This window comes from Atractosteus spatula, chromosome 14, assembly GCF_055471065.1.
Source record: "Atractosteus spatula isolate fAtrSpa1 chromosome 14, fAtrSpa1.hap1, whole genome shotgun sequence".
In the NCBI taxonomy this organism is placed as follows: Eukaryota; Metazoa; Chordata; class Actinopteri; order Semionotiformes; family Lepisosteidae; genus Atractosteus; species Atractosteus spatula.
Window position 1 is genome coordinate 447,354 of NC_142719.1, and position 113,076 is coordinate 560,429.

A 113,076-nucleotide genomic window follows, 5' to 3' on the forward strand; every position below is an offset into this window, starting at 1 on the left:
TCAGAGACAAGTCTCCCCTCTCCGGTGATGCCCTGCAGGTGTGACTATCACCCCACCCCTCCCCCACTGCAGTGCAACATGCAAACTCATATTCAAATCCAGGTGTTGTGTAATGTAAATGCCAGGCCGCCTGCTGCAGCTGTGACCACTGCGAGAACCGGCCGTGTCAGACATGATTGCACATACAGCACAGTAAGAGTGAGGGGGCTGAAAGGCGCTTGGGAAGACACACAGCACAACCGCCCCGCATAGTGCTCTAACACGCACAGCGAGCACGCAGCCAGACACAGGGGCGACTCTCTTCCTTATAAGGGCAAGAGCGGCGTAGCGCTGCCGCGGTGCCTGCTGGGAGTTCTCCAACCGGAAGAGAGACGCCGAAGGAGTGAGGGAGCGACGGGAGACTTCTGTAAAATAGCGAGACTGATTTACCCCGCAGCGAGAGGAGACTGTTTCGGTGAGCGGGGTCTGCGTGGCGGGCGGTGGGGAGCGGCTGCCCGGTGGCGGAGGGGTGTCTGGTGTTGATGCATTAGCGATCGCGCTGTTGGCGATAATGCCGAGGGTCGGTGCGCGGAGGACAGGAAGCGGGGCCGGGCCGGTGCGGTTCGGTGGCGCTTGAGACTGCGCTGAAGTCAAGCTCCGTTTGCGTTACTGCGCCGCCGGACCTCAGCCCGCAGCCCTCGGTGTTTGTGCCAGGACTCGCTCAGAGCGGGGTTCGGGGTTCGGGGTGCAAGTGGGCGTGTCGGACCCGAAGCGGAACCCTGCTTTAGTCTGCGCAGTTCGCGTCCTGCGCTGTCGCAGGCCGGTTCCGGCTCAGACAGAGCTGCAACCGGACCGGGCCGGTGTCTGCAGGCGCGCCCTCTGGCGAAGTCGGGGTGTTTTGCCAGAACGGGTCGTCCGGAGTCCATCCCTCAGGTCGGACAGCGCACGGGCTGTGGGAGAGCATATCACGCGTGGGCCGCAGCTGCTACCTGCGTGGGCTCGGGGGGCAGCCGGCCTGTGTTGGACAGTGGTCACGGTATTCAGGGACGGCGGTCGGGGAGATAAAACTCCACAGGCAGCAGCCAGCCGATAGAGCATAGCATTCACTTCCCTGTGGGCTGGAGGCCGGCTCGGACCCGTGCCAGCGTGTCCCTGAGCCAGGTCACCCAGCCTGCGGTGCTGAGTCAGAGTGGCTCGGGGCTCCTGTCGTGATCAGTGCAGTCTCGGCGCTCTTCCTGGGAATCCGAGTCGGTCGGGGGGCACGGCGAGACCTGACACCCGCAGCCCAGCACAGAGGTCCCCTTCCCAGAGAGCAGCAGGAGGGTCTTGGGGTGTCAGTGTGCACCCCAGATGGCCTTGCGGGGTGTCAGGGGGAACAGGGTGGCCCCCTGATGGTGTCGGGGGGACAGGATGACCCCAGACAGTCGCACTGAGTCTGTGTCAGAGGTGATGCCAGTCTGGCTCCCCCCCCCCGGCTGCTCACCCGCCTTCCTCTTTCTCTCGCATGCTGGTCCCAGAGAGGAGGAAGTTGACTGCACCTCTCCTCTCGAGTCGGGCTCCCTCTGATTCTCCTCGTCAGTCCTTATTAACCGGCGGGACAGACAGCTCTGACCCGGGACCCAGTCCTACAGGCCGGTCTCACTGCTTTCAACAGATTGAAGCTGCTCTTTCCGTGATTCTCTACTGTCGCCTAGACGTTTCACAGAGAAAAGGCTGTTTCAGTACAGAAGGTGACTGTTGTTCACCAAGGGAGAAGTCATCAGCTTCCCTGTGGCAGAAGAGGAGGAAGTATCACTGGTACCAGAACCACTTCATAAACACTGCTGCCTGATGGCCGGTTGGTTCTGGTCAAGTTTGTACTTGATACCAGAACAAGTGGCTTATCAATCACTGTAGAAGCAGTAAACAAATTCAAAAAGATTTATCTAGAGAATCATGACAAGAAGATGCTCTTTTACACATAGACTTGTGGGAGTCTGCAACAGGCTGTCATCTTTCACAAAACCGCCGGAGGAGGTCCTGGGATTGACTTGCATTCATGGGCAGGCGGGGCTGAGTGGCCCCTCTGATCTGTGACCCGTTTTGTGTTCTCTGATGTAAGAACCTGACTGTAGCAGAGGGTCCAGTCGAAGCACAGGCTCTCTTGCTTTCCTGTGTTGGGTCAGCAGCGCAGTGTGTCAGCAAATGAGCGAATGAGCCGCGTTGTGCAACACTGTTTCGAGAGTGTGAAATAACGGACAGTTTCTTAGCACTTCAGCCAAGAGTCTTGACTTTTACAACCAGTCTCCTGCCTGCCCAAAGACAATACAATTCTGAATAAAACAGAATTATGTCTGTATATTAATAATCGAATGAAGACAATAAGAGGCGAGTGTGTAATTTTATATTACATATTCAGTAAGGTAGTTTCTCCTAAGAACTAGCAGCCCATGTGATAGCATGGCACACTCCCCTCTCCTGCCTCTCTCTGTGTACAGGCACTGTGCTGTTTCTTCATGTGCAGTCATCATGCACATACTGATGCTTCAGACCAGATGTGGGTGATCTCTGAAGCCTGATGTCCAGCTGTCTGCTAAAGCAGAAGGGGACTGCATGGCATCTGTGTTCTGTACTGAGATTCTGTCTATTTGCTTATACAAATGCATTCAAAACATCAAGCATGAAGTCTCCAGCAGCTCCTGTTGCTTTCCATGCCCGAGTCCACAGACACAGCGGACGCTAAGCAGCGCTGGAGTGGATCAGATGGCTGAGCCCCGGGAGTCTCACCCGTCTCCCTGCCCCTGTGTGCGTCACGGCTCTGCAGCCCCCCGTCTCAGGTCGCAGGCAGGGACATCGGGACGTGTAGACTCGAACTGCTGTCGACTCTCATCAGACAAGCTCTGTGTGTGACGCCAGCAGGAGTGTAATCAGTCTGGACTGGACAATCCCATCTTAATGCCCTGACCAGCTGACACCCTGACAGAGTGGGAGGACGGGGGGCTGTTTGCCCAAGTGAGGGGGTGGTGTCCTGTTACCCCATCGTTTAGCGGGCTCAGTGTGAGATTCCCTTCTCCCGAGACTCTAATAAGTCACATTCCTCCCAGACAAGTCCCAGCCTGATCCCTGATGCCACTGCTCCCTCCTCCCTCCTCTCCCTTCCTACCTGTCTGTAATCCTGGTGCTTTGACTCCCCCTGGTGGGACTGTCTGATAGTGCACTTCCCACAACAGTCGTCTGTCCGCAGTGATTGAGGGCTGTGTGTCTCTGGGCAGTGTGGACTGTGTGTCTCTAAGCCAGTGTGTTGCTGGGCAGTGTGGGCTGTGTGCCAGTGTGCAGTGTATCAGTGCCAGTGTAACGGCCTCCTGTTGTGTTTGCACCCTGCAGGTGATGGCTGAGCTGGCGAGTCTGGTGCAGAGGCTGGAGGTGGCCGTGGGGCGCCTGGAGGCTGTGGCGGGGTCACAGGGGGACAGCCCAGGAGCCGGCGATGCCGGGGCAGGTACAGTGGGGTGTGGTGGGTGTGTCCGTCTGCGTCGTGTTGCTGTACTGCTGGGCTCTGGGACAGATATTTTGAAGTTCTGGAATGAGCTGTCTTGATGTGCTGATTGGTCTTTGTGTTTTGCGCTCGTCTTGTTAAGAATCCTGCTTTGCCTCCCTCTCTCCCCAGTCGTGCAGTTCGTGCAGGAGTTCGATGCCCTGGTGTCTGGCACTGTGGCTCAGTACTGTTCCCTCAGCCAGCAGATAGGGGGCGATGTCCAGAAACACGTGAGTCTCTCTGTGGTCGTCACCTGCCTGAGGTTCTGTGAGTCATGGCTGGAGGCCTAACAGTGCTCCTCTCCTCTTCCTCCAGGCGGAGATGATCAAGCAGGCTTTCTCTGAGCAGAGACATATCCTGGTCATAGCCTCCCGCTGCCAGAAGCCCTCTGACGTAAGTAACAGCGTTCTGCACCATCACAGCTTGTCGCCTTGTTGTTCCAGCACCGTTGGTCCCTAGCAGACAGCACAGCTGTGACCCTCTGTGCCCCCTGTCCCCAGGCTGCGCTGACCTCACTGCTGCAGCCCGTGTCCAGTGTGATCGAGCAGGTCCAGTCGTTTCGAGAGAAGAATCGCAGCAGCCCGCTGTTCAACCACCTGTCCGCGGTCAGCGAGAGCGTGCCCGCCCTGGGCTGGGTCGCCATGGTGAGGGGGCCGGGGTGGGCGGGGAGGATGGCTGCATTGTCATGGCGAAGGGCTGGGTTGCTGTGAGAGGGGGTGTGGCCTGGGGTTGTCAAGTGGGTTACAGGCAATATGAAATATTCCTCACAGCCCAGGGGCTCTGTCCTGAGGTCTTGGGTTCTGTTCCTGGTGGACAGGCACATGGCTTTCTTCCGTGAGTCTCGAGCTGTCCTGCGATCTGTCTCAGTTCCACTGACCCCGTGTCTGTCTCTGCTCAAGGCCCCCAAACCTGGCCCCTATGTGAAGGAGATGCAAGATGCTGCCATGTTCTACACCAACCGTGTCCTCAAGGACTACAAAGACAAGTCAGTCTATTTCCCTCAGCTCGCCTGTCTGCCAGCGGCTGTCGGCCCTGCTGTGTGTGTGTCTGTGGGCTCTCTCCATGTTGGCAGCCTTCCTGTGTGTGAGACAAGGGTGTGTGCGTGTGTGCTGTCTGTGTCTCTCTCTGTGTGAGTGTGTCTTGGGCTACCCTCACTCTCTGCCTGCCTGTGTCCAGGGATAAGCAACATGTGGACTGGGTGAAGGCCTACCTCTCCATCTGGACAGAGCTGCAGGCTTACATCAAGATGCATCACACCACCGGCTTGAGCTGGAGCAAAACTGTGAGTGTGTGCACGCGCGTGGCTCTCTCGCTGCGCCGTGAGTGTGCGTGTGTCTGTGCGCACGTTTGCTGACCCCCTGTCCCCCTCCCTTTCTCTCAGGGTCCTGTGGCTTCGGCCTCCTCTGCTGTTTCGCCCCCGGCTGCTGGCGGCCCCCCTCCCCCGCCCCCCGCAGGCCCGCCCCCCCCAATGGACCTGCCCCCGTCCAGCCAGGGCAGCTCGGACGCCACCCGCTCTGCCCTCTTTGCCCAGCTGAACAAGGGCTCTGACATCACCAAGGGTGAGTTCTGCCAGGCCGGGCTGGGCCCGCAGGGGCGAGCGCTCCCAGAGCCCCGCCCTCACGCTCGCTCTCTGGCCTCTCGCGCAGGCCTCAAGCACGTATCGGATGACCAGAAGACGCACAAGAACCCGTCTCTGAAGTCCCAGGGCGGTCCGATCCGCACCGGGCCCAAGCCCTTCTCCACGCCCCAGACCCGGCCCTCCGGTGCTGCCGCCGCCGCCGCCCCCCAGTGCAAACAGCTCCCCGTCCTGGAGCTCGAGGGCAAGAAGTGGCGAGTGGTAAGAGGCTTTGCCCCGCCCGCGCTGGAGCCCCTGCCCTCGGCCTGCTGTAACCCCTCTCTCTCGCGCTGCGCAGGAGAACCAGGAGGGGGCACAGGGCCTGGTGATCAGCGACACCGAGCTCAAGCAGGTGGTGTACGCCTACAAGTGCAGCAACAGCACCCTGCAGGTCAAGGGCAAGATCAACTCCATCACCGTCGGTGAGCAGAGCTGAGGCAGGAGGGGTGAGGCAGGAGCCTGAGACTGTCAGTAAGGAGGGGTGAGGCAGGGGCCTGAGGCTGTCAGTGAGGGGGGTGAGGCAGGGCTCTCACCTGTGTGCACCTGCTGCCTGTGGGCACACTAGGTGTTGAGATGTATGTGTTCTGTCTTGTGCAGATAACTGTAAGAAACTGGGCCTGGTGTTTGATGATGTCGTCGGGATTGTGGAAGTGATCAACTCCAGAGATGTGAAGATCCAGGTGACCTGTCTGACAGAACCCCCTCTCTCTGTACACCCCTACGCACGCACGCACGCACGCACGCACACCCTCTCTCTGTACACCCGTTCTCTCACACACACCTCTCTCTGCAGGTGATGGGCAAGGTGCCCACTGTCTCCATCAACAAGACGGATGGGTGCCACGTGTACCTGAGTGAGCAGTCCCTGCAGTGCGAGATCGTCAGTGCCAAGAGCTCGGAGATGAACGTGCTGGTGCCTGGGCGTGGGGGCGACTTTGTGAGTGTCTAGGGGGCCGTGGGGAGGTCAGGGCGGGGGGTCTGTGCGAGTCCGAAGGGCGATGGGGTGCTGTGTTGCACGAGGGACAGACTCCACAGCTTCTCTCTCTCCTCCTGCTGCAGACGGAGCTGCCTGTGCCGGAGCAGTTTAAGACGGTTTGGGATGGCAAGAAGCTGGTTACCACGGCAACTGAGATTGCTGGGTAGATGACATCCTTTTCTGCATCTCCCCCCAAACCGCCACCCACCCAACCAATCAGCCAATCACAGAGCAGCTGAGTTGACCTGCCATCGCCCAATCAGAGCTTCAGCTGCGCCTTCCTCCAGCCAATCCCAGAGAGGGCTTCATTCTGCTTTTGTTGTGGGTATTAACATTGGCCAATGGGACACCATTGCACTGTTTGTTTTTCAATTTTATTTTAAACGGTTTTGCCAACATTTTTCTTTGAATTGCTGAACCATTCCTGCCAAACGGGGGTGGGCAGCTGGGCTGTTTGCTCAGTCCATAGGGGTACAGGGCACCCGCACTGGCCGGGGTTACCCAGCTTGTGTCTCTGTCTTTCTCTGTGATGGACTTGTTGGTGGGGGGGGGGGGGGGCTTTCAGAAATATGCAAGGGCACCCCGAGCGTACAAGACCTTTCCATGTCGTTCACTCTGTCTCAGCATCTGTTTACAGCGATCAAAACTAATAATGATGTTTATGAATTAGGACTGGTTAGTTAATAAAGTTATAGTTATCCTGCAGGTAGGAGCTTAATTTTCACAATAAATATTTCAGCAAAATTACAAAAAAAAAATCTTTGTTTCCATTCCAGATAGTTCCTAGCATTCCCTGTTTTGTATCTTTTCCTTCGTCTCTGTTCTGCGCCTGTTTGTCGCTCCAGAGCTGCGGTTCTGTCCGAGAGGGATGGGAGCCGGGAAGAGCTCGCTCCTCCCTCCGGGGCTTCGTGTTTCGTGCGCTCGCGCTGCTGTGGGGCAGGTGTGTCGCTCCGGGTCGTGTAAGCGCAGGGCGTAACTGTCGGTCTGGGGCTCCGCCGGTCAGCCTGTCTGTCTAACCGCTGTAGCTTCGGTGTGGGTTTTCTTTCACTATGATCCAATAATATTAATCTTATTCATCAGTACTGGATGATGACATTTTTCAAAAAATAAGACGCAATAAAAATGTTCCTGGAGTTGCTGCGCCGTTTGGCCTGTCTTTGTTCTTCCTGCGCCAGCTGTCTGCCCAGACGCCACCCTGAAACCCTGCCACTGCAGAAGTAGCAAAACAAGAGACACACTGGCATTGATCAAAATTTATTTGAAGCTTAGAACACAAATACAAACCTAAACTGCGATCAGTTCATTCATTCACATTTGACTCCTGTGTTCTCCTTCCTGAGTGGAGAGTTAGTTGATTAGAGAGTGTCCAATCCGCCATGTCTGCAGCGTGTTAGTAGTCCAGGAGGGGGCAGCCTTGTCAATGCAGGTATGGCAGCAAGTGTGTGTGTGGGGGGGGTGTGCAGGTGTGCTAGCACAGGTGTGTGTGTGGGGGGGGGAGTGTGTGCGCAGGTGTGTGTGTGTGGGGGGGGAGTGTGTGCGCAGGTGTGCTAGTGCAGGTGTTTGTGGGGGGCGGGGAGTGTGTGCGCAGGTGTTTGTGGGGGGGGGGGGAGTGTGTGCAGGTGTGCTAGTGCAGGTGTTTGTGGGGGGCGGGGAGTGTGTGCAGGTGTGCTAGCGCAGGTGTGTGTGTGGGGGGGGGAGTGTGTGTGCGCAGGTGTTTGGGGGGGGGGGGAAGTGTGCGCAGGTGTGCTAGTGCAGGTGTTTGTGGGGGGGGGGAGCACTGTGTACAGGTGTGCTAGTGCAGGTATGGCAGTAGGTTTGTGTTGAACCACTCATCGGTGAACTGCAGGTGGTCTCCATCACTGGACAGGAACACCAACTTCCCTGCCTTGTCCATCTGCTGCAGCCCCAGCCGGTCCTGCAGAGAGAGAGAGCATCAGGAATGCTGGGTGAGAGAGAGACAGGAGCTCAGAGAGTGAGGCAGGGTGCTTACCTCTGTGTACAGTGCACTTTCCTGCAGAGTCTGTGTCTCCTTGGCCTGGCCAGGGCTATAGAACCCAAACCACTGTAAGAGAGAGGGGTTAAAAAGCACACTGCTCTGACTACAGCAACAGGGGTTATTATACAGTCTGCATGTGTCTGCCACTGAGAGGTCTGCCAGTTTGTACCTCAGAGTCCACAGGATCCACCATACTGTCTTTCAGGAACTTCACCATCACCAACTTGTTCAGAGACATGAGATTCTTCTTATAGGTCTCATTCACCACCTGAGAGAGACGGGGGTTAATGAGCACTGCAGCAAGCACAGGGGCTACTACACTGTGGGAGAGGGGTGGAGGGGTTAATACACCGTACAGTGTAGGAAAGGGGAGCAGGGGGGACGGACAGACTGACCCTCTCCTGGTTGATGTCGGCGAGGAAGAGGCTGTGGGTCTTGTACAGGTCCTCGTTCAGGGGGTCGTGCCAGTACTGCGCCTGGACCAGACTGAGAGAGAGACGGGTCAGTACCGCCCCTGAGCCAGACAGGAAAATGGGCCTGGCGGTTCCGCAGACACTCACTGGTTCTGCACAAGGGCGGTGTAGGCACCAGAGTTCAGCATCTTGCGGATCCAGTCGCAGATGTGAGAGCTCTCTCCCGGGCAGTGAGGGAGGCCGTACACTCCTGCCGGGGAGAGGAGGGGTGAGACGGGCCGAGTCGGGCAGGGGAGGCCGCGCTGTGGGCCTCGGGGTGCTCTTACCTTGGTGCTGACCCCCCACAGAGATGAGGTTCCTCATTGGTGGGGAGGGACATCGCTGGGCCACAGCTCTCCTGCAGGGAGAGGGAGAGAAGAGATTACAGGACCCCTGAACACCACACACACTCCCCATGAACGCCACGCTCACTCCCCCTGAACGCCATGCACACATGCCCCAAGCACCCTGCTGACACCCCCTGAATGCCATGCAGACACCCCCTGAACGCCACGCTCACTCCCCCTGAACGCCATGCACACATGCCCCAAGCACCCTGCTGACACCCCCTGAATGCCATGCAGACACCCCCTGAACGCCACGCTCATCCCCAGGCTCAGCCTGATTCCCCAGCCCCCCTCACTCACAGGAATTGACCCCCCTGCGAGAAACCCATGGCATTGTAGCCCCCCTTTAGCTGGGGGTCCCGGGACAGCTGGGCACACACCAGGGAGACCTGCGCATTGACATCCATGAAGAAGCTGTTCTCTGTGTCCTGGAGAGAGAGGAGGGATTAGCACAGGGAGAGAGGGAGAGGAGGGATTAGCACAGGGAGACCGGGAGAGAGAGGGAGAGGAGGGATTAGCACAGGGAGACCAGGAGAGAGAGGGAGAGGAGGGATTAGCACAGGAAGACCAGGAGAGAGAGAGGAGGGAGAGAAGAACAGTAGCACAAAGAGAGGGGGGGATCCCCAGGGATTACCTGGACAATGCTGTCTCCGATCTCCAGCGATAGGACATATATCCCTGGGATCTTCACTTCCACCATTTTCTTTATCGCACCCATGCTGAGGGGGTTACAGCAGCTGTCCCCTGGGGAGACAGCAGGGGTGAGGCTGTGTGGCACTGCTGGAGTGTTGCAGTGCTTTATTACGATGTTATTACAGTAACTGCAGGTTTGTAATAATGCTGGGACTGGGTATATGGCCACACTGCTGTTATAGTGGAGTCGACACGCAGATGCCCCTCTCTTGAGCCGCTCCAGAGACACCGCCACCCCCGGATTACTGCGGGGCTACATGCGGCCTAGTACCCAGCTGAGGTGACGGCACTGGCACCCCTGTATTGGTCTCAGCGGGTCCCTTATTCCGGAGAGACCACAGCACCAGCGACAGAAACAGGAAGCGAGCGGCTGTTTCAGTTAGTGCAGCCGGTGGCAACCAGGAGTCTAGAAAACCTTCCTGGGCCGGTTTTGGCGGCACGACGTCTACAGCTTTTCTTCACTGCTCCTTCGCTTTCCAGGAACTCGACACTTAACGTCCTCATCCTCATCCCCGTCATCAGCCCTAGGACACCGGCGGTACATCTCTCACCCATGCCGTGCCACAGCACCAGCGGGACCGTGGCGTTGGAGCCCCGAGCCGAGCCGAGCAGGGCAGCGAGCAGCGGTCCGGTTCCGAGGAGCAGGCGGAGGAGAGGCGAGGTTGCCATGGTGATGCTGGGCCCGTCCGGGAAGAGCGAGGACTAGACTCCACGGAAGTCTACCAAAACACGGAAGAGCGGTGACGGAGTAGCACACTGGCGCGTCTTTGCCTAGACCGCTCTCTTCAATAAATTAATTTGCGCAATCAGTGCTCTGCAGTATCACGTATCGATTTTAGATAACACTTCCCTTAAAAGCAGTTCGCTGTTCCGTTTTCTGTGTTATATTTCCTCTTATTATGGGTCCGCTCCCTTGTCACTTGTGCTTGGACCAGACGCCCCACCCCTTTCCAGTCATGTGACCAGGGGACTTTGGCAGATCATGTGACCGGGGACTTTGGCAGGTCATGTGACCGTCGATCTCCTTGTCCAAACCGCAGAACTCGGACCTGCAGTGAGCTGATCAGCTGGAAGTGATGCGGCCGTGCTTTCGGGGTACCGCAGTGTCGATCAGAGAGTGCGGACCGGATACCCCCTCACCCTGCCGCCTGTGTCCGGTAGGACTCGGGCGCCGAGCCGTGCGGGATGCCGGCGGGGAGCAGGGCAGACGTGTCCCTGTGCAGCTTGTGAATGAGCGGGAGACTTCAGTCTCCTTCCTCACTCGGTCTGTACGCGCTTTCTCACGGCCCCGGGGTCGCCGGGGGGCTGGAGCAACAGCGGACACGAGGAAACCTTCCCGCCCCCCGCTTTAGGCAACAGAGGGGACCTCGGTCACCGGGGGTCAGCTCCGGGGCCGTGCTGGACACCAGGGTGACCGGTGCGAGCCAGCTGACAGCGGTGTGTGTGTGTGTGTGTGTGTGTGTTACTGCGCTGTGAGGACCAGAGCCGAGAATCTTTCAGATGAGATGGTTCTGCTTTTGCTGTTTCGGTGGGGTGGGAGTCAGTGGAGCTCGGTGCTCTGCCTGTGGCTGTCAGCAGGCCAGGTCCTCTCCAGGTTGTAGGGCTGCCAGGCTGCAGGATGGAGGTGATAATCCGGTTCTCGAGATCTGTTCCGGAGATGTTTGTTCCTTTATTGTTCCCCAGGAGAGCCCTGGTTCCCAGTGTTAACAGCCCTGCTGGACTGTGTCAGACTGTCCGGCTCTGACCGGAGCCATTTGGCGGGAGGCCTGCAGACGATGAGTCCAGCGCCCTGCCGGGACCCCTGACCCCGCCTGGCTGGTCGCCATGGCGCTGGTCTACCGCGGCTCCGTGAACTGCAACAGCTGCGATGAGGGGGCCACGCCCCTCCTGGACAGCGAGCCGGCGGAGCCTGGTGGGTGGACTACGGGGGCTGTCCGTGTTGGCTCTGTGGGCACGGGGTCATGACGCTGCCCAGCTTGGAAAGCTGACTGTATCATTTACATCATTCACATGTACAGTACTTATTGTCTTTCTTATCACACCTGCATGTCTGCTGTCTGTGAGTGGGCTCCTGTTGTGTTAAATGTGTTGTGTCCTTTACCTGCTTGCAGAGCAGATTTCCCTCTGGGACAGTCTGGTGAGTAAAATGTACTTTGTCACACTGCATGTGAGGGTCTGCAGTAGAGCGGTCTTCCCGAGCGTTAGTGTGTTCAGAGCACATGCCAACACACCCAGGATGTGTTCGGTGCTCATTGCTCTACTGTGTGCGTTGTAGCGCCCCCTGCCTGCTGCTCCGCGCGCTGGGGCCTGGCCACCCTGATGTTCCTGGGCTTCGCTGTGGTTTACGCCCTGCGCGTCAATCTCAGCGTCGCCATGGTGGCCATGGTCAACGTGTCCTCTCTCCCGCCAAGCAACAACCAGTCTTCCAGAGAGGCGTGTCCGCCTTCCGGAGACGCCAACAGCAGCAGCTCAGAGGAGCCGCCAGGGGTGTGTGGATCTCTCTCAGTGTCTGTACAGTATCTCTCTCAGTGCATGGATCTCTTTCAGTGTATGGATCTCTCTCAGTGTCTGTACAGTATCTCTCTCAGTGTGTGGATCTCTCTCCTGTCTCAGTGTGTGGATCTCTCTCCTCTCTCGGTGTGTGGATCTCTCTCAGTGTCTGTACAGTATCTCTCTCGGTGTGTGGATCTCTCTCCTGTCTCAGTGTGTGTACAGTATCTCTCTCGGTGTGTGGATCTCTCTCCTCTCTCGGTGTGTGGATCTCTCTCCTCTCTCGGTGTGTGGATCTCTCTCCTCTCTCGGTGTGTGGATCTCTCTCCTCTCAATTCAATTCAAGGTGCTTTATTAGCATGACCGATGGGTACAATCAGTGTTGCCAAAGCAAATGAAAGTAATGATATTTACATGAAACAAAACAAAAATAGAAGTAAAATAAAATCTACAGACATATTACAGACATTTACAACAAAGACATATTATACAATATTGACATATTCTGTAGGCGGCTGGAGCATTATTGGGAGACAGACTCACTGTTCCTCAGGCTGTGACAGGAGATCACATACTGGGCTGCCAGTTCAACTGAGTTCCCTCCTCCCTCTCCCAGTAGGATTGGGACCCGTTGTGATTCTGGCAGGTGTGGGAACTCTGGGATTAGATTTCTGAATTTCGGGAAGAATGTTTCTCTAATCCCAGAGTATCTGTCACAGTGCAGTAGGAAGTGCACCTCTGTCTCTATTTCTCCCCGCTGGCAGTGGGAGCACAGCCTGTCCTCTCTGGACAGCCAGGTCTGCCTGTGTCGCCCAGTTTCTATGGCCAGGTTGTGGTCACTGAGCCTGTACTTCGTCAGGGTCTGTTTCTGTTTGTTATTTTTTATTTTGGTCAAATATTCAGCTAGTGTGTATTGTCTGTTTAAGGTTCTGTAACATTCCAGTTTATGTTGTGTCTGTGTGTGTGTGTCCCAGTGTGTGAGATATTGCTGTTTGATCTGTGCTGTGATGTGGTTGAGTCTGGGTTGTGGTGCTCTAGCAGTGCTGTCCTGAGGCTGGTTAGTGTCGGTGTGGCTCAGGTCGGTGAGCCTCAGGACCAGCTGGCTCAGGGGGCTCTGTTTTGGGCTCAGCTCTTGGCTCAGCAGGGCTTTGTGGTGGTAGGAATTTTGGTCACTGTTTTTTAGGTGTAGCCAATACTTGAATATTCTTTTCTGTATGTTTATCAATAGTGGGTACTGGCCTAATTCGGCCCTGCACCCGTTGTTAGGAGTTCTTCTCTGCACACGGAGGATGTTTCTACAGATCTCCATGTGCAGAGTTTCTGTGGGGTGTTTGTCCCATTGGGTGTAATCCTGGTCTGTGAGGGGACCCCACACTTCACTGCCGTATAGGGCAATGGGTTGGATTACACTTTCAAGTATTTGGAGCCAGATTCTTGTTGGTGGGTTGATGTTGAAGAGCCTCTTTCTTATTGCGTAGAAAGCCCTGAGTGCCTTCTCCCTCAGTGCCTTCACTGCCAGGTCAAAACTCCCGGAAGAGCTGATGGTGAGACCGAGATATGTGTAGCTGGATGTGTGCTCCAATGTGTTGTTGTTCAGTGTGAATTTGTACCTGTTTCCCTGAGGTCTGGCTTTCTTCTGGAAAACCATAACTCTGGTCTTGTCCAGATTGACTGTCAGTGCCCAGGTCTGACAGTACTGCTCCAGCAGTGCCAGGTTCTGCTGCAGCCCCTGTTCTGTGGGCGACAGCAGGACCAGGTCATCTGCGTAGAGCAGGAACTTGATTTCTGTGTCGTGTAGTGTGAGACCAGGAGCTGCAGACTGCTCCAACATTCCTGCTAATTCGTTGATATAGATATTGAACAGTGTTGGGCTCAGGCTGCAGCCCTGTCTCACCCCGCGGCCTTGGGTGAAGAATTTAGTCCTTTTGTTTCCAATTTTCACTGCACATTTGCTCTCTGAATACATTGATTTAATTATGTCGTACACTTTGCCCCCTATGCCGCTTTGGAGTAGTTTATAAAACAATCTCTCATGCCAAATCGAGTCAAATGCTTTTTTGAAATCGACAAAGCAGGCAAAAATTTTTCCTTTGTGTTTTTGGTGGACGTGTTTGTCTATCAGTGTGTGCAGGGTGTAAATGTGATCAGATGTGCGGTGATCTGGCAAGAAGCCAATCTGACTTTTACTCAGGACATTGTGTTCGGTAAGGAAGGCCAGTATTCGTGTATTCAGGATACTGCAGAATACCTTCCCCAGGTTACTGTTCACACAGATGCCCCGGTAGTTGCTGGGATCGAGTTTATCTCCACTCTTATAGATGGGCGTGATCAGTCCTTGGTTCCAGGCCTCGGGGAAACATCCAGCTGTCATGATGAGATTGAGGAGTTTGAGCAGGGCTTGTTGCAACTTTGGGCTGCTGTGTCTCAGCATCTCATTTATGACACCATCATGGCCACAGGCTTTGCGTGGTCTGAGGGCCTGGAGTTTGTCCAGTAGCTCCTGCTCAGTGATTGGGGAGTCTAAGGGGTTTTGGTTGTCTTTGATAGCCAATTCCAAAATTTTGAGTTTTTCATAAATGGTGTTTTGGTCTGATTGATTTGTATTTGGGAGCTTTTCATACAGACTTTCAAAGTATGTTTGCCAGATTGTTCCATTTTGGATGGCCAATTCTTCTGGTTTTGATTTGTTTAAGTTGTTCCACTTCTCCCAGAAACAGTTCTGATTTAGTGACTCCTCAATTTCTGCAAGTTGTTTGTCTATGTATGTGTTTCTTTTCTTTTTCAGCGTGTGTTTGTAAAGTTTTACCATGTCACAGTACCTGAGTCGCAGATCTGTGTTGTGTGGTTGTCTGTGTTTTTCATTTGAGACTTTTCGTAGTGCATTTCTGATGTTTTTGCACTCCGTATCAAACCACTTTTCTTTTGCTTTTGTTTTTTGGTAGTTTTTTGATTTAGTTGTTTTTAGCTTAGATTTTGATGCTAGTTTGTGGAATAGGTGATTTAGTTTTTGTGTGGCCAAGTTGATGCCTAATTTGTTGGTTTGATACGGAGTGTTTAGGAATGTGTCCATCAGTGTCTGAGTTTCGTCATCGCCCAGTGCAGTTTGGTATCTGTCCAGGCTGTCTGTGTCCCATCTGTACGCCTGGTTGAGGTCATACAGCTGGCTGGGCTGTGTCCGTGTGTCTCTGTACTGGTGTGCTCTCTTCATGTAGAGTGTGATCTGGCTGTGGTCGGAGAGGGGAGTTTGTGGCCTGACAGTGAAGGCACTGATACAGGAGGGGTCCAGGTCGGTGATGGCGTAGTCCACCACACTGCTACCCAGAGCTGAGCTGTAGGTGAACCTGCCTAGAGAGTCCCCTCTAGTCCTGCCGTTGACGATGTACAGGCCCAGCCCTTGACAGAGCTGCAGCAGCTCGCGCCCGGTGCTGTTGACCGTAGTGTCATGGCTGCACCTGTGTGTGGATCTCTCTCCTGTCTCAGTGTGTGGATCTCTCTTCTGTCTCAGTGTGTGTAGTGGATCTCTCTCCAGTCTCAGTGTGTGTACAGTATCTCTCTCAGTGTGTGGATCTCTCCCAGTGTCTGTACAGTATCTCTCTCGGTGTGTGGATCTCTCTCCTCTCTCGGTGTGTGGATCTCTCTCAGTGTCTGTACAGTATCTCTCTCGGTGTGTGGATCTCTCTCCTGTCTCAGTGTGTGGATCTCTCTCCTGTCTCTGTGTCTGTACAGTATCTCTCTCAGTGTGTGGATCTCTCTCCTGTCTCAGTGTCTGTACAGCATCTCTCTCAGTGTCTGTACAGTATCTCTCTCAGTGTGTGGATCTCTCTCCTGTCTCAGTGTGTGGATCTCTCTCCTGTCTCAGTGTGTGGATCTCTCTCAGTGTCTGTACAGTATCTCTCTCGGTGTGTGGATCTCTCTCCTGTCTCAGTGTGTGGATCTCTCTCCTGTCTCTGTGTCTGTACAGTATCTCTCTCAGTGTGTGGATCTCTCTCCTGTCTCAGTGTCTGTACAGCATCTCTCTCAGTGTCTGTACAGTATCTCTCTCAGTGTGTGGATCTCTCTCCTGTCTCAGTGTGTGGATCTCTCTCCTGTCTCAGTGTGTGGATCTCTCTCAGTGTCTGTACAGTATCTCTCTCGGTGTGTGGATCTCTCTCCTGTCTCAGTGTGTGGATCTCTCTCCTGTCTCTGTGTCTGTACAGTATCTCTCTCAGTGTGTGGATCTCTCTCCTGTCTCAGTGTCTGTACAGCATCTCTCTCAGTGTCTGTACAGTATCTCTCTCAGTGTGTGGATCTCTCTCCTGTCTCAGTGTGTGGATCTCTCTCCTGTCTCAGTGTGTGGATCTCTCTCAGTGTCTGTACAGTATCTCTCTCGGTGTGTGGATCTCTCTCCTGTCTCAGTGTGTGGATCTCTCTCCTGTCTCAGTGTGTGTACAGTATCTCTCTCGGTGTGTGGATCTCTCTCCTCTCTCGGTGTGTGGATCTCTCTCCTCTCTCGGTGTGTGGATCTCTCTCCTCTCTCGGTGTGTGGATCTCTCTCCTGTCTCAGTGTGTGGATCTCTCTCCTGTCTCAGTGTGTGGATCTCTCTCCAGTCTCAGTGTGTGTACAGTATCTCTCTCAGTGTGTGGATCTCTCCCAGTGTCTGTACAGTATCTCTCTCGGTGTGTGGATCTCTCTCCTCTCTCGGTGTGTGGATCTCTCTCAGTGTCTGTACAGTATCTCTCTCAGTGCATGGATCTCTTTCAGTGTATGGATCTCTCTCAGTGTCTGTACAGTATCTCTCTCGGTGTGTGGATCTCTCTCCTGTCTCAGTGTGTGGATCTCTCTCCTGTCTCAGTGTCTGTACAGCATCTCTCTCAGTGTCTGTACAGTATCTCTCTCAGTGTGTGGATCTCTCTCCTGTCTCAGTGTGTGGATCTCTCTCCTGTCTCAGTGTGTGGATCTCTCTCAGTGTCTGTACAGTATCTCTCTCGGTGTGTGGATCTCTCTCCTGTCTCAGTGTGTGGATCTCTCTCCTGTCTCAGTGTGTGTACAGTATCTCTCTCGGTGTGTGGATCTCTCTCCTCTCTCGGTGTGTGGATCTCTCTCCTCTCTCGGTGTGTGGATCTCTCTCCTCTCTCGGTGTGTGGATCTCTCTCCTCTCTCGGTGTGTGGATCTCTCTCCTGTCTCAGTGTGTGGATCTCTCTTCTGTCTCAGTGTGTGTAGTGGATCTCTCTCCAGTCTCAGTGTGTGTACAGTATCTCTCTCAGTGTGTGGATCTCTCCCAGTGTCTGTACAGTATCTCTCTCGGTGTGTGGATCTCTCTCCTCTCTCGGTGTGTGGATCTCTCTCAGTGTCTGTACAGTATCTCTCTCAGTGTGTGGATCTCTCTCCTGTCTCAGTGTCTGTACAGCATCTCTCTCAGTGTCTGTACAGTATCTCTCTCAGTGTGTGGATCTCTCTCCTGTCTCAGTGTGTGGATCTCTCTCCTGTCTCAGTGTGTGGATCTCTCTCAGTGTCTGTACAGTATCTCTCTCAGTGTGTGGATCTCTCTCCTGTCTCAGTGTGTGTACAGTATCTCTCTAAGTGTGTGGATCTCTCCCAGTGTCTGTACAGTATCTCTCTCGGTGTGTGGATCTCTCTCCTGTCTCAGTGTGTGGATCTCTCTCCTGTCTCTGTGTGGATCTCTCTCCTCTCTCAGTGTCTGTACAGTATCTCTCAGTGCATGGATCTCTTTCAGTGTTGTGGATCTCTCTCCTCTCTCAGTGTCTGTCCAGGATCTCAGTGTGTGGATCGCTCCCTCTTCCTCTCTCAGGCCTGTACAGTACCTCTCATGTACTCCTCCTCCTCTCTCCCAGGTACCTCGGTTCCTCTGGGACTCTGCCACTCAGGGGCTGCTGCTGGGCGCTTTCTTCATTGGCTACATCCTGACCCAGATCCCTGGGGGTTACCTGTCTGGCCACCTGGGGGGTCGCTGGTTCCTGGGAGGGGGTGTGCTGGGCACTGCTGTCCTCACCCTCCTCACCCCTCTTGCTGCCCAGATGGGGGTCCCCTGGCTGTTTGCACTGCGAGCGCTGGAGGGCTTCGGAGAGGTAAGGGGTGAGGGAGAGAGAGGGGGGTATCAAGGAGAAGAGAGGGGGCAGTGTGGGTCCAGCGGTCCTGCTGGGACACTGACCAGTCCGGTTCAAGGAGAAGAGAGGGGGCAGGAGTCTCTGTGTGGGTCCAGTTGTCCTGCCGGGACACTGACCGGTCTGGTTCAAGGAGAAGAGAGGGGGCAGGAGTCTCTGTGTGGGTCCAGTTGTCCTGCTGGGACACTGACCGGTCCTTTTCAAGGAGAAGAGAGGGGGCAGGAGTCTCTGTGTGGGTCCAGTTGTCCTACCGGGACACTGACCGGTCCTGTCCAGTGGCTGGCTCTCTGTAGTGACGTGCCGTCTCTCTGTCCGCAGGGTGTGACTTTCCCTGCCATGATGGCGATGTGGGCCTGCTGGGCACCACCCCTGGAGAGGTCGCGACTCATTTCCTTCTCGGGCGCCGGGTCCAATTTTGGTGCCTTTGTAGCTCTGCCCCTGACCGGCTTCATCTGTCGCACTCTGGGCTGGCCAGCTGTCTTCTACTGCTTTGGTGAGGAGTACACACTGACCCTGAACCTGGTACTGTCCTTGTCCCTGCCAGGCAGTGATGTTTATATTGGCAAGGAAGAGAAGTGGAGAATTCGGGAGTCCGCCTCTAGAACAGAGGACAGATGAATTGTTCCTCGGGGGAGAAGAGGAGCTGAAGATCTTTTGGGAACTAATACTTCTGTGAAGGACTGGTTTTAGGGACCGACCAGGCGCCACCTGCACATCCTAGGAGCCGAGAGCGGTTCCGCAAGCTGACAGTGACAGATCCGGAAACGCAAGCTCCTGATCTGGCGAAGTGCTGGCTCTGGGTTACATGCTGGGGCCTCAGGTGTGGCAGTCACCACACTGGAGCTGACCCTTGACCCCCAACCCCTGACCCACTGCAACTCACACTGACACTCTTGACACTGCATGAGCCCATTTGTGGTCTCTGTGTTAACCTGTGCTTCCCCTCCAGGTGGCGCCGGCTGTCTGTGGGCCGTGTTCTGGTTCCTCTTGGTATCAGATGACCCTCGGTCTCACCGGCGAATCAGCGAGCAGGAGAGGGATTACATCACTCGAACCATCGGCACAGAGGTCACTGCTCTGGCTTTGTCTGTCTCTTCTGAGTCTGTCTGTTCTGACCCCCCAGTTTCTCTCTCTCTCTCTCTCTCTCTCTCTCTCTCTCTCTAACCACTAGCTCTGTGCTAGTCTGTCTCTCTCTCTCTCTGTAACCACTAGCTCTGTACCAGTCTCTCTCTCTGTCACTCTGTGGGCTCACCCCCTCCCCCTTGCCCCTCTCTCAGGGTGGGTCCCACGGCTGGTCAGTGCCCCTGGTGCCCATGCTGCTCTCCCTGCCCCTGTGGTCCATCATCATCGCCCAGATCTGTGCCAACTGGTCCTACTACACCCTGCTGACCTCCCTGCCCACCTACATGGACACCATCCTGCGCTTCAACATCGGGGAGGTGAGGGGGGGTGCGGCCGCGCAGTGGGGCTGGCAGCCGGGGTCAGGGGGTCAGTGTCGGGGAGTCACTGCGTCTCTCTCCCTCTCTCTGGGCAGAACGGGTTCCTGTCCGCTCTGCCCTACCTGGGCGCCTGGCTGTCGGCGGTGCTGTCCGGGGTGCTGGCTGACTGCCTCCTGGAGAGGGCGCTGCTGAGCACCACTGCTGTGCGCAAGATCTTCACCCTGACAGGTAGGAGCAGGGGCAGAGGAAGTCCATCTCACCCCCCTTCCCCCCAGGCCAGGGGAGAAGGAAGGCGAGAAGTGGTTTGGATTAGGGGTTAGGGATCCTTTTTACTGTGAAACTGCCTAAGTGCTAAAGCGCTGCTTGTGTGATACCAGTTGTGTCCACCAGATGTCAGCCTTACACAGCTGTAACGTGAGTGTCATTTCAATTCAAGAAGCTTTACTGTCAAGACCAATGAATTTCCGTGTTGCCAAAGCACATACAATTAACACAACATCTACTGACCTTTACAATACAGACACATCATAATACATTTACATACTTATTTATGGAGTATTAAGAGACAGGCTCACTGCTCCTCTGTGACAGCAGATCACTGGGCTGCCAGTTCAACTGAGTTCCCTCCTCCCTCTCCCAGTAGGATTGGAACCCCTTATGATTCTGGCAGGTGTGGGAACTCTGGGATTAGATTCCTGAATTTAGGGAAGAATGTTTCTCTAATCCCAGGATGTCTGTCACAGTGCAGTAGGAAGTGCACCTCTGTCTCTGTTTCTCCCTGCTGGCAGTGGGAGCACAGCCTGTCCTCTCTGGGCAGCCAGGTCTGCCTGTGTCCAGTCTCTATGGCCAGGCTGTGGTCATTCTGCGTCTCTCTCTACCTTCAGCTCCTCTTCTGTCTCCTTTCTCCCATTCCTCTATCCCTCATTTCCACTGTCATTGTATTGCACTGGGTTTAAACTCCTCTCTCTGTGTCAGTATTAGTGCACACTCACACTGTAGATCACTTTATTGGCTGTATACAATTTCTTGTATTATGGATTTGTCTTTTTGCATACCCCAGCTTGCTCTGAGACACACAGACAGGGAGAGAAACTGGGGGTCAGAGCGCAGGGTCAGACATTTATATGGCACCCCTGGAGCAGCTGGGGTTAAGGGCCTTGCTCAGGGGCCCAATGGAGTAGGATTCCTCTGCCAGCCGCAGGATTTGAACCGGCAACCTTCCAGCCACAGGCGCAGATCCTGAGCCACAGAGCCACCGCTCTGCCCCTCTCTCTCTGTAGTGTGTGAACCCTGCTCTCTCCTCAGGGATGTTGCTCCCGGCGGTGTTCCTGGTGGCTGTGGGGTTTATCGGCTGTAACAGCATGGCGGCAGTGATCTTCCTCACCTTGTCCTCCAGCCTGGGAGGGAGCAGCTCAGCCGGAGTCTACATCAACCAGATCGACATCGCGCCTCGGTCTGCTCCCCCCAGTACCCCGTCTCTCCCTCCCTTTTCCAGCTTTGACCATGGAAATCTTTGCCTCCAAAGATCAAAATCTTTGATAAAAATTAAAAAATAAACCTTTCTTTTTCTCTCAGATATGCAGGAGTGTTGTTAGGAATTACAAACACCTTTGGGACAATTCCTGGGATCGTGGCACCCATTGTGGTGGGGTATCTGACTACGGAGGTAACCATTGTCTTCTTGCTGACCTCACACTGAATCACGCAGACGTCATGCTGACCTCACACTGAATCACGCGGACCTCACGCGGACCTCACGCGGACCTCACGCGGACCTCACGCTGACCTCACGCTGACCTCACACTGACCTCACGCTGACCTCATGCTGGCCCTCGATGCCCTGCTTGAGGCTGAAGTCCCTCTCTCACCCCTCTCTCAGCGTTCACTCGCGGGGTGGAGAGAAGTGTTCTACCTCTCGGCCGCGATCAACGCTGCAGGAGCTCTGATCTTCTCGGCGTTCGGCAGCGGGAAGATTCAGAAGTGGGCGCTGGACACACGCGGACAGACACCAGGAGGCTCACCCGCGGAGCAAGACTGACGGGCCCCAGGCTGGCGGGAGGGGAGGCAGGGTCCTCGAGTTCGAATCCAGCACTAGGCTGTGATTCCACACAGACTGTATCGCTCTGCTTCTAGTTCTGTCTGACATATTATAACTTATCAAGACCTGGACCTCCTTCTCCCTGGTCAGCCAGACAACCAGACTCCCTGTCTGGGCAGGGGAGCGTCTGCCTTTAGCCCATGGACACAGCAGCACTGGAAACAGGGGTCTTAATCAGGCCTCTTTTTAAAATAATTGCAAATTTAAAATCAATTTTTCATTCTGATTTACCCATGTAGTTAGATAGCGCTTGTCCCTACAGTGCTAAACCGCAGTGAGAGAGAGCTGGTGGTAATTTACAAGAACCTGTGGGAAACCTTAGCAGAATTATTACTGTGATAAACACACTGTCCTCCTGCGGCACAGCGCCTCCTATAGGGCAGGCAAGCTCCACCCGGTCTCGCCATACCAGAGATCCAAAGGCCTTCTCCGGGTGTCAGCAACACAGAAATGAAGTTCAAGATGCAGATTTTATAACTTTTCTGCTTCAGTGAAGTGAAGACGTCAGGGGAACATTGCTAGTCAGAGATAGAAGAGCACACAGAGCCTGTCTGGAGTCACTGGGAGGGGATGATTTTGTGTTTATTAATTAGCACTGTAATTAACTGGTCATGCCAATAAAGCTCTTTGAATTTCTATTGAGAGAGAGTCCTCTTCCTCACTACTGGTGCAATGGAGTTTAGTGTCAGTGGGGCCGGTGTTTTTATTAGGGAGATTAGTTTACACATTATTTTAATTATTATATAAAGATATTCAGAATTTGCACTTCAAATATTTCTCTAAATAACTTTTTAAATAACATTCTGAAAAGGCACTTTAACCTTCGCAGCAACAGACGCTGTCCAGACAGGCTGGGGGTGTCGAGCCTGGGAGACGCGGGTTCGAGGCGCGGAGCCCTGCCTGTCCTGGCTGGTCTGGAGGCCAGGCTCCTGAGGCCGAGCTCTCCAAGGCTCTCAGATGCCAGCCAGGCTCCTGGATGGCTTGTGGCACTAAAGGGCACCGTAGCACTGTTGCCATTTTCTGTCCAAAGGAACAAGTGAAGGTTTGGCTGTGGAGTCTTCTTTGGGCGTGAGAAAGAGAGGGAAGTATAATCCTCTCATGATTTCCTCTCTTTCCACAGGTTCCACAGCCAAAACGTTGTTTCTTTTCTTCTCTTCTCAGCAGGAATAAACCTTTACTTGTTCCTTTGCAGCCCACGCATGTTGACGCAGCTCCCCACCTGAACTCCTTCATGCACAATGTGTGTTGGTTCCTGGGAACTTCTGGTGTTCTTCTGTGACTTGATTGTCTCTGTATCACAGCCTTTAACTCTTCACACTTGTTTCCTGTGTCCTCTGTGCTGTTGTGACTTACTATTCCTCTCCTCTCCTCTCCTTCACTCTCCGCTCTGTCACAGACCAACCAGCTGTCCTGGGTTGAGCTGTATTTGCACTAGTTTCTGTACTGTGTGCTTGTGTTAGCTCTGTAGCTTGGGCCCTTGTGCTGTACAGTGTTGCTCTACAGCTCAGACTCTGTGCTGTACAGGGTTATTCTACAGCTCAGACTCTGTGCTATACAGTGTTGCTCTACAGCTCAGACTATGTGCTGTACAGTGTTGTTCTACAGCTCAGACTCTGTGCTGTACAGCGTTTTTCTACAGCTCAGACTCTGTGCTGTACAGGGTTATTCTACAGCTCAGACTCTGTGCTGTACAGTGTTGCTCTACAGCTCAGACTGTGCTGTACAGTGTTATTCTACAGCTCAGACTCTTTGGTGTCAGCAAACCTGTTTGTCAGTCCAGGTCTCTCTAAAACTGGAATTTCGGGAGAGGCTGTAGGATGCAGCCTCAGGCACACAGACGCACACTGGGACACACTGGGGCACACAGACCCACACTGGAGCACACAGACACACACTGGGGCACACTGGGACACACAGACCCGCACTGGGGCACACTGGGACACAGTGGGACACACTGGGACATGCTCCTGCTGAGGCCAGTTCCCAGACAGAATTTATTAGTTTCTGACAAATTGTTTTCTCAAAATATCCTGACTTTTAAGAACCGCTCATCTGTACCTGCTGCTGCACAGCTCTCTGGGGCTCCTCAGGAAGACCAGGCTGGAGGAGCAGGATTCAGGGAATACCAGGGGAGACGTGTCTGAGGTCACTGCAGGCAGAGCTGCTCCACCCCTCAGGCTTGAGACCCTGCTGGCTTTGCGCCGGACACGAGAAAAGTGGACAAGACTCCATCTGCACCTGCTGGGGGCAAGCAAGCTCTGAGGAGCAACGCAGTCGCAGAGCTGCCAGTGACAGAGCCTGAACAGTCTCGCTCAATAAATCACATTCACAAGGGACAACAGACACAGCGCCCTGATTCCAGAGTCCTCCCGAGCTCCCAGTATTTGAAAACGGAGTTGTTGTTGTGTTAAACCCCTGCCCTGGGTCGTTACAGTGAAAAGAAATTTGCACGGTGAGATGAAGACCAGTCGGAAGCTGCTCGGCGCTTTTCGCCCTGGACGACAGATGGCGCTCGCCGCACTGTCCGGGCGCAGGTCCCGGATGTTGGCTCCGCTCGACTGCTGCCTGACGTCATACATGCCGGTTCATTGGTGTCACGTGGGGGTACAGTTAATGATCATTTGTTTCGTTTATTTAGCAAATCTAAAAAACTCAGTGCTGTAGGGGTCCGACGACCTGCTAATACTACTAATAATAATAATTATAATGTGAATTTCGTAGTTTCACTTCGTCCGTGCCTTAAAATGTCGCAGCCAGTTGTGAGTTAATTGCTGCGCATGCTCAGTGTTGTCAGCCCTCGTGCTTTTTCGTGCTGCGTCACGCTTGTGTCTCGCGTGTGCGGCCCGTGGATCCAGGAGCCACGCGGGCGCGCAGCTCCACTCCCCGGGCAGGACAGCCGGCCCGACCCACACCCGTGAAACCAGCACGCCGCGTGCTCCGGCGTGTCCGTGTCTGGGGTTAAAACACGCGTGCAGTGAGTCTGGCCGTGCGCGGAGGTGCCACAGCTCGCGTGGGCTGTTACAGGCGCTGCGCACCGTACACCTCTTTGCTGTTGAAAACTGGACGGTGCGGCTCCTCAGGCCAGCGGCCCGCACCGCGCTCGGCTCGGCCGGCTGTCCGCGGGGTGGAGACACGCAGCCCCGGGTCCCAGGTGAGACGGGCGTGTCGTGACGTTGCAGATGTGTGAACTGAAGTTGTGTGAAATGACACGTACATGCACAAATATGTTTCTCTTCTTTCTGGGAGGGTGATTGGCGTGACGTGTCGCTGCGATGACTCAGGCGCTGACGTGACTTCAGAAACAGCAGCACAGAGCGCGCCTCCGCCTCCGGTCACGCAGCGCGTCAGTGAGCATCTGTTAGACATTTAAACAATCCAAAGGCAAGACGTACAACGGAAATATGTAGAAAGGTTAATTTTCAGCTTTTATAATTGTGAATTGCTCTGGCTGTGTAGTGTCTATTTCTGTATCTGTTTTAATATTTTGCCTCCTTTTTTGTATTTCTGATGTTTAAATAAAAACTAAAAAAACACGTGAATAAAGTGACGGTTAATCCCAGCTGTGTTCGTGGATATCGTGAGTGATCTGGGGTAAAACATCGCCTTTGCCGAGTCTAAGGGTGAAGAGCGAGTTCTGTTCTCGGCTCGCCTGGCGCCGTGCTCGATGCGCGCTACCCGGCTCCGGAGCGCGGGGCCTGGGTGCGCGCATGTTTGGTAGCCATGGCAACACACGCAAAGAAACTTTTTTTTTCTGCGTGACACACCCGAGCACGTGGAAGTCACCACTCGACAAAGAAGCAGCGCAAGGCTGGATCCGGGATCAGGCAAGCTGAGGAGCGCCAAACAAGCAGGCCAGAGCCTGCAGCCTCTTCTGGCCTTGAGCATTACTGTCAGACACCCCAAAACATGGCGTAGCGCCCCGCTCTGTGACTGTGCTGTCAGGGTGCCTGGGGGCCTGTCTGTCTCTATCCGCCCTTCGGGACGTCCTGACTAGCGGGCGGGCTCCCCATGTAGTCCAGGGCCAGTCCATCACAGGAGACACACACACACACTCACACCAGGGCCAGCCCATCACAGGACACACACACACTCACACCAGGGCCAGTCCATCACAGGACACAAGCACACTCACACCAGGGCCAGCCCATCACAGGACACACACACACTCACACCAGGGCCAGCCCATCACAGAACACACACACACACTCACACCAGGGCCAGTCCATCACAGGACACAAGCACACTCACACCAGGGCCAGCCCATCACAGGACACACACACACACACACACCAGGGCCAGCCCATCACAGGACACAGACACACACACCAGGGCCAGTCCATCACACGACACACACGCCAGGGCCAGCCCATCACAGGACACACACACACACACACACCAGGGCCAGTCCATCACAGGACACACACACACACACCAGGGCCAGTCCATCACAGGAGACACCCACACACACTCACACCAGGGCCAGTCCATCACAGGAGACACCCACACACACTCACACCAGGGCCAGTCCATCACAGGACACAGACACACACACACACACACCAGGGCCAGTCCATCACAGGAGACACCCACACAGACAGCACCCCATCTTTGGAACTGAACCCAGGGCCCCTGTGAGGCAGCAGTGGTGGCCACTGTTCCACCATGTGGCCCTTGTGATTTTTATTAAACATGACCATTGTCTGTTCCTCAGGCTGGGACAGGAGATCACACATTATTAATATTATTATTATTATTATTATTTTATTATTATTTTATAGGCTCACTGCACCCCCAGAAGGTTTTCTAATGTTTTTAGCAGATTTGTAGAAGTCTTTCCCTTTTAAAATCATGTATTTATCTCCAGAGATCAGATCAAGGCTCTCTAGCAAATCAGCAACCACACTGCAAACTCGCACAAGCCACAGCTGGAGTCGTACTGCAAGAGCACATGCAGGACACAGAGGAGTCGGGGAATAATACAATCGCCCCAGAGGAAATACTTGATAAAGGCAGACAGGAGTGGGAACATCAAGGACCCGGTTCAGACAGAAGTGAGAGACTGTGTCAGACGGGTCTGAATAGGACAAACATTTCAGCACTCCTATGTGGCAGGTCTGGTCTCACGGACACAGCTCATCCGCCATAATCAGAACAGCTTCCAGTCCTACTGGGGGAGGACACTCAACAGAGCTGCAGCCCCGTTTGTGATCTTCCGTCCCAGCCCGAGGAACAGTGACCCTGTCAAATTCAAACAGCTATATTGGCCTAAGTGGTAAATTACAGTGTGGCCAAAGCAGATACAATTAACACAACATCTACAGACAATTACAATACAAACACATCATAGAATATTTACATTATTGAGAGACAGGCTCACTGTTCCTCAGGCTGGGACAGGAGATCACACCCTGGGCTGTCTCTAAACGTCCAATGATATGTTTGTACTGTAAATGTCTGTAAGTGTTGTGTTATTTGTATGCACTTTGGCAACACTTTAACTTTTCAGTCCTGCCCATAAAGCTTGTTGAATTGCATTAAGAGGGAAACGGCTTTGTATTTAGAGTCGTTTTCTCACTTATTGTTGTCTGCAGTCTGCCCACACAGCCCGTTTCGAATGAGAAAGAGGTGCAGAGAGAGGGGTGAGGGCAGGGGGTTGATGGCCCATCTGGGACAGAGAGGGGATCTCGGCTCTGTGTGTGTTAACGCCGCCACCCAGGGAGTCAGGATGCCAGTTCATCTCGCACTGCTCTGCCCAGCAGGAGCCCAGAGGGGAGAGTGGTGAGGACGGGGGGCAGACAGATTGCATTGCATTGAATTCACCTTTATGTGTCGTTATCATTTGTCTTGTACTCGAGGAGCTCCTGCAGAAGCTCCACAGCTGAAACCATGTCTCCTCTCTCTTCCTTTCAGCCTGGAATAAACCTCTACCTGTTCCATTTAACACACGACAGTAATGCACTACAGCAACATCTGCAATAACAGCAATGCAATGATACAAAACAACATGCAGCACATTGCTCAGTCAGAGCTCAATCCAACTCTGACTAATCAAGATTAAACACAGAAAATTACCTGGTAAAGTGTCTAAAACAACAACACTAAGAAGATTTTAGTGTCTTGCCGTCTGCCATAAGACTGTACAACGCATCCACCTTGCGTCTTGGCAGAGGCAACATCGACAGTGACCTGTTTCTGGACTAAACACATCTACACATCTACTGCTACATCTGTTCTCTTTCTTTTTCTTTTTCCCGTTTACAACCACTTTTTGTGCAATATATGCCAGGGACCTGTGCAATACATTTATATTTATATCTATAGCTACATCTATATTTATATTCATATGTGTGATACGATTTTCTGTGTACTGTTCTGTTCTAGTTTGTTCTTGTGTGTCCGGACTGTGAGTAACTCTTGTATTATATTGTATGTATTGTACTATTATTATATAATTCGTTACACTGTGGCTGTGTTGTGTGTGTTAAGCTGCTGTTGCACTGCAATTTCCCTCACGGGATCAATAAAGTATCTATCTATCTCTATCTCCAAACAATCTTTTCTTAGTTCACCCGTTGAGTATTTTCAGGTTTAGAGGAGATCAGTGCTCTCCTAGTCTTTATACAGGGGGTCTGGTGGCTCTTTCCGTTCCTGTCTGGACTCTGTGCACAGGTTCTGTCTCAGCCGCCTCTGAGCAAGGCTCAGCAGAACCGGGCCCGATACAGACAGAACCACAGCCCTGCCTCCTCCCTGTGTGGTGAGAAACGCAGACCCTGATTCCAGCAGCCTCAGCGGCTAACCGTGGAGTTCCACGATCTCAAGAACGATAAGAACTAGGACCGATCGGGTTCTGGGCAGGGCCGGCTGAGCAGCGTGTCTCCGAGGAAGGCTCCCCCCGGGCCGTCAGGCTCAGCGAGATCTGCAGGCGTGAACACAGCAGGGCGTCTTTGACAACACAGAGGGAGGGTCCCGGCACTGTAGCGCCGCTGACGACTCTGGACCCCCAGAGAATGAGGAGGTGCGAGACCCTGCAGGGGCACTCAGCTGCACCCGGCCTCACGTCCCACTCCACAGCTGCCCTTTTGTTTTTGTTTCCAATTCTCCCTGCCACCTCTGAGAGAGCCCAGTGGTCAGCAATGTGCAGTGGTCAGCAGTGACCAGACCTCAGCAGGGCCAGTGGTCAGCAGTGACCAGAGCTCAGCAGGGCCCACTCAGGGGGGTATGACTGGAGTCTCAGTGTCCAGCCTGCACTGAGACTGAACAGGTCTGGTGCCCCCAGCGCCCCCCCAGCCCCCCGCAGGCAGCAGAGCACACAGGTCTGTCCTGCCCAGAGTCCAGCAGGCCGGACGGGCCGGGCCAGTTCCTGCTGGTCATCGGCTGACCTGAATCCTCTGGGGCAGAGCGAGAGGAAGCAGAATAACAACTTATCTCACACAGCAGCTTCTCAAAGCACTTTACAGCACAGCGAAGGACAGGAGACAAGAGCCACAGACAAGTTCGTAAAGCAATCCACTGTGAAGATGTGACACAGGCCCTTCGAAAGACAGGTCTGGGGTGGTTATGGAGGAGAGGAGAAGGACAGTCGCAGTCCCAGCACAGGCCAGTTCACAGGCCCGCTGACCCCAGCACTGTCCCTCGAACCCACAGCCACTCGCCCCCTCATGCTGTGCATCAGCCTTTCCTGGCTCACCAGTGCGCAGCTCAGTCACACAGCAGCTCCAGGCTCAATCAAGGCTCATCAATAATTAAACGGAGCTGTCTCCCATCCTGGGCTTGTCAATGCCAGGGCGAGCTAATGATTTGTGAATATAAGGCAGCCTCAAACGGTTTTCCAATAAGAGTCGGCACAAGCAGATCTTCTTCTTTAGTCTCAAACACTTTATTGCTTTTTTAATTTGGAGGTTGTTGTTCAGTGCTGTAGGAACACACCAGTGACACACGCCTTCCTCTAACTTATTATGTTAGTGTTAAGTTAAGTGTTTGACCGATAAGCACGTTATGGATCCCAGGCCGCACACGCGAGCTGTACCGACTCCCCTCTCCTCTGTGCCCCCCCAAACTCTGGGGGTGACAGGCCTTCTCTAGCTGCGTCCCAAAGACCCGGGATTCTGTCCTCAAGGACATCAGAGTCACCTGTCCTGAGCGCATTTAAATCTAGACCCATAATCCGCCTGCTCACGAAGGCTTCTCACCAATTAGTCTCTGCTGCGATTCCCAACTTCTGACCAACTTCCTTATAGTTTCTTACTTTACACTTGGCCGCGCTCAAGACCGGTTTTACACACACAGTACAGCGTTTAGAAATGCTACTCTTAAAGGCGCTATATAAAAGTGTGTCGGCCTGATTCCCAGTGGGACTGTACGGAGCCGCTGGTTCCCGGTCCCGCAGCCCGAGCGCCCTGCCCCCCCGGCCGGCGGCGGGCTGATGACGTCAGGGGGCGGGCGGGGAATTTTCCTCCTTTCTGCGCGTTTTTGTGAGCGAGAGGAAGCGGGGGGAGCGCGCGGGGGTCCCCCGGTATAAAAGCGGGCGCCGGGAGCGCCGAGTCCTTCTCTCACCGTCACCTGGCCACGGGGCAGCAGCAGCAGCAGGCAGCAGGCAGCGGACTCTCCGGTGAGTGGTTCAGCTCCGACTCCTGCTCAACTTTCTCAACTTCGGCTCAACTTTCCCGCTGCTCGAGGAAGGGGTGGCTCTGCTTCTGAGGGGTGTAGATGTGGGGGTGCGGGGGGATTCGGGGAGACTGGGGGTCTGGGCAGCCGCTCTGTCCGGGAGCGGCCGGGCCGCTGGGAGAACAAAGGCGCTGCCGGTCTCCCGGTCTCCTCCAGCAGCTGTCCGGGCCGGGCCGAGCCGAGCCGGCGCCCCTGGACCTGGGGCCGGCCCCGGCGGGACACGCGTCGGCCCAGCTCTCGGCTCGGCTCGGCGCTCGGCCCGGCGGCCCGTCCGCTCCCGGGTGCGCCGTGTCCCGGGGGCTGGGAAGCGTGTGGGCGAGGAGCGCCGCGCTGGCGTGTCCTGAGCGGCGTGCTAACGTCTCGGTAACCGTTCCAGAAACAAAGCACTCGCCATGGGAAAGGAAAAGACCCACATCAACATCGTGGTCATCGGCCATGTGGACTCCGGCAAGTCCACCACCACCGGCCACCTCATCTACAAGTGCGGCGGCATCGACAAGAGAACCATCGAGAAGTTCGAGAAGGAGGCGGCCGAGGTGAGTCCCCGTCCCGGACGGGCCCGCCGGTGAACCGGGCCGGGCGCAGCCGTGGCTCGCGGCGGACTCGCGGTTCAAAGATGGCGGAAGCTGAGCTGGGCCGCGTGCCCGCCGGGCGTGGGGGAGGGGCGTGCGCGACCCCGCGTGCTCTTCGCGCAGGCGCGTCGGGGTTCCCCCCCCACCGGAAGTTCAGCCTTTTCGCAGAGGCACGTGTCCGAGCCTGGTGGTTCCGGTGGCGCTGAGCTCAGGCCTGTGGAGCCTGCGGGTCTTTAATGGGGTTTTGAGCCTCATGTGGCTGATGTAGTCGTGTATGGCCTGCAAAGGAACGGGTTTAGGTTTGTTCCACGTTCTGCAGGCCTGAGCCAGGTTGAGGACTCCTGTGTGATGTGGGATCACCCTGCTGTAGAAAACTATTTTGTATAGTGCCTTTAAAGGTGGCTCCTCAAAGTGCTTGTCAGAATGACGACAATAAATATAAAGAATACGCAATTACAATATACAGAAGAGTCTGGATGGTGATACAAAGTACAGTAGGAGCAGAAAGGTAAAGAACGGAACCAGTTAAGTAAAGGTTCTTCTAAAGAAGTCTGGATTTGAAGGGGTTTAGAGAAGGTGACTCGCATATCCTTGGGCAGAGTTCTAGAGCTTGGGGGCGCAGCAGGAGAAGGCCCATCACCCCTAGAGTGTAGATGGGGCTTGTGGGGCAGACAAGAGAGCAGAATTAGCAGAGCGAAGGTTGCGAGGTGGGGAGTAGGGCGGTTTAATAGTTCACAGGTGTTGAGGTGCCAGGCCATGTAGAGCCTTATAAATCAGAATGAGGATTAAGTCCACTTGCAATAGACCTGGTCAGGATTCTAGCTGCTGAATTTTGGGCATACTGCAGTTCAAGTAGACTTGGATCCCCAGTTTGGTGGGGGGGGGGGGTGTCATTGTATTAGACTGTACCATGGAGCAATAGGAGCAAGACTCGCCAGCAGTGCTGTAGTGTTTTGTGCTGTTTAAGGATGAGGCCGCCGCAGGGATGCAAGTTAAAGTTGCACTTCTGGGTGGCTCTGAGCTGTGCCGCCCAGGCTGGTCAGTGTCTGAGCCGCTGTCCCCTGTGTGTGCAGATGGGCAAGGGCTCCTTCAAGTACGCCTGGGTGCTGGACAAGCTGAAGGCCGAGCGTGAGCGTGGCATCACCATCGACATCTCCCTCTGGAAGTTCGAGACCAGCAAGTACTACGTCACCATCATTGACGCCCCTGGGCACAGAGACTTCATCAAGAACATGATCACGGGCACCTCGCAGGTAAGGGCGGGGTGGCTGGGGCTCATCCTTTCTGCTGCAACAGTCCAGCCTTGTTGTAGATGTGAGTCCAGATCTTCGTTCTCCTCCGTTTCATCAACCCGCTGTCCCTCCCCAGGCTGACTGCGCTGTGCTGATCGTCGCCGGTGGTGTGGGCGAGTTCGAAGCTGGTATCTCCAAGAACGGGCAGACCCGCGAGCACGCCCTGCTGGCCTTCACCCTGGGCGTGAAGCAGCTCATCGTCGGGGTGAACAAGATGGACTCCACCGAGCCCCCCTACAGCCAGAAGCGCTTCGAGGAGATCACCAAGGAAGTCAGCGCCTACATCAAGAAGATCGGCTACAACCCTGCCACCGTGGCCTTCGTGCCCATCTCCGGCTGGCACGGGGACAACATGCTGGAGCCCAGCACCAACGTGAGTCTGGGTCCGAGCTGGGCAGCTGATTACCTTCCTGTCCGGTCAGAGGGGTCTTCAGGTGTGTGACCCTGTGCTCTTCCTCTGCAGATGCCCTGGTTCAAGGGGTGGAAGGTCGAGCGCAAGGAGGGCAACGCCAGCGGCACCACCCTGCTGGAGGCCCTGGACTCCATCCTGCCCCCCAGCCGCCCCACGGACAAGCCCCTGCGTCTGCCCCTGCAGGACGTCTACAAGATCGGAGGTAGGAGTCGCAGCAGAGCTGGGTTTAAAGGTTCTGCAGGCCCTGTCTTTGTCTTCACCCCCACCCTAATCTGAACAGTAGGCCTGGGACCCCAGAGGGTCATCTGTGCCCATGTGGTCAGTTAGGTTGGCTAGTGTTGATCTGTAGCATGCTGGTGCTATCCAGAGGGAAAACGGGGTGAGATGTGGGGCTGAGCTGGAGGTAATGGAGTTGCTGAGTGACTCTGCTCAGGTTTAAGGAGTCGGCAGCCGGTCAGCTTGGGCTGTCTTGCTGCAGACAGTGGAGGGTGTGGTCAGGCCTGCGACGGTGGTGGCCAATGTCGTTCACCGTCCTGTTGTGTTCTTGCAGGTATCGGCACCGTGCCCGTGGGCCGTGTGGAGACTGGCACGCTGAAGGCCGGCATGGTGGTGACCTTTGCCCCCTCCAACGTGACCACTGAGGTCAAGTCCGTGGAGATGCACCACGAGACCCTGGCTGAGGCTCTTCCTGGCGACAACGTGGGCTTCAACGTCAAGAACGTGTCGGTGAAGGACATCCGCCGTGGCAACGTGGCTGGAGACAGCAAGAACGACCCCCCCCAGGAGGCCGGCAGCTTCACCGCCCAGGTGAGCGCTCTTGTTCCATACACCTGCAGTCCTGTGTGTAAAGTGGGCCATTGAGGTCTGCAGCGTTGAAGTAAATGCAGGGGTCCAGTCGAGTTCTCGCAGGCTGCCCCAGCAGTGATTCTGCCCTGCTGCTGCAGGGGGCAGTGTTACCAGTGTGCTCTGGGTGTGGAGTGGATAGCTTACAGGCTGTGCTGAACCCCTCCGCAGGTCATCATCCTGAACCACCCTGGCCAGATCAACGCTGGCTACGCCCCTGTGCTGGACTGCCACACCGCCCACATCGCCTGCAAGTTCAACGAGCTCAAGGAGAAGATCGACCGCCGTTCCGGCAAGAAGCTGGAGGACAACCCCAAGTCCCTGAAGTCTGGGGACGCCGCCATCGTGGACATGATCCCCGGGAAGCCCATGTGTGTGGAGAGCTTCTCCGAGTATCCTCCTCTTGGTGAGTCGGCCCGTTCCTTGGCTCCGGGGGCCTGTCTGCTGTTCTCCTTCAGCTCCAAACCCCTCTCTCCGCTCTGGAGTCTCTGTAACCCCTCTCCTCTGCTGTTGCAGGTCGCTTCGCTGTGCGTGACATGAGGCAGACGGTGGCCGTCGGGGTCATCAAGGCTGTGGAGAAGAAGGCCTCCTCTGGTGGCAAAGTCACCAAGTCCGCTCAGAAGGCCACCAAGGCGAAATGAATCCCCCTCCCCCAGGCTGTCCCTCAGCGCCTGGGGTCTCGGGCACTGCGCCCCGCCGTGCCCCCGACCCTGAGCGCTCTCCTCAAGGACTGGCTGATGCTCATTAAAACTCACCGCAAGAGTTTCCGCAGGAAAAAGAAGTAAAAGATGTCCCCTAAATTGTGATTAGTGTGGCTCTGGGAATTTGGTGGTTTTGAAGATTCTTTTCAGTTGTTTTGTTTTAAAGCTGCACGAGTAAGATTTAAGGCCACATTAACTATTGGATTGGAAGAAGCTGCTGTAAACTAAATAAAGGTCTTGTCTTGACCCATCAGTTCTCGGGTGGCTCTCTTCTTTCCCAGCCTGAGCTGGGCTGGGGCTCTGTCTGGCCGGCCAGGCCTGGCGCAGGGCTGGGCTTCTCCCTGCCCACACGCGTCTGGCATTCCTGCGCCGGGGTGACGTCAGGCACCGTCCCGCCAATCGCAGCGCTGCCTCTAGCCAGCCCAACCAATCGCCTCTCCCCGTGCGCTCGCTGGCATGTGGCCGCGCCCCCCGCCGGGCCGCTATAAAAACGCGGTGCGGGACTGGATTCGGTCCTTTTTTCTCCGGCTTTGATCCAGGTCAGCTGCGATTCAGCGCACCACCGCAGACTTCAGGTTTGTATGGGTGATTTTCCAGCTGCAGAGGGCTGTTACTCGGCTTAAAAAGCGCCCGTTGTTATGATCTTGGCGCTTTTGGAGCCCTGCTGGTGCGCCATGAGCTAGGTTGCGCTTTGTGCGCTCAGTGCCGGGAGCGGCCATGTTGTGCGGTGAAGCCGCCTGCAGTCCCGCCCCGCTCGGCCTCGCTGGCGCTTCACAGCTCCTGGCGGCCGGGCCTACGCGCTGCTGCTGCCGAGGGCGGGCGGAAAGGGTTAAAAGTGCCCGATTGCCGCTCGGAAGGGCTCCGTGGGGGCTGGTGCGGGGATGAGACCCGCCTCCTGAACCAGATTCCGGTCTCAGCCTGGACCCGAACCCCTCTTTCCCTTAGGAGCGGGCCGAGCCTGAGGTCGGGTCCAGAGGCCCGCACGCTCGGCTCCGAGCCACGGTTGGAGGGCAGGTCCCCTTTGTTTCTGTTCTCCCTGTAACTCGGCTTAGAGAGACAGCTGGGGACCGAGCCCGGTTCGGGGGCCGTCGTGCTGCGGGCGTGTACCGCTGAGTCAGCGCCGGCCGAGCCCGGTTCGGCTCGCGGCAGGGGGTGTCTCGCGTGGAAGCGGGGGTCAGTGGGCGGCGGTGCCAGAGCACGGCTCGGTTTCCGGCCCGGGAGGGCAGCTGACACGGGGGGGGGTGGCGGCGTGGACTTTGCAGCGCTTGTTCATCTCTCTCCTTTCACGCGTGGGCAGTACACGGACAACCCGGCTCGCCATGGGAAAGGAAAAGACCCACATCAACATCGTGGTCATCGGCCATGTGGACTCCGGCAAGTCCACCACCACCGGCCACCTCATCTACAAGTGCGGCGGCATCGACAAGAGAACCATCGAGAAGTTCGAGAAGGAGGCGGCCGAGGTGAGGGAGCGGCGCCCCGCCGCGGGGGGAGGGTGGCGGCCGGCAGGAGCGCCCCCTGGCGGCGGGAGGGGCGCAGCGCAGGGCTCGCTGTGTTATTGTTTTACTCTCTGCTCTAGAGAGCCGCGTCCTCTCCCGCACCGCTAGTGTGCGATACTGGTGCAGTCTTCCCTGAGGGGTCACGGTTAGACAAGTGATCCGGTCAGGTCGAACAAGCATGTCCTCGGTTTTAAGGGCAGGTATAAGCTTTAATAACATTATTCACCGGCACAGATTGTTATTGGCGGGTGGGGGGCTTCCACCAGGACAGCTCGGTGGTGCCGAGTCGGACGCCCACCGCAGTGCTGTCCTGGGGTATCGGCCCAGTCCAGAGTGTCCCTGTGGGGTGTGCTTCCCAAAGTTGGGGTGATCCAGAGAGCCTCGGAGCTCGCAGCTCTCCGCTTAGCAGAGCGCTGTGCTCTTTGTGTTGGGGCCTGCGGGGGTTTTAGGTTTTTACACCCTTTGGTCTGCAGGATGTTTTCTCTGGGGACAGGGGGAGATTGGTGCAGCAGAGCTGGTTCTGAGCTGTGTCATGAGCAGATCAGATCGCGCATGTCTGTGCCTCCTTTGATGTGCTAGTGTTCAGGGAAATGACTGAATTCAGCCTTAAGGTCCTGCCAGTGAGCTTATTGCAACTCATTCAGCACCTTAATAAGCCTTCCTCCTTCCTGCTGGGTTCCTGCTGCCTGTTATACTGCAGGCCTGTGAGGCAGTGGTTTGGGCTCACCGGGCTCGGTGCCGACCTGCACAGCCCAGAGTCCACAGCACTGCCGCCCGCCGGACAGGCCCGGGTTGTGTGAGCCGAGCAGCACAGACCAGCAGCAGTATCCCAGCGAAGGCTCTGTGTGTAAAGAGCTGCTGTCTGCGCCCCGGTGGTGGGGGAGTCGCTGTCCAGTCTGGGGGTTCGCGTGTCGTCTGGAGTGGGGGGGCCAGTGTCTGAGCCGCTGTCCCCTGTGTGTGCAGATGGGCAAGGGCTCCTTCAAGTACGCCTGGGTGCTGGACAAGCTGAAGGCCGAGCGTGAGCGTGGCATCACCATCGACATCTCCCTCTGGAAGTTCGAGACCAGCAAGTACTACGTCACCATCATCGACGCCCCTGGGCACAGAGACTTCATCAAGAACATGATCACGGGCACCTCGCAGGTAAGGGCGGGGTGGCTGGGGCTCATCCTTTCTGCTGCAACAGTCCAGCCTTGTTGTAGATGTGAGTCCAGATCTTCGTTCTCCTCCGTTTCATCAACCCGCTGTCCCTCCCCAGGCTGACTGCGCTGTGCTGATCGTCGCCGGTGGTGTGGGCGAGTTCGAAGCTGGTATCTCCAAGAACGGGCAGACCCGCGAGCACGCCCTGCTGGCCTACACCCTGGGCGTGAAGCAGCTCATCGTCGGGGTGAACAAGATGGACTCCACCGAGCCCCCCTACAGCCAGAAGCGCTTCGAGGAGATCACCAAGGAAGTCAGCGCCTACATCAAGAAGATCGGCTACAACCCTGCCACCGTGGCCTTCGTGCCCATCTCCGGCTGGCACGGGGACAACATGCTGGAGCCCAGCACCAACGTGAGTCTGGGCCCCAGCCCCTCCCTGTCGATGCCTAGACATGCCCCTCCTCTGGGCAGTCCTGGGCCTGTTGTAGCCCGCTGCTCAAATCGCAGTCTGTCGTCCTGTATCGATGGCAGTGGAGCAGCGCAGGAGCTGGGCTCCCTGCTGCGTGGCTGCCTGCTGGCAGGACCCCTGCCTCTGTGTGAGGAGAGGAGCTCAGGCAGCAGGCAGACAGAAGGCACCCTGCCCGTCTCTGGGCATGGGAGCAGCTGACGGACGGCCTGATCGTATCCGATGACGCCAGCAGCTGTGAACGAGTCTCCAGCTGTCCAGCCTAAGATCCAGAGTGTCACATTGCGAAGCTCAGCTCTGGTCAGAAGCGGTATGGGGGGTGGACTGACACCTGAAGCGCCCCCTAGAGACAAGAGTGTGCACTGTCTCTGTCTGCAAGGACATGGAGAAGCAGTGTTGGGGGTTTGAATAATTAAGCGCAACACTTCTGACTGGGCTGCTAGTTTAGAGGTAACTTTATCTCAAACAAAGCGATCAGCTGCAGAGGACAAAAAAGATCCTGTGTAGGTATAATTAAGAAATGACTCTGTTCATTGAGTCAAACAAATGAAAGTTTTATTGACAGAATTGTTCAGCAGTGTGTGAGGCGGTCCTGCTGCAGACCTGTCTCCTCTCCCTCTCCGATCACAGGCACAGGAGCTGACCTCTGTCTCTCTCTCCCTGCCTGCAGATGAGCTGGTTCAAGGGGTGGAAGGTCGAGCGCAAGGAGGGCAACGCCAGCGGCACCACCCTGCTGGAGGCCCTGGACTCCATCCTGCCCCCCAGCCGCCCCACGGACAAGCCCCTGCGTCTGCCCCTGCAGGACGTCTACAAGATCGGAGGTAGGGGTCGCCCAGTTTGGGGGCGGTGAGGTTGAGGGGGCAGGGGGTCCCCGTGATGGTCACTGACCCTCCCTGAGCAGCAGCAGTGATGTCACAGGTGTCCCTGCTGCTTCCCAGTATCCGGATCACAGGGGAGAGAGCTGGGCCTCCACGCCGCTGTCCAGGGCCGCAGGTAGTTGAGTGGTTTCCCCAGCGGACAGGGTTAGTGCTGTGTGGCCGGTGAGTGAGGTTCGCCTTATATCTTGCAGGTATCGGCACAGTGCCCGTGGGCCGTGTGGAGACTGGCACGCTGAAGGCCGGCATGGTGGTGACCTTTGCCCCCTCCAACGTGACCACTGAGGTCAAGTCCGTGGAGATGCACCACGAGACCCTGGCTGAGGCTCTTCCTGGCGACAACGTGGGCTTCAACGTCAAGAACGTGTCGGTGAAGGACATCCGCCGTGGCAACGTGGCTGGAGACAGCAAGAACGACCCCCCCCAGGAGGCCGGCAGCTTCACCGCCCAGGTGAGCGCTCTTGTTCCATACACCTGCAGTCCTGTGTGTAAAGTGGGCCATTGAGGTCTGCAGCGTTGAAGTAAATGCAGGGGTCCAGTCGAGTTCTCGCAGGCTGCCCCAGCAGTGATTCTGCCCTGCTGCTGCAGGGGGCAGTGTTACCAGTGTGCTCTGGGTGTGGAGTGGATAGCTTACAGGCTGTGCTGAACCCCTCCGCAGGTCATCATCCTGAACCACCCTGGCCAGATCAACGCTGGCTACGCCCCCGTGCTGGACTGCCACACCGCCCACATCGCCTGCAAGTTCAACGAGCTCAAGGAGAAGATCGACCGCCGTTCCGGCAAGAAGCTGGAGGACAACCCCAAGTCCCTGAAGTCTGGGGACGCCGCCATCGTGGACATGATCCCCGGGAAGCCCATGTGTGTGGAGAGCTTCTCCGAGTATCCTCCTCTTGGTGAGTCGGCCCGTTCCTTGGCTCCGGGGGCCTGTCTGCTGTTCTCCTTCAGCTCCAAACCCCTCTCTCCGCTCTGGAGTCTCTGTAACCCCTCTCCTCTGCTGTTGCAGGTCGCTTCGCTGTGCGTGACATGAGGCAGACGGTGGCCGTCGGGGTCATCAAGGCTGTGGAGAAGAAGGCCTCCTCTGGTGGCAAAGTCACCAAGTCCGCTCAGAAGGCCGCCAAGGCGAAATGAATCCCCCTCCCCCAGGCTGTCCCTCAGCGCCTGGGGTCTCGGGCACTGCGCCCCGCCGTGCCCCCGACCCTGAGCGCTCTCCTCAAGGACTGGCTGATGCTCATTAAAACTCACCGCAAGAGTTTCCGCAGGAAAAAAAACAGAAAATGAATCAGTTAATATAAGGATAATTGTGTTTAAAATTGAGGAGGAAAGAGCTGTTGTGTCCACACAAGGCACTGTGCAGTGAAAGGCTTTGGAAAAATTAGATAATTTATGAAGGAACTGTTCAGTTTTCTAGGTTTTGTTGTTTTTTAACCAGAGCTTGGAGGCGAATAAACAACGAGCACATTAAAGACTGATCCTGGTGTTTTTTATCAGCTGTGTGTGTGAGAGAGTCGGTGTGTGTGCTGGGCTCTGTTCTTCATCCAAGCAAGACCACTGCTGGAGGGATCTCGGCTCTCGGTGGCTTACTGATCTGAGAACCGTGTTCAAACCAGCATTGCAGCCTTTCTGGTTCTGGGGCACCTGAGGGGTCTGACTGAGACAAGAGGGTGGGAGCTGAGTCAGATTGTGGTGTCACATGGCCAAGAGGATCATACAAACAGGTTATGAACATCCAGGTGGGGCTGCACACTGGTGGTGGAGGGGATCAACATTACCTGTAAAGCGCTTTCAGTGGAGTGTCTGGAAAAGTGCTCTATACAGTGGGTATAGAAAGTCACCACCCCCTTTCAAAATTTGTACCTTTTGTTGCATGACACTCTGAAAATAACAAATTTAGGCTTGATACATTTTTATTTACACACTAACCCACATTAGCCAAGTGAAAAATTATAAAACATTCTGTAAATTAATATTACAACAATAAAATACCTTATTTGGATAAATGAACACCACCCTTACAATTGCATTTGTAAACCTGTTCAGGTATAACCAAACACCTTACAGATCACACAACAAACTAATTGGCTCCCACCTGTGATCAATTGGAAGTGCATTTCAAAGCAAAGAATCCACTATGGGTGGAAAGGTGCTTTCAAAAGAACTTTGAGATAAAGTTGTGGAAAGGCACAAGTCAGTAGATGGGTGTCAAAAGTTTTCAAGGGCTTGAAGTATCCCTTAGAGCCTCATTAAGAAGTGGAAGGCGTGTGGCACCACCCAGACCCTGCCTAGATCAGGCCGTCCCTCCAAACTGCGTGACCGAGCAAGAAGGAGACTGATCAGAGATCAAGAATCCGATGGCAACTTTGAACGGGCTACAGGCCTGTATGGCAAAGAGTGGTCATTGTGTGCATGTTACAGTGTCTCAAGCGCTCCATAAATCTGGCCTGTATGGGAGGGTGGCAGGAAAAAAGCCACTCCACTCCTCCAGTTAAGCACAGGGGGGCAGCATCCTGCTGTGGGGGTGGTTCTCTTCCGCTGGGACTGGGGCACTTGTCAGGACGGAAGGGAAGATGGGTGGTGCAAAATACAGGCAAATTCATGAAGAAAACCTGCAGCCCTCAGCCAGGAAGTTGAAGATGGTTCACCTTCAACATGACGATGACCCAAAGCAAGCGTACAGTGGCTGAAGGACAGGAAGGTGAATGTCCTTGAGTGGCCTAGGCAGAGCCCCGACCTCAATCCCAGTGAGAATCTTGGGAATGACTTGAAGGCAGTCCATCTATGGTCACCACGCAGTTTGACTGAGCCTGAACAACTCTGTAAGGAGGAACGGGCAACTACTCCTCCCACTAGGTGTGCAAAGTTGGTAGAGATGTATCCAAACAGACTCAAGGCTGTAATTCAAGCAAAAGGTGCTTCCACCAAGTATTAACTCAGGGAGTGTTCTCTTAGCCAACCCAGTTATTCCACTTTTTTTTCAGAAATTTGACTTTTTTTCACTTGGATGTTGCAAAACTGGAAAAAGTCTGATTTTATTTGTCTTCTTTTTGGGCTTTAGGGCAACAGAAGTTGAACATTTTGAAAGGGATGGTGACTTTCTATACCCACTGTAAGTGTAAGGAGTTATTATCTTGCTTTAGACACAGTTACTGCAGAAGCAATTCCGTTTTGAGAGTAAATACATACCGTGCTTCAAGACGAGGAACAATTTCAGGCAGTCCAGCCTGTGGCATCAGTCCAAAGCAATCGCCAGCTGTCACTGGCTGGAGCTGGAGCCAGGAAGTCCGGGACAGTTCTGACTTCTTCACGTCTCGATAGCAAACCGAAAGAGGAACAATTTAGACAAGCACACGTACATCCCTAAATCTAACTATTTGACAAGTAAGCAGCAGTTCCCATGAACTGAAACTGACCATTCCGCCACTCCCTCTGTACGAAGGTGGCTCCTTCAGAGCGGAGCTTCCTGTCAGCAAATGAGGGTTTCACTCCTCCTTCTCTGTGATGTCAAACCAGAGAAACTGCAAGTGAAGGGAGAAAGGAGGCTCTGCCAGAGAGCAGAGAGACTGCGACTCAGCTCAGTTCGTTACCTTTTGCACAGAAACATGGGCTTCAGCAGGGACTTTAGCAGCAGGTACGTGTGCACTTGTGAGGCAGTGTGTGTACCTGTGGGGCTGTGTGCTTGCGTGTGTGTATCTGTGGGGCTGTGTGCTTGCGTGTGTGTACCTGTGGGGCTGTGTGCTTGTGAGGCAGTGTGTGTGTATCCGTGGGGCTGTGTGCTTGTGAGGCAGTGTGTGTACCTGTGGGGCTGTGTGCTTGCGTGTGTGTATCTGTGGGGCTGTGCGCTTGCGTGTGTGTACCTGTGGGGCTGTGTGCTTGTGAGGCAGTGTGTGTGTATCTGTGGGGCTGTGTGCTTGTGAGGCAGTGTATCCGTGGAGCTGTGTGCTTGCGTGTTTGTATCTGTGGAGCTGTGTACTTGCGTGTTTGTATCTGTGGAGCTGTGTGCTTGCGTGTTTGAATCTGTGGGGCTGTTTGTTTCTGTGTGTGTGTCTGTGGGGCTGTGTGCTTGTGTGTGTTTGACAGTGTATCTGTTGAACAGTATGTGTGTGTGAGACAGTGTATCTACTGGATAGTGTGTGTGTGTGTGTGTGAGACAGTGTTCATGCTGAACAGTTTGTGTGAGTGACGGTGTATCTGCTGTGCAGTGTGTGACGTTGTGCTGGGGGAGAGGCTCTGTGGGCTCTGTGGATTCCCTGGCTGGCAGCTGTGTGAGCTGTAAAGTTGGCACAGACAGCGGTGTTGCGCCACACTGGCTCAGCTCCTGGGAAGGAGGGTTCTTGGGGGAAGGCCCTGGCGCTGCCTTTTCCGGACCCGGCTCAGTTCTGTCACTGCTCTGTGCCCCAGTCTGGAAACGCAAGCTGTGATGTCGCAGATGGCTCACAATCCTGACACATACCCAAAAAACACAGCGCTGAGGGGGGCAGTGTGCCCCAGCGTCTCCACAGCGCTGGGGGGGCCCTTACCTTGTGAATCACAGGAGCCCCGCGGCTCAGTTAGGGGGAGACTGAGCTCGCCAGCTGCACCCCAGAACAGCAGAGGGACAGCTGTGCAGCACCGACAGACCAGCTGCCTGCTCTCTCCTCCGCAGCACCATGAAGCAGAAAAGTCCCCCGAAGAGGCCGGAGGCGTCAGGGGGCCGCCAGCAGAGATCAGGGAGGCACAGCCCAGCCGCCCCGGGGCCCGCCTCCCCCCCAGCCAGCACCCCCCCCAGCCAGAAGCCCAGCCTCGCCTCTGAGGCGGAGAAGGAGGCACTCTTAGGAAGCTCCGGCTGGGCAGCCCTGGAGGAGGAGGAGGATGAAGAGGTGGAGACGTGCCCAGCCAATCACCGGCCATCACTCAAGAAACAGAGCAGATCGCAGGAAGGTGAGGCAGAGGCAGTGGGACAGCAGGACAGCAGGACAGCAGGACTCAGGACAGTGGGACAGCAGCGGGACAGCAGCGGGACAGCAGTGAGACAGCAGGGCTCAGGACAGTGGGACAGCAGGACAGCAGGGCTCAGGACAGTGGGACAGCAGCAGGACAGCAGCGGGACAGCAGTGAGACAGCAGGGCTCAGGACAGTGGGACAGCAGGACAGCAGGGCTCAGGACAGTGGGACAGCAGCAGGACAGCAGCGGGACAGCAGTGAGACAGCAGGGCTCAGGACAGTGGGACAGCAGCAGGACAGCAGCGGGACAGCAGTGAGACAGCAGGGCTCAGGACAGTGGGACAGCAGGCGTTGCCTCAGCCTGAATCCTCTTCCTCTGCTCCACCTGCAGGCTCAGAGCCGCCCCCCTCCCCCTCAGAGCTGGATGGGGGCGACTTGGACCCCAGGGTGCCCGATGAGCTGAGCAGGAGGATCCGCCTGAAGGCCAACAGCCTGTGTCCACGGCGCCAGGACACACGCTGGGCCTCCAAGCTGGTCAACCACCTGGTGGGGCAGCTGATGGACTTCCTGAAGGACAACAAGGAGCAGCCGTACTTCAGAGATGTGACCAAGCTCACCACCGGCAGCTACTACGAGATGGTCAAGGTACCCCAGTGCCCTGGCGCAGCAGGGTGCCCCTCTTTCTGAGCCCACAGTGCAGCAGAGCCCTGTGCTGCCAGCGCTCAGGGTACAGGCAGAGGGCAGCGGGACCCCGACTGAGTTGTGACCTCCTGCCTGTTCCCCCAGATCCACAACCCCAACGAGTTTGACGTGATGCTGCTGTTGCCCACGCCGCGGCTGGAGCTGACGGAGCTGCACGGCTTCTCAGGGTTCTTCTACCAGCTGGCGGTGGTGCGGGCGCCACGCACCCCTCTCGGCGCCTTCCTGCTGCCGGACGGCCGCGGCATCTCCGCCACGCGCATCCTGCAGGACACCAGGAGCCTGGTGAAGACGTTCCTCAGGACCTACAGGGGTGAGTCACGCCCCAGCACCCCCCCAACACCCCGAGCCACACCAACCCCAAGCACACCACCCAGCTCCCGCTCCCCGCCCCAGTGCCCCTGTGACCCCAAGACCCCAGGCACCCAACCTGAGTCACCGACCGTACCCGGGGGCAGAAGGACCCCCACACCCCCCGGTCACACAGACTGGCCCCGGACACTGATCCCCCCAAACCTCTGCCTCGTTGCCCACAGCTCTCTGCCCCAGCGGGCGCTGGCTGATGGACAGGAAGCGGGCGAGCTGCCCCGCTGTGACCCTGACGCTGCACAGCCCTGAGGCCGCTGAGCCGATCAGCCTGGACATCGTGCCCACGCTGGAGGTGTCCGCGGCGCAGAGCTGGCCGGGGGCGACGCGCGGAGGCCTGTGCGTCCAGGACTGGCTGGGCAAGAAGGCACGGCGCCACTTCATCAGCCAGGCCTTGTACTTCGTGCCCAAGCAGCCGCCAGGCCGCCAGCGGGGCGAGGACACCAAGGGTGAGTGTGGACACTCCTGTACCCCCTGCGCCCCCGCTCTCTCAGTGTGGACACACCTGTACCCCCTGCGCCCCAGCTCTCTCAGTGGGGACACCCTGTCTCTCCCCCCTGCATCCCAGCTCTCTCAGTATGGACACCCCTGTCACTCCCCCTCTGCACCCCAGCTCTCTCAGTGTGGACCCCCGTCTCTTGGTGAATCTGAGTGGAGCCCCTTGTTTTCCAGAGTGCTGGAGAATCTCGTTCTCTCACATCGAGAAGGAAATTTTCAAGAATCACGGCAGCAGCAAGACCTGCTGTGAGAGCTACGCGAAGTCCTGCTGCCGGTGAGACCAGCACCGCACTGCACCCCCAAACCCCACATGCACCCCCAAACCCCACACGCACCCCCAAATCCCACTCACACCCCAAACCCCACACGCACCTCCAAACCCCACTCACACCCCCAAACCCCACACGCAATCCCAAACCACACACGCGCCCCCCCAAACCCCACACCCCACACACACCCCAAACTCCCCTCGCACCCCTAATCCCCACTCACACTTCACTTACATCCCCAAACCCCACACACACCCCAAAACCCCACTCACACCCCCAAACCCCACACGCACCCCCAAACCCCACTCACACCCCCAAACCCCACACACACCTCCAAACCCCACTCGCACCCCCAAACCCCACACGCACCCCCAAACCCCACTCACACTCCCAAACCACACACGCACCCCAAACTCCACACACACCCCAAACTCCACTCGCACCCCTAATCCCCACTCACACTTCTCAGACTCCACTTACACCCCCAAACCCCACTCAACCCTCTATCAGTCCAGAGGTCACGGTGTCTCTGTGTGTGTCTGTAGGGGTCGGTCCGGAGGTCACGGTGTCTCTGTGTGTGTCTGTAGGGGGTCGGTCTGGAGGTCACGGTGTCTCTGTGTGTGTCTGTAGGGGTCGGTCCGGAGGTCACGGTGTCTCTGTGTGTCTGTAGGGGTCGGTCCGGAGGTCACGGTGTCTCTGTGTGTGTCTGTAGGGGTCGGTCCGGAGGTCACGGTGTCTCTGTGTGTCTGTAGGGGTCGGTCCGGAGGTCACGGTGTCTCTGTGTGTCTGTAGGGGTCGGTCCGGAGGTCACGGTGTCTCTGTGTGTCTGTAGGGGTCGGTCCGGAGGTCACGGTGTCTCTGTGTGTCTGTAGGGGTCGGTCCAGAGGTCACGGTGTCTCTGTGTGTCTGTAGGGGTCGGTCCGGAGGTCACGGTGTCTCTGTGTGTCTGTAGGGGTCGGTCCAGAGGTCACGGTGTCTCTGTGTGTCTGTAGGGGTCGGTCCGGAGGTCACGGTGTCTCCCTGTTTTTCTGTAGGGGTCGGTCCGGAGGTCACGGTGTCTCCCTGTTTGTCTGTAGGGGTCGGTCCGGAGGTCACGGTGTCTCTGTGTGTCTGTAGGGGGTCGGTCCGGAGGTCACGGTGTCTCTGTGTGTCTGTAGGGGGTCGGTCCGGAGGTCACGGTGTCTCTGTGTGTCTGTAGGGGTCGGTCCGGAGGTCACGGTGTCTCTGTGTGTCTGTAGGGGGTCGGTCCGGAGGTCACGGTGTCTCGGTGTGTCTGTAGGGGTCGGTCCGGAGGTCACGGTGTCTCTCTGTGTGTCTCTCTCAGTAAGAAGGCTCTCCGCCTGTTGAAGTGTCTCATCGAGGGTCTGAAGCAGCGCCACCCTCGGGAGCTCGCTCGGCTCTGCTCCTACCACGGGAAGACAGTCTTCCTGCACACGCTGAGTCGCCATGGCGATGACGCGCTCTGGGCGCCGCGGCGGCTCCCCTCCTGCTTCCTGCTGCTGCTGGACAGCTTCATCGCCCACGTCCAGCGCGCCGAGCTGCCCCACTTCTTCATCAGCGCCAGCAACATGTTCGCCCCGGCCGCCTTCCCCCGCCGCTCCCTGCTCTTCCTCCAGGGGGCGCTGCTGGAGCAGAGGCAGAGCGGGGTGCCACTGTTCCAGGTGTCCAGCCCGTCACGGCTGCTTCCCGTGGACCCCCCCGGGCCCAGCGCCGCTCCCTCGTGCCCCCCGGTGCGCAGCTCCGGCCTGCACTTCCCCTCCCTCCCCTGGGGCTTGGGGGCCCTGGCTCTCCTGACCACCCTGCTGTTTGCAGCAGCTCTAGTGCTTCACTAGGGGGCGGTAGAGAGGGACTCTGAGCCTGAGGGGCTTGGTGTCGACTGTGCAGGGCAGGGACCTAATTCATTGCCCAGAACTTTCAGCTGGGACCTCTGGGTTTCCTTTTTTGTAGTTAATACAGCCATTAAGCCAACTAAGCACTGAAGTATTCAAAATTCTCAAACGCACCGACGAACTCAAAACAGTGAACATTTTCAGCGGCAACAATGAAACACACACCAGAGGACACGAGTGGAAACTTCAGGGAATTACATTTAAAACCGAGAGCTGGAGGGACCTCCTTACACAAAGAGTTGTGGGAGTGTTGGGCAAGCTGTACAGTCATATTTCTGAAGCTGGTGTCCTTGCCTCTGTGAAGATGAGATTCTCAGTGCAATTAGCCAATCACTGCCACACAGGCCAGATGGGACAAAAAGTCTTCCATTCGTCATCTTTCTTGTGTTCTCATGAGAGGTCAGGGTGGACAAGACACCAGAAGACACGGACGACCTGCAGGGACTGCAGAGCAGCAGGAACCACATCTGTGTGTCCTTCCGTCAGGTCAATTCCATTCAAGGTGCTTTCTTGGCATGACCAATGAGTAAAATCAGTGATGCCAAAGCAACACAGATACAATTAACATAAACAACTACAGACATTTACAATATAGACACATCATAGGATATTTACATATACTGTAAACATATGGAGCATTACTGGGAGACAGGCTCACTGTTCCTCAGGCTGTGACGGGAGATCACATACTGGGCTGCCAGTTCAACTAAGTTTCCTCATCCCTCTCCCAGTAGGATTGGGAGCTGTTGTGATCAACAAGGAATGTTTCTTCTCTGTCCTCCTGTGTCTCAGTCCTTCTGTCCTTCTGTCTCTCTGCACCTTCTGCAGGACACTGAGAGAGAAGAGCTGACCTGCCTGCTGATTGGACATAATGGGAAAATCAGACTGTGAACTGCTAACAAACACATTCATAAACACAATGTAGCAAAATTATGTATCTGATGTACTCAATTAACTGCATATGTATATGATATTTTTAGACAGTGATTTTAAAAATAGGAAAACATAATTGAAATGCTTGAATAAAGAAAATCTTTGTTCCTGGGAACCAATGTGCATATTTGAATCTATCAATTAAAATTAATTTAAATTGATCAGCCAGCAGCTGACAGCTGGAAGCCCACTGGAGCTCAGCGGGTGTGAGCCTGGTCAGTCTGGAGCCTGGATGGGAGACCTCCTGGGAAAAACTAAGACTGCTGCTGGAAGATGTATTAGTAGGACCAGCAGGGGGCGCTCACCCTGCGGCCTGTGTGGGTCCTAATGCCCCAGTATTGTGACGGGGACCCTAGACTGTTAAAATAGGCGCCGTCCTTCGGATGAGAACTAAAACTGAGTTTGTGACTCTCTGTGGTCATTAAAAATCCCAGGGTGTTTCTCGATAAGTGCAGGGGTGTTACCCCGGCGTCCTGGCCAAATTTCCCACTGGCCCTTACCAATCATGGCCTCCTAATAACCCCCCTCTCTGAACTGGCTTCATGGCTCTGCTCTCCTCCCCACTGAGAGCTGGTGTGTGGGGGGCAGACTGGTGGATCATCCAGGTTGGGGGTACACACTAGCGGTGCTGGAGGGGATCCCCATGACCTGTAAAGTGCTTTGAGTGTTATTATTATACCTAAGTTTTTTAAACCAGTCAGTGATGATGATCATCATCATCACCATAAGAACAAGTAAAGGTTTATTCCTGCTGCAAAGAAAAGAAACAACATTTCGGCTGTCACACCCGATGAAGGCTTTACAGCCGAAACATTTATTTTCTTCTCTTTTCAGCAGGAATAAACCTTTACTTGTTCCGTTAAAGCCTACACATGCTGACGCAGCTCCCCACCTGAACTATCATAAGTCAATGTAAGGGAACAAGTCAAGGTTTATTCCATCCTGAAAAGAGAAGAAAGAAAACACAACGTTTCGGCCGTGGAGCCTTCTTCAGGTGTCAGGTCACACAGCTCACTCCTGAACTATATACAGTCAATGTATGTATCTGTTTAATTTTCACACAAGGGTGAACATTAATATGTTTTTGCCTTTTCAGGAAATTATAAATGTCTTAAAAATCACCATGACCCCATGTTAGATATCAGTCTTCTTCATGTATCTGCAATGTAAATTAGGAAAATTATTTATTCAACAAAACACACAGAAGTCTGCTATTACAGAAACTTATCAGAAAACAGCCTCATTATTCCATCATACGTTCTACAAAAGAAGACATCTTAAAATCTTAACTACTCAGACACGAGTTTAGAAATAACGCCACTGCTATATAACTTTTCTGGCGCCAATTTGATATGAGCATTACTCTCTAGTCTCTATTAAGACCGGAACCTGGGTTACATCACCCACACATTCCAGCCGGAGCCAATCCAGCCGGACACTCGATTATAAAAGGCAGCGCCGGAAGTCTGTCGCTCTTTTCTAGTGCTCCAACATGGCGGTGAGTAGTGTTTGTTAGCTGAAGATGGCGGTGTCTCTGCTTTTGTCAAAATGTCAATCCGTTTCCATCGGTCGTTAAATTAAGCGTCAGCAGGCTGGCAGAGCCCGGGGCTGTCTTGCAGGCGGACTGAACTGCCGGGGCCACTATGTTTGTTTTTTGTAGCTTGAAGCGAAACAGATATAAACACATCTGGAGTGGCACAGACCCCTGTCCCCGTCTCCGGCCTGGGTCTCCCGCACCGCCGGCTGTGCTTGTGGTTCCGACCGGCCCGGCTGAGCTCCTGGTGCCGGGAGAGCCGGAGGATTCCGGCTTCGCCGGTGTTCTAGTGAGACGGCTGTGCCTTTCCAGCCGGCGGTCTGTGGGGCACGTCCCGGCGGAGTCCGGGTCCGGTGTGGAGCGGGCCGGGCCCGAGCTCTGGGTGTGGGTCGGTTCTGAGAGGAACGGCTCGGGGAAGTCGGACTGCTGCCCGGTGCCCGTGGGTCTCACGGACTCGGTTCGGCGGAGTGCCTGTATTGGCGCTCCCCCGAGAACACGGGTCGGCCCGGTGTCAGGCTGGCCCACGCGTTGCGTGTTTCGAGTGGGTTCTGCTCCCCGCGGTGTTGGTGCATGTGCGGCTCGGGGGCGATTTACACGAGTGGGTCGGCTCCTCTGTGTGGAAGTGACCCGTGGCCCGCTGTCCCCGCAGGACCAGGCTGAGAAGAAGGAGAACCCCATGAGGGAGCTGCGCATCCGCAAGCTGTGCCTCAACATCTGCGTGGGCGAGAGCGGCGATCGGCTGACCCGCGCGGCCAAGGTGCTGGAGCAGCTGACCGGACAGACGCCTGTCTTCTCCAAGGGTGAGTCGGCCGGCCCGGGGGGGGGGCGGCGGGGCGGGGGCCGCCCGGACGCGCTCTGACCCCCCTCTCTCTCTCTCTCCCCGTCCAGCCCGCTACACTGTGCGGTCCTTCGGCATCCGCAGGAACGAGAAGATCGCCGTCCACTGTACCGTCCGCGGCGCCAAGGCCGAGGAGATCCTGGAGAAGGGGCTCAAGGTGAGGAGTCCCGTTTGGCCTGCCGGCTGCAGGGCGGGGGGGTGAAGGTGTGACTCGTGTCCTCTCGAACCCGAGCCCACGGAGGCTCACTGCCTGTGTGCCCGTCTCGCCCAGGTGCGGGAGTACGAGCTGCGGAAGAACAACTTTTCCGACACGGGAAACTTCGGCTTCGGGATCCAGGAGCACATCGACCTCGGGATCAAGTACGACCCCAGCATCGGCATTTACGGGCTGGACTTCTACGTGGTGAGCAGCCGCTGTCCGCACTGCACCGCGGGCCTCCTCTCGCTGTGGGCCTCCCCCCCTCACACGCTCCCTCTGTTGCGCAGGTCCTGGGCCGGCCCGGCTTCAGCATCGCAGACAAGAAGCAGAAGAGGGGCCGGATCGGCGCCAAGCACCGGATCAGCAAGGAGGAGGCCATGCGCTGGTTCCAGCAGAAGGTAGGAGCCGGCGACCCGCTGGGCTCGGTCCTGCCGGGGACGGTGTGCGGGTCCGGTACAGCTTGTGGAGGTTCTGGGAGGTGGGGAAGGTTTTCCGGTTCCGGAAAGCTGGGGAGATGAGAGTTGTCATTGTGGGACCTCCAGCACGACTCCACTGGTACATCCTGCTCAGGCACAGGCTGAGCCCCGTGATCCCAGTGAGTCTGGAGTCATGTGACTGGGAGTCTGGCCGTGAGGGTAGGGTGGGATTCGTGGGTCAGCGGCTGACCGCTGCCCTGTCCACACGCAGCTGCGGGTCTGCCGGGCTTGGCGGGGGCGTCAGTGTAGCGAGTCTGAGGCCTGGGAGCAGGCGGGCGAGGAGCGGCTTCGCGCTGTCGGACACGGGAAGCGGCGAGGTGGTCCTGGCCTAGTGGAGAGCTGCCTTTCGGCTCGAGGGTCGGTGACGAGCCCAGCGTGTGGATCCGGGGCTCGGAGCCGGGAGACTCGGCCACTGAGCTGGTTTAGAGAATACACCCAGGGTATTGACTGGCAGTACTGGGTTTTAAGAGTTTAAATTTCGTAGTGAAATGTACAAAGGTGATTAAAATGACTACTTGTACATTAATGCAGCCGAGACAAAAGACCTGGCATGAAACAGGAGACACTAACACTTGTGTGACTGTGCTGATTCAGACATACCTGAGTGGGAGGATTCCTTAGGCTCTGGCGCTGGGGTGCACAGGTCTGACTCTAGTGGCTGAGCTCTCATAAAAGAGTCTGATCTCCTTCAGGTGCGCCAGGCCTCCTGTTGTCTGCTACCGCCACTCTTGCTGCACAGGCCTCTAACTGCTGCTCCCTTTGTGTTTTTGTTTTGCAGTACGATGGCATCATCCTCCCTGGCAAATAAAGGACTGCTTTCTTGATTTCATTTGTAAAGATTTGCAAAATAAAGTTGTAAAAAGCTGAAGTTTGACTGTCTTGCCTGTAACCATGAGTGTTGAATTGAAATGGCGCTGGGGGCCAGGCTAGGTGTTGTGGAGGGGGTAGGGTTAGAGTTTGTTCAGCCAAACACAGAGGTGCTTAATTAGTCGGGTTGTGAGAATTGAGCAGAAATGGATCCCCTGTGTCTCGTCTTGCGGTGTTGTTGCACAGGGCTGTCCATCCCAGCTGGACACAACAGTACAGCTCGGCCCCCGGGTCCTGCTGTGGCAGGAGACCCGCTGCTACAGTTCCAGGACCCAGAGCTCGGGCCAGCTTCCTCGTGCCTGCACTTGGTACCAACCTGCAGCTCAGTCCAGGCTTGGTGTCAGGGACCCTTGAACCCAAGGGAGCCCCCCCCCCCCCCACAGTATGAATCCGCCTGCTGGAGTTCACCCCAGGCCAATAGGGTATTCCTGCCCTCAGCCAGCAGGGGGCACTGTTGGGCAGGAAGTGTGCCTGCGTGGTAGTGGGGGGAGCTGCTGGCCCCTCCCTACCTTGGCAGGGATGTGCACTGCGCTCTCGCTGCCTGACCGAGCTGCAGCACCTTGCAAGACTGACCGGCTGGGGCAAAGCTCCGCAGTGGAGTGGACCGGTCACTGGTGGACAGTGTGAGGAGTACTAGTGCTGGCTGTCCTACCTTGGTCCTGGACAGACCATGGGTGGGCTCGTCCACTGAATCGGATCACGTGCTGTGGAGCTGGCCTGACAAGTCGAAAGACTGCTTTCGATTCAGGATAGAAATGTCCGTCAAATCCTGCAGGCCTGTGGCCCAGGATGACGGGCTGGACACCCCTGTCAGGGCTCAAGAATCGCGGGGCTCCTCACCCGTCTCTCCGGGCACAGGGAGACAGACTAGTCGGTCCCTGGTCTTCAGCAGCGGACGGGGGAGGCAGGGCTGTCTCCTGCTTGCCGAGGAAGCTGGGAACACCTCTGCATGTGTGAGCTGCCCGGGTCCGAGTCTCGGGAATACCCGCCCAGCAGAGGGGGGCGGCTGTAGGGTGGAGCCGAAAGCCTACAAGGTGTGTAGAAGCCTTGTGCAGTAACCGCACCGTGTGGGAACTGAACCGTATGAATGGGCTGACCTCTGACCTGCAAACGATTCACATGACTTGACCAAGTAGTTTAAGTAAGACTTGAAAGTGTTTTCCACAAGGGCTGGAGATACTTGTGCCTGGAAGGACCGGCCACAGGCTGGCTATCCGGGCTGATCGCTGAGATTCTTAGACTCCAGGGACAATGTAGAGCCATGCCGAAGGGACAGTGTCCACAGGCAGGACCCTGTGCTCAGGGTGTCTGCCCTGTGACCAACAGACTCACACAGGGGGGCAAGTTAACAGCTTGTCTTTATTCAGTGAAGTCAGTCAATTCAAGATGTTTTATTGGACAAATCACTGAGTCCCATTTGCTCCCCTGTAGCACTATGGGCGCCAGGACTGCCAGACTCTGCCCCTGCTCCCCCACTCTCTCGGCGTGATGAACTTGTGGGGGCTCAGCTGCCCTGTTTCCACGGGGACAGTCAGATACGTCTGCTGCACCTTTGCTCCGAGCCTGGGGGAGCACCAACAGCCACAGTCCCGTTACAGAGAGCATTCAGCAATGAGGCAGTGATGGGAATGGGTCTCGGGGAGACCTGCGGAGTCCAGCAGCCCTGTGCTGCCCAGCCTGCCCTCTGCCAGTGGGGTCAGGCTCCCCTGCTCTGATCACGACACCACACTTCACCTCTCCCCTCGCTCCCCAGCCTGCCCTCTCCCAGTGGGATCAGGAGTGTTGATCCTGCTCTGGACTGGGATGAGCTCTCCCCTCTCCCGGTGGGATCAGGGGTGTTGATCCTTCTCTGGACTGGGATGAGCTCTCCCCTCTTCCCCCCAGCCTGCCCTCTCCCAGTGGGATCAGGGGTGTTGATCCTGCTCTGGACTGGGATGAGCTCTCCCCTCTTCCCCCCAGCCTGCCCTCTCCCAGTGGGATCAGGGGTGTTGATCCTGCTCTGGACTGGGATGAGCTCTCCCCTCGCCCCCCAGCCTGCCTTCTCCCAGTGGGATCAGGGGTGTTGATCCTGCTCTGGACTGGGATGAGCTCTCCCCTCTTCCCCCCAGCCTGTCCTCTCCCAGTGGGATCAGGAGTGTTGATTCTGCTCTGGACTGGGATGAGCTCTCCCCTCGCCCCCCAGCCTGCCTTCTCCCGGTGGGATCAGGGGGGTTGATCCTGCTCTGGACTGGGATGAGCTCTCCCCTCTTCCCCCCAGCCTGCCCTCTCCCTGTGGGATCAGGGGTGTTGATCCTGCTCTGGACTGGGATGAGCTCTCCCCTCTCCTGGTGGGATCAGGGGTGTTGATCCTCCTCTGGACTGGGATGAGCTCTCCCCTCTTCCCCCCAGCCTGCCCTCTCCCTGTGGGATCAGGAGTGTTGATCCTGCTCTGGGACTGGGATCAGCTCTCTCCTTGTCCCCCAGCCTCTGCAGCAGGAGCTGCTCAGTTATGCTGTTTGCAAATCGGATATTCAGCTCGGTTTTCCATTGAGGCTGGAGGTGATGGACCTGACGGGGAGGGACAGTGATCAACGCACCTGGACTTCTCTCCCTCCCTCCACTGGGACCCCTCTTCCTCGCTTGCGGACACACAACCTCACTGGTGTGTTCTCCTCTCCCCTCGTTCTGCCATCGAGTCACTTTCTTAAAATTCATTTTTCTAGTGCCCTGTTCTCTATGTTGTTATTTTATTTTCTTTTACCAAACTGAAAACTACTAGTCTTCCTTCCATTAGGCTAAAAATCACAGTAGAAATAAGCAGTGTTATAATAATACTCAAAGAAATCTATTTCCTGTGTAAGTATTCAGCTCCTCAGAATGGGTGCGCTGGAGGTGCAGCTGATATAGTCCTCCCTCACCCCTGACCTGGTCACTGTGGTTCCTGTTGAAGTTTTTGTACTTTATTCTGTATCTGTTTTATTATTTAGGATTGCTTCATGCTTCAGAATGCACGACTATTGCAATTTTGCCCTTTTGCTTTTCTGTGTTAGCAGACTCACATGCAAACACGGTGAAACGTTCCCAGGAACTGAATGGCTGACAGTTACACAAACGTCCTCACACAATAATGCACGAACACACATTCCCTCTGTCCTCGCCCACTCTCCTCCCTCACTCCTCTCTCTCTCTCCTCCCTCACTCATCCCTCTCTCGTCCCTCACTCATCCCTCTCTCTCCTCTCTTTCTCAGATGCTGTTGACACCTGATGTCACACTGCTGGAGCGAGACTCCGCCCGGCTGCGCGTGGTGCTCGTGGAGTCGCCATGGCGTTGCCGTGGCAGCTGTGGGCGGGGCAGGGTGAGTGCACAGCAGGACACGCCCACAGTGGGCTCCGGCAACTCCTCTTCCTGCTCCCAGGTGTCTGCTTCCGGGTCGTAGCGCTGCACGGCAGCCTGGTAGCGCTTCTCGGCCTCGTTCCAGCCACCCACCAGGAACAGCCGCCCCTCCAGGACGGCCAGCCCAGCCGTGCTGACGCCCAGAGGCAGGGGGGCGCTGTAGCTCCACTGCGCGCTGCCGGGCTCGTACACCTCCACTGCCAGCACGTCCACCCTCTCCCCCTTCGGGCCCAGCTGGCTGCCGCCCACCACGTAGGCACGCTCCCCCAGCACGGCGGCGCAGTGCCAGCCCCTGGGCGTGCCCAGGCTGGGGCGCTCGCCCCAGCGGTCCGTGGCCGGGCTGTAGCTGATGACGGAGCGGGAGTAGGCGGCGCTGATGTAGCCGCCGGTGACCAGGATCTCCCCAGAGGGCAGCACCGCGCTGGCGTGGCAGCAGCGAGGCAGCTCCATCCCGGCCTTGGGGTGCCAGGTGTTGGTGGAGGGCACGTAGCACTCCACTGTGGACAGGATGCCCTGGGCGCTGCGCCCACCAATGGCAAACAGCTGCCCCCCGGTGGCCACCAGGCTGAAGTGCGTGCGGCGCTGGCGCATCCCGGCGAGGTGCAGCCAGGTGTTGAAGCGTGGGTCATACCTGCGGCACAGGAAGTGCTGAGGGTTAGGCAACGCTCCGCACGGCGGCGCTGCGCCTTACTCTGCCTCAGAGGCGCCCCCTACCTGCAGAGTGTGCTGACGGAGTGCTTGGCCTGGTTGCGCGCGTCATTCTGGTCCTCCCCCCCGGCCACGTACAGGAAGCCGTCCATCACGACCACGCTCTGGTTGAAGCTCTTGGCTGGCAGCTGGGTCAGGCTGCTCCAGGCCGAGCCCCCGGCCTCGCGGCTCAGCAGCTCGCGGCTCAGGGCGCGCTCGGTCAGCGAGGGCCGGCCGCCCACCACCACCAGCGCACGGCGGCCGCCGCGCACGCGTGTGCGCCGCGACTGCATGGCGTTCTGCTGGTGCGGCAGCAGGTGGTAGTTCATGGCGTCCACCAGCAGGCGGTGGCAGTCCGGGTCCAGCATCATGCGCGGAACGGGCTGGACCTCGCTGACCAGCTGCGGCGCCGGGATGGTCTCGAAGCGCACCAGGGACAGCAGCCCGGCCGCGTGCCGCAGGCGCTTCGGGTCGAACTCCAGCCACCTGAGAGCCACCTGGGGACACGGGGGGGGAGAGGGCCGCAGTGAGAGACAGCCGCCCCTTGTCGGGCTCCTGCGGGCCCCTCACGGGCCCTCGCGGCCCGGCGCCTCACCTGGAAGGCCGTGACCTCGGAGGGCAGCTCCAGGGCATCATCCTGCAGGAAGGCGGTGATCTGCTCCAGCGTGAGCTGGGTGAAGGGGGCCGTGCCGGCGAACTCGGCGAAGTTCTCCAGCAGGAAGCGGCGTGCCGCCTCGCGCACCGCAGCCAGCCGGTAGGCGCCGGCGATGTTCCAGACGTAGACGCAGGTCTGGACGCTCAGCTCGCGCAGCAGGAAGTCGGCGCACAGCTGCAGCAGCTGCGGCATCTGCAGGCGGGTGGCGGCGGCCACGGTGCAGCCGATGGTGTAGAGAGACAGGTGCACGCGGCCCAGGTAGGCGTAGGTGATGACGGTGGCCAGGCCGAGGGGCGAGAGCGAGGGCAGCTCCACGCGCCGCACAGCCGGGTCCTTCTGCAGCAGCTCCCGGAAGTACTGGCTGCAGGAGGCCATGACCAGCTTGTGCACGTCGAAGGCCTTGGTCTTGGTGGCCAGCTCCAGGTCGGTGAGGAAGCGCTCCTGGCGCATGCGGCTCAGCTCCTCCAGCAGGGCGGCGCCGTGCTCCGGCTGGCTCACCTCGCTGCCCGCAGACACGAGGCTGGGCAAGGAGCCCGGCTCGGGCAGGAGCCCGTTCAGCTGGTTCAGCTTCTCTATGTCCAGAGCCGCCTCCTCGATCTTCTCGTCGCCGCCCAGCACGACCGGCAGGCTGCCCTGCTCTGGGGCCAGCTTCTTCTGACGGGCTGCCTTCTTCTTAGGAGCCATGAGGGCGAGGGAGGGGCCGGGGGGCACAGTGACAGCCAGACGGTGAGGGCAGGGAGCGCGGTGGTGTCTTGGCGCAGGGAGCAGCGCCTATGGAGAGAGATTAGCGTGATACAGACACCGGACGAGATTGTAGTTTTCCATGGCAAGAGAAATTCTACATGATTATCAACTGCTGGTACACAGGACAGCACTCATTCTGTAGCGTTAGGAGACAGGACACAGCAGGCACAGCGCAGTGGACGCTGGGCGTCTAAGCACAGGCTGGATTTCTGATGAAATAACAAGCAAACACCCCAGACACTGCTGAGGCAGGAGTCACGCTCAACTTCCTGTTTGGAGGGAACTGGCGGTGGACAGGCGAGCAGGGACAGGCAGCAGGGACAGGCAGCAGGGACAGACTGCAGGGACAGGGGAGCAGGGATAGACTGCAGGGACAGGGGAGCAGGGACAGATAGCAGGGACAGGGGAGCAGGGACAGGCAGCAGGGACAGGGGAGCAGGGACAGGCAGCAGGGACAGACTGCAGGGACAGGGGAGCAGGGACAGGGGAGCAGGGACAGGCAGCAGGGACAGGGGAGCAGGGATAGACTGCAGGGACAGGGGAGCAGGGACAGGCAGCAGGGACAGCCAGCGGGGGGTTAACTCTGTGCCAGGCAGCAGCTGCAGGGCAGGAGATTCAAAGAGCCCGAAATAGACCTGAGCTCAGAGCAACACATTCCACTGGCCTGTGGGCCACAGACACACACACTTTGATACCCTGAGCAACAACAGAACACACACACACAAACTGCGACAGCAGAGCACACACACATTGCAACACCCTGAGCGACACACCAGGGACAGGGATACACACACACTGAGTCAGGTTTTGTTTCCTGTTCTCTGCTCCGCTGGGATCGACAGACCTGGACCCGTTGTTGTCCTTGCCCTAGTGGGGCTCCTCACAGCGGGGTCCCCACGAGCTGGTGTCTTTGTACGGACTAGAGTGCACAGCAGAGACAGCGGCGCGCACGCTGACACAAGGCCTATTAATACACAGGGGCACTGCCAGGACCAGCCAGAGAGGCAGGTCTCTGAGGAACAGCGGTCTGATCTCGTTTGCTGTGAAAGGTTTATGCAGTGCGGTATTATCTGTCCGCTCTCAACACTGGCTCAGCCCACTAGAGGGGCACAGTGAGCCAGATGCACAGGACACACCCTGGGCATGACAGGACGTCAGTCCACCATAGGACACAGCCTGGACAGGACTGGACGCCAGTCCACCATAGGACACACCCTGGGCAGGACAGGACGTCAGTCCACCATAGGACACAGCCTGGACAGGACTGGACGCCAGTCCACTGCAGGAGGACAATTTAGAGATGCCAGTTAAACTGGACAGCATGTCCTTGGACAGAGGGAGGAAACAGGAGCACCTTCAGAAAGCCAGTGTGGACCAGGGAGAAACACACCAAAGCCACACAGAAGTGCCCTAGAGCTTATGAAGTAGAAGAATGGAGTTCATTTTCATAACGAAATTTTCGGGAGGCAAAACAACAGTTCAATCGGTACTGTCAGTAATTTATAATTACTCAGGTCACTTCAGAAGTTAGGAAGTTAGCCCTCAGACAAGTGTGTTCATTGACTAAGACTCCACAGTCCTTCCATCCTGCTGAATTCCTGGGAGCTGCTGCTCTTGGTGAATTACTGTTGCTGTTAGAACCCTAAGCTGTCTGCACTCACAGCAGGGCTCTGCACTTGCGTCATCGTGCCCTTTCTCCCAGAGCTGCAGGGGGACACCTCCGCGCTGGGCCGGGGTCCTGCCAGCTGCCCTCGTCTCAGACCCGCAGCATGCGTCAGAGCTGGGGCCCCAGACCCTTCTCTCTGGTGTCCCCTCCTGCCCCGTCAGCGCGGCCGCTCCGGTTTCACCAACAGCAGCTGTGCCCACAGCCGAGGGCTGAGGAGCAACATCAGAGGCGCGCAGGCGAGGCTGGGGGGTGAAGAGAGGGGAGGGGCCTGTCTATTTCCAGTTTCACAGCTGGTCACCCTCTGCGGACCGGACTCGGGTCATGTCTCCTGTAATCACCAGCCCAGCACTCGAACCCAGAGCCCAGCGCTCACTCCCACACACACACACCCAGAGCCCGGCGCTCACACCCACACACACTCGCACCCAGAGCCCAGTGCTCACTCCCACACACACACACCCAGAGCCCGGCGCTCACTCCCACACACACACACCCAGAGCCCGGCGCTCACACCCACACACACTCGCACCCAGAGCCCGGCGCTCACTCCCACACACACACACCCAGAGCCCGGCGCTCACTCCCACACACACTCGCACCCAGAGCCCAGCTCTCACTCCCACACACACTCACACCCAGAGCACAGCACTCACTCCCACACACACACACCCAGAGCCCGGCGCTCACTCCCACACACACTCGCACCCAGAGCCCAGTGCTCACTCCCACACACACACACCCAGAGCCCGGCGCTCACTCCCACACACACACACCCAGAGCCCAGCGCTCACTCCCACACACACACACCCAGAGCCCGGCGCTCACACCCACACACACTCGCACCCAGAGCCCGGCGCTCACTCCCACACACACACACCCAGAGCCCGGCGCTCACTCCCACACACACTCGCACCCAGAGCACAGCACTCACTCCCACACACACACTCACACCCAGAGCCCAGCACTCACTCCCACACACAGACTCCCACACACACTCGCACCCAGAGCCCAGCTCTCACTCCCACACACACTCACACCCAGAGCACAGCACTCACTCCCACACACACACTCACACCCAGAGCCCAGCACTCACTCCCACACACAGACTCCCACACACACTCGCACCCAGAGCCCAGCGCTCACTCCCACACACACTCACACCCACTCACACCCAGAGCCTAGCACTCACTCCCACACACAGACTCCCACACACACTCGCACCCAGAGCCCAGCGCTCACTCCCACACACACTCGCACCCAGAGCCCTGCGCTCACTCCCACACACACACTCACACCCAGAGCCCAGTGCTCACTCCCACACACACACCCAGAGTCCAGCGTTCACTCCCACACACACACTCACACCCAGAGCCCAGCGCTCACTCCCACACACACACTCACAGAGCTCAGCACTAAAACACACACACACCCAGAGCCCGGTGCTCACTCCCACACACACTCACACCTAGAGCCCAGCGCTCACTGTGAGATACACACACCGGAGCCTGTATTTGGATTTGATGATGACAGATGTGTTTGAGCTGGACAGGGTGTCTGCTCCAGCTGCCTGTTCCTCTCTCTCCCTCTGTCCTGTGCCTCAGGTCCAGGTGAGTCCCCTGCGACTCTGTCCGGCTGTGTCAGTGCAGACAGAGCTCTGATTCCCCGACCGAGTCAACAGGCCAGAGCCAGCTGCACAGCTCACCTCTCTCTCGGCTACTTTCTGTCTTCTCTTCTTCTCCCTTTCCGGCTGGGTGTGCTGCTCTCTGTTCCCTCTGACACGCGTCTCTGTCTCCCTCTGTCCCTGTCCCTGTGTCTGTCCGTCCTCGGCAGTGTGAGACCGAAGCTGTTTTGAGGGGAATGGAATGTCCCCCCCCCCCCTCCTCAATTCCAAATACAGACACCCCCCCACTCCTAAAATATCCTCCAGCCCAGTCAGCTGACATCCCCTTAGGTGGGACAAAGCCAGAAAGGCTCTTAACCCTTGAGGCCCTGAGACAGACAGTTGTGCTTGTTCAGCGGTGTTATTGCCCAGCTCTGATGGCGCAGCGCAGGACTGGACACGCTGCCCCAGACACACACGGCCTGCCCCCTGACCAGGAAGGAGGGTGCAAGACGCTGGCGTTCCCGAACTATTCCTGGGCACTTTCAGAGGCGAGGAGACACCGTTCCTTTCCTCCAGGCTGAGGTTCTCCAGCGCTGGAGAAAGATCATATCAACACCACAGCCATCCACCCCCGAGAAACACAGTAGCTCCCTGTCTCAGCACCCAGGGGGACCTGTTCAATCATGTAAAAACAGTGCAAACGATATTCACGCAGTGGACAGGGAGTGGGGAGCAGGACGGAGCCTGGACCTGGGAAGCTGTCTGTGTGGAGTTTGCATGTTCTCCAGTATTCACATGGGTTTCCTCCCACATTCCAGTCATGCTGGTGTGTGTGTGTGTGTGTGTGTGTGTCCTGCGATGGACAGGGTGTCCTGGCTGGACCCTGCTTTGTGTGATTAAAGAATCAAAAGGCAAAAAAAGGCAAAACATACAATAGAAATAAGTAAAAAGCATAATTTTCAGCTTTCATGATGGTAAATTCCTCTGGCTGTGAAGTGTGACTATTTCTGTATTTCTCCTTTTTTGTATTTCTGCTGTTTAAATAAAAACATAATAAAAATAAAAGCAAAACACAATCTCTTCCTGTCGGTTTTGATGACGTTTACAAGCCATTTCCGCTGCCAGGTATCCCACAATGCACCTTTCGTTCCTGAGCACCATAGAATTACTGTTTACCCTGGTAACGTAACGAGCGTCAGTCATTTTGCTTCAGCCCCTCTAGCCAAAGGATATTTGTAACAGTTACGTACAAAATAATTGTGAGGTATAAAACAGCAATTTACGTTGTTGTTAATCGTTTTATCTCATCGTTAAAACTGGAAGGTTGGTGAGGAACTGAGTGACCGCAGTAAAATGGTGTAACAGTCAGGGCATTTAAGGTCATGTGATAAATAGAATTGCCCTATCTAGTACTTTCTGGGATTGTCATGCCCTCCCCCACACGCCATGTCATCTGTGGGCATGGATGAAGCCATGCGGCAGTGAGGGCAACCCCGTTGCGTCGTCGGCAGGGCACAGCTAAGCACGTTCCGGGTGAGGGTGCCAGCAGTAAAGATGGCGGAGGACCTGCTGGAAACGGTGGACAGGCTGCAGTCCAGGCTGTCGGACAACCAGGAACCCAGAAAGGTAAAGATCTGGGCTACCGAGGAAGGCATGTGTGCTAGCGGGGACAGGGTAGGCGGACATCATTGCATCGCCCTCTCAGCTGGACAGTGTAGCGTCGATTGTCTGTCTTTTTTCTAGATCACGTCACGGTTTATAGTAATAAAGCGGCGGTCTGTGGAGCGCAGGTCGTGTCTGCGGGCGAGCAGGTTCTGCGGTATCGGGCAGGACGGGTGCTAGCTCTGCACGGCGCTCGGCCGCAGAGTCCGGCCGGCAGCACTCGCCGGGAATCTGGACACGGGCTCGACCTGTCCGGCCGTGTCCGGCCGGGAGCGAGCGCTTGTCCGGGGGGGGGGCGGTTGCGCTCGCGCTCGCGCTCGCTCTGCTCTCCAGCGCACTAGCACGGTGACCCAATACGTGCCGTAAACACAGACCCCACGCACAGGTCCCCGGCCGTCTCCCCCTCCCCCCCGACGTGGGCAAACGGAGTGACAATAACAAGATAATTTCCGTTTCGTGCATGACGTCACGAGGTGGTAGACGACGACAGCGCGCGGGGGCGTACGTGATGCGTGCGCGAGCTGCGCGGCCTGCAGCTGCTGCACAACACCAAGCACAAACAGGAGCAGTCCTGAGCCGGGTGCAGCGCGGTGCTTGTGCAGGCAGGGCCTGATTTACCCGCAGACCTACCCACACGCAATCATGCAGAAGCCTGTTTCTCATCGGCTGCAATGGCAGAGAGGTCAAGGCGTTGGACTCGAAATCCAACGGGGTCTCCCCATGCAGGTTCGAACCCTGAGCCAGCAGCCATGTCATCCTGCAGCTCACAGCTGGCAGCCCACTGAAGCCCAGCAGGTGTGAGCCTGGTCAGTACCTGGATGGGAGACCTCCTGGGGAAAAACTAAGGCTGCTGCTGGAAGAGGTGTTAGTGGGGCAGTAGGAGGCGCTCACCCTGTGGTCTGTGTGGGTCCTAATGCCCCAGTATAGTGACGGGGACACTATACTGTAAACAGGCGCCGTCCTTCGGATGAGACGTAAAACCGAGGTCCTGACTCTCTGTGGTCATTAAAAATCCAAGGGCGTTTCTAAAAAAGAGTAGGGGTGTTACCCCAGTGTCCTGGCCAAATTTCCCACTGGCCCTTACCAATCATGGCCTCCTAATAACCCCCCTCTCTGAACTGGCTTCATCTATCAGTCAATCAATCAAGGTTTATTGATCAATGCATGAACAGTACAGCACACAGCGGTGTTTTCGGCAATGAAATGCTTTGTTTGCGAGCTCGTTAAGAGGGACAGAAGGTAAAGGGTTTTTTATAGGGATTAGATTAACATTAGAATACAATAAATTACACAATTGCAATTTACAATACAATTACCGATTGTGCGAAAGTAGCACAATAGCAGGGGTAGCAGGGGTAACCGCAGGCGTCTGCTGTGGTTGGCTGTTTAGGAGTCGTACTGCCGGGGGGAAGAAGCTGTTCCGACACCTGGTGGTCTTGGTCTGTACACTTCGGTACTGTTTTCCAGATGGTAGTAGAGAGAGCAAGTTGTGGTTAGAGCGACTGGGGTCCCTGGGGACAGACCTGGCCTTCTTGAGGCGTCTAACAGAGTAGAGATCCCCGATGTTCGGTAGCGCGCAGCCGGTGGTGTTTGGCGCCAGTTTCACCACCCTCTGGAGCACCTCGTGCTCTCGGGCGGAGCAGCTACCACACCAGGCAGTGGTGCAGCCGGTTAGGATGCTCTCAGTGGTGCAGCTGTAGAAGTTGGTCAGGATGTGAGGGATTAACTTCTTTAATCTGCAGACAGAGAAAGCTGCTGTGCTGTCTTGGCTACGAGGTTGGTGTTGTGGGTCCAGGTTAGATCGTCTGTGATGTTGACACCTAGGAATTTGAGACTGTTGACTCTCTCCACTGCGGACCTGCTGATGTGAATGGGTGTGTGGTCTGTTCCTTGGTGCTTCTGTAGTCCACCATCAGCTGCTTAGTTTTGCTGGTGTTGAGAGAGTGGCTGTTGTCCTGACTTCATGCTGTCAGCGTTTCTACCTCCTCCCTGTACGCGGACTCATCAGCGTTCGTGATCAAGCCGATGATCGTTGTATCGTCTGCGAACTTAATGATGGAGTCTGTTTTGTTCCTGGCGACGCAGTCGTGGGTGAATAGGGAGTAGAGGAGAGGGCTGAGTAAGCAGCCCTGGGGAAGGTTGCTGGTTCGAATCCCGCGGCCAGCAGAGGGATCCTACTCCGTTGGGCCCCTGAGCAAGGCCCTTAACCCCAGCTGCTCCAGGGGCGCCGTATAAATGCCTGACCTGTTCTCTGACCCCCAGCTTCTCTCTCTGTCTGTGTGTCTCACAGAGAGCAAGCTGGGGTCTGCGAAAAGACAAATCCCTAATACAAGACATTAAAGTGATCTTTCTGGTTTGGGTATGTGCGAACAGTGATCCTGGGGACAACATCTTCTGTACATTTGCTGATGTAGCCAGTAGCGTAGTCTGCGTACAGATTAATGTTGTTCCCGGCAGCTTCACGGAAAATCTACCAGTCAGGGGTGGCAAAGCAGTGGCTTAGAACAGAGTCCGATTCCTCCGGCCGGCGCTGGGTGATCCTTGTCCCAGGCTTCTCCAGGCTGGAGTTTCTGCCTACAGGCAGGGAGTAGCAGGATGGAGGTGTGATCGGATTTGCCGAAAGGGGGTCGGGGGACGGCTTGTAGCCATCCTGGAGGGGAGTGTAAACACCGTCCAACGTGTTTGTTTTGCGCGTCGGGCATCGATGTGCTGATGCAGGTTCGACTTGATTTTCTTCAGGTCCCCCGCTGTGACGAATGAGTCCTCGTGTCTGCTTAGGTGTTGGTGTAGCTCCTTCAGGGCTCTGCGGCGCAGTACACGCCGCCATGAGGACCACCAGTGTACACTCCCCCGGTACATAGAAGGGGCGACATTTAACTGTCAGGTGTTCAAGATGTGGGGGGCATGACGATTAAATGGTCTCCACGTCTGTGCACCAGGAGTTATTCCTCCACCCCTGATCTTCCCCGAGTCCGTTGTCCTGTCCTGACGGAGCACGGAAAACCCTCTCGGACCGACAGCGGTGTCCGGAGTGTCTGCAGCGCCCGCGCGGTGCCCTTCTCCGTGTCGCGGTGGAAACGAGCCGTGCTCTCAGCCCGTGCAGCTTGTCGTCCAGGGATCAAACTTGCTCGGAAGCGCAGGGCGTTGTCTCAGTCTAACCAAGACCCCGGCCCGCCTACCTCTCTTCCTGCACCGTTGCCCTCGGGAACAGGTGCGCTTGGAACTGTAGTCCAGGTAATCCATCGTCATATTGGGTGCAGACCTCGTTGAGGTGATAGTCGATCTTATGTCCATTAGCGTTTGTCGGTCATAGCTGATCATTGAGCAAGCATTGTGTACAGCTAACAGTGTAAAAGACAGCATAAAGAAGAGAAAAAGACATAAACGGGCAGGAGACATCTGACGCGCTGTCCTCTTGCTGTCCTCCCCACTGAGAGCTGGTGTGTGGGGAGCAGACTGGCGCATCATCCAGGTGGGGCTGCACACTGCTGGTGCTGGAGGGGATCCCCACGACCTGTAAAGAGCTTTGAGCGCTGTGTTTAGATAAGCGCTAGATTAGTGTAAGGAAATATCATTATGTGCTGAGTGTAAATAAAGACATTTTATATGTGAAGCCTGGGCAGTGTCCCAGTCTCTGCTCCGAGCTAATTAAACCCCAGTTTTTATGAATCGATCAGTTATATCTGCACTGAGCTCAGACCGGCCTGCCTGGGCCCGCTGAGTCCTGATTTTGTTTGTTTTCTCTGTGTCTGTGCAGCTGCTCAAGACTCTGAAGAGGCTGGGAGAGCTCCCCATCACTGTGGACATCCTGGTGGTGAGAGACTCTCTGCAGACCACACTCTTCCCCCCCTCACTGCGGACAGGGACCGCACTCTTCCCCCCTCACTGCGGACAGGGACCGCACTCTTCCTCCCTCACTGCGGACAGGGACCGCACTCTTCCCCCCTCACTGCGGACCGCACTCTTCCTCCCTCACTGCGGACAGGGACCGCACTCTTCCTCCCTCACTGCGGACCGCACTCTTCCTCCCTCACTGCGGACAGGGACCGCACTCTTCCTCCCTCACTGGGGACCGCACTCTTCCTCCCTCACTGCGGACAGGGACCGCACTCTTCCTCCCTCACTGCGGACCGCACTCTTCCTCCCTCACTGCGGACAGGGACCGCACTCTTCCTCCCTCACTGGGGACCGCACTCTTCCTCCCTCACTGCGGACAGGGACCGCACTCTTCCTCCCTCACTGCGGACCGCACTCTTCCCCCCCTCACTGCGGACAGGGACCGCACTCTTCCTCCCTCACTGCGGACAGGGACCGCACTCTTCCTCCCTCACTGCGGACCGCACTCTTCCTCCCTCACTGCGGACAGGGACCGCACTCTTCCTCCCTCACTGCGGACCGCACTCTTCCTCCCTCACTGCGGACAGGGACCGCACTCTTCCTCCCTCACTGCGGACCGCACTCTTCCCCCCTCACTGCAGACAGGGACCGCACTCTTCCTCCCTCACTGCGGACAGGGACCGCACTCTTCCTCCCTCACTGCGGACCGCACTCTTCCTCCCTCACTGCGGACAGGGACCGCACTCTTCCTCCCTCACTGGGGACCGCACTCTTCCCCCCCTCACTGCGGACAGGGACCGCACTCTTCCTCCCTCACTGCGGACCGCACTCTTCCTCCCTCACTGCGGACAGGGACCGCACTCTTCCTCCCTCACTGCGGACCGCACTCTTCCTCCCTCACTGCGGACCGCACTCTTCCCCCCCTCACTGCGGACCGGGACCGCACTCTTCCTCCCTCACTGCGGACAGGGACCGCACTCTTCCTCCCTCACTGCGGACCGCACTCTTCCCCCCTCACTGCGGACCGCACTCTTCCCCCCTCACTGCGGACCGCACTCTTCCTCCCTCACTGTGGACCGCACTCTTCCTCCCTCACTGCGGACAGGGACCGCACTCTTCCTCCCTCACTGCGGACCGCACTCTTCCCCCCTCACTGCGGACAGGGACCGCACTCTTCTTCCCTCACTGCGGACCGCACTCTTCCTCCCTCACTGCGGACAGGGACCGCACTCTTCCTCCCTCACTGCGGACCGCACTCTTCCTCCCTCACTGCGGACCGCACTCTTCCCCCCTCACTGCGGACCGGGACCGCATTCTTCCTCCCTCACTGCGGACCGCACTCTTCCTCCCTCACTGCAGACAGGGACCGCACTCTTCCTCCCTCACTGCGGACCGCACTCTTCCTCCCTCACTGCGGACCGCACTCTTCCTCCCTCACTGCGGACAGGGACCGCACTCTTCCTCCCTCACTGCGGACCGCACTCTTCCTCCCTCACTGCGGACCGCACTCTTCCCCCCTCACTGTGGACAGGGACCGCACTCTTCCTCCCTCACTGCGGACAGGGACCGCACTCTTCCCCCCTCACTGCGGACCGCACTCTTCCTCCCTCACTGCGGACAGGGACCGCACTCTTCCTCCCTCACTGCGGACCGCACTCTTCCTCCCTCACTGCGGACAGGGACCGCACTCTTCCTCCCTCACTGCGGACCGCACTCTTCCTCCCTCACTGCGGACAGGGACCGCACTCTTCCTCCCTCACTGGGGACCGCACTCTTCCTCCCTCACTGCGGACAGGGACCGCACTCTTCCTCCCTCACTGGGGACCGCACTCTTCCTCCCTCACTGCGGACAGGGACCGCACTCTTCCCCCCTCACTGCGGACCGCACTCTTCCTCCCTCACTGCGGACAGGGACCGCACTCTTCCCCCCTCACTGCGGACCGCACTCTTCCCCCCTCACTGCGGACCGGGACCGCACTCTTCCTCCCTCACTGCGGACCGCACTCTTCCTCCCTCACTGCGGACAGGGACCACACTCTTCCTCCCTCACTGCGGACCGCACTCTTCCCCCCTCACTGCGGACAGGGACCGCACTCTTCCTCCCTCACTGCGGACCGCACTCTTCCTCCCTCACTGCGGACAGGGACCGCATTCTTCCTCCCTCACTGCGGACCGCACTCTTCCTCCCTCACTGCGGACAGGGACCGCACTCTTCCTCCCTCACTGCGGACCGCACTCTTCCTCCCTCACTGCAGACAGGGACCGCACTCTTCCTCCCTCACTGCGGACAGGGACCGCACTCTTCCTCCCTCACTGCGGACCGCACTCTTCCTCCCTCACTGCAGACAGGGACCGCACTCTTCCTCCCTCACTGCGGACCGCACTCTTCCTCCCTCACTGGGGACCGCACTCTTCCTCCCTCACTGCGGACAGGGACCGCACTCTTCCTCCCTCACTGCGGACAGGGACCGCACTCTTCCTCCCTCACTGCAGACAGGGACCGCACTCTTCCCCCCTCACTGCGGACCGCACTCTTCCTCCCTCACTGCGGACAGGGACCGCACTCTTCCTCCCTCACTGCGGACAGGGACCGCACTCTTCCCCCCTCACTGCGGACAGGGACCGCACTCTTCCTCCCTCACTGCGGACAGGGACCGCACTCTTCCCCCCTCACTGCGGACCGCACTCTTCCTCCCTCACTGCGGACCGCACTCTTCCTCCCTCACTGCGGACAGGGACCGCACTCTTCCCCCCTCACTGCGGACAGGGACCGCACTCTTCCTCCCTCACTGCGGACAGGGACCGCACTCTTCCCCCCTCACTGCGGACCGCACTCTTCCTCCCTCACTGCGGACCGCACTCTTCCTCCCCTCACTGCGGACCGCACTCTTCCTCCCTCACTGCGGACAGGGACCGCACTCTTCCTCCCTCACTGCGGACCGCACTCTTCCTCCCTCACTGCGGACAGGGACCGCACTCTTCCCCCCTCACTGCGGACAGGGACCGCACTCTTCCTCCCTCACTGCGGACCGCACTCTTCCTCCCTCACTGCGGACAGGGACCGCACTCTTCCCCCCTCACTGCGGACCGCACTCTTCCTCCCTCACTGCGGACAGGGACCGCACTCTTCCTCCCTCACTGGGGACCGCACTCTTCCTCCCTCACTGCGGACAGGGACCGCACTCTTCCTCCCTCACTGCGGACCGCACTCTTCCCCCCCTCACTGCGGACAGGGACCGCACTCTTCCTCCCTCACTGCGGACCGCACTCTTCCTCCCTCACTGCGGACAGGGACCGCACTCTTCCTCCCTCACTGCGGACCGCACTCTTCCCCCCCTCACTGCGGACAGGGACCGCACTCTTCCTCCCTCACTGCGGACCGCACTCTTCCTCCCTCACTGCGGACAGGGACCGCACTCTTCCCCCCTCACTGCGGACAGGGACCGCACTCTTCCTCCCTCACTGCGGACCGCACTCTTCCCCCCTCACTGCGGACCGCACTCTTCCCCCCTCACTGCGGACCGCACTCTTCCTCCCTCACTGCGGACAGGGACCGCACTCTTCCTCCCTCACTGCGGACCGCACTCTTCCTCCCTCACTGCGGACCGCACTCTTCCCCCCTCACTGCGGACCGCACTCTTCCCCCCTCACTGCGGACCGCACTCTTCCTCCCTCACTGTGGACCGCACTCTTCCTCCCTCACTGCGGACCGCACTCTTCCTCCCTCACTGCGGACAGGGACCACACTCTTCCCCCCTCACTGCGGACCGCACTCTTCCCCCCTCACTGCGAACCGCACTCTTCCTCCCTCACTGCGGACCGCACTCTTCCTCCCTCACTGCGGACAGGGACCGCACTCTTCCTCCCTCACTGCGGACCGCACTCTTCCCCCCTCACTGCGGACAGGGACCGCACTCTTCCTCCCTCACTGCGGACCGCACTCTTCCTCCCTCACTGCGGACAGGGACCGCACTCTTCCCCCCTCACTGCGGACCGCACTCTTCCTCCCTCACTGCGGACAGGGACCGCACTCTTCCCCCCTCACTGCGGACCGCACTCTTCCTCCCTCACTGCGGACAGGGACCGCACTCTTCCTCCCTCACTGCGGACCGCACTCTTCCTCCCTCACTGCGGACAGGGACCGCACTCTTCCTCCCTCACTGCGGACCGCACTCTTCCTCCCTCACTGCGGACAGGGACCGCACTCTTCCCCCCTCACTGCGGACCGCACTCTTCCTCCCTCACTGCGGACAGGGACCGCACTCTTCCTCCCTCACTGCGGACCGCACTCTTCCTCCCTCACTGCGGACAGGGACCGCACTCTTCCTCCCTCACTGCGGACCGCACTCTTCCCCCCTCACTGCAGACAGGGACTGCACTCTTCCTCCCTCACTGCGGACCGCACTCTTCCCCCCTCACTGCGGACCGCACTCTTCCTCCCTCACTGCGGACAGGGACCGCACTCTTCCCCCCTCACTGCGGACAGGGACCGCACTCTTCCTCCCTCACTGCGGACCGCACTCTTCCTCCCTCACTGCGGACAGGGACCGCACTCTTCCTCCCTCACTGCGGACCGCACTCTTCCTCCCTCACTGCGGACAGGGACCGCACTCTTCCCCCCTCACTGCGGACCGCACTCTTCCTCCCTCACTGCAGACAGGGACCGCACTCTTCCTCCCTCACTGCGGACAGGGACCGCACTCTTCCTCCCTCACTGCGGACCGCACTCTTCCCCCCTCACTGCGGACAGGGACCGCACTCTTCCTCCCTCACTGCGGACCGCACTCTTCCTCCCTCACTGCGGACAGGGACCGCACTCTTCCCCCCTCACTGCGGACCGCACTCTTCCTCCCTCATTGCAGACAGGGACCGCACTCTTCCCCCCTCACTGCGGACCGCACTCTTCCTCCCTCACTGCGGACCGCACTCTTCCCCCCTCACTGCGGACCGCACTCTTCCTCCCTCACTGCGGACAGGGACCGCACTCTTCCCCCCCTCACTGCGGACCGCACTCTTCCCCCCTCACTGCGGACCGCACTCTTCCTCCCTCACTGCGGACAGGGACCGCACTCTTCCTCCCTCACTGCGGACCGCACTCTTCCCCCCTCACTGCAGACAGGGACTGCACTCTTCCTCCCTCACTGCGGACCGCACTCTTCCTCCCTCACTGGGGACCGCACTCTTCCTCCCTCACTGCGGACAGGGACCGCACTCTTCCTCCCTCACTGCAGACAGGGACCACACTCTTCCCCCCTCACTGCGGACAGGGACCGCACTCTTCCTCCCTCACTGCGGACAGGGACCGCACTCTTCCTCCCTCACTGCGGACCGCACTCTTCCCCCCTCACTGCGGACAGGGACCGCACTCTTCCTCCCTCACTGCGGAGAGGGACCGCACTCTTCCTCCCTCACTGCGGACCGCACTCTTCCTCCCTCACTGCGGACAGGGACCGCACTCTTCCCCCCTCACTGCGGACCGCACTCTTCCTCCCTCACTGCGGACCGCACTCTTCCCCCCCTCACTGCGGACCGCACTCTTCCCCCCTCACTGCGGACAGGGACTGCACTCTTCCTCCCTCACTGCGGACCGCACTCTTCCTCCCTCACTGCGGACCGGGACCGCACTCTTCCTCCCTCACTGCGGACTGCACTCTTCCTCCCTCACTGCGGACAGGGACCACACTCTTCCTCCCTCACTGCGGACCGCACTCTTCCTCCCTCACTGCGGACAGGGACCGCACTCTTCCTCCCTCACTGCGGACCGCACTCTTCCTCCCTCACTGCGGACAGGGACCGCACTCTTCCTCCCTCACTGCGGACCGCACTCTTCCTCCCTCACTGCGGACAGGGACCACACTCTTCCCCCCTCACTGCGGACCGCACTCTTCCTCTCTCACTGTGGACAGGGACCGCACTCTTCCCCCCTCACTGCGGACCGCACTCTTCCTCCCTCACTGCGGACAGGGACCGCACTCTTCCCCCCTCACTGCGGACCGCACTCTTCCTCCCTCACTGCGGACAGGGACCGCACTCTTCCCCCCTCACTGCGGACCGCACTCTTCCCCCCTCACTGCGGACCGCACTCTTCCTCCCCTCACTGCGGACCGCACTCTTCCTCCCTCACTGCGGACCGCACTCTTCCTCCCTCACTGCGGACAGGGACCGCACTCTTCCTCCCTCACTGCGGACCGCACTCTTCCCCCCTCACTGCGGACAGGGACCGCACTCTTCCTCCCTCACTGCGGACCGCACTCTTCCCCCCCTCACTGCGGACAGGGACCGCACTCTTCTTCCCTCACTGCGGACCGCACTCTTCCTCCCTCACTGCGGACAGGGACCGCACTCTTCCTCCCTCACTGCGGACCGCACTCTTCCCCCCCTCACTGCGGACAGGGACCGCACTCTTCCTCCCTCACTGCGGACCGCACTCTTCCCCCCCTCACTGCGGACAGGGACCGCACTCTTCCTCCCTCACTGCGGACCGCACTCTTCCTCCCTCACTGCGGACAGGGACCGCACTCTTCCTCCCTCACTGCGGACAGGGACCACACTCTTCCCCCCTCACTGCGGACCGCACTCTTCCTCTCTCACTGCGGACAGGGACCGCACTCTTCCCCCCTCACTGCGGACCGCACTCTTCCTCCCTCACTGCGGACAGGGACCGCACTCTTCCCCCCTCACTGCGGACCGCACTCTTCCTCCCTCACTGCGGACAGGGACCGCACTCTTCCCCCCTCACTGCGGACCGCACTCTTCCTCCCTCACTGCGGACAGGGACCGCACTCTTCCCCCCTCACTGCGGACCGCACTCTTCCTCCCTCACTGCGGACCGCACTCTTCCCCCCTCACTGCGGACCGCACTCTTCCTCCCTCACTGCGGACAGGGACCGCACTCTTCCTCCCTCACTGCGGACCGCACTCTTCCTCCCTCACTGCGGACGGGGACCGCACTCTTCCTCCCTCACTGCGGACAGGGACCACACTCTTCCCCCCTCACTGCGGACCGCACTCTTCCTCTCTCACTGCGGACAGGGACCGCACTCTTCCCCCCTCACTGCGGACCGCACTCTTCCTCCCTCACTGCGGACAGGGACCGCACTCTTCCCCCCTCACTGCGGACCGCACTCTTCCTCCCTCACTGCGGACAGGGACCGCACTCTTCCTCCCTCACTGCGGACCGCACTCTTCCTCCCTCACTGCGGACAGGGACCGCACTCTTCCCCCCTCACTGCGGACCGCACTCTTCCTCCCTCATTGCAGACAGGGACCGCACTCTTCCTCCCTCACTGCGGACCGCACTCTTCCTCCCTCACTGCGGACCGCACTCTTCCCCCCTCACTGCGGACAGGGACCGCACTCTTCCTCCCTCACTGCGGACAGGGACCGCACTCTTCCTCCCTCACTGCAGACAGTACTCTTCCTTCCTCATGCTGGACTGTACTCTTCCTCTTACCTTCTCCCTCTCTGCCTGCAGGAGACAGGGGTGGGCAAGGCAGTGAACTCCCTGAGGAAGCATGAGCATGTGGGGGAGATGGCCAAGAGCCTGGTGGCCAAGTGGAAGAAGCTGGTGCCTCAGGCGGTAGACAGGTACGTACTGGGAATGCTGGAGGACTGGCAGGGGGAAGCAGAGTGAATTGGGCTGGAGAGTGAGTCTGCAGTGGAGTCTGTTCTGACAGCTCAGCTCCAGGTGTGTCTGAGCTCCAGCCTCTCTCTCTGTGCAGCTGAGCTCCAGGTGTGTCTGAGCTCCAGCCTCTCTCTCTGTGCAGCTGAGCTCCAGGTGTGTCTGAGCTCCAGCCTCTCTCTCTGTACAGCTGGCACGTCTGTCCAATCTGTCCGATGTCTCTCCCCGCCCAGGCCCAGCAGTGCCAGGGAGGGACGGCCCCATTCCAGAGGAGGGGAGAGTGGGCGGAAACGCGTGAGGGAGCCCTCCCCAGAAGACCAGCACCCCAGGGAGGAAGAGCCGGAGGAGGAAGAGGAAAGAGAATACCACACTAGTTACTCCCCCTCTCCACCCCAACACCACTACAGCCCCCCACACAGGCACAGCGTCCAGGGGGGGTACCAGTCAGAGGGGTTCGAGAGTCCTGCGGAAGAAGAGCCGCCCCTAAGCCCCCGCAGGGAGATCAGGCATTCTGCACAGACGCCCAAACTGCACAAGGACCCCCACAGGGATCGGAGCACCCATGGGGAGCGGGACCGGGACAAGGACAAGGAGCGTCGTCATGGGGACAAGCCCCAGGGCAGAGGCAGTGGCGAGGTGAAGAAGCGCAGTAAGGAGGCCGACCACCAGGGCGGCGCCAAAGACAAACCCCCGAAACAGAGCCGGCCCCTGCAGCCCCGTGGCCCATCTGACCCCCCCCACAAGCCAGAGAGGGAGGGCAGGAGTGAGAAGAGGGGTGGCGTGGAGGGTAAGACCGTGCTGCTGGGACGGGAGAGGGGTACACAGTGGATGGGAGGGGTAAGAGAGGACGGGGCAGGTTCGTTCAGGGGGGCAATAAGAGTGAAGTCTGCTGAAGCAGCAGTAACCCCTCTCTCCCTCTCCCCCAGCGAAGCCCCGGGACCCTGGCCAGGCTCAGGACCGGCCCAAGCCGGCCTCCAGAGGGGGCGTCGGTGAGGAGGAGGAGGAGGCCTTCGAGGCGCCCACCATGTCGTTCGAGTCCTTCCTCAACTACGACGCCCCCCCACCCGGGAAGAAGAAGAAGAAGCCCCCCCGGCCCCCCTCTGCTGCCCCCCCCAAAGCCGCCGCCGCGCCCAGCAAGGCCAACGGGCGCCAGAGGCAGCGGCCCAGAGCCCCCCCCGCCCCTGCAGCCTCGCCGCCTGCGCCCGAGAAACGCAGGAAGGTACGGACAGCCTCGCCAGCCGCGCTGGTGAGCATCTGGACAAACACTGCTGTGCGTCTGTGTGTCTGTGTGTGCTGACGAGTCTGTCGGCACCCTCTGGTGGTGGCTGGGGTGGTGGGCGCCCGCTGGTGGTGGCTGGGGTGGTGGGCGCCCGCTGGTGGTGGCTGATGCTGTTGGCGCCCTCTGGTGGTAGCTGGGGTGGTGGGCACCCGCTGGTGGTGGCTGGGGTGGTGGGCGCCCTCTGATGTCCCGCCAGGTTGGTACACAGCTGTTTGAACAGCTGACTTCCTGAGCGCACATGGCTGCAGGAGAAGGGTTGAGACATCGCTGCCTGGTTATATCCTGTCCTGCTTCACAGTCACGTACTGCACAGGGCGTCTGTGTGGTATGGTCTCCAGGCAGCGAGGAGACAGACAGGGGAGTGTTTACTGTTGCCACAGACAGCTCTCCATCTCTCCCAGGTCGTGGATGTGGTCCCCACTCTCCCGGACATCCCTCTTCCGGCGATCCAGCCCAACTACCGCCCGCTGCCCTCGCTCGACTTGACCCCGCTGTCGCCCCAGAGACGCAAAGGTACCTCCGCCTGTCTGCCTCTCTCTGAGTGCTGTGCAGCTGAGCTCCAGGTGTGTCTGAGCTGCTGTCTCTCTCTCTGTGCAGCTGAGCTCCAGGTGTGTCTGAGCTGCTGTCTCTCTCTCCCCAGTTCCTGTGTCATGTGACGAAGAGGACGCAGGCTTCACTGGACGGCGCTTCAATTCCAAGATGGCGGTGTACTCCGGCTCTAAGACCGCGTACCTGCCCAAAATGATGAGCCTGTATGAGCAGTGCATCCGCGTGCTACAGAACAACATTGACTGTGAGTAACCACTCCCAAAAGTTCACCGCTTTCCTGCCCCTGGGCAGTCTGCAGGCTCTGTCCTCACTGTCTCAGTCTGCTGCTGAGCTGTTCCCCCGTTCTGCTCTGCAGCGATCGACGAGGTGGGTGGGGTGCCCTACGAGATCCTGGAGCCAGTGCTGGAGAGGTGCACCCCGGAGCAGCTGTACCGGATAGAGCAGTGCAACCAGGTACTGGAGTGTCTCGGCGCCGCCGGCCCCGCCGTGCTTGCCCCCCGCCGCCCTGACACCCTGACACCCCTGCCTCCTGTCTCAGTGCTTCATGGAGGAGTCGGACGAGCTATGGATGCGACACTGCCAGCGGGATTTCCGCCGGGAGTCTCCGCAGGAGTACGAGTCGTGGAGAGAGATGTACCTCCGGCTCCATGATGAGAGAGAGGAGAGGCTGAGGATGCTCACGCAGAACATCAGCTCTGCACACGCCAACCGGCCAAAAGGTGCTCCTCACTGCACTAGCTGTCCCCTCACTGACCCCTCACTGCTCCAGCTGTCCCCTCACTGACCCCTCACTGCTCCAGCTGTCCCCTCACTGACCCCTCACTGCGCCAGCTATACCCTCACTGACCCCTCACTGCTCCAGCTGTGCCCTCACCGACCCCTCACTGTGCCCTCACCGACCCCTCACTGTGCCAGCTGTGCCCTCACCGACCCCTCACTGTGCCCTCACCGACCCCTCACTGTGCCCTCACCGACCCCTCACCGACCCCTCACCGACCCCTCACCGACCCCTCACTGTGCCCTCACTGTGCCCTCACTGACCCCTCACTGTGCCCTCACTGACCCCTCACTGTGCCCTCACCGAACCCTCACTGTGCCAGCTGTCCCCTCACTGACCCCTCACTGACCCCTCACTGTGCCAGCTGTGCCCTCACTGACCCCTCACTGTGCCCTCACTGTGCCAGCTGTGCCCTCACTGACCCCTCACTGTGCCCTCACTGTGCCAGCTGTGCCCTCACTGTGCCCTCACTGTGTGCCCCAGGGCGGCAGGTGAAGATGGCGTTTGTTAACTCGGCAGTGAAGCCCCCCCGTGATGTCCGGCGGCGACAGGAGCGATTTGGCACAGCGTCCAGCAGCAGTGCCAGCACCTCCTCTTCCTCCTCCTGCGCCCCAGCCCGGTGAGACACGCGCAGCCCCCTCCTCCTCCTCCGTGTGGCATTGCTGTCCAGTGTGTGTGTGTCAACCCCTCTGTCTCTCTCACTGCAGTGTTACTGTCCAGTGTGTGTGTGTCAACCCCTCTGTCTCTCTCACTGCAGTGTTAATGTCCAGTGTGTGTGTCAACCCCTCTGTCTCTCTCAGTGCAGTGTTACTGTCCAGTGTGTGTCTCAACCCCTCTGTCTCTCTCAGTGCAGTGTTACTGTCCAGTGTGTGTGTGTGTGTGTGTGTGTGTCAACCCCTCTGTCTCTCTCAGTGCAGTGTTACTGTCCAGTGTGTGTCTCAACCCCTCTGTCTCTCTCAGTGCAGTGTTACTGTCCAGTGTGTGTGTGTGTGTGTGTGTGTGTGTGTGTGTGTGTCAACCCCTCTGTCTCTCTCAGTGCAGTGTTACTGTCCAGTGTGTGTCTCAACCCCTCTGTCTCTCTCAGTGCAGTGTTATTGTCCAGTGTGTGTGTATCAACTCCTCTGTCTCTCTCTCAGGATCAGGCCAGCCCAGTCCTACAGCTCCCAGTTCAGTGAGTCCTCAGCCCAGTTCTCGTCCCACGGTAGTCCCCCTGAGGTACCCCGCTCCTCCTTGGGGGGCGGTGCATCTGCAGTGGTGGGCCACAACGCCAGCAGCAAGCCCCAGGTCAAGAGTGAGTGTCTGCCGCCGCAGGGCTGTTGTCTCTGGTGCTGCCCAGAGCAAACTGCACCAGGGTCTTGCAGGAGAGAAGAGCTGATGTCCGAACGGTGACTGAATGCGTTTTGTTTTTGGGAATACACAGCCTCTGTTTTGTTTTGGGGAAAACGAGTCTCTGTAGTTTTTGGTGGTGCTTGCAGATGAGGCTGGGCAGGGAGGTAGCGCTGAGCGAGGCTCCTCGAGGGTCGTGAATCAGGTCATTAATGAGTGGACGGGCGGACCTGGGTGTGTTCTGCAGGGAGAGCTGGGGACATGTGTCTGTCTCACTCTTGCCCTGTCTGTCTTTCAGAGATCGCCCCCATGATGGCCAAAACTATCAAAGCTTTCAAGAACAGGTTCTCCAGACGATAGAGACTGCAATGACCCTGTACCCCTCCTCCTGTACCTGCCGTGAGTCCAGGGAGACTTCCCCAATCTCCTCCAGACCCAAGATGATGCCCCCTTTTCCTTGAAATGCCCCAGCCCCGGGAGGAAGAGGGGGCAGCTCAGTGCATTTCCACAGCCTTCTGCTTGAGGGCTCTCGGTCACTTCATCACGGCGGCTCTTGGCTCTGCACGTTGTCCAGTGAAGCTGACCTTCAGTCCCTGGCCACAGACACCAGTGATGCCTGCAGAACTGAGACACTGGTCCCTGTCCAGGGCCCTCTCCTGAGCCCCTTCATCTCTCCTGGACCTGCACTGCGCTGACCTTTCAGGACTGTTACTCAACTCTTCAGAAAATGAACACTGCAGATTTCAAGATAATATTTGTATTTTTACAGTTAACTTGAAAATCTCCCTGTGGTTTCAGGGCTAAAAAAACTGATGTGTCCTAATTAAGGTAACTTACTGCTTCTATTAAGAGTTCAGGACTGGGACTCAAGGAACCAGTGAACACTGGAAACCCCCTGGAGGAGCAGGAAGGCTAGTAGTGAGATCACACACACAGACCAGACACTCACAGATACGCACCTGCGTACAGACCTGGCCAGACGCACTCAGATACGCACCTGCGTACAGACCTGGCCAGACGCACTCGGATACGCACCTGCGCACAGACCTGTCCAGACGCACTTGGATACGCACCTGCGCACAGACCTGTCCAGACGCACTCGGATACGCACCTGCGCACAGACCTGGCCAGACGCACTCGGATACGCACCTGCGCACAGACCTGGCCAGATGCTCACGGATACGCACCTGCGCTCAGACGCTCACAGATACACACCTGTGCTCAGACCTGGCTAGACACAGTCAAATACACACAAGTGCACAGACCTAGTACCAGATACGCACCTGCATCCAGACCTGGCCAGACGCACATAGACAAGCGCCAGCCCTCAGCTCTGGCTAGACGCACTTGCATACAAACAAGTGCACAGACCTGGTCAAGCGCACTCAGATAAACGCCAGCGCTCAGACGTGGCAGGACGCACTAAGATATGCATCTGCACCCAGACTTGACCAGAAGCACATGCATTCACATACACACTGAAGCTCAGACCTGGCCAGACGCACTCAGATGCACACCTACACTCAGACCTTGCTGGATGCACTCAGATGCACACTGGTACTCACTGCTCTCATCCTGTGGCCTCATTCCCCCCCCCCCCCCCCCCCCGCAGCAGTGACACTGGGAGGGAGCAGGACAGGGGCAGAGCCGAGTGTGGGAAGGTCTCTCTCTAGTCAGGGCTTAGAGTTACTGTTGCCATGGAGAGAGTGTCCAAACTGCAGTTTGCTCTGTCACAGTATTTATTAAACAGGATGCATCACAGATCCGTGTACTGAATATCAAATAGGAGTGGATCAAATTAGTAATTTTATTAGATTTTATTAAATGTTTTATTGACCTTTTTAATAAAATTATTCACTCTTTGCCCTCAAATTATTTTTGTGGTTATTATTATAATTATTTGATTGTGCTGATCCCTCGTCACGTGAAAGAGGCGCGACTTCGTTTCCTGGTCACGTGGAGGAGCTCCGCTGTCTGACGTGGGGCGCGAGTTAGACACGCTCAGGGTTGCGCTGTGGGCGGACGTGGTCACTCCGGCCGAATCGACATGTCTGGACACGGGCACGGGCACGGGCCAGGCTGCGGGTGCGAGGCCGACCATGAGCCTGCGGAGAGGGGTTTGGAGTTCGGGCTGTACCGGCGCATCGACCTGCAGAAGCTGCAGTGCCTGAACGAGAGCCGGGAGGGAGACGGCAAGCTCGTCTTCAAGCCCTGGGAGGAGCGCGCGGACCGCGAGAAGGTGTGTGGTCGGTACCGGCTGGACCTGCGGGCTGGCGGGCTGCAGGCGCAGCCGGTCCGGGAGACCGGGGCAACAGAGCAACTGCGCAGTGGCGGCCGCCATATTGGCTCCAAATTCGGTAGCCCGCGTCAGTAAGAGCGTTAGAAGTGTTTTCCAAGCAAGATTGGGTCGTCTTCACGAAATATGTTTAGAAGTACCCGTGTAAGAGCTTCTGAGACCAAATACGGCGGATAACGAGAGGAATACAGACAGAGGTTAAAGAGTTCATTAAATCTAAATTAGTTTTTATTAATCTTAGTCCTTAATCCTTGGTCTTCCTCCTTCTTTCTGTCCTTGCCTTCCTCAGTTTGTAGAGAGCGACACTGATGAGGAGCTTCTCTTCAATATCCCGTAAGGCATCTCCTCCCCGAAATCCACCTCATCTCTGCTGTCCACCTGTCTTGTCTCTCTCCCCCTGCTGTCCACCTGTCTGTCTTTCAACCTCTCCCCCTGCTATCCACCTGTCTGTCTGTGTCTCTCTCTCCCCCTGCTGTCCACCTGTCTGTCTGTGTGTCTCTCTCTCCCCCTGCTGTCCACCTGTCTGTCTGTGTGTCTCTCTCTCCCCCTGCTGTCCACCTGTCTGTCTCTCTTTTCCTGCTGTCCACCTGTCTGTCTATGTGTGTCTCTCTGTTCCAGGTTCACTGGCAGTGTGAAGCTCAAGGGTGTGGTGATAAGTGGAGAGGATGATGACTCTCACCCCTCCGAGATGCGGCTGTGAGTCTGTCCGTTTGGCATGGTGACTGTCTCTCTCTCTCTGTCCTGCGTGGTGACGGAGTGGTGTCTGTCTGTGTGTTTGTCTCTCTCTCTCTCTCTCTCTCTCTCTCTCTCTCTCTCTCCTGCGTGGTGACGGAGTGGTGTCTGTCTGTCTGCGTGTTTGTCTCTCTCTCTCTCTCTCTCTGTCCTGCGTGGTGACGGAGTGGTGTCTGTCTCTCTCTCTGTCCTGCGTGGTGACGGAGTGGTGTCTGTCTCTCTCTCTCTCTCTCTCTCTCTCTCTCTCTCTCTCTCTCTCTCTCTCTCTGTCCTGCGTGGTGACGGAGTGGTGTCTGTCTCTCTCTCTCTCTCTGTCCTGCGTGGTGACAGAGTGGTGTCTGTCTCTCTCTCTCTCTCTGTCCTGCGTGGTGATGGAGTGGTGTCTGTCTCTCTCTCTGCAGGTATAAGAATGTCCCACACATGTCTTTTGATGACACAGGCCGTGAGCCAGACCAGGCCTTCCGGCTGAACCGCGACACCAGGGGAGACCTGGAGTACCCCACCAAGTACATGCCCCCTCTCCTGGATCGTTTGCGCACCTAATACACCCCTCTTACACACCTAGTGCTCCTCTGACACCCCTCTGACACACCTCTTACACCCGTCTCACGCCCCAGACACAGAGGCCGCTGGTACTGACGATGTCCTGCGCTCTGCACTATGCAGAGTCCTGGTCTCTTTTTGCACTGTAATCACTGCAGGCTGAATTCAGGCGTCTGGCAGCCGGCTCCTGTCCCCGTTGACAGTTCAGGAGCTGCCAGGGGCTCCCTCCGCAATCACCTGAGAACACCCTGTGCTGTTCCTCTCTCTCTGCAGGATCGCTCGGTTCTCCAATGTCCAGCACCTCTCCATCCACATCTCCAGGAACTTCGGGGCCGACTCCACCCGCGTGTACTACATCGGGCTGCGCGGCGAGTTCACGGAGGTCCGCGGTGGGCCGGGGGTGGTGGGGGGAGGGGGTAGCAGCTGGGCGGTGTCATGTGCTCACCAGTGTCTTCCCCCGCAGGCTCACAGGCATGAGGTGACCATCTGCACCTACGAGGCCTCGGCCAACCCTGCTGACCACAGAGTGGACAACATCACACCCCAGACCCACTTCATCTCCTGAGGGACGGCCGGGCCGGGCGGGGCTGGGCGGACTGACCAGCCGGACGCGGAGATTGATCCTGCTCAGCAGGACGCGGAGCTCTGGGTGTGTGACCACGTCTGCGGCTGACTGTGTGGGCATGTGAAGCTTCTTGCTAATAAACACTTGTGTGGACACTGGACCCGGGGTGTGTTGGCTCACTGTCTTTTACAGTGCGGGCTGGAGCTCAGGGCTGGTTTCCGGGGAAGAAATAATTCCTCTCGCGGGTCTGTCGTCTGCACTGGGCGCCCCGCCTTGCACCTGCTGTTTGCTGGGACTGGCTCCGCTCCTCCGTGACCCTGCGCTGGCGGGACACTGTGCTGTGTGCCGGAAGGCCTGAAGGGCAGTCGTTCTGCACCTGCAGCTCCACAGGGCTGGAGTTGGACATCCTCGCCCCTCCCTGCCTGCACACTGGCGCCCACGGGGACCTACCCAGTTCCCTGTCACAGCACGGCAGGGGACGCGTTTCAAACAGCTGCTCAGATTTCTCCAGGCCTGGCCAGTGTGTCTGTGCCAGACCTGCTCTTCCAAACACCACTCTTCAAAGGTAGTTGTCACCACCTGGAAGATTTCGATCACAGATCACATTTCGACGTCTTTTCTTGACAGTGGCAGTTAGCGCTGCTACTCCAGGGAGCTTGGGTCCTGGGTTCGAGTCTGCATGTCTTCTCTTGTACAGCAGGGTTTGCTCTGGGCTCTCCTGCTCTCTTCCAGCTTGCAAAGACAGGTAGGTCAAAGGGCACCTCCCATCAGTGGGCCTGGTGTAGACTGTAGTTAATAATAATAATAATAGCTTACACTTATATAGCGCTTTTCTGGACACTTCACTCAAAGCTCTTTACACGTAATGGGGATCCCCTCCATCCCCACCAGTGTGCAGCCCCACCTGGATGATGCGACAGTAGCCATAGTGTGCCAGTCTGCCCCCCACACACCAGCTCTCAGTGGGGAGGAGAGCAGAGTGAAGAAGCCAGTTCAGAGAGGGGGGTTATTAGGAGGCCATGATTGGTAAGGGCCAGTGGGAAATTTGGCCAAGACACCAGGGTAACACCCCAACTCTTTTCGAGAAACACCCTGGGATTTTTAATGACCACAGAGAGTCAGGACCTCGGTTTTACATCTCATCCGAAGGATGGCAGCTTTTTACAGTAAAGTGTCCCCGTCACTGTACTGGGGCATTAGGACCCACATGGACCACGGTAAGAACCCTGCTGGCCCCACTAATACCTCTTTCAGGAACAACCTTAGTTTTCCCCAGGAGGTTTCCCATCCAGGTACTCACCAGGCTCACACCTGCTGAGCTTCAGTGGGCTTCCAGTTGTGAGTTGCAGGGTGATATGGCTGCTGGCTGAGTCCTGTGTGAGTTCTGCTGTGATCTCTGTGTGGACTGTGTAGACTCCAGGTGGGGTTGCACTGGTGGTGGTGGAGGGGTGTCCCAATTACCTGTAAAATGCTGAGTGAAGTGCCCAGAAAAGTGTAAGATGATGATGATGATGATGTAAGATGTGATGAATATTAATACTAATAATAAAGAGACTCATAATACAAAATTACTCAGAGCCTGTATTTATAATCATTATATGACACTATTTGTCGAGCCTCCTGTGTGTATGACAGAACAATATGCTTTAGTTAGTCGAGCCTGTGTGTCGGTAATGTCTGGGAGAAGGGGCTGCTGGGAAGGGCTTCGGGGGCGCGGAGGGGGGTGACGTGACCTCTCCGTGACCCCCTCCGTCTCCGCCCCTCTCTGCAGAAGCGGAAGTTCCGGTGTGATCTGGGATAGCGGGCGGTGAGTGAGAGAGTATGTGGGACCGAACCGGGCTGTTTCGAATATGACAGGTTGGCCGGCCGGGCCTCTCGCGAACGGGACCGACTGCCTGGCCGGTCCCGGGAGGCCGGTGCGGCTGGGGAGGCGGTCCCGGGGCGGTGTGGTCCGGGAAAACACCACGGATCCTTGCGGCTGCGGCCGGGCTATTGTGCGGATCGGGCCGGAACCAGCCGACTCCGCTCTGGCCTCGCTCCGCGGGTCACGATTTTATTCTCGGTTTAGAGCCAGCTAGTTCACCGGCCTCACTGTCGCGGCGGCTGGGCGCCTCGTCTCTCCGTCTCTGTCTCTTCCTGTGTGGGGGAATGAGCCGGGAGAGAGAGGAGGCAGCGTCCCGCAGCCTGTGGGCATTGTGTTCAGGCTGGGGGGGTACCGTCTACAGGCATTGTGTTCAGGCGGGGGGGTACCGTCTGTAGGCATTGTGTTCAGGCGGGGTGATCAGTCTGTTAGGATCGTGTTCAGGCGGGGTGTTCAGTCTGTAGAGATCGTGTTCAGACGGGGGGTACTGTCTGCGGGCGGAGTGTTCAGTCTGTAGGCAGTGTGTTCAGGAGTGGGGTACCGTCTGTAGGCATCGTGTTCAGGCGGGGTGTTCAGACTGTAGGGATCGTGTTCAGGTGGGGTGTTCAGTCTGTAGGCATCGTGTTCAGACGGGGGTACTGTCTGTGGGTGGAGTGTTCAGTCTGTAGGCATTGTGTTCAGGAGTGGGGTACCGTCTGTAGGCATCGTGTTCAGGCAGGGTGTTCAGTCTGTTGGGATCGTGTTCGGGCGGGGTGTTCAGTCTGTAGGCATTGTGTTCAGAAGGGGGTACTGACTGTAGGCAGTGTGTTCAGGCGGGGTGTTCAGTCTGTGTGAGGCTGGAGCTGGTAGGAGGTGTGTTTATGCCTGTGGTAACGAGCTGCTGTCCTCTGTTTCTCCGCTTCCCTCTGACCAACACTGTGCCTTTGTCTGTCTGTGAGTGTGAGTGTGTGCAGGCCAGCGGTGTTCAGGGCCTGTGTGTGCAGGCCAGCGGTGTTCAGGGCCTGTGTGTGCAGGCCAGCGGTGTTCAGGGAGTGTGTGTGTGTGCAGGCCAGCGGTGTTCAGGGAGTGTGTGTGTGTGCAGGCCAGCAGTGTTCAGGGCGTGTGTGTGTGTGCAGGCCAGCGGTGTGTACTCAGCGAGTCTCCTCTCCCTGTGTCTCTGCAGCGCCCCCTCCAGTGTATGTGTGGTAACAACATGTCTGTTCCGCTGCTCACCGAGGCTGTGACCGTGTCGGGGACGGAGAGGGAGACCGCCGCGGTGAGGCCCACTTACCGCCGTCGCCCGCTCGCTGCGCGGTGCTGAGGCGCCAGACCTCTCTGTCAGCGCGCTGCGCCGCTCGGCCACCAGAACCGGGCCGCCGGCGTTCAGCGTGAGGACAGAGCCCCCTGGCGCCCCCTGTCTGCACAGCGCTCATACAGCTGCCTCTGCTCGGAGCCGGAGCCCTGCTGCGGTTCTGGACGGTGGTGTATCGGTAGTGAACACTGGTGTTCAGGTCCAACCTTGCACTGAGCCACTGCTCACAGAACCAAGTGGGTCACCGGGCCTGGCGGCACCCTGCTGCTCCCTGGGCTGGGCTGATCAGGGTCTTTACCGGGTCCAGTCGCGCTTGTTAACAGCTCTGTCGGGCCGGACTCCCGTGACCCTCTCTAACCCTCTCCCCCTCTGCAGGTGATCTTCCTCCATGGGCTGGGAGACACAGGGTGAGTCTGAGCATCTCAGTCTGGGCATTACCAGCGGACTCATGGCCACCCCCTTCTGACTCTTCCTCTTCCTCTCCCTCGCAGGCATGGATGGGCAGATGCCATGACCTCCATCAGGCTGCCCTACGTGAAGTACATCTGTCCCCATGCGTGAGTGTCTGTTCTCTGTCTGTCCGTCGGAGAGAGGCGACACGCTCTTTCCTCTGTCCTGCGTTTGTCAGTGTTGGGGTGACTGCGAACAGCCTGTGTGTCTGAGCTGGTGGTGAGTGTTAGTGCTGTCTGTCTCTGATCCTGAGTCTCCTGGAATTTCCCAATCTCCTGTTTCCACAGGCCCAGAATCCCAGTCACTCTCAACATGAAGATGGTCATGCCTTCTTGGTGAGTGGGGGGGGTCTGTCTGCCTGTCTTGAATCTGGGTGACGGCCCGTGTCCCGGAGCTCTCCTGACGGTCTGTCTGTCTGCCTGCAGGTTCGACCTGATGGGTCTGAGCCCAGAGTCCCCAGAGGATGAAGCTGGAATCAAGAAGGCGGCTGAGAACAGTGAGTGGGGGGGGGGCTGGGGACAAGCCGATCAATCCGGCTGTGTGTGCTGCTGGAATCTGATCAATACCCTGTCCCGTTGTCTGTCTGCAGTCAAGGCCCTGATTGACCATGAGGTTAAGAACGGGATCCCAGCTCACCGCGTGATGCTGGGGGGGTTCTCTCAGGTACGGAGGGGGTCTCTCTCGGGGCGCTGGGGCCTCTGTTCTCCGGAGTTCACGTGTAACCCCTCTCTCCCCTGCCTCAGGGCGGCGCCCTGTCTCTCTACACGGCTCTGACCTGTCAGTACAAGCTGGCCGGGGTCGTAGCGCTGAGCTGCTGGCTGCCTCTGCACAGGAGCTTCCCTCAGGTACTGTCCTCTCTCCCTCGCACTCGTCCGTGTCCAGCATGTCCGCTGTGTCCAGCCGCTGACCCGCGGCCACTCTCTCTCTGTCTGCTGCGCAGGCCGCCAGCGGCAGCGCCAACAAGGACACCCCGATCCTGCAGTGCCATGGGGAGATGGACCCCATGATCCCGGTGCAGTTTGGTGCTCTGACGGCGGAGAAGCTCAAGAGCATCGTCTCTCCGCAGAAGATCTCCTTCCACACATTCCCTGGACTCATGCACAGCTCCTGTCCGCAGGTCAGCGCCCTGCCCTGCCCCGTGTGGTCAGCTGTGTGTTTCCTAAGTGCACTGTTCTGACAGCACTGTGCTCTTCGCTCCCTCCTCCTCCTGCTGCTGCTGTAACCCTTTCTGTCTCACGCAGGAGATGTCGGCAGTGAAGGAGTTCATCGAGAAGCAGCTTCCCCGGATCTGACCTCAGCTGTGACCCCAGACAGCGGCCTCTCACCTCTGACTGCTGACCCGCCATCCCCGACTTGAAACAGTCAAGAATGCCCCCCGCCCGCCCCTCCCCATCCCGAACCCATGCGCTGTACGCACACACCCCGCCCTGTCCTGTCTTTGAGGAGTTCCCACTGACTGTCCCCCCCCCCCCCCGCTCCGCCCTCCGGTACCCCTGTGCCCCCTCTGTCTCTATCACTGTGTTCGAGTCTGCAGACCACTGTGACTTCGCCCCGGCGGTGAGGGTGCCCGGCCCAGCCCTGGAGCCCCACAGCGACAGACAGGCCCTCTGCAGAGGGGCTGCAGAGTCCGGGTGTGTCCACCGGGAGGTGCTGTCCCCAGATGACTGCGGGCGCCCTTCATGAAACAGACCGCTGGGCTTGGCCTGTCCCGTCTTTCGTTTCGTTTTTCTAAACAAGGAAGCAACACTTTTTTTTTTCCAAACACAGATGTACTGTATATCTTTCAGAAAGCTGCGGTTTTGTTTTTTGTTTGTGTAAGGAGTTTTGTTTTTTGGTTTTTAAATGTGTGCTGCCCCCCCCCCATGGGCCTTCCCCTCGTGACCTGCCAGCCCCTGCAGGGTCAAAGATCAAAGGTCTCCTTGCACTCTACTGTCATCCCAACTCGTTGAAAACACACTTTGTAATAAAAGTGAATAACTGAATTAAGAATCAAACCTTTTTAAAAATATATATATAGAAAGTACAAAGAGAACAGAAATGATTGAAGACCTGTTAGTTGCAGAGAAGTAGAGCTGGGAATCCAGACGCCTCTGGGCAGCAGGTGTCTCTTTGTGCTGTCGGCTCTTATTTTGATCCCAGGTGAATTTGAGTTGGGTTCTGCTCTGGGCCTCTTGAATGTGATGGTTGTGTGAGAGAGGAGCAGGGGCTCCCAGCCTCAGCGCATCTCTCTCCCCTCTGTCCTCTCGGCCATGAACGGCGACCCCAACTCCGCCTGCAGCCTGGGCGTCTGTCTGCAGAGCCGGGGGGCTGCGAGTTTCCCCGTTTGTGTGGAGAGGGAAGGGTTCGTGCCACACCTTCGTGTGGGTCGGATCTCCAGTGTGCTCCGTGCTGGAGGGCCCTGAGCAGCACTGGTGCGGTTCTGGCCCGTCTCCTCGCATGTTGGGTTTTTGTTTGCTCTGGTAGCTGGGAAGGTGTGGGATTTGTCCTGTGTCGGTGGACAGGAGGAGACGGGTCTGATGGACAGGGGCAGCCCATTGTGTGCTTTGCAGCATTTTTTAGTTTCTTTTTTGTTGACAGACACCTGTATGTGAAATAAAAAATCCCCCAAAATCACCTGGGCTCTGATGTCAATCTTTGAGGGTGATGATGGTGTAGCTGGTCGTATAGGAGGCGTGACAGCGAGCAACTACGGTGTCAGTGTGTGAATTCAGGGGGAGTGTTAGAGGAGAGGGACAGCAGTGTCTCTAGCAGTGTCTCCCGTCTAGTCAGGAGTGTGTCGGTGTGTGAATTCAGGAGGAGTGTGAGAGGAGAGGGACAGCAGTGTCTCTAGCAGTGTCTCCCGTCCAGTCAGGAGTGTGTCAGTGTGTGAATTCAGGGGGAGTGTGAGAGGAGAGGGACAGCAGTGTCTCTAGCAGTGTCTCCCGTCCAGTCAGGAGTGTGTCAGTGTGTGAATTCAGGGGGAGTGTGAGAGGAAAGGGACAGCAGTGTCTCTAGCAGTGTCTCCCGTCCAGTCAGGAGTGTGTCAGTGTGTGAATTCAGGGGGAGTGTGAGAGGAGAGGGACAGCAGTGTCTCTAGCAGTGTCTCCCGTCCAGTCAGGAGTGTGTCAGTGTGTGAATTCAGGGGGAGTGTGAGAGGAAAGGGACAGCAGTGCCTCCAGTCCAGTTAGGTGTGTCTCAGTGTGTGTTTTTGTAAATATCCAAAGAAAATGAATATCAACTAGTTTAATTAGGTTTCTTTAAACATCTGGTGACAGGCAGGTGTCCTTCAGACTGTAGTGATGTGTATAATGAATATATACAGTATATAATGATATTAGTCAGTGCATGTGCACAGGAATAAGGAAGTGTATTAAGACAGGAAAGTTGTTACACAACGTGGTGTGCAGTCCTTTCCAGTAAAGTTATTCCCTTTCAAATTTTGTGGAGTGTTCATCAATCGAACTCTAAATATTAACAGAACATAGACCATTCGAACAAATGCCATCAGAAGCTATGAAATGTTGCCTGTTTTCTTCTCACTGAGAAGTGCAGGCTAATGCAATTCAAGACCGCCCTCTGGTGGCCAAAAGGTGAATTCGTGCTGCCACCTCCGAGGTGACCAGTTTACCCATTGCCCAGCTCACTGTACTAATGTGCTCTTGCAGACCATGTCTGGATGAAAAAAAGAACTTTTCAGTTAACGTTAAAGGTTTGAGGTGAGCAAATCCTTAATGTTTAACCCACAGCAAATCTGTTAAGAAAACGTATCCAACGAGTTCCACTCAAGAGTTTACATGAAGAGTAGTGGGAGTATGGAACAGGCGACCTTCGAGATACAGCTGCATAAGATCCGGAGATCAATTACAATTACTAATTACCAAGCGGGCTGTGTGGGCCAAACGACATCCCCTCGTTTGTAACCTTTTGTATTTGTCTTTTGTGGAAAAGGTTTAAAAACAGGGATGTTCAGACACACTGGGATGGTCTGAGGTCCCAGGGAGTGTCTCCTGACTCCCTTGGCAGGACAGCACCTTGGCTGGCTACTGGCCACTCTCCCTTCGGCCATTGCAACTCCGGCGCTTGAGCTGGGCGGCTTGTTCCATCCTCCCACCACCCTTTGCGCACAGGAGCACCTCCTGCCTGGAGGTTAAAGGGTCCGGGTCTGAGACCCACAGATTGAGTACCTCAATCAATCAATCAATCAATCAAAGTTTATCTATCAATGCACAACAATACAGCGTGCAGCAGTAGTTGCTGGCAATGAAATGTCTTTTTCTGCAAGCTCACTGGGGGGGAATCACAAAATTAAAGTTACAAAATGTTACATAATATTACGTTATAATGCAATAAAAGTTCAATGAAATAAACTCAGCCAGAGCTCAACATAAACAGAGCTGCGATGTGTCCAGGGTGTATGCAATACATTATGTCCCAGTAGTGCAGTTATGCTGAATACAGTGAAAACTGTGTGTCCATGTAGCCATTAGGGGTGATTTGCTGAAGGAGCTGCAGCTTGGCTATTAAGCAGTCTTATTTCCTGGAGGTAGAAGCTGTTCCGTAGTCTGTTGGACTTGGACCAAATGCTTCAGTACCGTTTACCGGACGGTAGGAGAGAAAACAGTTTGTGACTGGGATGACTGGGGTCCTTGAGAATGGAGCTGGACTTCTTAAGACATCTAGTTGAGTAGATATCCTCTATATACTTTGTGATCCTGGGCGGAGCAGCTCCCATACCAGACAGTGATGCAGCCAGTCAGGATACTCTCAATAGTGCACCTGTAGAAGCTGGCCTGGATATGTGACGGCATGCCGAACGTCCTTAGCCTGTGGTGAAAGAACAGGCGCTGCCGTGCTGTCTTGACCACGGTGTTGGTGTGGTGGGTCCAGGTTAAGTCCTCTGTGATGTTAACTCCCAGGAACTTAAAACTGCTGGCCCTCTCCGCGGCAGTCCCATCGATATAAACAGGTATGTGATCTACTTCCTGTTGTTTCCTATAATCCACAATCATCTCCTTAGTCTTACTGATGTTCAGAAGCTATGATAAGATCACTTTATTGGCCATATATAATTTCTTGCATTAGGAATTTGTCTTTTTCGCAGACCCCAACTTGCTCTCCATGAGACACACAGAGAGAAGCTGGGGGTCAGGGCGCAGGGTCAGACATTGTACAGCGGCCCTGGAGCAGTTGGGGTTAAGGGCCGTGCTCAGGGGCCCAATGGAGTAGGAGTTCTTTGCTGGCTGCGGGATTTGAACCGGCAGCCAGGGTTTCAACCTCCTCCCTGTATGCAGACTCCTCACCATCTGTGATCAGGCCGATGACTGTTGTATCGTCTGCAGACTTGATGATGGAGTTTGAGTCATGCCTGGTGACACAGTCATGGGTAAATAAGGAGTAGAGGACAGAGCTAAGCACACAGCCTTGGGGGGCTCCAGTGTTGAGAGTCGGGGTAGAGGATATGTTGGTGCCCACGCTCACCACCTGCGGACGTTCCGTCAAGAAGTCCAGGTGTTCAGTCCCAAGTCCTGGAGCTTGATGACACGCTTTGAGGGCACTATGGTATTGAATTCTGGGCTGTAATCAACAAACAGGATTCTCACATATGTTCCTTTCTTATCCAGGTGTGGGAGGGCAGTGGCTATAGCATCCTTTTTTGACCTGTTCTGGCGATATGCAAATTGCAGTGGGTCTAGGGTGTCAGGCAGTGAGGAGGTGATGAATGCTTTGACCAGCCGCTCGAAGCACTTCATGATAACATGATATGTGAGGGCAACGGGGCGTAGTCTTGCAGGCAACTGACTCTGGGTTTCTTAGGAACAGGAACAAAGGTGGTTTTCTTAAAGCAGGAAGGAACTACAGACTGAGCTAGAGAAAGACTGAATACCTCAGGAGCTTCAGCAAAACCACACAGGACAGCTGGTGACAGCCCGTCACCTGGTGCCTGCAGGCCTGGTGCAGTGGCAGTGCTGTCTGTAGATCTCGGCCAGAGAGCCCTGCGAACCCTGCACGCCGCTAAGATGGCTGCCCTCTGCCTGCAGTCAGGTCTGACCAGGGCCCAAAGCGATACGAGCTGGAAGACAAAAACAGGGCCGCTCGCACTGAAATCACCCAATCACAGAAACGCTCTTGCATCGGGGCGGGGTCTTGGGTGAGACTGATAACTTAACTGCCCAGTAAGAATAAGGTTTTTTTTTAAAATTCGCAAAAGAGCCACAGGCCGTTTTTCCTTTGACCCGCCTAGTGTTTCATCCCCCGGAGATCGACAGCTATTTTACCCAATGGGATAAGCGTGTGCTCGTGTAGTGCAAGACGATTGGTGACTGTTGAAAACGTCATCTCCTGTGGGCGGAGAAAGTGCGTATAAGACTTCACCACAAAGGCACAAAAGGTGGTCTTGGTCGCCATTTTGTAGAGTTGCTCAAGTAGTAGCCTTATCAGTGACGCATTCGACTTATTCTGTTTAGTAAACCTTAATTTTTTTATTATTAACAACAAAATCAGTCAGGATGTCTCGGGACAGGTTCAGAAACCGTGGAGGCTTCCAGCGCAGGGGAGGCGGAATGCGGGGCGGAATGGGGGGTAACCCCAACTTCAGAAACCACAACCAGCACCCCTTCCAGAACCGGACCCCGCAACAACAACAACAACAACAGCAGCCGCCGCAGCAGCAGCAGCAGCAGCAGCCGCCGCCACCGACTCCGCCGAACCAGGCCCCCCCTCAGACCCCGGGCCTGCCGCCGAACCAGAACACCCCCGCGAAGCCTCCGCCCCAGGCGAACCCGCCCGCCGTCCCGGCTGCACAGCAGCCCCCCGGCCCGCCCAACAAGAGCACGCCGCAGGCCCCCGCCGGGCAGCCCAGGATACAGTCTCCCCCGCCGAAGCCGGCAGCGCCGGGGGTCCAGAACCAGACGCCGAACAAGACCCAGCCGAAGCCGGGCCAGGCCAGCGAGCTGAAGCCGGTCCCGCCGCCCAGCAAGCCGGTCCCGCCGCCCAGCAAGAAGCCGGAGGCGCCGGCCGCAGCCGAGCAGCAGCAGGTCTGTAAGGGCGTCACACAGGCGAGTACCCGCGCCGGCAGTGAGGCAGCAGGGCCTCCGAGCACAGCCTTTAGCCGGGCTGGTGTATTTCAGCTTCCTGGCCTGTGAAAGGCAGGTGAAGCTGCACGCACCGTACGGCTTGTTGTTTTCTAAGATGGAGGCGCTTCGCGCTTGATAGCTGGGCCTGTGAGTGCGGCTCTAGAGCCGGCGGTGGGGCCGCCCGGACCGGCCGTGGCTTTCCCTGCGGCTCGGGAGCCGGTGGGCTCCGGTGGGAGGCTGTCCGCGGTGCGGGGTTGCCGGGTGGCCTAAGGTGTTTTTTTTCCCCCTGCGGCGCCGCCGCCATTTTCTCTGCGCGTGGAGGCGCAGCCGCGAGCCGCGGCCGTTGGCGTTTGAATGAGCAGAGGCTCGCGCGAGGGCCCACCGTGCCGGTCCGGGTCCACTATCCCAGCCCGGTCCGGTTCGGTTTTATCGTCTGGTCTCCACACCTGAGGCGCCCCCGGACTGAGGAGCTAGCGGCCCCGGGGCCCGCCTGTACCCGTTATCGGCTGTACAGTGCGCTTGGGCCCGTCTGTGGGGAGTCTGCATGTTCTCCCGGGGCGCTGCAGGAACCAGTTTCCTCATGCCCGCTGAGGGCTGGGCTGCCGGTGCGACTGATCACTTCCTGCTCAGCCCTTCTGAGCTGTTATGGTTAACTGCGTTTGTGTGTGTAACTCTTGGCTAATTCTGGCCCGTTTGGACCGGTCTCTTGCAGGAGCTGAGGGCCACCCTGTCTCTGCTGCGCAGGCCCGGGGAGAAGACCTACACCCAGCGCTGCCGGCTCTTCATCGGCAACCTGCCCAGCGACATCTCCGACGAGGAGTTCAAGAAGCTGTTCGCCAAGTATGGCGAGCCCAGCGAGATCTTCATCAACAAGAGCAAGGGCTTCGGCTTCATCCGCCTGGTGAGAGCGCAGCGCCGCCCCGCGAGAGACCTGTCCGCCGCGCGCTCCGCGGGCTCCATGCTCACGGTGTGCGCTCTGCTCCTCTGCCCCGCAGGAGTCGAGGGCGCTGGCGGAGATCGCCAAGGCCGAGCTGGATGACGTGCCGATGAAGGGGCGCCAGCTGCGCGTGCGCTTCGCCACGCACTCGGCCGCGCTCTCCGTGCGCAACCTGTCGCCCTTCGTGTCCAACGAGCTGCTGGAGGAGGCCTTCTCACAGTTCGGCCAGGTGGAGCGGGCCGTGGTGATCGTGGACGACCGCGGCCGCTCCACGGGGAAGGGCATCGTGGAGTTCGCCTCCAAGCCTGCGGCTCGCAAGGCCCTGGAGCGCTGCACCGAGGGCGTCTTCCTGCTCACCACGTGAGTGTCCTTCTGGACAGGCCAGCTCCAGCTGCGCCTCTGGCATCGGTTGCGCCGTACCACGGTAACAGCCCCCCTCGTCTCTTACAGGTCACCGCGGCCGGTGATCGTGGAGCCCCTGGAGCAGTTCGACGACGAGGATGGGCTGCCGGAGAAGCTGGCCCAGAAGAACCCCATGTATCAGAAGTGAGTTGGGGGTCTCCCTCGTGGTGCGTGGGGGTTTCCACGCTGGCAGTGGAGCGCGCTCTGAGACCTGTGCTTGTCCTCGCAGGGAGCGTGAGCAGCCGCCGCGCTTCGCCCACCCCGGCTCCTTCGAGTTCGAGTACTCGCAGCGCTGGAAGTCCCTGGACGACATGGAGAAGCAGCAGCGGCAGCAGGTGGAGAAGAACATCCGTGAGGCGCGGGACAAGCTGGAGAGTGAGATGGAGGACGCCTACCACGAGCACCAGGCCAACCTGCTCCGGCAAGGTCCGTCCCCGCCGGCTCGCTCGTTCTCTCTCTCGCTCTCTCGCTCGGCCGAGTTCACAGCCGCCTTTCTCCGCAGATCTGCTGCGCCGGCAGGAGGAGCTGAGGCGCATGGAGGAGCTGCACAGCCAGGAGATGCAGAAGCGCAAGGAGATGCAGCTAAGGTGAGTCTGGCCAGGCCTGGTCTGCGTCCAGAGTCGATCTGACCCAGCCCCCGTGGGGAGGGCGGCGGTCAGACTGTCCCGCAGGAGAGGGGGGGTGCAGTTCGAGGTGTGAGTGTGTGCTCCTGTCCTGCAGGTGGGAGGGGGGGTGCAGTTCGAGGTGTGAGTGTGTGCTCCTGTCCTGCAGGTGGGAGGGGGGGTGCAGTTCGAGGTGTGAGTGTGTGCTCCTGTCCCGCAGGAGAGGGGGGGTGCAGCTCGAGGTGTGAGCGTGTGCTCCTGTCCCGCAGGTGGGAGGGGGGGTGCAGTTCGAGGTGTGAGCATGTGCTCCTGTCCCGCAGGCAGGAGGAGGAGCGGCGGCGGCGGGAGGAGGAGATGATGCGTCAGCGCGAGATGGAGGAGCAGATGCGCCGCCAGCGGGAGGAGTCCTACCGGATGGGAGGCTACATGGACAATGTGAGTCGGAGGCCGCGGCCCGCCATTGTCCACCTGCGGTTCTGTCTGGAGCCCTGACTAACCCGTGTTTCTCTTGCAGAGGGAGCGCGAGATGAGGCTGAGTGGAGGGGGCTCCATGGGCATGTCAGGTAGGTTGTGTGCCGCCCGGGGGGGGAGGTGTCTGTCCAGGTTGTCACCTCAGCCAGCCTGGTGTTTCTCATCCTGTTCCAAGCTCACATACTCATTCAGATAAGAAGCAAGCTGACCATGGTTGTTTTGTTGTGCACATAGCTGAAAGCCTGTTAAAACCTGTGGTCCGAGGGGCAGAAAGAGGTGCCCTCGTGGTCTTGATTTCTGCCCTCCTCTCTCGTCCGCAGACATGCCCTTCGGCTCGCCCAACCAGAAGTTCCCCATGGGAGGGATGGGCTTCGATAACCACCAGGGCATGGGGGCTCCTGCAGCGGGCGGCATGGGTGGCGCCATGATGCCTGCGGACATGGTAAGGTATTCCGGGCGGGGAGGAGGTGGTAGGACAGCCTCTAGCGTATCGGTCACTGTTGCAGTCAACACTCCCTTCCTCAGCGAGAGCGAGATTAAGGACTCTGTTTCAGTGCTCGAGGTGTGATGTAGTGGTCCTCCTTCACTCAGTGCTCCTGTGGTGCGGACCGTATCACGTGCAGTTCAGCCTACCTCCAGTCCCTCTGAGGAGATCAATCTGTACTAAAACTGAAGCTCGTTGTCTTTAGGTGTTGTACTGGGTCTGTGTGCGATCCTTGTGTTGGTAATGGAGGTTGTTTGCAAGTCCTGTCTGCGAGCGCTGGGAAGACAGGCGTGATTTCAGCAGAGTAGAAGGCTGGCTGTCCCAGATCTGCACAACATAAGGTTACAGATGAGAGGAGCCATTGGACCCATCTGGCCTGTTTATCTTTGGATCGATAGCCTTCTCTCATCCAGCTGTCTCTTGAAAGAAGCAAAGTACTGCCTTCAGCCACATAGCAGAGTAGCCTGTTCCACAGCCCTCCGCTTTCTGATGAAGGGCTTCCTTGTTTCAGGTGCCAATATTTTTATATACCGTTGGTGCCAGACTGCTGCTGTGAAGGAAATTTTAACTGGAAGTGGTCAGAAGTTATACTGCCCTTTTCTGACTGGATGTATGAAACAGGTGATCAGACTTAACAAAGCTGCTGCACTAGAGGCCCTAAACTGGCTTTTTTAATGGAATGGGCACCTTCGCAACTGATTCAATATTTTCATGTGTGAAATGAGCAGGTTGTCAATTTTAGTGTTCTGTCTTTATCAGTTGTGCCACCTTGTGAATCAGTGCACTTTAGAAACGTAGCAGACTGGCATTATAAATTAATCTAATCTTATAATTTCGATTCTAGGAACCACTACTGAAGATCTAACGGGTGAACTGCTGTTCCCTGTTAAGAGCTGTTCTCATCCATGTAACATTCTGAAAATACTGTCATCAAACCATGCAGGGTTTCTTCTGATCTTGGCAGCTCTGGGCATTCAGTAAGGCTGAGTTGTCAGTACTGGACTGGGATGCCTCCAAGTGAAACCAGGCTGCTAGTTTTCCCCGGGGGAAATACCCCCCTCTGAGGCACTGTCCTGTGCCGCAGATGAGCCCCTGCAGGTCCTCTGGCTCTGTGTAGAGTAGGGTTGTTATTCCTGGTGTCTGCTTTGTTTGTAGAATCCATCTGACCCCAAACATTTGATGTAAAGCATTTTATGCGAACCAGAATTGATGCATTGTGTTCTGTTGCTAGCTGCCTTGGGGCATGAATGAATGAGCAGCACAGTGTCCTGTGGACTTTCCCCGACTGTGTCCTAGCTCCTAGCTCCTGCCTGTGCTGAAATCGGCTCAGGGCCTCTCGGAGGACGCGCTCAGTGGGGTGGGACGGGGCAGCTGAAGCACCGAGAAGAAAAATCTGCCTTTTGTTGCCTTACTGCTTTTCTGTGAATTTAGAGAATCAAAATTATCAAACAGTAACTCTGTAGCACATCAGTGAATCTGTTTTCTTACTCAAGTTATGCTTTGTTGCCATGTGTGACTCGTATTGCATGCATCTCAATCTTATCTGCACAAATCAGTTTTAGTACAGATTGACCTTTTTATGCCGTTTTATGCAGCTCTTCTTCCTCCAGTGCAGTGTTGAGTACAGTTTCTCTGTACACATCTGAAGGGACTGAGCTCTGCAGTCTTCATATTTCACTCTCCTGTCGACTGCCCTCAATTCTGAGGTTCTCAAATCAGTGTGGACTGGCTGAGCAGTGTCTGATTACTAGTTTTGAAAACCTGAATTTGATTTCTATACCAGAATGCTTTCAGTGATGAATTTTGACTCCAGTATATCTTCCTCATTTGCACTCATCAGCGATTCTAAATCTCCTAGATGGGAATATAATGTTGTTTGATTGTGGTGGTTCAATTTAATAGTGAAACTTCTGTAAAAGTGGCTTAGTGTGACCACAGGGATCATCTTAGGGATCCTGTCTGATCCTCTGACACTGTTGTGTGGAAGGAGCAAGACGAACCCAGTTTGTCAGTTCAGGTGTGTTCAGTGTTTTGTCTGGTTATTGAACTGTTACAAACCACTGTAACTGTAGAAAAGACTAAGATGAAAATCAGTCTGCAAAGGCAGCAAGCACATCAGTCTAGGTGTGCGTCATGAGTTCTGTCTTTAAAGATGTGATGCACTTTGCTAACCTGCAGTTTCATGTCTCCGCGTCAGCATTCTGCAGTACAGCCGGAGCACTTCTGAGTGAGCAAAAATGTTTGCACCTGTGGAATCATGACTGGTTGATAGGTCTGCATTCTGCATGTAGTAAATCCTAGTTTTCTTAACCTACGTCTGTAATCCAGCCGGTTTTGCCTGGTAAATAAGACCAGGTTAGTTGGATACATTGGTGGGGGGGGGGGGTCTGTACCTCAGACTGGCTGCTGTTTTACCTGTCTTTTACAGAAATGTGGGTACCGCTGTACCTGGCTATACCCCGAAGACCAATACTTAAAGGTTGATTTACATTGAATTTTGGAATTATTCCAAAACCGTCTGTACTGTTTACTTTTGATTTTGCTGTATTTAAGAAATGCAAAATTTCAAAATAGTTTAGACATTTGTTTCCAGCTGTAGATATTTAACTTGCCAGATGAGCACTGCTATTCTCCAATGCCACACTTGTATCAGCTGTACTTGTGCTCTGCAGGACACTTAATGTAGACAGGTGTGATTGGTTTTTACTGGGAGGTGGGGGATGATGCAGGTATTCCTCATGAAATATGAATTCACAATTAACATTTAATAAAAGTACAGGCTGTAGTTAGACCTGGAATCTGGCGTTGGCCAGGTGAAAAGGTTGAAGAGTAATTTAAAGAATTGTGAACTGTTTTGGGGGGGGGGGGGGGTGAATGGTTGGAACTGTACTAAAGGCAACTGGACTGGGTGGTGCCCTCCATTGGAAAGTCAGGCCTTTTATTAAATGTTTTCCCCTTCCTCCCCACAGTGGCGTAGCTCAGAGCTCGTGGCATGCTCAGCAGGCTGCAGCAGGACGTAACTAATGCAATCATTGCCCTTTCTTCCTTTTTTTTGTATGTCACCTGTGGCACCTGCGGATCTGCGTGTTGGACTGTTTCGACGAACCTTTGCTCCGGACTTTAATCTTCTCTTTGTTCTTAACCGGCTTGCGAACACGCCGTACCGTCCCTCCTCCCACCCCTCTCTCGTGTGGACTCGAAACGCGCCTCCTTGTAGCGCAACGAGCGTTTCCCCCAGGGGGGGCCGGGGGGGCCCAGGGGCATGGGCCCTGCAGGGATGGGTCCTGGGAACCCCGGCTTTGGCCGAGGGCGTGAGGAGTTCGATGGGCCTGCCAAGAAGCCCAGGTTCTAAACACTTGATGTGCAGTGGGGAAGTTCCATGACCCAGTGCTTTGTGTAGGGCCTGTTCGGAGACCTCTCACCCCATACGTCAGTGTTTAAACTTTTGCATTTTAGTCAGACTTTTTATGGCAGTTTCTTTTTATTGAGTTTTATTTTGTATTTGAAGTAGTGTGTAAATGGCTCCGTCTCCTTCACCCTTATCATTCCCTCTTCAGCTCAATAGTTTTCTGTGATGGACTCATGGTGAATTTGTAAGTAAACTTTATGGCTGTGTATTTTTGTGCCATTTCACATTGAATTATGTATCTCTTCTTTTTAAAGAAATTACAATAAAAATGTAATTCCGTCTTTACATTAACTTTGTTCCAAGTGTTTCAGTGCAGAAGTGGGATTATGCAGTGTTGTACTGCTGCCCTTCAGGATGCAGCAACTTCAGGGCACAAGTTCAAACCTGATAACACACGAACTGTGATGTAGCTTTTAGAATTGCGTAATCACCCCCCTTGGGTGTTAACCTCTATTCCTTGACGAGAAACGGGGAGACTTGTCTAAAACAGAAGACTTCTCGGAATAAAACAGTCTGGCTTGTTTGGTAGCTGGAGATGATGTAAGCCTGCAAAAGTTTCCCTTCATGTTTTTTACTTACCAGGTGTTCAGCACTGTGAGTGTTTCATGTTCCTTACTGAGCTGTGAGGAAGATGTGTGTAAAAAAAGCATGCCTTAGTGAATTACATCAGTCAAAAGCTTTTAACATTAGCAAGCTGTAAAGCTTAATTGCTGCACTGTAAGCAACTGGCTGTACAATACTGAACTATTTCATCTGCTTCAGTGCTCCACTTCATGCCAGTGGCTTATCTGAATGCATGATACCTGTAAGCCGTTTAAGGGCGTGGCTGCCAAGGTGTCCGTGTCGGTACCGTGACCGGAAGCCACTTGGAGCTGTTTTTGTTGAGGGTGAAAGATCAGCTCTGGTGGGTGTCTCCAGTGTGTTCTGCAAACCGCAGACCTGGCAGCGCTGAGTCTGTGAGCAGTTCGCTTCAGCCTTCTGACAGTTATTTGCCTTAAACTTATAACAACCAGGTTAATAGTAACAAATGTTTTAAAACATTTTACCAGCACTTTGATTTGCCAGAATTGTTTAAATCTGTGATGGTGTCACTGAAATAACGCCTGAAGTGCAGTATATGTGCTTGTCTGCCTGTCACTGTCGGCTCGATTAATTCAGCAGGATCCTCGGAGCTTGTGTACTTGCAGCTGGAGTAGCAGTCTGCTGTGCACTTTGTGGATTACATGATCTCTGATAATATCCCTGCAGTATACCATTACACAACAAGCTATCAGCTCTTTGACCTGAACATGGCTGGTTTTAAAACCTTGACTCTTGTCTTTTTGGTAATGGATTGTTCAGGAAAAGTGCACATTTTCAGATTAAGTGTTTAAAACCACTAGGGAGTTCTCTGCCAGGAGCTCTGTACAGCTTGGGTGCAGTTTAACAAGCAGGAATCAGTCTGTCCGATCTTGGAGTAAGTGGTTTTTATGTCTGTTCTTGGTAAAAATTTGCTAACGATTCAGCCTCTGATGTAAGCTTCTTAAGAAAAGAAGTCTTAGTCTGTAACCCTGGGAGTAAACAAAGGGTTTGTATACATAGTTCTGCAAAAGCTCCTGACATTTGTAAGCCAGCAGCTCAGCAGTGACCCAGTGTCTGGCTACCAGGAGCAGAGGTACCAGACCTGTGACCTCAAGGGAAAGGGTTGTAAGTTTTTAGAGGCTCTCCGTATCCAGCACCTCGTGTCCCCTGTTCTCCCCCTTCTGTTGCATCACTGTAACTTTTTTTTCTCGACAGGTTACTCTCTCGTGTCTGTCTTGACAGCTGCTGGTAGACTAAGGATCCCAAAACTGCTTGATTCACCATGTGAACGAGCATAAGGACTTCAGGCTGAGTGGTCAGCTGTTTATAGTCCATCAGTGAAAGGCAATTTCTGAGGGTGATCTAGATTACAGCCCTCATACAAACATGCTGGCAATGCTATTCCAGTTAAAGCAGGGGCCTTAAGATTTTAGCAAGTCCATTGGGTCTCGAGTGGCCATAGGCTGCGACCTGAAAAAATACTCTACAGGCATTCCAGTGGCTATAAGATAATCCAGTTTGATGTATAAGGTGCACTTCCAATGTCTGGAAAATGTGCTGTATAAAACACTTGTTTATGAAACTGCAGATAAGATCTTAAATATTAAGTTGCTTTTGGATGTTTGATCCCAGAACGTTTCCTGGAGCTGTGATTTGTATTCCCAAACCATAACCGAGTCTTTGCCTAGGAGAGTTCCAGATGAAATCGTGAAGATCTGAAAGATGCCTTGTGTTTATAAACATGGATAAAACGTGGTGCAGTTAATATTTTGCCAGAGCAGAAAATTACTGTGCTAATTCTGCAGTTAAAATGGCAGTAACGGCAGTGCGACACTGAAGATGCAGCACCTGCATGGCTGCATTGTGGAGATGGGTCAGAGGGGTGGGATGTATGCCAGGTGCATAGCCTGCATAGCTTCGACAACACCTAGTACTTCTGGGTTTTAGTTTTGGTGGAATCTGTCTTCCCCAAACTGAACTGTTTCTGCAGTTGTCTGGGACTCGCCTGGATTTTCTTTGGAACAGGCTCTGGCCAGAGGCCCGGGCTAAAGCGCTGACAGCCAGCCGTCGGGAGAATCGTCTCCAGATCAGTCAGCATTGGAGTGTGTGCTCTAGATGAGCCTCTCGCCTGGACCTGTAGAATCAGGGATTCAGGTACTGGTGCTGTCAATCTGGTAGATTTGCACCTCCATCCTCCTGGTTATCCAGACTAGCCTGCTAATTCCCTGAACTGGGACTGGCTCTTGCCTTTATCTCCAGAAGGAAGGAATGCTTACATGGGTAGAGTAGGATTGTGCAGGCCAGTAACTTCTCTATGGCATGCACATTCACTTAAACGTAGGCAAATACAATAAAGCTAAAGTTTTATGACAGGATGGGCTTCTGTATGAACCGGCCTGGACACCGTTTTCCCTCTGTAAATCATGTCTTTAGTAAGTGTAGGACTGGGTCTTTAACACTTGATTGGGCTGGATACAAGAGCCATTTAAAACTGTCAAGCTGGTTATACGCTCCCATTGCAGTGTACAGCCTAGCTTATGTAGCGTAACTGCCAATATGAATAAGGAGGTTGAAGAAAATGCAAGCTTTCTGCATGTATTCTTGTGCGTTTTTCAGGTAATATTGAATGTTCCCACACCAAGCTGACAAGAATAGAGCCTGCAGCTTCCCTTTATTCATGTGTGTAGCTTCCTGGTAAAGGGTAGGCCCAGCTTCTGTAAGTCTTGAGCGCAGTGCCCACGGGGCGCTGGAGCAGCGCGCGGGGCCGCCCCTGCCGCGCGCTCCTTGGCACGTGGGGCGCCGGTGCACCGCCGCGCCGCCCCTGGCAGTTCAGGGCGTTGAGGATCAGTAGTTCTACAGCAGGCAGTGGACATTAGAACCTGGACTGTAACGCGTCAGGATCAGAGCTGCAGAGAGGTAAGTCGTTTTTCCCGACGCTCAAATCTAGTCCTCTTTTCCTCCCGTGTCATTTGTCCTGTATTCCTGGGTTTCTGGCATCACACTTCTGAAACCGGAGTCACAGTGCAGAACACCTTATTCAGTTGCGTGAAACGGGTTGTGTGCTTTTTCATAAACAGGTTTGAAGAGCATACAAAAGGATTTTAAGCAAGCTTGGCCAGTAGTATTTGGAGCAGTAATTCATCCTCTTTCTGCGCAGTGCCTGAAGTATTCAGTTTTTCCCCCTCTCTGTAGCTGTCTGTCAGGACAGCTGCAGACTGTCACTGGCTTGTCAATGGGGGCTGGGAGGTTGGGCTGTAATTCAGTTTGAAATACTGAGCATCTAAGCTCTGTGTGGCTCATTAAATCTGCTCAAGTTACATTCATCGAGTGAACATCAATCCTAGCAGAGCAAGGTGTGCTGTACTGCTGTAATTTGTCTACATCAGAGGAGCTAGTATGAGCTTCTCACTTGTGCTGATAATGCAATTTAGTAGTTAAATTCAGTTTTGTAACTAGTTTCAGTTTTTAAAGCTCACATTTACTTTGGTTATACACTTCTCCTAAAAAGTATTGACAAAGCTGTATTTCGTGCTGTTTAAGCATTGCCGGTTTGGTAAAACTTTTGTATCGGTGATCTGCAGCTTAAAGATGCTCAAACCTATGAGTAATTGTGTCTTGTAGGCTTTGTGATGTTTCTCCTGACCCGAAAAACATTGGGTATTGAGGATTTTTCTTTTGTAAAAAAAACAATCAAATGCACAAGTTTCACCAAAATGCACAGATCTTGTCATTCTAGCAGTGTCCACTCTGACTCTAAATCTTCTGTACAGCCTGACCTTTAGTGGTCTTTGTGTCAGAGCAGCAGGGATGCAGCAGGTTCTCTGGCGGATACAGAAAGACCGAGTGGGGGGGGGGGGGGGGGAGTGGGTATGTTGGCAAACCTGGACCAGACTGGGGGTCGGTGCTGGGCTGGTGGGTTCTGCAGGGCCAGTGACAAGCCACCCTACCTTCTGCGGGGCCCACTGGAGTACTTATGTACTTTGCAAGGCTTACAAATTCAAAGTGCGCTGAACAGTGCTGTCTGGTAGTAATGTTGCGTAGTCCTGTGGAGCGGTAATCTGAGGGAGGCTCATGTTCTGGTGCTGCTGCTTGCCTGTCCCTCCGGAGCCATGTTGGTGCACCTGGCTGTCCCGTGCCGTCGTGACGCTTGGCATCAGGGGTGTGGTGATTTCACTGCGTCCCTTTTGAGTGGGGGGGGGGGCTCCACTGGTTTCTGCACTGTACTTCCGAGTTCTGTCCAGTGGACACAGGACTTGTTCGAAACGTGTGCCAGCCCATCATGTCTCAGGAGTGTGATGCCAGACGAGTGGGCCAGGGTCTGAAAATGCTTCAAAGTGACTTTCAAAAGTTTACTGTCAGAGGTGAGCAATCACTTGAATATCGAAACGAACTTCACAAAACGCTGGGTGTGTTACATCAACTAGCCATTATGCTGTTTTTAGTCAATCCAAATTAAAATTATAGAGATCTTAATTGTTCTTGAGGTATTGGCAAACAAGATTTTAAATGTGCAACTTTCTCTGCATGTTTATAGTCCAAACCTATAATTCAGACCAGCCTTTATTCCCTTCCTTTTGATTGTTTTTAGAGGTAATCCTCCCTGATGGGAGTCCAGGGAGTCCAGCCTGCCTCCCCCTGTGCTCTGGGTGTGCAGTGTTCCTGCTAGGCCACAGCCTGTTGCAGTGTCGCACAGCTGTGGCAGGGAGCTGTCACCGCACCTGCAGACTCCTCCCTGTGCCCTAGTGGGCATTATTGTAGCCACTCATCTGCCAGAAGCGCATCGCATACAGGGCCGCTGCCATCACGGAGCTGCCGCAGTCCTTATCCCCTCTGTACAGGGCTGCAGGATTGCCCTCTAGTTTACTGCCCCTCTGCAGTACAGAAGGGTCCAGGATGTGCTCGTCCAGGGTATAGTGATGTTGGCCCCTCACTCCCAGGCGCTCTGCTGACTTGTGTGGTTCTCTTCCTTCTGCAGGTGCCGCAGCTGCATGGAGGGGGCTGAGGGGCCTGGAGCTGCACAGAAAAGGTCAGTGTTTCTCCTGTGCTCCTGAGGCTGCAGTGTTCTGCTGTCATCCATCACCTGCTCAGAGTTAGTTTTACCACTGCTCGATCTTCGACTGTTACAGTACAGATTTCAGCTAAGGGAAGGACATGAGGAACGTCCAGCTCTTGGTTGCTGGTAGCTAGCCTAAGAATTTGAGCCTATTCTTGAGGACGACTTGTAGCAATCCTGTTGGTTGGTGTTTTAGGCCCTTTTTAGAGTGACTTCAATTCTAAAAACTAAAATGGGGACCTGGACGAAGCCATGCACAACCCTTGTGTGAAGGGTCCCCAGTTCCTACCCAGAACTATACTACTTCCTCCATTTCCGGTTTAAATCTCTGGGTTTCCCTCGATCCCGGGACGTGAAGCACTTGCATCAAGTGCCCTTGAGAACAGGAGGCATGTGTGCAGTTTTAAACTGCTCCTCTGTGGAGACGGACAGACGGGCGGAGCTGGTGGTGGAGTCCTGGCTGGCTCACTGACTTCACTGGTGTGCTCTTGTCTCTACAGGATGGGCATGTTGAGACCTGAGGAGATGGAGCGTGTTTGGGACACCGCAGGCATTTGGACGACATCTGGAGCAGGTGGGACAGCCCGCCGGGACTCCTACCATAATGCACCTCTAGAGCAAGCAAACTGGGGGGGTCACTGGGTGTCGCACTAGGATGACGTGCAGAGGTGGAGGCAGCTAGCTCCATCGTCACTTCTACATGTCCTGTGCTGTCCCTGTCCTTTCTGCTTTAGTTTTATACAAGCCAGTGTCTGGATTTCGGCCTTGTTACGAGTGGCACAGGAGAGTGAAAGCACTTCCACTGAAGTGGGTCTGTCTTCCACAGCTGGTGTTTCCTGCGCAGACCGGACTGGGTTCCACAGCCGGCGGAGCCCCACAGACTGCGAAGAGGATGCCTGCTCTGTTACCGTTTCAAATAAAACTATGAAAACCATGCCTGCTTTCTGGTTTCATTTTAAGAACAATATGTACTTGCTACAGGGAACACTCTAAGGGTATTTGGACAGTTGCAGTGTTTAGACGTTTTATAGGAAGTGACTTTGCAATTCTGAATTGCAGCTGGTGATGAGTGTGGTGTAACTGGGAAGCAGCAGCTCCATTGCTGCTGCAGTGAATTTGGCACCAGCTGACCCTTCAGTATAGCCCGGTGGGTGTCTCCAGTGGGAATGGGACACAAGATTGCATGCTGTGGAAATCTGATTTCTCTCCGTTAGCTGGGCAACCTGAAAGTCCACTTGTTTTGGAGAACTGGGGTTAAGTGCTGAATTGGAGTGGTTTAACTTGACACTGTAGACTGCAAGGCAAGCTGAAGCCTATGTACTAGAATTGAGATGTAACTCCAGTAAGGTGTTCTGATCCTGATTAAATCAATACATTTCTATTTTGGCATCGGATGGTTAGAGCAAGAGTCATAACTGAGCAAGGCTGCAAGAAATGACTTGATGTTCTTGACAGTTAAAAGAAAATGAACAAAGGTAGCAATGAGTTCGTCTGCAAGTAAACGTAAGTGTAGCAACCCGTGTCCGTGATGGCAAGTGATCTGACGCAGATGGCCACATAGCCGTGCTGAGCAGTAAAGGTGTGGAGCACTCGTACTGGACGATGGATTTAGAGCAGCCTGTTGAAGAAAACGGTCTTCGCTCAGGTGCGGAGACGTCCGACAAAGTCAGATGGGAATCTAGCTGAGCAGCCACCACCCCTTCAAGGACTGGAGAGAGAAAAGATGCTGGAATGATGTGAGGGCATGGGGTCCTGGCAGGGTGTTCCTCGCAGACTGTCAGGCCAGCTTGCTGGGACTCGGTGCTGATGTAAGGGGGGCAGCTGGAAAGTAGCCCAGCGTAGAGATGTAGGTCTAGGACAGGCAGGAGTTCTCTTTCGTGCTACCAGTCACACAGGCAGGATCAACAGCAGCGACCGGTGCCAGATGAGCAAGACGAGCTCGATGTCCTTTCATCTGTCATTTGCCTGAGAGCCACTACAGGCCTCTTTTCAAAGACTGATGTCTGCGCTGGGGGGGCAGGCAGGTGGCAGATCATCTGCAGGGCCTCTGGCTCTAATCAATAATTAACACCGAGTTCAGGACATGAATAATTGATTGCGGCAGGTTGACTAATTAGAGGGCGCTGGGGGAGAGAGCAGGGGCGGGGGTGCCCCTCGAGGCGCAGAGAGGAGAGGAGATGGACGGGACGCCAGCAGACCTGGGTGTCGGCGCAGGAGGTGGCAGGGATGGCCGGCCGCCCCCGGTGTCTCGCCCCCTGATCCGGACTGCGCTGCACGGTGGAACCCGCACCCGAGACGCTCCGAGGCTACCGCCCCCCTGCCGCACCAGGGTCCCTGCCCACCGGCCCCGTGTGACCCCCCTAAGGTAAGACGAGACTTTAACCACACACCCCGCGGTCCTGCCCTGGTCCCCCTGCCCACAGCCCACTGGGGTACCCCTCCCCCTGCCCCCTGCTCACCCCCCTGTAAAGGGTTGACTCTTTCGGCAGCTGGCACTGCTCCTGGTTGGGAGCAGGGGGCCGTGTGCTGGTGAGGGCCCTCCTGCTCCTCGGTCCGGACCCCTCCCTGGAGCTCCCCCTCTCCCTGCCTCACTCCCCTCCCTGTCCCTGTCCCAGCAGGCTCGGGGGGGCTGCCCTCTTCACTCGGGGAGAGACATCGCTCCTGCAAGGCTTTTCCAGGAACCTCTGCGCCCCCTTCCGGAGACACCCCCCTCTGCCAGCGGAGCGTCTGCAGCGGCCCCCACCTGCCTGTGGCGTGCCTTCGTTGCCATGGAAACCCCCCCGCCAGGGAGGGGCGCGGGGGGCACAGCCGGTGTACTCCCACTTCGCCTCTGCACTGAGACCTCGGGTTCCTGACAAACCTGCGCTGCTCCCCTCGGTCCTGCAGTACCGGCCCTGTCCAGCTGGCGGCGCTCTCTCGGTGCGGGGGACCTCCTGCCTGCGCTGCCCCCTTCCCACAGCTCCCATCGGCCCCCCCCAGCCCCGCACTCAACTGCACGTGTTCCTGCCCTCCGGGGCAGCCAGCGCGGCGGAGGGGGACGGCGAGTCTGTGGACGAGGGGTTCATGGAGGACCTGGACAGCAGGGTGATGTCCCTCTCTCTCCAGCAGGGGGAGCTCAAAGGCGGCACCGACGCCCTCTCGGGCAGCCCCTTGCTCAGCTGAGCCACTCGCAGCTCCACCTGGTGGCCAGGAGCACTGCCCGCGCCTCGCTCAGCCATCGCTGTCATGGAGAGACTAGGAGACACCCGCGGCTTTCCTGCTGCAGGACTCGGGGCCTTTCACACACTGACGGCTCTCTGCAGAGAAGATGACAAGCAGGAGTCTGGAGTCAAGTGTTCTGATCCTGAAACACACTGGCATCAGGCTCAAGCGTGACACCAGGACATGAGGACACAGGCGGGCTCTAACCTGGACGACTGGACTATTACATTCCTTTCACTGTTCACCACAGGGAGTCTGTCAGAAAGAATCACATATTTGTTTTCAATTTTCTGTAATATTAAATACAAGAAATGTTAATTAAAATTGTTTTTTTCATACAAATGTTATTATTCTTAAGAATAAAACTTACTTTATTGTAATTTTCTAAGTTTTTTACTTTGACTGTAGCTCCTATTGTAACAGACTGGCCTACTTTACTGGGACTGTAGCTCCTATTGTAACAGGACTGTACTACTTTACTGGGACTGTAGCTCCTATTGTAACAGACTGTCCTACTGCACTGGGACTGTAGCTCCTATTGTAACAGACTGTCCTACTGCACTGGGACTGTAGCCCCTATTGTAACAGACTGTTCTACTGCACAGGGACTGTAGCTCCTATTGTAACAGACTGTCCTACTGTACTGGGACTGTAGCCCCTAGTGTAACAGACTGTTCTACTGTACTGGGACTGTAGCTCCTATTATGACCCGGCGTGTCACAGCCCGTCCCTACTGTAATGGCGCTTTTCTCTGCTCTGTATGATGTTTCTGGGGGTGTCGACAGTGCGCGGCGACCCGCCCCTCTCCCTCCCTGCCGCGCTGGGCTCGGCGCGATCATGGCGGTGCTGTTCACGTTGATCCGGGTTCTGCTCGGGCTGTTCTTCGCGCTCACCGGAGCCGTCAAGCTCACCGACAAGATATCGGAAGGCGTGTTCCGGGAATTGGTGAGTTCTCCGCGCCGCTCGCGGGAGCTCACGGCGTGGCCGAGCTCCGTGTTTCACCGCCTCTGCCCGAGCGCGTCTCGCAGCGCGCTGCAGCCACGGAGAAACCGAGCCGCCGGTCTGTCATCCCCGAGCGCCACGCACAGAAACACACTCGTGTTCGTGGCAGCCGTTCTTCCACGATCCACGGTGTGTTATTATCCTGCGTGTAACATTTCCTGTCTGGGCACAGTCGTGTGTGTTTCCGCCAGCATAGCGCGGGCACCAGTGGGCACCCACGGCAAATGAACACTGAGCAGACTCAGGGCGTCATGGGAGCGCGGGTCCGCCCTGTCAGATGGGATAAAAAGTTTCAGACCCTTTCTTGTTGCAAACGTACCGGGCGCAGGAATGTCGAGCGAAACCCCTGGCCCTGCGGTGAGGCTGACTGGCCACACGGTGGCGGTGTTGTCTGTCTCTTTATTAACAGTATGACTGTGCAGCGGTGCCACAGGGTAATAATAATAACAACAACAACAACAATAATAGTAATTGAGTACACTTATATAGCGCTTTTCTGGAAACTTCACTCAAAGCTCTTTACACGTAATGGGGATCCCCTCCATCCCCACCAGTGTGCAGCCCCACCTGGATGATGCGACAGTAGCCATAGTGTGCCAGTCTGCCCCCCACACACCAGCTCTCAGTGGGGAGGAGAGCAGAGTGAAGAAGCCAGTTCAGAGAGGGGGGTTATTAGGAGGCCATGATTGGTAAGGGCCAGTGGGAAATTTGGCCAGGACGCCGGGGTTACACCCCAACTCTTTTCGAGAAACATCCTGGGATTTTTAATGACCTCAGAGAGTCAGGACCTCGGTTTTACGTCTCATCCGAAGGACGGCGCCTGTTTACAGTATAGTGTCCCCGTCACTATACTGGGGCATTAGGACCCACATGGACAGCAGGGTGAGCACCTCCTACTGCCCCACTGACACCTCTTCCAGCAGCAGCCTTAGTTTTTCCCAGGAGGTCTCCCATCCAGGTACTGACCAGGCTCACACCTGCTGGGCTTCAGTGGGCTGCCAGTTGTGAGCTGCAGAGTGGTTGCAGTTGCAGCACTGCGGCCTCACAGCGCTGGGGCCCTGGGCTCAGCTCCTGGGTGGAGTCCTGTCTGTGTGGAGTCTGCATGTTCTCCCCATGTTCATGTGGGTTTCCTCCCACAGTCCTATGGGAGACATGCTGGTGGGTGAACTGTCTTCAGGGAAAACTGGCCCTGGTGTGTGTGTGTGTGTGTGTGTGTGTGTGTGTGTGTGTGTGTCCTGTGATGGACTGGCCCTGGTGTGTGTGTGTGTGTCCTGTGATGGGCTGGCCCTGGTGTGTGTGTGTGTGTGTGTGTGTGTGTGTGTGTGTCCTGTGATGGACTGGCCCTGGTGTGTGTGTGTCCTGTGATGGACTGGTCCTGGTGTGTGTGTGTGTGTGTGTGTGTGGCTCTGGCTGAGAGACTGCAGTGCTCTGGGGGTGAAGGCACGGGCAGCTGTCACTGGGAATGTCCTCTCTCCCCAGCGCTCCCAGTTCGTCCAGTTCGCGGAGGTGTTCCCCCTGCGGGTGTTCGGCCTGAAGCCGGAGCCTGACCAGTACCTGCTGGCCACAGGCTGGACCGAGCTGGTCGCTGGGCTCCTGCTGGCGTTCGGGCCGAGGAGACTGCAGGAGCTGAGCAACTTCACCCTGACCGTTGTCATGATGGGTGAGACACTGACCGCCACTGAGACACTGACCATCACACTGACCGGCACTGAGACACTGACCACCACACTGTGACACTGACCACCACACTGACCAGCACTGAGACACTGACCGCCACACTGACCACCACATCGAGAAACTGACCACCACACTGACCAGCACTGAGACACTGACCACCACACTGTGACACTGACTGCCACACTGAGACACTGACCTCCACACTGACCACCACACTGACCAGCACTGAGACACTGACCGCCACACTGACCACCACACTGAGACACTGACCGCCACACTGACCGGCACTGAGACACTGACCACCACACTGTGACACTGACCGCCACACTGACCAGCACACTGAGACACTGACTGCAAGATTGACCGACACTCTGAGACACTGACCTCTGCACTGTCCAGCACCCTGAGACACTGACCACAAGACTGACTGACATTGACACTCAACTTTTATTGTCTTGTCAAATCATACAAGAATGTCTGTGTTGTAAGAAAGGGATCTCATACCTGTGCTGTTTTTGAATGTGCTTGCCTGTGCTGTGGGTGATCAGCCCCACCAGCAAGGGGCAGCAGTGTCTGTGTTCTGTGGAGAGCGTGGCCCACAGCCGCCCTCCCAGCGCTCTGGGCTTGCAGCAGTGATGGCACCTGTCTGTCTGTGACCTTTCAGTACTGAGCAAGGACATTAACCCCTCCATCTCTTTCTCTGCCAGTGGCTCTGTTCACTCTGCTCAAGCTACAGGAGCCGCCAGCTGTCTGCTGTCCAGCTGCTGTCTGCCTTGGCCTGCTGCTGCTGCTCAACCTGCGTGGCCAGGGCCGGCAGGTCAAGGCCAAGGCAGAGTGACCGCATGCTGACCTCCAACCGATTGACATCAGTTGACACACTGACCTATATCTGTGGGACCTGTCTTGCCCCCATCACTGCCAGGAACGTGCCATAGTGTTGATCATCTAAGCAATGATGATGTAACTTTATTTTCATTATGACATCACGACCCAGCCACCAATGAGCTCTGAGGACTTGGATTCCAAAGCCTCTGATTGGCTGGATCTGGACCAATCAAAGTCTCTATTTTGTGCCATATTGTGTTCTAGTCTCTTGAACATGTTTGATTTATTGTCAGATAAAGGTGCAACAATAGCACAATACTGAAAACGAGAACTTTTCTGCACACAGCCCTGCAAAGATGTTTGTCAGCCTTTTTGTAAAGAAAGTTGTTAGTAAATAAAACACTGTGAGTGAGGTAGAGCTCCGAGTGTTGTTTTTCTGCTTCATATTCCTGATGTCTGGCTCCACCTACTGCAGCCGGTGGAAACAAGCAAAGACACATGAAACATGACAAAAAGAAAGAGATCCGATTCTGTATACAGAGAGATTGTTTCACAGCATGTTGTCTTGATGGACAGCTTTCCAACCCGACCACACACACGCACAGCAGACACACACACACTTGTACTCCTGTCACTGTGAGGGCATCTTCAGATTCTGTTACCAAGTTGATGATAATGCCAGCAGACACACAGTCGTGCACAGTCACACTGATACACACAGTCGTGCACAGTCAGTCACACTGATACACACAGTTGTGCACATTCCCACAGATAGACAGGAGCAGAGCTCCTGCTGACAGCACTCGAACCCTCACAGTCCCAGGAGACAGAGCTCAGGCTCGAACCCGCACACGGCCCTCTGGGTAGAGACCCTGGGACAGGCCCAGGATGCTGTGGGTGGTTATGTCTCTCGGCTGGCCTGGGGGTGCCTGGGGTCCCCCAGGAGGAGCTGGGGAGAGAGACAGGCAGCCCGTCGCCACTGCGCCCCCCGGGGGAGAAAGAGGTGAGAAGACAGAGGGACGGAGGGTGAAGCATGTCGCCAGTCCCCCGTCGTGCAGGACCTGGGCTTGCTCTGAACACAAGCGTGTGCACCTGAGGAACACACCCTGCTGAGGCTGCGGGCGGCCCTGGACGCGCTGGTGGCCTCCAGGACAGGCGCAGTCTGCGTCCCAGGGAGGGAGACTGCCTGGAGGCCATCAGATTCAGCTGTGCTCAGCTGGGGCTGACACGGCGGTGTCCATTTGTCCCACAGTGATTCAGCTACACCCACCCACCCACTCTGACCTCTTCATCAAAGTCAGGGCTGTGGGGGAGCCAGAGTCTATCCCAGCAAGCACCGGGCACAAGGCAGGGTACAGCCTGGACAGGACGCCAGCCCACCACAGGACACACACACCAGGGCCAGTCCATCACAGACACAGACACACACACCAGGGCCAGTCCATCACAGGACAGACACACACACACACACACACACACCAGGGCCAGCCCATCACAGGACACAGACACACACACCAGGGCCAGTCCATCACACGACACACACGCCAGGGCCAGCCCATCACAGGACACAGACACACACCAGGGCCAGCCCATCACAGGACACACACACACACACACCAGGGCCAGTCCATCACAGGACACACACACTCACACCAGGGCCAGTCCATCACAGAACACAGACACACACCAGGGCCAGCCCATCACAGGACACACACACACACACACACACCAGGGCCAGCCCATCACAGGACACACACACACACACTCACACCAAGGCCAGCCCATCACAGGACACACACACACACACCAGGGCCAGTCCATCACAGGACACACACACTCACACCAGGGCCAGTCCATCACACGACACACACACTCACACCAGGGCCAGTCCATCACAGGACACACACACTCACACCAGGGCCAGCCCATCACAGGACACACACACACACACACACACACACCAGGGCCAGTCCATCACAGGACACAGACACACACTCACACCAGGGCCAGTCCATCACAGGACACACACACTCACACCAGGGCCAGCCCATCACAGGACACACACACACACACTCACACCAGGGCCAGTCCATCACAGGACACACACACACACACACACCAGGGCCAGCCCATCACAGGACACACACACACTCACACCAGGGCCAGCCCATCACAGGACACACACACAGTCACACCAGGGCCAGCCCATCACAGGACACACACACAGTCA

The 113,076-nt window shown here is 56.4% G+C and overlaps 13 protein-coding genes across 23 annotated transcripts; 11 read left to right on the forward strand and 2 right to left on the reverse strand.

Moving 5' to 3' along the window:
• The first annotated feature begins 324 nt into the window (after positions 1–324).
• cap1 (cyclase associated actin cytoskeleton regulatory protein 1) lies at positions 325–7,219 on the forward strand. Its single transcript, XM_088932885.1, has 13 exons — positions 325–454; positions 3,343–3,454; positions 3,623–3,720; positions 3,806–3,883; positions 3,991–4,134; positions 4,390–4,475; positions 4,667–4,772; positions 4,872–5,049; positions 5,137–5,327; positions 5,404–5,527; positions 5,703–5,785; positions 5,899–6,042; positions 6,165–7,219. Exons 2-13 carry the CDS (start codon positions 3,346–3,348, stop codon positions 6,246–6,248), a joined length of 1,425 nt encoding a protein of 474 aa, XP_088789011.1. The 5' UTR covers positions 325–454; positions 3,343–3,345; the 3' UTR covers positions 6,249–7,219.
• A 100-nt stretch (positions 7,220–7,319) lies between these two features.
• ppt1 (palmitoyl-protein thioesterase 1 (ceroid-lipofuscinosis, neuronal 1, infantile)) lies at positions 7,320–10,529 on the reverse strand. 2 transcript variants are annotated; one of them, XM_088932887.1, is made up of 9 exons: positions 10,121–10,529; positions 9,511–9,620; positions 9,177–9,304; positions 8,817–8,887; positions 8,638–8,740; positions 8,473–8,563; positions 8,247–8,345; positions 8,072–8,143; positions 7,320–7,996 (listed from the first exon to the last, which is right to left on the reverse strand). In XM_088932887.1, exons 1-9 carry the CDS (start codon positions 10,236–10,238, stop codon positions 7,874–7,876), a joined length of 915 nt encoding a protein of 304 aa, XP_088789013.1. In that variant the 5' UTR covers positions 10,239–10,529; the 3' UTR covers positions 7,320–7,873. The 2 variants fall into 2 exon arrangements, with proteins under 2 accessions (XP_088789013.1, XP_088789014.1); XM_088932888.1 differs by lacking the exon at positions 8,072–8,143.
• Positions 10,530–10,551: 22 nt separating this feature from the next.
• Positions 10,552–22,335, forward strand: LOC148820325 (sialin). Of its 3 annotated transcripts, XM_088932889.1 has the most exons (11): positions 10,552–10,726; positions 11,253–11,481; positions 11,845–12,056; positions 17,893–18,126; positions 18,481–18,655; positions 19,112–19,230; positions 19,440–19,601; positions 19,697–19,829; positions 20,907–21,054; positions 21,177–21,267; positions 21,481–22,335. In XM_088932889.1, the coding sequence occupies exons 2-11, from the start codon at positions 11,394–11,396 to the stop codon at positions 21,637–21,639; spliced, it is 1,521 nt and encodes a 506-aa protein (XP_088789015.1). In that variant the 5' UTR covers positions 10,552–10,726; positions 11,253–11,393; the 3' UTR covers positions 21,640–22,335. The 3 variants fall into 3 exon arrangements, 2 of the variants coding, with proteins under 2 accessions (XP_088789015.1, XP_088789016.1); XR_016094143.1 differs by lacking the exon at positions 20,907–21,054 and having other exon boundaries at positions 21,481–21,619; XM_088932890.1 differs by lacking the exon at positions 11,845–12,056 and having other exon boundaries at positions 10,576–10,726.
• Positions 22,336–30,135: 7,800 nt separating this feature from the next.
• LOC148820326 (elongation factor 1-alpha, somatic form-like) lies at positions 30,136–34,436 on the forward strand. Its single transcript, XM_088932893.1, has 8 exons — positions 30,136–30,307; positions 30,740–30,899; positions 32,009–32,188; positions 32,304–32,600; positions 32,691–32,841; positions 33,190–33,446; positions 33,654–33,888; positions 33,999–34,436. Exons 2-8 carry the CDS (start codon positions 30,756–30,758, stop codon positions 34,121–34,123), a joined length of 1,389 nt encoding a protein of 462 aa, XP_088789019.1. The 5' UTR covers positions 30,136–30,307; positions 30,740–30,755; the 3' UTR covers positions 34,124–34,436.
• Positions 34,437–34,649: 213 nt separating this feature from the next.
• On the forward strand, positions 34,650–39,629 carry LOC148820327 (elongation factor 1-alpha, somatic form-like). The gene is made up of 8 exons (XM_088932892.1): positions 34,650–34,758; positions 35,481–35,646; positions 36,646–36,825; positions 36,941–37,237; positions 37,962–38,112; positions 38,361–38,617; positions 38,825–39,059; positions 39,170–39,629. The coding sequence occupies exons 2-8, from the start codon at positions 35,503–35,505 to the stop codon at positions 39,292–39,294; spliced, it is 1,389 nt and encodes a 462-aa protein (XP_088789018.1). The 5' UTR covers positions 34,650–34,758; positions 35,481–35,502; the 3' UTR covers positions 39,295–39,629.
• A 1,974-nt stretch (positions 39,630–41,603) lies between these two features.
• On the forward strand, positions 41,604–47,852 carry LOC148820328 (cyclic GMP-AMP synthase). The gene is made up of 7 exons (XM_088932891.1): positions 41,604–41,791; positions 42,806–43,080; positions 43,475–43,728; positions 43,870–44,095; positions 44,319–44,597; positions 44,821–44,920; positions 46,240–47,852. Exons 1-7 carry the CDS (start codon positions 41,634–41,636, stop codon positions 46,745–46,747), a joined length of 1,800 nt encoding a protein of 599 aa, XP_088789017.1. The 5' UTR covers positions 41,604–41,633; the 3' UTR covers positions 46,748–47,852.
• A 1,326-nt stretch (positions 47,853–49,178) lies between these two features.
• On the forward strand, positions 49,179–51,652 carry rpl11 (ribosomal protein L11). Its single transcript, XM_088932895.1, has 6 exons — positions 49,179–49,235; positions 49,921–50,071; positions 50,160–50,266; positions 50,381–50,512; positions 50,596–50,706; positions 51,563–51,652. The coding sequence occupies exons 1-6, from the start codon at positions 49,230–49,232 to the stop codon at positions 51,590–51,592; spliced, it is 537 nt and encodes a 178-aa protein (XP_088789021.1). The 5' UTR covers positions 49,179–49,229; the 3' UTR covers positions 51,593–51,652.
• Positions 51,653–52,991: 1,339 nt separating this feature from the next.
• Positions 52,992–60,630, reverse strand: klhl43 (kelch-like family member 43). Its single transcript, XM_088931835.1, has 4 exons — positions 60,480–60,630; positions 56,308–57,138; positions 55,740–56,209; positions 52,992–55,656 (listed from the first exon to the last, which is right to left on the reverse strand). The coding sequence occupies exons 2-4, from the start codon at positions 57,049–57,051 to the stop codon at positions 54,876–54,878; spliced, it is 1,995 nt and encodes a 664-aa protein (XP_088787961.1). The 5' UTR covers positions 57,052–57,138; positions 60,480–60,630; the 3' UTR covers positions 52,992–54,875.
• A 1,265-nt stretch (positions 60,631–61,895) lies between these two features.
• eloa (elongin A) lies at positions 61,896–79,304 on the forward strand. 2 transcript variants are annotated; one of them, XM_088932004.1, is made up of 12 exons: positions 61,896–62,006; positions 65,800–65,856; positions 73,354–73,466; positions 73,734–74,287; positions 74,427–74,746; positions 75,181–75,292; positions 75,420–75,572; positions 75,684–75,781; positions 75,867–76,047; positions 76,590–76,725; positions 77,243–77,397; positions 77,731–79,304. In XM_088932004.1, the coding sequence occupies exons 1-12, from the start codon at positions 61,935–61,937 to the stop codon at positions 77,790–77,792; spliced, it is 2,013 nt and encodes a 670-aa protein (XP_088788130.1). In that variant the 5' UTR covers positions 61,896–61,934; the 3' UTR covers positions 77,793–79,304. The 2 variants fall into 2 exon arrangements, with proteins under 2 accessions (XP_088788130.1, XP_088788131.1); XM_088932005.1 differs by having other exon boundaries at positions 74,427–74,719.
• An 82-nt stretch (positions 79,305–79,386) lies between these two features.
• pithd1 (PITH (C-terminal proteasome-interacting domain of thioredoxin-like) domain containing 1) lies at positions 79,387–81,728 on the forward strand. 2 transcript variants are annotated; one of them, XM_088932899.1, is made up of 6 exons: positions 79,387–79,671; positions 80,018–80,061; positions 80,347–80,424; positions 80,862–80,966; positions 81,277–81,385; positions 81,467–81,728. In XM_088932899.1, the coding sequence occupies exons 1-6, from the start codon at positions 79,480–79,482 to the stop codon at positions 81,566–81,568; spliced, it is 630 nt and encodes a 209-aa protein (XP_088789025.1). In that variant the 5' UTR covers positions 79,387–79,479; the 3' UTR covers positions 81,569–81,728. The 2 variants fall into 2 exon arrangements, with proteins under 2 accessions (XP_088789025.1, XP_088789026.1); XM_088932900.1 differs by lacking the exon at positions 80,347–80,424.
• lypla2 (lysophospholipase 2) lies at positions 81,467–87,783 on the forward strand. 3 transcript variants are annotated; one of them, XM_088932896.1, is made up of 10 exons: positions 81,467–82,313; positions 84,592–84,684; positions 85,096–85,127; positions 85,212–85,277; positions 85,458–85,505; positions 85,596–85,666; positions 85,760–85,833; positions 85,914–86,015; positions 86,111–86,287; positions 86,412–87,783. In XM_088932896.1, exons 1-10 carry the CDS (start codon positions 82,248–82,250, stop codon positions 86,460–86,462), a joined length of 780 nt encoding a protein of 259 aa, XP_088789022.1. In that variant the 5' UTR covers positions 81,467–82,247; the 3' UTR covers positions 86,463–87,783. The 3 variants fall into 3 exon arrangements, with proteins under 3 accessions (XP_088789022.1, XP_088789024.1, XP_088789023.1); XM_088932898.1 differs by lacking the exon at positions 81,467–82,313 and adding an exon at positions 83,324–83,375; XM_088932897.1 differs by lacking the exon at positions 81,467–82,313 and adding an exon at positions 83,356–83,387.
• A 3,733-nt stretch (positions 87,784–91,516) lies between these two features.
• On the forward strand, positions 91,517–105,075 carry sfpq (splicing factor proline/glutamine-rich). Of its 4 annotated transcripts, none has more exons than XR_016094144.1 (12): positions 91,517–92,204; positions 92,935–93,123; positions 93,218–93,519; positions 93,610–93,705; positions 93,791–93,987; positions 94,064–94,148; positions 94,484–94,598; positions 94,678–94,726; positions 94,955–95,076; positions 104,064–104,114; positions 104,642–104,715; positions 104,968–105,075. XR_016094144.1 is itself a non-coding variant. In XM_088932901.1 (10 exons), exons 1-10 carry the CDS (start codon positions 91,656–91,658, stop codon positions 98,468–98,470), a joined length of 1,839 nt encoding a protein of 612 aa, XP_088789027.1. In that variant the 5' UTR covers positions 91,517–91,655; the 3' UTR covers positions 98,471–98,818. The 4 variants fall into 4 exon arrangements, 2 of the variants coding, with proteins under 2 accessions (XP_088789027.1, XP_088789028.1); XR_016094145.1 differs by having other exon boundaries at positions 91,539–92,183; XM_088932901.1 differs by lacking the exons at positions 104,064–104,114; positions 104,642–104,715; positions 104,968–105,075 and adding an exon at positions 98,336–98,818.
• Positions 105,076–108,151: 3,076 nt separating this feature from the next.
• LOC148820335 (transmembrane protein 35B-like) lies at positions 108,152–111,258 on the forward strand. Its single transcript, XM_088932905.1, has 3 exons — positions 108,152–108,287; positions 109,824–110,004; positions 110,729–111,258. The coding sequence occupies exons 1-3, from the start codon at positions 108,180–108,182 to the stop codon at positions 110,857–110,859; spliced, it is 420 nt and encodes a 139-aa protein (XP_088789031.1). The 5' UTR covers positions 108,152–108,179; the 3' UTR covers positions 110,860–111,258.
• The last annotated feature ends 1,818 nt before the right edge of the window (positions 111,259–113,076 follow it).

Bases quoted from the DNA above. Each gene is read 5' to 3' on its own strand.
- cap1 (XM_088932885.1), top strand. From the start codon at position 3,346: ATGGCTGAGCTGGCGAGTCTGGTGCAGAGGCTGGAGGTGGCCGTGGGG. The intron at 4,773-4,871 runs GTGAGTGTGTGC...CCTTTCTCTCAG, and splicing joins GCTTGAGCTGGAGCAAAACT to GGTCCTGTGGCTTCGGCCTC. The intron at 5,528-5,702 runs GTGAGCAGAGCT...TGTCTTGTGCAG, and splicing joins GATCAACTCCATCACCGTCG to ATAACTGTAAGAAACTGGGC.
- ppt1 (XM_088932887.1), bottom strand. From the start codon at position 10,238: ATGGCAACCTCGCCTCTCCTCCGCCTGCTCCTCGGAACCGGACCGCTG. The intron at 8,564-8,637 runs GTGAGTGTCTGC...TCTCTCTCTCAG, and splicing joins ACCGCCCTTGTGCAGAACCA to TCTGGTCCAGGCGCAGTACT. The intron at 8,144-8,246 runs GTACAAACTGGC...TCTCTCTTACAG, and splicing joins TGGATCCTGTGGACTCTGAG to TGGTTTGGGTTCTATAGCCC.
- LOC148820325 (XM_088932889.1), top strand. From the start codon at position 11,394: ATGGCGCTGGTCTACCGCGGCTCCGTGAACTGCAACAGCTGCGATGAG. The intron at 12,057-17,892 runs GTGTGTGGATCT...CCTCTCTCCCAG, and splicing joins GCTCAGAGGAGCCGCCAGGG to GTACCTCGGTTCCTCTGGGA. The intron at 18,656-19,111 runs GTGAGGAGTACA...CTTCCCCTCCAG, and splicing joins AGCTGTCTTCTACTGCTTTG to GTGGCGCCGGCTGTCTGTGG.
- LOC148820326 (XM_088932893.1), top strand. From the start codon at position 30,756: ATGGGAAAGGAAAAGACCCACATCAACATCGTGGTCATCGGCCATGTG. The intron at 30,900-32,008 runs GTGAGTCCCCGT...CTGTGTGTGCAG, and splicing joins TCGAGAAGGAGGCGGCCGAG to ATGGGCAAGGGCTCCTTCAA. The intron at 33,889-33,998 runs GTGAGTCGGCCC...CTGCTGTTGCAG, and splicing joins CTCCGAGTATCCTCCTCTTG to GTCGCTTCGCTGTGCGTGAC.
- LOC148820327 (XM_088932892.1), top strand. From the start codon at position 35,503: ATGGGAAAGGAAAAGACCCACATCAACATCGTGGTCATCGGCCATGTG. The intron at 37,238-37,961 runs GTGAGTCTGGGC...CCCTGCCTGCAG, and splicing joins TGCTGGAGCCCAGCACCAAC to ATGAGCTGGTTCAAGGGGTG. The intron at 38,113-38,360 runs GTAGGGGTCGCC...TATATCTTGCAG, and splicing joins GGACGTCTACAAGATCGGAG to GTATCGGCACAGTGCCCGTG.
- LOC148820328 (XM_088932891.1), top strand. From the start codon at position 41,634: ATGAGGGTTTCACTCCTCCTTCTCTGTGATGTCAAACCAGAGAAACTG. The intron at 41,792-42,805 runs GTACGTGTGCAC...TCTCCTCCGCAG, and splicing joins AGCAGGGACTTTAGCAGCAG to CACCATGAAGCAGAAAAGTC. The intron at 44,598-44,820 runs GTGAGTGTGGAC...CTTGTTTTCCAG, and splicing joins GCGGGGCGAGGACACCAAGG to AGTGCTGGAGAATCTCGTTC.
- rpl11 (XM_088932895.1), top strand. The intron at 50,072-50,159 runs GTGAGTCGGCCG...CTCCCCGTCCAG, and splicing joins GACGCCTGTCTTCTCCAAGG to CCCGCTACACTGTGCGGTCC. The intron at 50,267-50,380 runs GTGAGGAGTCCC...CGTCTCGCCCAG, and splicing joins TCCTGGAGAAGGGGCTCAAG to GTGCGGGAGTACGAGCTGCG.
- klhl43 (XM_088931835.1), bottom strand. From the start codon at position 57,051: ATGGCTCCTAAGAAGAAGGCAGCCCGTCAGAAGAAGCTGGCCCCAGAG. The intron at 56,210-56,307 runs GTGAGGCGCCGG...CCGTGTCCCCAG, and splicing joins CCGAGGTCACGGCCTTCCAG to GTGGCTCTCAGGTGGCTGGA. The intron at 55,657-55,739 runs GTAGGGGGCGCC...CCTGTGCCGCAG, and splicing joins TCCGTCAGCACACTCTGCAG to GTATGACCCACGCTTCAACA.
- eloa (XM_088932004.1), top strand. From the start codon at position 61,935: ATGGCGGAGGACCTGCTGGAAACGGTGGACAGGCTGCAGTCCAGGCTG. The intron at 75,293-75,419 runs GTACCTCCGCCT...CTCTCTCCCCAG, and splicing joins GTCGCCCCAGAGACGCAAAG to TTCCTGTGTCATGTGACGAA. The intron at 77,398-77,730 runs GTGAGTGTCTGC...TCTGTCTTTCAG, and splicing joins CAGCAAGCCCCAGGTCAAGA to AGATCGCCCCCATGATGGCC.
- pithd1 (XM_088932899.1), top strand. From the start codon at position 79,480: ATGTCTGGACACGGGCACGGGCACGGGCCAGGCTGCGGGTGCGAGGCC. The intron at 80,425-80,861 runs GTGAGTCTGTCC...CTCTCTCTGCAG, and splicing joins CACCCCTCCGAGATGCGGCT to GTATAAGAATGTCCCACACA. The intron at 80,967-81,276 runs GTACATGCCCCC...CTCTCTCTGCAG, and splicing joins GACCTGGAGTACCCCACCAA to GATCGCTCGGTTCTCCAATG.
- lypla2 (XM_088932896.1), top strand. From the start codon at position 82,248: ATGTCTTCTCTTGTACAGCAGGGTTTGCTCTGGGCTCTCCTGCTCTCT. The intron at 84,685-85,095 runs GTGAGGCCCACT...CCCCCTCTGCAG, and splicing joins CGGAGAGGGAGACCGCCGCG to GTGATCTTCCTCCATGGGCT. The intron at 85,667-85,759 runs GTGAGTGGGGGG...GTCTGTCTGCAG, and splicing joins CAAGAAGGCGGCTGAGAACA to TCAAGGCCCTGATTGACCAT.
- sfpq (XM_088932901.1), top strand. From the start codon at position 91,656: ATGTCTCGGGACAGGTTCAGAAACCGTGGAGGCTTCCAGCGCAGGGGA. The intron at 93,706-93,790 runs GTGAGTTGGGGG...TTGTCCTCGCAG, and splicing joins AAGAACCCCATGTATCAGAA to GGAGCGTGAGCAGCCGCCGC. The intron at 95,077-98,335 runs GTAAGGTATTCC...GCCTCCTTGTAG, and splicing joins CCATGATGCCTGCGGACATG to CGCAACGAGCGTTTCCCCCA.
- LOC148820335 (XM_088932905.1), top strand. From the start codon at position 108,180: ATGGCGGTGCTGTTCACGTTGATCCGGGTTCTGCTCGGGCTGTTCTTC. The intron at 108,288-109,823 runs GTGAGTTCTCCG...CTCTCTCCCCAG, and splicing joins AAGGCGTGTTCCGGGAATTG to CGCTCCCAGTTCGTCCAGTT. The intron at 110,005-110,728 runs GTGAGACACTGA...TTTCTCTGCCAG, and splicing joins CCTGACCGTTGTCATGATGG to TGGCTCTGTTCACTCTGCTC.